At 46.8% G+C, this 144,179-nt stretch overlaps 1 protein-coding gene across 2 annotated transcripts; it reads right to left on the reverse strand.

The window, feature by feature from the left end:
* Positions 1–20,973: 20,973 nt before the first annotated feature.
* DND1 (DND microRNA-mediated repression inhibitor 1) lies at positions 20,974–121,447 on the reverse strand. Of its 2 annotated transcripts, none has more exons than XM_085617802.1 (5): positions 121,282–121,447; positions 102,758–102,875; positions 101,907–102,368; positions 84,556–84,978; positions 20,974–22,180 (listed from the first exon to the last, which is right to left on the reverse strand). In XM_085617802.1, the coding sequence occupies exons 1-5, from the start codon at positions 121,306–121,308 to the stop codon at positions 22,152–22,154; spliced, it is 1,059 nt and encodes a 352-aa protein (XP_085473928.1). In that variant the 5' UTR covers positions 121,309–121,447; the 3' UTR covers positions 20,974–22,151. The 2 variants fall into 2 exon arrangements, with proteins under 2 accessions (XP_085473928.1, XP_085473929.1); XM_085617803.1 differs by having other exon boundaries at positions 22,011–22,180; positions 84,877–84,978.
* Positions 121,448–144,179: the final 22,732 nt, after the last annotated feature.

Here is a 144,179-nt window from a genome sequence, read left to right on the forward strand (position 1 = left end):
CATGTATGAGCCTGTTTTTTGGCTCCCATGCCGACGTAGAGACAGCCTGCGGGACCAAAGTGAAAGGAATTAAGAAATGATTGGACCAGGGCACCGGAATGGGGTCCCCGACCGAGAGATTCAAGGTTGGAAAAGATAGGGTCCAATAAATGGCCTTTTGAATGGGTAGGACTACCAACTTTTTGCACGAATTGAAATGCACCTAAACCATCAATCAATTCACATATAGCGGATTGTGAGGTATCCTCAAAGTGGAGATTAAGGTCCCCTAAAAGCATAAAATTGGGAAGAGAACTCGCAAAATTGGCTGCTATCTTGGGGAGATTCTTATTAAATTGGCTGAGTGGGCCCGGGGTCGATAAATCAGAATCTCCGAGAATGTACATACATGCGATATACGGATGACAAATGAGAGGCTTTCACACTCTGGTAGGGGACTTGCAGAAATGCGGCAATTAAGTTTGTTTTTATGGATGATTGCTATGCCGCCTCCCCATCCTGACTCCCGATCAAGCCTCTGGATAGCATAGCCCAAAGGAAGTGTTTGAACAATGGCGGGGTCAGCCTCACTATTGAGCCAAGTTTCTGTTAGAAACAACACATCCGGGCTTTCTTCCTCCAGTAATAGCCGAATTTCTATAGCAGGTTTCTGAATTGACCGACAAGTAAAAACATTTTAAGCCCCATGTTGGGAGGGGTAACTGTGGGAGTCCTAATCATAGGACAACATTTAAAAGGACAGTAAGGGTAGTAGCTGTTATTGCTATCAGGCACACTTACTTTGAATTGCCCCTTTACATAGATTGAGCTGATCTGTAGTGTAGGAGTGCTTTTCCCTCGTAAAGCCGGCAGCGTTTCTGGCCCCAAACGGGTGCAGACGGGCTTGCATTAGGCGCGCCAAAGGCGCCGTCGCATCATCTGCCCCTTTTCGGGGGAGTGCGCCGGAGCGTCAGCATCTGTATTTGCAACGCTGACCTGAATTCTGCCAGCAATAGTGTTCTACCCCCTGGAGCTATAACACAGCTCATGGTACTACAATCACAGTGAATAGAAATTCGTCAAGGATAAAAACTTTAAAAGGTCACTTTTAAAAAAATACCCCACACCAGTATTAAAAGATAGACTCTCTCGTGTCTGAACCTGCTCGTATTATGTAAAAGTGTACTAATTGTACTGGTGGAGGGGGCTGGTAGCCAAGTCCTTTTTCCTTTTTAAATGAATTTTATATTGTTGTCTTGTGAGATGGGAATCTTAGTTTTGGAGGATGATGGTATCGTTGAAATATGTCCAGTGTCTGGATTAATATAAATGTTATTTTGGATCCAGTTTTTCTTGCATAGTTTACAGAACTGGCTCCAGAGGCCTCTGAGGAGCATCTTTCTGTTTTGTGCTGACATTTTCAGTACTGAGCCAGAATTGTCCTATTTCTCCTTCAGAACCGATGTTTTATGGTGAGAAGATAATGTGGTGTCTCAAACCGAGCTGGACTTGCGCTTTCCGCGCCGAGCCGGAGGGCGGGGCATCGAAAGCATAGTCTGTGCCTACCATGGCCGGATGGCAGTGGTGGCCCGGAAGCCTTTTGCTTGGTGGAAGTGAGTTTTGTTGGCAGAGGGGTTTTGGTACTAAAGGCACCATGACCGACTGGAACATCCGGAGACTCCAGCTTGATCGCCAGTACGGAATAGTCCTGGATGGAGAAGGCCTCTTCCGACGCTTTCATTTCCTGTTAAAGATCTTCTCCAAAATTATCGGGGTTTGAGATACTCTGCCGCTGCATTTCTTTCGTCAAGCCAGACAGTCCCACAGCGTCTTTTTAGATCGAAATGAACTGGCGGCACAGTCTTCTCCCTTGTGCTCCAAAGAGAGGCACTGGTTACAGACCTTGTGAAAGTTAGTGCTCGGGTATTTAGATTGTCATCAAGGGCAGAACTGGAACGGAGTCCGTTCCATTGGCGGATTACATTAGGTTTTCCTGAAGTGGAAGTTAATGGAAACGGGCTAGGCCCGAAGGCCACGGTTGGAGTTTTTTTCCCCCCATCTAACTAGGAACGTTTTCTGAGTTGACAATCGAAGAATGGGAAACTCGTTCGAAACAATACTGACCAGGGTACAGTAGATTGTACATCGAAGGGAACCGGAACGGTCTCGAACCAGAGTACCGCAAACCACATCCAAACCCAATGGCAGAAAGAAAACAATCGAATAATAGTCGATGACCATGCACAGTGTCACTGAAAGGAGGAGTTATCTTACCTCGTGACTGGAAAATATTTTTTTGAAGCAAAACAACTTGCAAACATCTAGACCCAACAATAGATGGTAGGAGTATGCAAAGCATGCACATCTACAGCACACATGCCTCGAACAAAACTTTCCTGTTCCTAGGGTGAAAGCGACCATCACTGCTCGGTGTACTTTAAAAGACTGATAGGTCAGGCCACTGCCCAGTAGGTGAGCAAGGAATGTTACCACCATATTGTTTTCGGTCATTGACTTTTGTTGTGTTCTTTCCACCAGTGAATTCTTCTGGTCCACTTGGCCATGTAGCTTCTTGTGCTTGGCCTTCTTGCTTCCCTCAGGATCTTCATTGATCTGGGAGGAGCCTTAGGTGTCAGTACTCTGGGTACTCCAACGTCATGGGGCTAGGTGGTGTGTGGCTGGTTCCGTGTGACATACCCTCCTGTTCTGCATCATCAAGAGGTTCTGCGATACGCTCCGGGGTATGATTGATCTGGCCCTTAGACAACTAGAGCAGCTCCATGAGCCACGTCTTTATAGCCCCTTGCAGGGCTTTGAGGAGGGTCATCTGATTGCCTACATTTTTCCAGTATTGTTGGAATATCCGAGGGGAAGATTCAGTAGAGAGATGAATGCAAATATCTGTGGTCAGTTTATTGACAAGAGTATTCTCACTGGAATGCCGGTGTCGGTATCTGGGGGCAAACTCTTGGCATTTTGAGTTTTCTTGGTTTTTAAATAGTTCTCTGCTTGGAGTACCCTATCTCCTAAAGTCATTGTCTAGTATTTATTTCAATGCCAGTTCCCATTCGTTAACGCTTGCCTGTTTTTTTCAGTGTTCTGGTCACCCAGGAGATGTGCTGCCAGCAGGGTTGAACCCAGTTGTATTGTAAACCTCCATATCGCCTGTGCTAGTTGTGAGAGCTGGGACGACTTGGTTCCTCCCTGTCTGCTGGGGTACAACCTTGTTGCATTGTCCGTCTGGATCAGCACTGTCTTGAACATCTCACATGCACCTGGATTGCTTTCAGTGCCAGGAAGTCTTGAGTTCTACAATGTTTTGGGTTGGACATGCAGCCGCTGAACTCTTGAATCCCCTGAACTCAAAGTTGTTTATATATTAGGAATATGCTACTTACCAGTATGCATCTGTTCTTGGCATGTAGAGCTGCAGATCTACACACTTGTGCATAGATCGCCATCTGGTGTGGGGCCCGGATGTTTGCAGTTGTTTTTCCTCTTGGAAAGTCTTTGGAAGTCACGAGGTCGGTAACTCCTCCTTTGGATTGTATTGCACAGGGGCTTCGGCTCCATCCTCAGATTGTTTTTCGCCAACAGGAAAAGATGGAGTGTAGTAATAACCGGAAAGATGCACATGTGTGTTGTATCTAAATAAGATAAACTGGAACAGATAAAGGTAGCCGGGGAGGCGTGTGTAGATCTGCAGCTCTACATGCCAAGAACAGATGCATACTGGTAAGTAGCATATTCCGTTCGAGGCATATGAGCTGCAGATTACACACTTGTGCATAGATTATATAGCAGTACCCACCCTTAGTGGTGACCACCCGTATCTGTTGCAGTGGTTTGAAGGAATATGCTACTTACCAGTATGCATCTGTTCTTGGCATGTAGAGCTGCAGATCTATACACTGTGCATAGATCGCCATCTGGTGTTGGGCCCGGATGTTTGCAGTTTGTTTTTCCTCTTGGAAAGTGTTTGGGAGTCACAAGGTTGGTGACTCCTCCTCTGGTTAGCATTGCGCATGGGCTTCGGCTCCATCCTCAGATTGTTTTTCGCCAGCAGGGAAAGATGGAGCGTAGTAGTAACAGTAAAGAAACCCATGTGTATTGTATCTAAATAAGATAAGACTGGAACGGATACAGGTAGCCGGGGAGGCGGGTGGGCGTGTATAGATCTCCAGCTCTACATGCCAAGAACAGATGCATACTGGTAAGTAGCATATTCCGTTCGAGTCATATGAGCTGCAGATTATACACTGTGCATAGATTATATAGCAGTACCCAACCCTAGCGGCGACCACCGGCATCCGTTGTAGTCGTTTGAAACAGTGTTTTTAGTACAGCTTGGCCCACACTAGCTTGTTGCTTGGTTTGCACATCTACACAGTAATGTTTTGTGAAGGTGTGCGGTGTTGACCATGTCGCTGCCTTGCAGACGTCATCTAGTGGTATGTTCCCTAGGAAAGCCATAGAAGCCCCTATCTTCCTTGTAGAGTGGGCTTTAGGGGGAACCGATAGCGTTCGTTTTGCTTTGTGGTAGCAAATCTGTATGCATTTTACAATCCACCTAGCTATCCCTGATTTGGAAATAGGGTTGCCTTTGTGTGGTGGGGAGAAGGAAACAAATAGCTGTTTGGTTTTTCTAAAAGGTTGTGTTCTCTGGATGTAATAAAGTAAAGCCCTTTTAACATCCAGTGTGTGTAAGGCTCTTTCCGCAACTGTTTGGGGTTGCGAGAAAAAGACTGGTAATTCTACCGACTGGTTTAGATGGAATGGAGAAATGACTTTGGGTAGAAATTTGGGATTGGTGCGGAGTACAACCTTGTTGTGATGCATCTGAAGAAAAGGTTCCTGTATAGTGAGTGCCTGTATTTCACTAACTCTTCTGAGGGAAGTGATGGCCACTAGAAAAGCTGTTTTCCATGTGAGAAATTGCAGCTCCCACTTATGTAATGGTTCGAAAGGGGTCCCATTAACCGTGTGAGGACTATATTCAAGCTCCAAACAGTGAGGGTGGCACTCTGGGTGGAATTACTCTTTTGAGGCCTTCCATAAAGGCTTTGATGGCAGGCACTTTGAAAAGTGAGAGGTGCTGCCTATTTTGTAAACAGGCAGCGAGATGTAACCGAATAGTATATGCTAGGTTACACCTTTGTAAATGGAGTAAATAACATATAATGTGCTGTATGGATACATTTAAAGGATTGATTGCGTTGTTGTGGCAGTAAACAACAAATCTTTTCCACTTTGCTGCATAGCACGCCCTAGTAGTCGGGCGTCTAGCTTCCCTGATAATGTTCATGCAATCAGGGGAAGGTTAAGGTATCCAAATTCTAGGACCTCAGGAGCCAGATCGCAAGGTTGAGTTGAGCTGGGTCCGGGTGCCTGATCTCTCCATGGTTCTGGGTTAGGAGGCATGGCGAGAGGCGTAGCTTTTGGTGTGGTACTACTGAGAGTTCCAGCAGTGTGGTGTACCACGGTTGTCTGGCCCATGTTGGAGCTACTAGGATCAGAGTTAGGGAATGCTGCTGTAGCTTTCGCACCACTAATGGAATTAGTGGGAGAGGTGGAAAAGCATATGCAAATTTGTTTGACCAGTTCATCCATACCACATTGCCTTCGGACAATGGGTGTGGATATCTGGCGGCGAAGCTTGGGCATTTTTTGTTTTCGTGGGTGGCAAATAGGTCTATGTGTGGATGCCCCCACTTCTGAAAGAACGGGTGAAGAACCTGTGGGTGAAGTTCCCACTCGTGGATCTGCTGTGTCTGCCTGCTCAGCAGATCTGCCACGGTGTTTTGTACTCCTGGGACGTGTTGGGCTAGGAGAAAAATCTTTTGTGGAATTGCCCATCTCCATATGCTCTGTGCTAACAGAGAGCTGTGGAGAGTGTGTGCCCCCCTGTTTTTGAATGTAGTACATGGCAGTCATGTTGTCTGGGCGAATGAGGACTGCCTTGCCTGAAATCTGCGCCTGGAAGGATTTTCGGGCGAGGAAGATCGCCAGTAACTTCAGATAGTTGATGTGGAGTAACTTCTGTTGCGGCGTCCATGTGCCCTGTGCTGTGAGATGTAACAGATGAGCTCCCCAGCCGGAGAGCGATACATCTGCCGTTAGGATTATTTGTGGGACCGGGTCCAGGAACGGTCGACCTCTGGAAAGGTTTGTGGTGTTCCACCTCTGCAGAGAGCGATGGGTGCAACCGTCTACCAACACCAGATCTGTCAGTTGTCCCTGGGCCTGGTTCCACTGGTGCGCCGAGCACTCTTGGAGTGGGCGCATTTGGAGTCTTGCATGGGGCACTATAAAGATGCAAGAGGCCATCATCCCTATGAGCTGCATAAACACTCTTGCTGGGAGAGAGTGTTGACATAGGAATTTTTGACGCAGCGCCTGTATTTTTGCAATCCTGGCAGGATTGGGATAGGCTATGGCTTTTGAGGTGTCTATGGTGGCTCCGAGATATTGATGTGTGTGATGGTACCAGGTGGGATTTTTGATGGTTCACCGTGAAACCTAGCTGGTGAAGTAGTTGGACCGTAGCGGCGGTATGTTGCACACATTGTTGGTAGGACGTGGCTTTTATCAGCCAGTCGTCCAGATAGGGGAAGACGTGAATGTGCTGTCTTCTGAGGTGTGCAGCCACTACTGCCAGGCACGTGGTGAAAACCCTTGGTGCTGTTGTTATCCGAACGGGAGCACCTTGAACTGGTAGTGTTGTCCGTCTACCACAAACCGGAGGTACTTTCTGTGAGACTGGTGTACTGGGATGTGAAAGTACGCGTCTTTTAAGTCCAGAGTGGTGAGAAAATCGTTCTGGGAGAGAAGTGGAAGATCCTGTTGGAGGGTTACCATGTGAAAATGGTCTGAATGAATGTAGGTGTTTAGAGGTCTGACATCTAAGATAGGTCATAGGGTCTCGTCCGTCTTTGGAATTAGAAAGTACAGGGAGTAGACCCCTAAATTTTGTTGATTTATGGGGACCTGCTCTATTGCTCCTTTTTGCAGGAGGGAGATCACCTCTTGTGTTAGTAGTGCAGTATGTTCTTGCGACATAGGGCGTTGCCTGGTTGGAATGTTGGGGGGTGTAGATGTTAATTCTAGGCAATACCCTGACTGAATAATTTGTGTCACCCATCTGTCTGAGGTGATTGTCTCCCAGACGTGAAGGAAATGTTGTAGTCTGCCTCCGACCCGAGTGGAATGGTCTGGAGGGAGCGGGGGAAAGTCATTGGGCAGGAGGTGTGGCAGAGCGGGCAGTATTGGTTTTGCTTCTGCCCTTATTATTATTGCCTCTGTATCCGCCTCTTTGATAACCCTTCGTGACGGTAGATTAAGGAGGGGATTTATAGGACGTGGATGCACTGTCCGAGGAGTAGCCTCTGCCCGTGCCCCGAAAGGAAGAACGGTGAAAGGAGCGCCTGGAGTCTGTGTTTGTAGGGCTCCCATAGATTTCACCGTGTCCATCTTTTTTCATTTTTTCGAGGGTTTTGTCTACTTTAGGGCCAAATAGATGATATTGGTCGAATGGGTGATTTAATATAGAGGCTTGAACCTCTGGTTTAAACCCTGAAACCCAGAGCCAAGCATGGCGACGGAGAAGGACACTGGTGTTTATGGGCCTGGAGGCTGTATCTGCTGCATCTAGGGCACATCGTATCGAGGTATTGGTTATTGTTTTTCCCTCTTGAATAAGTTCATTAGCCTTAGCCTTGTACTTTTCAGGGAGATGGTGCATGATGGTCTCTAGCTCATCATAATGCGCCCGGTCGTATCGGGCCAACAGTGCTTGCGTATTGGCAATACGCCATATATTGGCCGCTTGTGACGCAGTGCGCTTCCCTGACGCATCTAGGAACTTGGACTCTATGTCAGGTGGGGGTGCCTCGCCTGACGCCTGAGAATTTGAGTGCTTCCTAGCGGTAGATACCACTAGGGAATCTAATGGTGCAGGGCCTTTAATGTAAGAAGGGTCTGTGGGGGCAGCTTTGTATTTCTTCTCTATCTGAGGGTTTAGGACCCTGGCCCTGACTGGGTCTTTAAACCTCAGGGGCATGTTTAATTACGCCCTTTAACATAGGTAGAATGGCAGTGGACCTATGTGTATCGTCAAAGGTGTCTAGGAGAAAATCCTCCTCCACTGGGTCGGTATGTAACTCCACCCCGTGGTAGTGTGCCGCCCGTTGTAACAAATGGTGATCTTTTTTTGAGCGAAAAGACTTGCAGGCGGGACAGTCTCGGGCCTCGTGTTCTGGGGAGAGGCAGAGGTAGCACACCTCATGGAGATCGGTCTGGGGAAACTTGGACCCACATCGAGGGCACTTCTTGAAGGGAGTTCTTTCCATCAGCCGAGACCGGAGCTGGAATAGGCCCGAAGGCCGCCGTCGACCACCGGAATCGAAGAAGTGCCGAGAGAAGATGAGTAAGATGGGAAGTTCGGAACCGGAGCGCGAAGTATTACATCCGAGCCCGATGGCGGAAAAAAACAATCTGAGGATGGAGCCGAAGCCCATGCGCAATGCTAACCAGAGGAGGAGTCACCAACCTCGTGACTCCCAAACACTTTCCAAGAGGAAAAACAAACTGCAAACATCCGGGCCCAACACCAGATGGCGATCTATGCACAGTGTATAATCTGCAGCTCATATGCCTCGAACATAATGTTTTGAGTACAGCCTAGCCCACACTAGCGTGTTGCTTAGTTTGCACATCTACACAATAGTGTTTAGTGAAAGTGTGCGGTGTTGACCATGTAGCTGCTCTGCAGATATCATCTAATGGGATGTTCCCTAAAAATGCCATTGAAGCCCCTATTTTACGTGTAGAGTGGGCTTTAGGGGGAACGGATAGCGTTTGTTTTGCTTTTGTGGTAGCAAATCTGAACGCATTTGACAATCCACCTAGCTATTCCCGACTTGGAGATGGGGTTGCCCTTGTGTGGTGGAGAGAAAGAGACAAACAGTTGTTTGGTCTTACGGAAAGGTTGTGTTCTCTGTATGTAGTAGAGTAAAGCTCTTTTGACATCTAGTGTGTGAAGAGCTCTTTCTGCAACAGTCTGGTTGAGAGAAGAAAACTGGTAGTTCTACCGATTGGTTTAGGTGAAAGGGAGAAATGACTTTAGGGAGGAATTTTGGGTTGGTACGGAGAACGACTTTGTTATGGTGCATTTGTAGAAAGGGTTCTTGAATGGTAAGTGCTTGTATCTCACTGACCTTTCTGAGGGAAGTGATGGCTACAAGAAAAGCGGTTTTCCATGTTAGGAATTGAAGTTCACATTTGTGCAGAGGTTCGAAGGGAGGCCCCATTAGTCTGGTCAGAACAAGGTTTATGTTCCACACACGTGAGGGTGGCAGCATGGGTGGAATTATTCTTTTAAGGCCTTCCATGAAGGCTTTAATGGCAGGTACTCTAAAAAGTGATAGATGTTGCCTGTTTTGCAGATAAGCTGCTATGGCTGTGATGTTTAATCTAATAGACGTATAGGCTAGATTGCATCTTTGCAGGTGTAGTAAATAGCCTATGATGTGTTGAATGGACACATCTAGGGGATTGATGGTATTGTTGCGACAATAGACAACAAAACGTTTCCACTTGGCGGCGTAGCACGCTCTAGTGGTGGGTCGCCTAGCTTCTTTGATGACGTTCATACAGTCGGGGGAAGATTGAGGTAACCGAATTCTAGGATTTCAGGAGCCAAATCGCTAGGTTGAGCTGAGCTGGGTCCGGGTGACTGATCTCTCCATGGTTCCGGGTTAAGAGGTGTGGAGAGATGTGTAACTTTTGGTGCGGTACTACAGATAGTTCCAGCAGTGTGGTGTACCACGGTGGTCTGGCCCAAGTTGGAGCTACTAGGATGAGAGTGAGGGAGTGATGATGTAGTTTGCGCACCACTAATGGAATGAGTGGGAGAGGCGGAAAAGCATACGCAAATCTGCCTGACCAGTTCATCCATATCGCATTGCCTTTGGACAATGGGTGTGGGTATCTGGCGGCAAAGCTTGGGCATTTGGTGTTTTCGTGGGTGGCGAAGAGGTCTATCTGTGGATGCCCCCACAGTTAAAAGTACGGGTGAAGAACTTGTGGATGTAGTTCGTGGATCTGTTGTGTCTGTCTGCTGAGTAGATCGGCCATAGTGTTTTGGACTCCTGGGACATGTTGGGCTAAGAGAAAGATTTTCTGGGGTATGGCCCATCTCCATATGCTCTGTGCTAGCTGAGAGAGCTGTGGAGAGTGTGTGCCGCCTTATTTTTGTATGTAGTACATGGCTTTCATGTTGTCTGTGCGGACTAGGACTGCCTTGCCTGAAATCAGTATTATCTGAGGAACCGGGTCCAGGAACGGTCGCCCTTTGGAAAGGATTGGTGGTCCACCACTGCAGAGAGCGATGGGTACGACCGTCTACCAACACCAGATCTGTTAATTGATCTTGGGCCTGGTTCCATTGGCGCGCTAAGCACTTTTGGAGAGGACGCATCTGGAGTCTTGCGTGAGGTACTATGAATATGCAAGAGGCCATCATCCCGATTAGTTGCATAAACGCTTGAGCTGGAAGGGAGTGTTGTGCTGTAAATTTTGCACGTAGGGCCTGAATGCTTGTGATCCTGGCCGGACTGAGGTAGGCTAGCGCTTTTGAGGGATCTATGGTGGCACCGAGGTATTGCTTTACGTGGGACGGTTGCAGATGGGACTTTGCGTGGTTTACCGTGAAGCCCAGTTGGTGCAGTAGCTGGATAGTGGCATGCGTGTGTTGTACACACTAGTTGTATGAACTGGCTTTTATTAGCCAGTCGTTTAGGTATGGGACGACATGGATGTGTTGTCTCCTGAGGTGTGCTGCCACGACTGCTAGGCACTTGTTGAATACGAATACTCGTGGTGCTGTTGTGACTCCGAATGGGAACTTCCTGTGTGCGTGGTGTACAGGAATGTGGAAATAAGAGTCTCTTAGGTCTAAAGTGGTCAGGAAGTCTTTTTGGGAGAGCAGGGAGAGTACCTGCTGAAGTGTTACCATGTGAAAATGGTCTGAGTGTATGTATGCGTTTAGGGCCGGAGGTCTAGGATGGGCCATAGAGTCTCGTCCCTTTTAGGTATGAGAAAATATAGGGAGTAAACCCCTAGATTTTGTTGGTTGGTAGGAACGTGTTCTCTCGCCCCTTTTTGTAGGAGGGAATTACCTCCTGCTTTAGTAATGCTACATGTTCCTGTGACATTGGGCGTTGTCTGGGTGGAATGTTTGGGGGGGTAGATATTAGTTCTAGGCAGTAGCCTGACTGAATTATTTGCGTCACCCATTTGTCTGAGGTGATGGTAGCCCAGACATGAAGGAAATTTTGGAGTCTGCCCCCGACCGGAGGGGGATGGTCTGGGGGGAGTGGAGGGAAGTCATTGGGTAGGTGTGGAGGCAGAGCGGGCAGTGTTTGTCTTGCCTCTGCCTTTATGATTGTTGCCCCTGTAGCCGCCTCTCTGGTAACCCCTTGTGAAGGTGGATTGGGTAGGAGCTTTATATGACGTGGAAGCGGTATCAGTGGAGTAGCCTCTGGATGTGCTCCGAAAGGAGGAACGGCGAAAGGAACGCCTGGGAGGGTGTGATTGTAAGGCTCCCATAGATTTCTCTGTGTCCGTTTTAATTTTTTTCTAGGGCCTCATCCACTTTTGGGCCGAACAGATGTTCCTGGTCAAAAGGATGGTTCAGGATGGAAGCTTGCACTTCTGGTTTAAATCCTGAGCCAGGCATGGCGACGGAGGATGACGCTAGTATTGATGGCCCTGGAGGCGGTGTCTGCTGCATCTAGGGCACAACGGATGGAGGTATTCGTGATGGTTTTGCCCTCCTGAATTAACTCGTTTGCACTATTCTTGTATTTGTCAGGGAGGTGTTGCATTATGACTTTCGTCATAATGGGCCCGGTCATATCTTGCCAGTAACGCTTGTGTATTGGCGATACGCCATATGTTTGCAGCTTGTGATGCGGTGCGCTTGCCGGATGCGTCCAAGAGTTTTGACTCTTTGTCAGGTGGTGGTGCTTCACCGGACGCCTGGGAGTTGGCCCTCTGCTGCGGACACTACCAGGGAATCTAGTGGGGCTGGTCCTCTGATGTAGGAGGGATCTGTAGGGGCGGCTTTATATTTCTTCTCGAGGCGCGGGTTAATGACCCTGGCTCTGACTGGGTCTTTAAAGACCTCTGGCGCATGTTTTATAACCCCTTTGAGCATGGGCAGTATGGAGGTGGCCCTATGCATGGTATCAAAAGTATCGAGGAGGAAATCCTCCTCCACGGGGTCAGTATGGAGAGCCACCCCGTGATAGTGTGCAGCCCTTTGGAGTAAATGGTTGAACCCCAATGAGTCTTCTGGTGGGGATGGTCTCGAAGGATAGAGATAATCTTGTGGGACGTTAGGGATCTCGGGGCTGTTATAATCGTCCCATGGGTCTGGGGAGCCTGTGGGAGTGGGTTCCCCTGTGGGTGAGTCATGGGGCACATCCCCTATGTCATCATGATCATCATCATCCGGAGGTGGTGTTGGGGAATGAGGAGGAGGGGGTGGAGAAGGAGAAGGTGGAGGGGGGTGGACGAGGGAAGGTGGAGGGGGTGGACGAGGTGGGCAAGGTATTCTGAAAGGCGAGGTAGCAGAGTCCTTCCTATTTGGAGGTGGAGCTGGGGCAGGTTTTTCCAGCTGTCTCTTTTTGATGCTGAGCATCAAATATCCGGTTTTGGTCAATGTCTTTTGCAAGGGATCCGGTGTAAAGAGTTCCTCCGAAGGTGGTTTATCCGTCGGCGCCGAAGGCATCGGGCCGTTGGTTTTTTGACTTTAGTGTCCTGTTTAGAAGTATGTGGCTTGGAAAGGGCTTTTTGTTTGGCTGATGCAGAGATGGGTTTCGACTTCGAGATCTCGGTGCCGGTGGCCTGGTGTGCTTTCGTCGGTTCCGAGGATGGAGTCGGTACCGAGGAGCTGGAACTGGGTTTCGACACCGAAGTGTTACGGTATGGGGCTCGGTGCCGAAGAGGAGGCCATTTTCGGTGTTGGTGCGGAGGAATGTTTGTCGGCACCGACAGCGGGCTGGCCCGAGCCGCCGGAAGGCTTAATGGGCTTCTTCACCGGTCCTGAAGGTGCGGTGTGGGAAGCAGTGTCTTTGGTCTTACCTAGGCCTGGAGGTGAAGGCGTGACCGAAGCCTTTTTGGGTGCCGGTGAGGGGGGGGGGGGGGGCTTCGGGGCAGATTGATACTCACGACCCTCTGTGTCGGAGTGATGTCCTCTGGAATCGGCCGTCGACGAGTGTGCCATGGTTCTTCTTGCCCTTCGGTCTCGAATAGTTTTCTTGGACCGGAAGGACTTGCACGCCGGACAGTCTCGAGCCTCGTGTTCAGGGGAGAGGCAGAGATTGCATACTTCGTGGAGATCGGTGTGAGGGTTGCGCGTCGGGTGAACTGGAAACCTGTTCGGAACCGGAGCGTGAAGACCACATCTGAGCCCGATGGCGGAAAAAAACAGTCTGAGGATGGAGCCGAAGCACACGCGCAATACGATCCAAAAGGAGGAGTCACCGACCTCGTGACTTCCAAAGACTTTCCAAGAGGAAAAACAACTGCAAATATCCGGGCCCAACATCAGATGGCGATCTATGCACAAGTGTGTAATCTGCAGCTCATATGCCTCGAACATGTATATATATGCTCCCCACGCCTTGTGGGATAAATCAGTTCTTATGGTCACTGTAAGGGTTGGTAACCTGAAAGGCCCTCCCAATGGCTATGTTGCTTGTGTTCTACCATTGTATTTCCCTTTGGATTTTTACGGGACAACCACAAAATCTCAGCTCTCCATGGCTTGTGACCATTTGTTTCTGAGCCATTCTTGTATGGGACATATGTGCAGTCTTGCCTGAGGTAGTAGTGGGATGAGGGATGCCAGTATCCCCATTCCTGCCCTCACTGTCCAAGACTGACCGGAAAGAGGCAAGCTTTTTGGGCACTGGGTAGGCCCATGCTTTGGGAGTCTAGAAAAAATGTCTCCTGCGCTGGATGTGGTAAAGACTACGTGATTTAATGAGAATCCCAGCTGTTGCAGCATATGGATGATAATTTGCATGTCTCGTTGTTACTTCTGCTTTCGAGCTTGCCTTTACTAGCCAGTTCAGATATGGGTAGACTTGTATGCCTTGCTTCCTCAAGTGTGCAGCCACTGCAGCAAGGCACTCTGAACACCCTCCGTGCAAACTTTAGGCAGAACCTTGAATTGGTAGTCTACCTTGTCAAACACTAATTAATCTGAGGTACCACCTGGGTTTGTTAATTGGTATGTTCTGGTAGACATTCAGGTCTATAGTAGCCATGCTGTCTCCTTTCCTTAAATCTCTCCCTTAGGAACGTGATTACGCCCTGCAGGGTGGTCATACTGATAGTATGAATTTGTTTAGGTATCTGAGGTCCAGTATTGTAAAATCCTGTTTTGCTACTAGGAAGAACGCAGAGTAGATCACTTCTCCATATTCTCCCAGTGGTACCATCTCCATGGCTTATTTGTTGAGCTCCTAGAACTTCTTCCGCAGTTGCATGCGTTCCTGTTCCCTCAATGGTCTTCTCCTTCAAGGGACAGAGGGTGGTTACTTAAAAGTTATATGCAGTAACTTTGTTTTATTATGTTGAGAATCCAGTCTAAGGTGACTAACCTCTACTCATTCCCCGCCCACCTCACTGGTATTCTGTGGTAGGGCTGCGGGAGTCACTTGCTGGTACCCCTCGTTTTGGGGATTGTCCTCTTCCTCTTGGCTTCATTGAAAGGGCTGTCTTGCCATTGCTGGTGGTTTGCCTGTTGCAAAGTAGGTTGATCGAAGACAGTGGTGCTGGGTGGCTGATTAGCAACTTGCCCAGTCCATTGGTCTCCTGGCAGACATCCCTCTTTTCCTGAAGGATCCTCTGAACCTCAGTGCTCCCATTGCCTTTGCAGTGTCAGTATACTTTGAGTTGCTGCAGTTCTTCATCCACAGATTGTTTGAAAAGGGCTTCACCTGTGAAAGGCATGTTGATGACCAATGCCTGCCCCACTAGCGTGAAACCAGAGACTCTCAGCCAGGTGTGCTTCCTAAGGACTGTGGCTGTGCACATCTGACTGCTGGTTGTGTTCAAGACATCGAGCGGATTTGGTGCAGGAATTCATGATGTTCTTTCCCTCGTTGATCACGGTCTTGGCTGTCTTCCGGAACTCCTCTGTAGGGGAATGGGGTCGGTTGCATCAGTCCCTTTATCTCGTCCTACAATTGGTGGCCATAACGGTTGAGGGGTCAATGGTTTTCAGCTATCCTCCACTGTGTAGCCACCTCATCATCTTTTTGCCCACCAGATCCAACCTCTTACTCTCCTTCTCCAGTAGTGGCCTAGTTGATGAGGGAGCATTGTTTCTCTGAGTCCACGAGTGCATTCCTCTTCATCCATTGGGGGTCCTGTGTGGAAAACTGGTATTTTCTTCACACAAGGTGTTTTTTCTCTTGCCATGGATGGCTCCCTAAATGCCTCCTTACCAGGATACTGGGGACATGGACAGTTAAGAATTTGCCTTCTGAGAGGGCAGAGAGCAAGTCTTCCATCTCCACTCGTTGGACACCATATTTGTCTACTGCCCTCTTGATAACCCTATTATATAAGGACTGGTCATACGACAGCAAACGCCTCGGATAGTGGTCGACGTCCCATCTCGGGAGACCGTATGTTGAAATCCTACCCAATATCCGAGTAACTCTGGCCAAGCTTGATCAGGCCTTCCCTTTCGGTGTCAGTGGTTCTTTTGCCTTCAGCATTTTGCCTTTTCCCTTCTCATGCATTTGTCTATATCAAGTGTAGGCTGGAAGGTTTTGTAAAGCTCTGGACGTAAACTGGTTTAAAATGATGTGATCGTGGGCAAATATTTAATTTCATGGAGCTGCCATTTTCTTCATTATCACATGAGAGCACCTCCAAATGTGCGAGTTTAGCATGTCTGCTGTTCAAAAAGCTCTGATTTAATAGGCTAAACTTTTTTTCCATATACAATACAAATCTAGCCAAATATACGATACACATGACCCCTGACTTGCCTTAGTTCATCAACATCATTGTCACTATGGCAGGGCAGGAAGTTCTCAAATCCTGTTTAAGAACATTCACTTTACATTGAAATGGCCACAAACTTCCCATTGATATGCAGCTTTATTGAAAACGTCATAGTGTACAAACAATAATATTTGGAATTCGAGTTTCTGCAAATGGGTCATTTGCACAACACCAAATAAAGTGTTCTTGTTTGTTTTGCTCCTTTTTAACTCTGTCTTTGCATCACACTTCCTCACAAAACAATTTGCTTTTGTAATTCCAGATTTATTTTGAAATATTTGTAATATCAATATACAGGCTATTTAAATGCGTTAGAGAGGGGGAAAAAAATCAAACGTCTTCAGACAGATCACTTGACAGAAACCTCCAATTCTAGTAAAATAGAGAAGGAAAATGCAACTTACCCAGTATGCATCTGTTCTTGGCATGTAGAACTGTAGATTCACATGCTTTGCATAGCCTGTTGGGTCCAGATGTTTACACTTTGTTTTTCTTCGAATAAGTATTTTCCAGTCACAAGGTAGGTGACTCATCTTTTAGGTGATAGTGTGCATAGGCATAGACTCCACTGTTAGATTGCTTTCCCGCAGAGGGTGATAATGGAGTTAGTAAGAGTAGTAGAAAGAGATGTCCATGTGTATGTATCCAAGATAGATATCACTGCAACAGGTATACGTACCCGGGGAGGAGGGTGGGCTCATGTGACTCTACAGCTCTACATGCTAAAAACAGATGCATACTGGGTAAGTAGCATTTTCAGTTCGAGGCATGTGAGCTGTAGATCACATGCTTTGCATAACTATATAGCAGTAATCTCCCAAAGCGGTGGCTAACCTGTAGCTGTTGCAGTGGTTTGAAAGAGTGCACGTAGAAGTGCCTGGCCCACACGAGCTTGCTGTCTTGCTAACACAATAGTGTTTTGAGAATGTGTGAGGTGTAGATTAATGTTGCAGCTTTGCAAATGTCATCTATGGGGATACTTCCCAAGAAAGCCATAAAAGCCCCTAGTTTGCAAGTGGAGTGCGCTCTTGGGGAAATTGTTAATGTTAGTTCTGCTTTTGCATAGCAAGTCTGAATGCATTTGACTATCCACAGTGCAATACCCGATTTTGAGATGGGATTGCCTTTATAAGATGGAGCAAAAGCCACAAAAGGAGTGGTTTCGCTTTACGGAAAGGTTTTGTCCTTTCTATGTAATAGAGTAATGCTCTCTTAACGTCCAAGGTGTGTAGAGCACGTTCTGCCACAGAATCTGGTCGAGGAAAGAAAACCGGCAAATCAATCTTGTATAGTTAGTGCCTGAAGCCCACCTACTCTCCTTAGTGATACAATAGCTATGAGAAAAGCGAGTTACTAAGTGAGAAATTGCAGCTTATATTTGTGCAATGGCTTAAAGGGTGGACCTATCAGTCTGGTGAGGACAATATGGAGATTTCCACACTGGGGCAGGTGGAAGTCTTGGGGGAATGACTCGAGTCCTTCCATAAATGCCTTAATATAACAGGCACTCTGAAGAGAGACCGATGTGGTCTATTTTGAAGGTATCTGGCTATTGCAGCAAGATGTAAGCGTATGGACGTGTACGCTAAATTTGAACACTGTTGATGCAGTAAATAGATGATGTTCTGAACTGAAGCATCAAGCGGGTTGATTTGATTATTACAATAAACAAACCACTTCCACTTTAATGCATAGCAAGTCCTTGTAGTAGTACATCTAGCCTCTTTGATAATGTTCATGCAGTCTGGCAGAAGATTGAGGTAGCCAAAGGTGCCAGATAGCAAGATTGATATGACCGGGATCTGGATGTCTTCTCTCCACGGCTCTGCGTGAGGAGATTGGGTGTAAGATGTAGTTTTTGGTGATAGACTACTGAGAGCTCCAACAGTGTGGGGAACAACGGTCGACGGGCCTATGTGGAAGCAACTACGATTAGTGTCAAGGACACTTCCCGTAGCTCCCGAACCACTAGTGGAATGAGTGGGAGAGGTGGAAAAGCGTAGGCAAATATCCCAGACCAATTGATCCATAGTGCATTGCCTCTGGACAATCGGCGTGGATACCTGGAGGCGAAGCGAAGGGCATTTTGGTGTGTGGCAAACAGATCTATGTCTAGGAAGCCCCACATCTGAAAGAACGGGGGGAGAACTTGAGGGTGGAGTTCACACTGATGGATACGTGTCCATCTGCTGAGCAGATCGGCAATTTGATGGTCTACTCCTGGAAGGTGTTCTGCAAGGAGATCTATTTCGTGACATATGGCTCACCTCCAGATGGTCTGTGCTAACTGACAGTTGGAGTGTCACCCCCCCCCCCCCCCCGTTTCTGCATGTAATACATTGCCGTCATGTTGTCTGTGCGTATCAGGACAGTTTTGCGTACCAGGTGAATTTGAAAGACAGTGCTAGAAATGTCGCGAGAAGCTCTAGATGATTTATGTGAAGCTGCTTTTGATGCAGACTCCACATGCACTGAATTGTGCGAGTTTGGAGAGGAGCTCCTCAACCAGTGAGCGAGGAGTCTGCTGTTAGCACTGTCTGCGGAACCGGGTCGATGAAGGGACGCCCTTTGGAAAGGTTTTTCTGGATTCCACCACTGCAGAGAGCAATGAGTGCAGCCGTCCACCAACACTAGATCTGATAACTGACCGGAGACGGATTCCACAGACGTGCTAAGCAATCTTGATAGGGACGCATTTGAAGTCTTGCATAAGGGACTATTGGGATGCAAGACGCCAGCATTCCCAATAACTGCATGAACACTCGAGCTGGCAATGGAAGTTGATCCCTGATGTAAGTGGGGTCAGTAGGTGCTGGCTTGTAGTTTTTCACAATTCTGGGCGTGATCATTCTTGCGCGCAGAGGGTCTTTAAAAATCTGGTTAGTATTTTTAAGCATTTCCTTAAGCATGGGTAGTGTCTGTGTTGATATCTGAGAGGAACTTAATGTTTCAAATAGAAAATCCTCTTCCAGAACCTTTTTATGTAATTTCACCCTATGATATTGAGCAGACCTATTAAGTAGCTCTATATACCCTGTGTTGTCTCAGGTGGTGAGGGTTTGGAAGGGTATAGATCCGGATTGTTGTCCGTGATCTGATCTGTATTATAGTCATCCCAGGGGTCATTGGTGTCCTGTGGCCTATCTTCATCCCCTTCATCTTGTGGATCAGGTGAGTGAGGTTGTGGGGAATTTGTGGCTGTGAAGAGCAAATTTGGGTCAATGGGTGAAGGAGGTGTAATGGGAGGAGGAGAAGGGTTAGTACCCACATTCTTGCGAATGTGGTAGTCCTCTTGTAAGCTCATTGTCCTTTACTCTGGCAGTTCCACATGAATATGTCCAATATCTGGATGGATAACCAACTCTTTTTGTTTCATGTCCATGTTTGCAGGCGGAACATCGAAACAAGACTCTTTGGATGGAACAGTCGCTTTCCCTATGGGCGCCGTACTTTTCAGCGTCAAAAGTTAAGTCTCCGTAGCCTTCTGCTCCGAAGATTTACTCTTCCGCAGCAAGGGAATAGCCACGACGACATGCTTCAATTTTGAAGGTTGTGGTTTGACACCGACATGGGACCGACTTGATCCTGTGCCAGGCCGGAGCGTCGGAAGGTTTTTCAACGGTGCAGACCTTGAAGGCAGAAAAAAGACCGGAGCCATTTTCTTCCACAAATGTTGGGGCGGGGGGAAGGGGGTGTCTGTACTCACGGTACGCTGACCCGGTGTCACTTGCTCTTGTTCTTCAATGTTGGAATCTGCTTCGGACATGGAGAGGTGTTCCCCTTCTTCTTCGGCTCCTTGTATGTGGAATCTTCCTAGTCGGAATCTTCACCAAAGATGTGCAGTGCAGAACGCTTTGATGGTGCATTTTGTGACGTCAAGCCAAAAGATCACGGAGCATCCTCTTGGATAGAACGATTGACACGCGTCGCAGTTTTGTTCGTCCTGTTGCGGGAAAAGACAGAAATGGCACACTGTGTGCAAGTTGTTGCACGGAAACTTAGCACGACACCTGTGACAGAATTTGAATGGAGTCCGTCCCATCGACTGCTAGCGAGCCAGACGTGGGTAGGCCAAACGGCTCTCCACGAATCTTCCGAAGACGGACTCTAAACGATATGCGGAGAATGGGAAATGCGATCGAGAACAATACAGTCGAGGGTAGTGGATTGAGCGTCGAGGGAACCCGAGAAACAGTGTAGAACCGGAGCGCCGCAATTCACATCCGAACCTGATGGCGGAAAAAACAATCTAACAATGGAGTTGATGCCCAAGCGCACTATCACCGAAAGGAGGAGTCACCTACCTTGTGACTGGAAAAGACTTATTCAAAGAAAAACAACGTGCAAACATCCGGACCGAGCACTAGGTGGCAGGCTATGCAAAGCATGTGATCTACAGCTCACATGCCTTGAACAAATACATTTCATTTCCAAACAGCAATTAGTGAAGACAAACTGACATTTGACCTCTTTCCTTGTAAAGACAGCAAATGTGTCAAGATAAAAACAAGTTTTAATGACCTCTTTATTGCTCATTCACTCTCTAAACGAACAGCACACCTGTTCCTTTCCACCCTAAGTGTACTCTCCAGATGGGACTAGTAGGCGCTAAAAATAGCTGTACCTGATCAAATTCAACTCGAAATTGCGTGTGCAAATTGATTTTCAAGCCTCCCACCCGACCACCCCCTAAAAAACACAAGATGTCCAGGTCCAGCCACTAGATGGCAGAATAATGCACAGCTGTGAATCCAGAAACAGTTTCATGCTGTAAAACCCCAACTCCACCCAGAAAATGTAACTTTGTTGCAAGGAACCACGTATGCACCATACCAAAGCCCCCCCAACAATCAGGTGTGGGAATGCATGAAAACATTCAAGCAAAGCAATAGAAGAAAAAGCTGGTTAGTTTTAAATGACATTTTTATTGAAAGGCATCTTACATAACCATGTTTGATGACTTGTACCAAGTAATCTTTAAGCACAAAGGTTAATAAAATTAGCTATTTTGATAATGGTCAATATCATTTTTCTATAAAAAGCACTATTATATTTTACCATTCATCCACATTAAAACTGACCGAACACATGATTATTTAAACTAGAAGTAGTGGATGGATTTTCCTTCACTGAGTTAGCTAGTTCAACTTTTGATCCATAAAACATGATTTAACACACACCCCTCCATTTGGCTAATGAAAAAATGTGAAAGTAACCTAGTCTTAAAAGCAATGTTACACAGCATGAAATAGAAAGAAAAAAAAAAACAGTCTGATCTGAAAACGTGATTTCAGTGACTGATGTTTGATCAAGTTACACTCCTTGATGGGACCTGCCTCAGGTTAAGCAAACAGTAACAAAATGCTTAAAATCAACCATTAATTAAATCCATTTACCATCCATCAAGCCATTCCACGGCTGTAATCATACGAATGCTTAAAACACTTGTTCCCTCTCCTTAAACATGTGGCCCTCAGTACATATGATGTAGATAAATCCCAGAAGTCACCACCGTGTTTGTCCTATTAATCTGTTATTTTCATTCATTATGTGCCTTTATTGTACTGTAAAGATATAGCTATGTCACCCACAAAAATACAAATGAGAGCATACTCTTTTCCCTATGTGTATACAGTGTACAAAAATCCCGCTTTTAAAATCCAAAATGAGCCCTGTTAGAAAAAAAAAAAGAGCCAAACTAAGTTGAGCTGCAACTTTGCTGACTACCGTAAAGGTTTTCCTACACTTAAGTTGCTGGAAGTAAATAAAATAAATATGCCCTATCCCTAATCAGCCTTCAACAGTTTAAGATATACACAGAGGAGTCTCTATGGCGCTGCTGGAGAAAATTTAAGGCAACAGCTAAAAATGTAAACATTTACTAATTCACCACCTACAATACAAATTGGCATGCATCAGTGACAAGAGAATTATTATAAATAAAGTAATACAAAGTGCACATGAAAAACTTTCAAATGACAAACCAAAAACTACAAAGTAAACACAATAAATGTCAAACAAAACATCAAGTGCAAAACTGATTAACAGTGCAGGTGAATTTTCCTTCCTGTATTCTTTGGAGGTTACTTGTCAAAACTTAAAGCCGAGCATCCTGAAAGCAGATAAATAAATCATTAGTCTACATATACATTCTTGTAGGTAAGCCATCTTAACACTCACATTTCACTACCGGTGAGACATGCAATGGGCTACAGTCTCACCCTCTAGGCCAGCTCAGATGAAAGAGGTCCTACTCTACTGAGAAATAGTCCAGACAGTATCAGACAATGAGAATAAACCTGGGCAATCATTTAGACTTGTATTTTCTTGCAGCCCTCATGACCCACTAACCCAACAGGCACCTCTTTCCATGAATGAGTGCTATTAAACAGTCATTTTAACTGGAGTACATCTTAACAGATTATACTTGGTTAAACAGATTATCAACTGTAAATTAAATTATTAATCTCACCTTCTCTGAAGAGGTGAGATATGCAAAGTGGAGGAAGAAAATATTAGAACCGACTAACAAGTCTCCCCTCACATACCAATTGTTTAATGATTGTTGGCAGAGAAAACTAGTTACTTGCAACAGTTTTGCAGCGCCACCACATTCACATGCTATACATTTTTCTGCCAACTATTGGTTGGGTCTGGACAGCATATACAAGTAAAGCTTTTTTGTGGGAGGTGACCACAGGAGGTATCACTATGAAATTCACCATACACCCACAACGCCTCACAAGTAGTTTCCATCTTCAATTATTTTTTCTCTCTTTTGAAAGATCACTCTCAAGAGGTATCTATTAGTGTATATCCATATAAAGTGTGGGCAGATGCAAATAATTGTTAAATTTCACTATGGCCCACCTATGATTCAGAACTGTAGATCTATTCAGAATTGTGTGGCAAATCTGTGCACTGAAGATCATGTGGCCAGCATGCAAATGTCTTTTAGTGAAATATTACCTACGAAAGCTATTGAAGCCCCTTTTTCTCTTGCTGAATTGCGCTTTTGGACTTCCTGTAAGCGTTTATCTGCTAATTACGCAATAGCTTGGACTATCCATACTATTGGCCATTTGGCTGTAGGGATTTTCTCTTATTTTGTGTGATACAAAGAATTTTCAAGTTTCTGTTAATGCTTTGGTCTCCAAGTAGTTTATGGTATGAAGATCGCTTTCAGCGTCTGTTCTAGGTAGGGGGATTTATTGGTTTATATGGCAATGAGAGTGGCCTTTGGATATAAAATGTCAGGATTTCTTAATAAGCTAGTTTTCATCTGTATGATCCCTGAATTGTTGATGCTTTAATCTTGTTCACTTTGTGAAGGGAGGTAATTGCTGAGGAAAGTTAACTTTAATTTGATGGGGTTTAAAAGTAGCCACATACAATGGTTTGAAAGGATTACGTTACTTACCTGTAACTACACTTATCCAGTATTGGCATCTTTCATAGATTCACATGCCTGAATCATTCCCCGTCGTCTGGATGGGAGTCCCTGGTACATAAATAAAGTAATGTCTCATAAGACATAGAGAGTAATAGGCCTAAGGCCTCACATTAGTAACATATCCAGGTCCTTTTATAATAAGGACCAAACTCTAGAGTACAACCAATCAGCTGTCACCACCCTCTGGAACCTTCCTGGAAGGAGCTCTAGACCCTCAGATTTTTGTAAGCACACTGCTATATAGAAGTCCAACTGAGTGTACTAGGTGAGCCCTTCCTAGGGAGACGGGTGGGTTGCATGTGAATCTATGAAAGATACCAATACTGGATAAGGAATATGCTACTTACCAGTATGCATCTGTTCTTGGCATGCAGAGCTGCCGATCTATACACTTTTGCATAGATCGCCATCTGGTGTTGGGCCCGGATGTTTGCAGTTTGTTTTTCCTCTTGGAAAGTCTTTATAAGTCACGAGGTCGGTGACCCCTCCCTTGGATCGTATTGCGCATGGGCTTCGGCTCAGATTTTATTTCGCCAACAGGGAAAGATGGAGCGTAGTAATAACAGTGAAGAAACCCATGTGTGTTGTATCTAAATAAGATAGACTGGAACAGATACAGGTAGCCGGGGAGGCGAGTGGGCGTGTGTGGATCTGCAGATCTACATGCCAAGAACAGATGCATACTGGTAATTGGCATATTCCGTTCGAGGCGTACGAGCTGCAGATTACACACTTTTGCATAGACTATATAGCAGTTCCCAACCTTAGCGGCGACCACCCGTATCTGTTGCAGTGGTTTGAAATAGTGTTTTTAGTACAGCCTGACCCACACTAGCTTGTTGCTTGGTTTGCACATCTACACAGTAATGTTTAGTGAAAGTGTGCGGTGTTGACCGTGTAGCTGCCTTGCAGATATCATCTAATGGGATGTTCCCTAGAAAAGCCATAGAAGCCCCTATCTTTCTTGTAGAGTGGGCTTTAGGGGGAACAGATAGCGTGCGTTTTGCTTTGTTGTAGCAAATCTGTATGCATTTTACAACCCACCTAGCTATCCCTGATTTAGAGATGGGGTTGCCTTTATGAGGTGGAGAGAAAGAGAAACAGTTGCTTTGTCTTTCTGAAAGGTTGTGTTATCTGGATATAGTAAAGCAAGGTCCTTTTAACATCCAGTGTGTGTAGAGCCCTTTCTGCAACAGTTTGAGGTTGCGAGAAAAAAAAACGGTAATTCTACCGATTGGTTTAGATGAAAGGGTGAGATGACTTTGGGTAGGAATTTTGGGTTGGTACGGAGGACAACCTTGTTCGGGTGTATTTGGAGAAAAGGTTCTTGTATAGTAAGTGCTTGTATCTCACTGACCCTTCTAAGGGAGGTGATGGCTACAAGGAAAGCGGTTTTCCATGTGAGGAATTGCAGTTCGCATTTATGCAAAGGTTCGAAAGGCGGTCCCATTAGCCTTGTGAGAACTATATTGAAGTTCCACACAGGTGAGGGTGGCACTCTGGGGGGAATTATTCATTTTAGGCCTTCCATGAAGGCTTTAATGGCAGGCACTCTGAAATGTGATAGGTGCTGTCTGTTTTGTAGGTAAGCGGCAATTGCTGCGAGGTGTAGCCGAATGGATGTATATGCTAGGTTACATCTTTGTAGATGGAGTAAGTAGCATATGATATGCTGTATGGATGCGTCTAAGGGTTGATTGTGTTGTTATGGCAATAAACAACAAATCTTTTCCACCTCTAGTGGTAGGGCGTCTAGCTTCTCTGATAACGTTCATGCAGTCGGGGGGGGGGGGGGGGAGGGGGGGGGGGGGGGAGGTTAAGGTATCCAAATGCTAGGATCTCAGGAGCCAGATCGCAAGGTTGAGCTGAGCTGGGTCCGGGTGTCTGATCTCTCCATGGTTCTGGGTTAGGAGGCATTGTGAGAGGTGTAACTTATGGTGTGGCACTACCGAGAGTTCCACGGTTGTCTGGCCCATGTTGGAGCTACTAGAATCAGTGTGAGGGAGTGCTGTTGTAGCTATCGCACCACTAATGGAATTAGTGGGAGAGGTGGAAAGGCGTACGCAAATTTGCCTGACCAGTTCATCCATATCGCATTGCCTTTGGACAATGGGTGTGGGTATCTGGCGGCGAAGCTTGGGCATTTTTTGTTTTCGTGGGTGGCGAATAGGTCTATCTGTGGATGCCCCCACATCTGAAAGAACGGGTGAAGAACCTGCGGGTGAAGTTCCCACTCGTGGATCTGCTGCGTCTATCTGCTGAGCAGATCTGCCATGGTGTTTTGGACTCCTGGGACATGCTGGGCTAGGAGAAAGATCTTGTGTGGAATTGCCCATCTCCATATGCTCTGTGCTAGTTGAGAGCTGTGGAGAGTGTGTGCCGCCTTGTTTTTGGATGTAGTACATGGCGGTCATGTTGTCTGTGCGGATAAGGACTGCCTTGCCTAAAATCTATGTGTGAAAGGATTTTAGGGCTAGAAAGATTGCCAGTAACTCCAGATGATTGATGTGGAGTAACTTTTGTTGCGGCGTCCTTGGGTAGGCGGTGTGGCAGAGCGGGCGGTATTTGTTTCGCCTCTGCCTTTATTGTTATTGCCCCTATAGCCGCCTCTTTGATAACCCCTTGTGAAGGTGGATTGAGCAGGGGATTTGTAGGAAGTGGATGCGCTATCTGAGGAGTAGCCTCTAGCCGTACCCCGAAAGGAAGAGCGGCGAAAGGAGCGCCTAGGAGGGTGTGACTGCAGGGCTCCCATAGATTTCGCCGTATCCTTCATTTTCTCGAGGGCCTTATCTACCTTTGGGCCGAATAGATGTTCTTGGTCAAAGGTATGATTTAGGATGGAGGCCTGTACCTCCGGTTTAAAGCCTGAAACTCTCAGCCAAGCATGGCGACGGAGGAGGACGCTAGTGTTAATGGCCCTGGAGGCTGTGTCTGCTGCGTCTAAGGCACAGCGTATAGAGGCGTTAGTTATAGTCTTACCCTCTTGAATTAATTGGCCCCATTTTTGTATTTTTCTGGGAGATGGTGCATGATGGTTTCTAATTCACCATAATGCGCTCTATCGTATCTGGCCAATAGCGCTTGAGTGTTGGCAATACGCCATATATTGGCTGCCTGTGACGCAGTGCGCTTTCCTGACGTGTCTAGTAGCTTGGACTCTGTCAGGTGGTGGTGCTTCGCCTGACGCCTGGAAGTTTGACCTCTTCTGTGCAGTGGAAACCACTAGGGAATCTAGTGGCGCTGGCTCTTTGATATAGGCAGGATCTGTGGGGGCAGCTTTGTACTTTCTCTCTATGCGTGGGTTAATGACCCTAGCCCTGACTGGGTCTTTAAAAACCTCTGGCGCATGTTCTATTACCCCCTTGAGCATAGGTAGTATGGAGGTAGACCTATGTGCGGTGTCAAAGGTGTCGAGGAGGAAATCCTCCTCTACCGGGTCAGTGTGTAGCTCTACCCCGCGATAATGTGCCGCCCTCTGAAGTAGGTGGTGGAAACCTGAAGAGTCTTCCGGTGGAGATGGCCTGGACGGGTAAAGGTCATCTTGTGGGACGTCTGGAATGTCTGGATTATTATAGTTGTCCCATGGGTCTGGGGACCCTGTAGGGGTGGGGTCTTGTGGCACATCCCCTGGATCGTAATATGGGTCCCCCTGATCATCATAGTCTGGAGACGGGGAGCGATGAGGTGGGGGTGGAGAAGGCGGAGGGGGCGGAGGTGAAGAGGGCGGAGGTGAAGAGGGTGGAGGAGGTGGAGAAGGCATTCTGAAAGGGGAGGTAGCAGAGTCTTTCCTCTTTGGAGGTGGAGGCGGAGCCGGTTTGTCCAAATGTCTCTTTTTAGAAGAGAGTGCCAAATGTTCAGTGTTTGGATCCTTGGTAGGTGTCTTTTGCAAGGGATCCGGTGTAAACAGTTCTTGTGACAATGTTTGTTCCGTCGGCGCCGAAGGTTTCGGGGCAGATTACTTTTTAGGCTTGTCCGTGCCATGCTTTTTGGGAACCTCTGATTTCTTGGTCGGCGCCGAGGTGGGCTTCGGCGCAGAAGTGTCAGTGCCGAGGGCCTTATGGGGTTTGGTCGGTACCGAAAGGCTGGGTTTGGACACCGAGGACTTTGGTGAGGAGCTCGGTGTCGAGGTAGAGGCCGGTCTCTTTTTCGGTGCCGAAGTGTTTTTCTCGGCACCACTGGAAGGCTGGCTCGAGCCCGAGCCGCCGGAAGGCTTATTTGGCTTCTTCACCGGGCCCGAAGGTGGGGTGTTTGAAGCAGTGTCTCTGGTCTTGCCTAAGCCAGGAGGCGAAGGCGTGACCGAAGCCTTTTTGGGTGTCGGCGCAGGTGTGGGAGGGGGTATAGTACTCACGACCCTCTGCGCTGGGGTGATGTCCTCCACATCCGAGTCGTCGGCTTCGGAAGCACTGACGAGGTCCTCTTCGGTGTGCTGCTGTCCCGGAGCTTCGACGTCGTCCCCGAAGATGTCGACTGGAACGGAGGTCGAGGAGTGCGCCATGTTTCGTCTGGCCCTTCGATCTCGAATAGTCTTTTTCGATCTGAAAGACTTGCAGGCGGGACAGTCTCGAGCCTCGTGTTCAGGGGAGAGGCAGAGGTTGCAAACCTCATGAAGATCGATGTGGGAGAATTTGGACCCACATCAAGGGCACTTCTTGAATGGAGTTCTTTCCATCAGCCGGGACCGGAGCCTGGATAGGCCCGAAGGCCGCCGTCAATGACTGGAATCGAAGGTGTGTCGAAGAAGAAGGTGATTGAGGAGATCAGGATCTGAACAATACCGCGGAGAGCGAGGATTCCGCTTCGATCGTCGAACTGGAATGTTCGGAACCGGAGCGCGAAGTATTACATCCGAGCCCGATGGCGGACAAAAACAATCTGAGGATGGAGCCGAAGCCCATGCGCAATACGAACCAAGGGAGGAGTCACCGACCTCGTGACTTCCAAAGACTTTCCAAGAGGAAAAACAAACTGCAAACATACGGGCCCAACACCAGATGGTGATCTATGCAAAAGTGTGTAATCTGCAGCTCATATGCCTCGAACACCACCTTCTCCGCCACCACTGCTCTATCCATGTCTCCACACCACTGTCGATGTGTGCGGACGACCTGTGCTCCCAAATGTTGAGCTATATTATGTTTAGCCAGCATTATACCCAAAGTCGCCCAGTCCTGAACCGCATAATGCTCCTCTGGAAGGTGTTGGATAAGCCCCTCCATTTTGTCCCAAATGGGCCGGGTCATATCTCGCCAACAAAGCCAGGCTATACACTAACGATGAGCTGCTTGTGCCACAAATCTTACCAGAGGCATGTATGAGATGACTTTCTGGGGGTGGTGCATATCCAGTTGCTTGGAAGCTAGCTCTTTTCCTTGCGTTAGACACCACACAAGACTCCAGGGTTAGTTGACCTTTATTTAAAGAAATGGGGTCTGATGGTGCTGCCTTATACTTTGTCAATGCATGGAGTAATTAGCCTTGCTTTGACTAGATCTTTTAAAATGTTGTCCGAATGACGGGTCATAACTGAATAATGATAAGTATTGTGCCCCTCTGTGCATTAGACAGTCTCGAAAAGAAAATCCTCCTCTATGGAGTCTTTCTTGATGGAATGTGGATGCACGCGCTATTAGATCCTCATAAGCACATCACCAGGTGGTTATGGGCGAGTGGGATATAAAAATCGGGGTCAGTGTCTGCTTGGGGCTCAATATCGTAATCATACCAAGAATCCCCTGGTTGTGTATCATCTGGGACATCCTGATCTTCCTCTACTATAGATTGAGGGGATATGTTACCTGCGTCAGACAATTGGGCTGCGTGAGGTGATGGAGTAGGTGGTGGAAGAGGTGTTTGTGAAGTGGGAATAGGAATGTGCAATGGACTAGTTGAAGCACTTTTCTTCACAGGTTGAACAGGAATGTCCAATGCCTCTCAAAACTGAACTGCTTTTTAGGAAGTCTGTTTTGGTGGTTGTATTATTTTCTTAGTTCTAGTGAGAATTCAGTCTTGATTCGGGTTGAGCTGACAAAATTGCTCGAGAATGGTCTCTAGAGGAGATTTCAGATTGAAAACGAAGCATTATGGTGGAAGCTTTGTTTTCGAAGAGAGAATATTCAGTTCTGAAATTATTAAGTCTTTCTTTTGGTACCAAGACTGAAGATCGAGGTGTTGCAGCCTAAGATGGAAATGAGGTAAGAGACTCCTGCTGTAGGCTGAACTACTGGAGGGCGTGGCTTCAGAGTCTTTATCGGTGCGCGCCATGGCTTTTCTGCAGAAAGAGATGGTTTGCGCTTAGAGTCATGGGTAAAGGTACTCACTGTCCGTTGTTTCTGCGCTGGCTGAAGAATTGTGGCGTCATCCATGCATGGAAAGCGATTCCTCCTGCACAGTTGAAGCTTCTTCCTTTTTGTCGACCAAAGATGTCTAAGACATTGACCGCTTGTTTACACTGCATTTCCTGTTCACACGTCAGTTTCAGAGTCTGTTTGGACCAAAGGATTTGCAGGCCTCACAGGTGTCTTCAATGCTCAGGCAAGAGGCACAAGTCACAAACAGGATGTTGGTCAGAGTGAGGGTATTTGGAGTGACACTTCCCACAAACGGAACGGAGTGAGTTTCATTAGCCAGTCATTATCCGAGAGCGTTGGAAATGGAGAAGTTTTGCCCATCCGGGAGGGGCCTGTGGGCCGAGGAAGTGAACCGAAGACCTGCTACAGAAAGGGTATATGGGACACAATAGTATTCCAGAACAATACTATCAAAAGATATAAAGGGACCAAAGGGAGCCCGAAAGTCTCGAACCGCAGCCAGAGATACTACATTCAAACCAGTCGGCTGAAGACACTAATCTGAATATGGCATTGATTACCATGTGCAGTATTACCAAGAATCGTCGTCACAATCCTTGTGACTCGAAAAAATTTCTTGGAACAAAAACAACGAGAACGGCAGGCCGGCATCGGCCACGCAATAAGTATGGCGGTCGTGCCGGCCCCCCTCTCGACATGGAGGCAAGCCTGTCGCGCACTTAGGTGACGCGACAGGTGAGCCTCCCAAGCAATTGCTTCCGGGCCTTGGGCGTGACCCGGAAGTGATTGGAATCACTTCTGGGTCACGAGATGGGCTGCCAGGCCGGTTAGAACTGGTCTGGCATGGAAACCCCGATATAAGGCTGGGGAGCGCTGGAATCTGTATTCGCTCCTCAGCCTGCCTGTCGATTTTTTCTGCTTTTATTTTTCAGGTGTTGCAGTTTGACGGCGTGAAGGTTTCTGGCGGGCCGAAGGAGCAAGAATGTGTTTTTTCTCCTTCAAACACCAGAGGAGCGCGGCGTTCATCGTGGGAGCAGCGGAGCGTCTGGACCATCATTCGGACACGCGGCGTGCACCGCTTTCATCGTGGGAGCAGCAGAGTGTGCGAGGAAAAATGGCGTGCACCGGAGGCAGCATTGTGTCCTGAAGGGCGGCGTCTCCGTTTTGAAGGTATCCGGTCGAGGTAGCGCTCGATTAGAGAGCGCTCACCCTTCCGGCGTTAGTCAACGCCGATCAGCTGTTTTCCCGCTTTCACGAGAGCGGCGTACGCGCACAAGTTTAAATCCCGGCGGTGCTGCTGAAGTCAGTGCCGATTGCTAGCGTTAAGCATATGAATTGCGGGGGAGGATCTTTTTTGATAGAAGATTCAACGAGCGCTGCTTTCCGAAGCGGGGACGCGGAGCAATAGGCAGCGTGTCAGTATCATAAGCTAAAGGCTCAGGGGGGTAGATTTGAGCTCACATATCCCCGTGTAGTGCTACATTTTGGTAGGGGATAAGGGGTGCTAAAGTAAGGTACTGTGACTGCTGCTTTCAAGGTGAAGTGTTCAAATGTGGCGGTTTCCAATATATTGTGTTTTTAACTACCAAGTGTAGTCAGAGGCATTGTAAGGGTACAGTGTGAGGGCAAGATAAGACCTTGTCTGGGCATTTTAGCTAATTTTCCTTGCCAGGGAGCTGCTCGCCCTCAATGGAGGCCACCCTTGATCTATTTTGGTGTATTTTTTCAGACACAAGCAGCAGGTGACACTATACCTACGTGATTGCAGAGAAGGCACCCCAAGGAGTTTTTTTGCTGGGTGTTAAGCGGCAGATGGTTGCGGTTCACAGGGTCGGTAGGGGACACAAACCAAAGGAAATGATGGACTGAGTGTTGAACATTGCAAGCACTCACCCCCAGTCAACTGATCTGGGTTTAATCCATCACCGTTCTTTAGCCCACTTTGCCACCCCAGTTCAGACATGGCCATATGCAAATCAGTCTGACCCTGTGCCTCATGGGAACTGTCCAGCCCGAACTGCCAAGCCATGTCTTCCCTGGACCGGAAACAAGCTTCCTAGGACCGGTTTCTGACATTTCAGCCGTCTTCAGCCAGGCTTGCTTGAATCCAGTGGCAAAGTGAGCAAGGGACTCGCGTCTGAGCATACCCTGCCAACTTATGGCGAACAAAGCAAAAACCAAAGGAAATGATGGACGGAGTGTTGAACATTGTAAGCACTCACCCCCAGTCAACTGATCTGGGTTTAATCCATCACCGTTCTTTAGCCCACTTTGCCACCCCAGTTCAGACATGGCCATATGCAGGGGACACAGACAGACCTGCATTCCAGCGCTTTCGGGAGCCGCACAGGTCGAGATACTCACCTGAACCACTGGATTAGCTGGTGGTGGGCTCTGGTTGCGCGGGTGCTTACGGCCGGTTGTGTACCTCCAAAGTGGTAAGGTAAGGGCTTGGACAATCGTCCAGGTCATTGAAGTGTTTGGGTGTGTTTTGAACTAGGCTATTACACAGGACATTTGCTTAGTGTAAGAGAGCATTGTGTGTATTTGGGGTAATAGCCAGCACATCACCAGCAACTACTGCATTTTGGTGTAAAGTCATGGCCGGGAAGGCAAAGAGGGGCAATCAGCGTCCTCGTATGGAGTGTCTCATGGAGGCAATGATGAAGAAAGTGGACGAGTTAGGGCAGGGTCTCGCTGACCTCAGGGAGAAGGTAGATGGGCAAGAGGGGACAGAGGAGAGGGCTAGGCGCAGCATGGTGCCCCCAAGGTTGGCTTTTCCTTCGCTCAAGGAATAGGTAAAAAAAAGGGGGGGGGGGGGCGAAGGAGGAGATGATCCGGTTACATCAGTGGCCCCTGTACCTGTAGGGGATGTCCCACCTGTGGCACCTGTACCAGTCCCACCTGTGGCACCTGTCCCAGTTCCCCAACCCAGGGAGGAACCCGATGCCCGCAGGGGTGGTCCCTGTAGGGGGTGCCCCGCATGCTACACCAGTGGTCCCTGTGTCAGTCCCCCAGCCCAGGGAGGAGCCTGGGCCGTCAGAGTGAGAGGGGGGGGGAAGGGGGAGGAGGGTGCAGCTCCCGGTGGTCCTTTCGGCAGGGGGGGGGGGGGGGGGGGGGGGAAATGAGATTCCTCAGGATATAGTTTCCCATTTGGCAGCAATCCTTCCATGGTTGGGGAAGGCGGGGATCCGGTCAACAACAGTGGGGGCAAAAGACATCAGTAATGATGCAGAGGCAATGCGAATTGTTGCTCAGTTTCAATATGCACCAGTTGAAAAAACAAAGGGCCCGGGCGCACCTTTACCTGTCATTCCAGCGGGTGGTGTCAACACAACTGAAACCAGCAAGGGATTACCGGGGAGCAACCTAACAAAAGAGAAGTCGACGGAGTCAGCTGTGGCCGCTCCAGTAGGTAAGCAGCAGACATTGCCAATGTTGGCTGTAGGGGAGTCCCACACAGAGCGGGAGCATGTGGCGAGGCAGGATTTGGTCTGGGAGTACGTGAATATGTTCTCCTTGCTTATTTGTGAAAAGGATAGGGAGATGCCAGGAAGAACAAAGACTGGATGCTCCCTAGGGAATGGGCAAACGAACTTCTGAAATACAGGGTGGAAGAATGGTTTCAGGTACGGTTTTAGGATACCAGCACCCGATTATATCGGAACACCATAGCGCAAGAATCAACTCTCGGTGCAGGCCAACCCCAGTGTAGCAGCAACAAAAATTGACAAAGTATTGCGCCTAGGCAGAGTAGCTGGGCCCATTTGATTCCATCCCTGTGGAGAATGTTGTCTGCTCCCCTTTGGGGGTGGGTCCCCAAGAAAGAAGATGGTCAATTCAGACTCATCCATAACCTGTCAATGCCCAAGGGAAATTCATTAAACGACGCATTAATGATGAGATTTGTAGTGTGAAATATGCTTCCTTTGATCAAGCAGTAGTGATGCTCAGGGGCTTGGACCCAGGAGCTCTGCTGGCTAAATCGGACAGAGTCCGCTTTTCGTTTGTTGCCAGTCCACCCATCTGATTTTCATCTACTTGGCTTTCAGTTTCAAGGGGAATTCTATATGGACAGGTGTATGCCAATGGACTGCTCGGTTTCCTGTGCATATTTTGAAAAATTCTGTTTATTTTTGGAATGGGTTTTTAGACAGGTGACAGGGCATCAATTTGTCATGCACTACCTTGAGGACTTTCTTATCTTGGGGTCACCGGGCTCCTGGGAGTGTGTGTGGGCGCTGCAGGAATTTTGCACACTCATGCGGGCTTTTGGGGTTCCCTTGACCCTGGGAAAGACGGTTGGACCAACAACAACAATAGAGTTCCTAGGGATTGAGTTAGATTCCATTCAGGGGTGTTTCAGGTTGCCTGCGGACAAGATCACAAAGTTTAGGGCGGCATTGCAGCAATGCTTGGGTAGGGAGAAGGTCACATTGCACCAGTTACAACAGACATTAGGACAGTTGAATTTTGCTCTGAGGGTCATACCTATGGCAAGGCCATTTTCCCGATCCACCTCACAGGCCATGGCTGGTCTCAGGGAGAGCCACCACCACACCAGGCTGTCAGCTGAAATTAGGCAGGACATGCGGATCTGGATGACATTCCTGCAGGACTTAAATGGCAAGGTAGTGTGGCCCGGTCCGCCCACTACTTCCGCGGAGTTAGGCTTAATGACGGACGCTGCTGGTAGTGAGGGATTTGGTGCCATACTCTGTAGCGAGTGGCACAGTGGTGGCCAGCATGGTGGGTGGAGACTAGCTTGATGTGTAACATCGGTTTCCTCGAATTGTTCCCCATCTGGGTAGCATTGACGGTATGGCCAGAACAACTGCGTAATCAAGCAGTCGTGTTCTGGTCAGACAACATGACTGTGGTCTAATGCATCAATCAACAAGCTGCACGGTGTAAAATGATTCTCAGTCTATTGAAAGAAATTGTCCTTTTATGCATGAAGCTAAATATGCAATTTAGAGCTAAACATGTGCCAGGTGTATTAAACCGTGCTGCTGATGCACTTTCTCACTTTAAGATGCAGATTTTCAGGACACACCTCCCGGCAAAAACAAAAACTTATCATCAGAGCCCAACACTAGATGGCAGACTTATGCAAAGCATGTTTATCTACAGCACACATGATTCAAACACATGCTTCCGTTTGTTCCACTTCGTATCGGCTACCCTATAAATGACAATTATATAGAGAGATGTGTCAAAATTTGTCAAAGTGATCAAGGGGTATAAGTTACTGTCTCCTACTGGAGAGTCAGCCTAGATTTAGTCGACCTAAATTCTGTAGTTCTGGATGTGTGAAACATGCCATACTCCTACTGTTCTTCCTCTTCGTAGAAGAGTTCTTGTTCTTCCTCTTGAAGTTCAGGGATTACTGGTGGCTCCTTTTTATTTTCAGGGGTGCTGAACCCCTTAATAAATTAACTTCAGCAAAGGGCAACCATTTAAACTTATGTCTATGCTTCCTCTTATCTAATTCCCACTGGTCTGCTAACTAGTCTTGTCAAAGCTCCAGTAATCTGCCACCTGGCACATTATGCCTTGGCATTGGAACCCAGTGGCAGACCAAAAAAAAAAAAAAGGAGAGGGTAACTATGATCCGGGACATTTATCGGATGTCATAGGATGATGGCAATGACCAGGGGGGTGGTGGGGTCGATTATGGACATTACAGTCCAAACCTCTAGATGGCGGAATAATGCCCAGTATGTGAATCCAGAGACTATTCATGCTGCAAGGAATATGCTACTTACCAGTATGCATCTGTTCTTGGCATGTAGAGCTGCAGAGTCACACACTGAGGATAAGATCGCCATCTGGTGTTGGGCTCGGATGATTGCAGGTTGTTGTTGTCTTCGGAGAAGCCTTTGGTCACGAGGTTGGTGACTCCTCCCCTGGACAACAGTGCGCATGGGCATCCACTCCATCGGCAGATTGTTTTTCGCCATGTTGGGAAAAGATGGAGTATATAGAAAAGAAAGAAAGGATGTCCATGTGTAATGTCTAAGTAAGACGGATGCTGGAACAGATACAGGTCCCGGGGAGGCGGGCGGGCGTGTGTGACTCTGCAGCTCTACATGCCAAGAACAGATGCATACTGGTAAGTAGCATATTCCGTTCGAGGCATATGAGCTGCAGATCACACACTGAGGATAGATTATACAGCAGTGCTCCCCTTAGCGGTGGTCGCCTGTATCCGTTGCAGCAGTTTGAAATAAAGTTTTTAGGACAGCCTGGCCCACGGAGGCCTGTTGTTTGGCCTGCACGTCAACACAATAGTGTTTAGTGAAGGTATGCGTGGTAGACCATGTGGCTGCCTTGCAAATGTCTTCTAAGGGAATATTGCCTAAGAAGGCCATAGAAGCCCCTATTTTACGCGTGGAGTGCGCCCTAGGGGGAACTGTGAGTGTACGTTTAGCCTTGAGGTAGCATATTTGGATGCATTTAACTATCCACCTGGCTATCCCTGATTTGGAGATTGGGTTGCCTTTGTGTGGTGGCGCGAAAGCAACAAAGAGTTGTTTTGTCTTTCGAAAAGGTTTTGTTCTGTGGATGTAATAAAGCAATGCTCTTTTAACATCTAAGGTATGTAGGGCCCTTTCAGCTACCGAGTCTGGATTTGGGAAAAAGACCGGTAATTCTACTGATTGGTTAAGGTGGAAAGGGGAAATCACTTTTGGAAGAAATTTAGGGTTTGTCCTAAGAACCACTTTGTTACGGTGTAGTTGTAAGAAAGGTTCTTCAAGTGTAAGGGCTTGTATTTCACTTACTCTGCGCAGGGAAGTGATTGCGATAAGGAAGGCTACCTTCCATGTTAGGAATTGCAATTCACATTTGTGCATAGGTTCAAATGGGGGGCCCATGAGTCTTGTTAGGACCACATTGAGATTCCACACTGGGGCAGGTGGCAATCTTGGGGGAAGAATCCTTTTGAGACCTTCCATAAACGCTTTGATGGCTGGTACCTTAAAAAGGGACAGGTGTTGCCTATTTTGCAAGTAGGCTGCTAAGGCTGCTAGGTGTAATCGTATAGAGGAATACGCTAGATTGCATCTTTGCAAGTGTAGTAGATAGCAAATGATGTTTTGGATGGAAGCATCCAATGGATGTATGTCATTATTAGCGCAGTAGATGGCAAATCGTTTCCATTTAGCGGCATAACACGCTCTAGTAGTAGGGCGTCTGGCTTCTTTTATGATATTCATACAGTCTGGAGGGAGATTGAGGTAACCGAACTCTAAGACCTCAGGAGCCAGATCGCTAGGTTCAGTGTTTGAGGATCTGGGTGTCTGATTTCTCCATGGTTCTGGGTTAACAGATCCGGGGAGAGGCGTAGCTTTTGATGTGGAACTAAAGATAGTTCCAGAAGTGTGGTGAACCACGGTTGACGTGCCCAAGTGGGAGCCACTAGTATTAGTGTTAGTGACTGTTGTTTCAGTTTGCGTACCACAAATGGAACTAGTGGGAGAGGCGGAAAGGCGTACGCAAATCTGCCTGACCAGTTCATCCATAGGGCATTGCCCTTCGACTGTGGGTGTGGAAACCTGGCGGCGAAGGTTGGGCATTTTGTGTTTTCGGGAGTGGCGAACAGGTCTATGTCTGGTTGTCCCCACTTCTGGAAGAAGGGGAGTAGAACCTTGGGGTGTAGTTCCCATTCGTGGATCTGTTGTGTGTGGCGACTTAGGAGGTCGGCCACTTGGTTGTGGATCCCTGGGAGATGTTCTGCTAACAGGTAGATGTTTTGGGGAATTGCCCATCTCCAGATTTGCTGTGCCAGTTGGGACAGTTGGAGAGAGTGTGTCCCTCCCTGTTTCTGTATATAATACATTGTCGTCATGTTGTCTGTGCGTATGAGGACAGTTTTGTTCTTTAGGTGAATTTGAAAGGATTTTAGTGCTAGGAACACTGCTAAGAGTTCCAGGTGGTTGATGTGGAGCAGTTTCTGTTGACTGGTCCATCTGCCCTGAGTGGTATGGTGAAGGAGGTGGGCTCCCCACCCCGTGAGAGATGCGTCTGTAGTTAGCACAACTTGTGGAAGAGGCTCTAAGAACGGTCTCCCTTTGGACAGGTTGATGGTGTTCCACCATTTCAGTGATCGAAGTGAGCGACTGTCCACCAACACCAGATCGGTAAGTTGTCCGTGAGCTTGGTTCCACTGTTGTGCTAAGCATTCTTGTAAGGGACGCATTTGAAGTCGTGCGTGTGGGACTATGGAGATGCAGGACGCCATCATGCCTAGGAGCTGCATGAACACTCTTGCTGGAAGAGATGGATGAGTTTGAAATTGAGAGATGAGATTTTGTATACTGGCTATCCTGGCTGTGCTGGGATAGGCAATGGCTTTGGATGTATCTATGGTTGCTCCTAGATACTGATGTAAGTGGGAAGGTTGTAGGTGGGATTTGGGGTAGTTGATAGTGAATCCCAAATCGTGGAGAGTTTGAATCGTGCGATGAGTGTGGAGAACGCATTTTTGGTATGTATTGGCTTTTATGAGCCAATCGTCCAGATAGGGGAAGACATGGATCTGTTGTCTTCTGAGATGCGCTGCCACGACTGCTAGGCACTTGGTGAACACTCTGGGTGCTGTTGTTACTCCGAATGGGAGAACTGTAAATTGATAGTGTTGCCCATCTACCACAAATCGTAGATATTTTCTGTGAGCGGGATGCATAGGGATGTGAAAGTATGCGTCCTTGAGGTCCAATGTGGCGAGGAAGTCTCCCTGTTGTAAAAGTGGGAGGACTTGTTGGAGAGTGGTCATGTGAAAATGATCCGAATGTATATACTGGTTTAGTAGTCTGAGATCCAGTATGGGCCTTAGTGTTTTGTCCTTTTTGGGAATGAGGAAGTATAGAGAATATACCCCTTTTCCCTGATGTTGAAGGGGAACTGGTTCTATCGCATGTTTTTGTAACAGGGATTGAACTTCTTGTTTGAGGAGAGAGAGATGATGCGAGGACATTGGACGTTGTTTGGGCGGTATGTTTGGGGGGGATTGTATGAGTTCGAGGCAGTAGCCAGACTGGATAATTTGTCTTACCCACCTGTCTGTGGTGATGGAAGTCCAGACAGGCAGGAATTGTTGGAGTCGTCCCCCGACCGGAGTGGAATGGTCTGGGGGGAGTGGTGGCAAGTCACTGTTTGGTGGCTGGTGAGGTGCGGGTGTTGTTGTTATTGCCGCGTCCTCGACCTTTGTTATTGTTTCCCCTATAACCCCCCCGGAAGTAACCTCTGTTAGGGGATGTTTGTCCAGAATTTTTAAAGGTGGACGTGGTCTCAGTTGATGTGTTTTTGGAGCCTCCTCTATAAAAGGAGCGACGAAAGGAACCCCGGTTCTGTTGAGACTGCAGTGCTCCCATAGACTTGGCAGTTTCATTATCCTTTTTCATTTTTTCTAATGCAGTATCCACTGCAGGGCCAAATAGCTGCTCTTGGTTGAAAGGTTGAGCAAGAATTGCGGTTTGAACCTCCGGTTTAAAACCGGAAATACGGAGCCAGGCATGTCGTCTGAGTAAGACGCCAGTATTGACCGCTCTAGAAGCAGTGTCTGCTGCATCTAAGGCGCATTTAATGGAGGCATTAGATATTAATTTGCCTTCTTGGATGAGGTCAGAGGCCTGGGACTTAAAAGGTTCAGGCAGATGCTGCATAAGGTCCTCAAGTTGGTCATAATGCGCTCTATCATACCTGGCTAACAGGGCCTGGGTATTGGCAATACGCCAATGGTTAGCCGCCTGTGCGGCGACCCGTTTGCCCGAGGCTTCTAAAAGCTTAGACTCCTTGTCTGGGGGAGGCGTTTCTCCAGTTGTCTGAGAGTTAGCGCGCTTCCTGGCATTTGATACGACTAGGGAGTCTAAAGGGAGCTGGGCCTTAATGTATGCAGGGTCTTGCGGGGCTGGTCGGTACTTTTTTTCGATGCGTGGGTTGAGCACCCTAGCTCGAACAGGGTCCTTAAAGACTTCAGTAGCATGCTTTATAACCCCTTTGATCATGGGCAGTATGTGGACAGTCTTTTGTGACTGCTCAAAGGTATCAAGGAGGAAGTCCTCTTCAATGGCGTCTGTGTGCATTGTAACGCCGTGGAATGTTGCTGCCCTATTTATAAGTTGGCCGTACCCTAGGTGGTCATCAGGAGGGGAGGGCTTGGAAGGGTAGGTAGTGGGGTCAGGCATGTCAGGTATAGGATAAGACCAGTCATCCATGGGTGCTGGGTCTGGGAACGTAAAAGGGTCGTTTGGGTCAGCAGGATCATCAAATAAATCAGGGTCCGCCCCTCCCCCTAAGTCATCATTATCATCCTGTGGAGGAGGTGAATGATAGGGAGATGGTAAAGGTAAAGGTAAAGGAGAAGCAGGAGGAGGAGGGGGGGACGGGTTAGGAGGTAAAACAGGAGAGGAAGGACGAAGTGGTGAAGTAGCACAGTCCTTTTTCCGTATGGGAGCTGGGGGAGGTGTAGTGTCCAGCTTCCGCTTTTTATATGGGATGGCAGTCACATGTCCCGTTTTAGGATTGATGTAGATCCGCTTCTGAGTAGGATCTGGTCGAAAAAGATCATCTGGCTCCGAAGGTGGTGTCTGTGACGTCCGCTTCGGGTCTTTATGAGCTTGTTTCGGCGGGGACGCAGTTTTCGGCTCCGATGATTTTTTCGGGTCCGATGGATTTTTCGGTGCCGACTGATTTTTCGGTGCCGACTGATTTTTCGGTGCCGACTGATTTTTCGGTGCCGACTGATTTTTCGGTGCCGACTGATTTTTCGGTGCCGACTGATTTTTCGGTGCCGACTGATGTTTCGGTGCCGAATGAGGTTTCGGTGCCGATGGACTTTTAGGCATCGATGTTGAAGAACGTTTCGGTGCCGGTGGAGACTTCGGTGCCGAGGAACGTTTCTGTGCCGAAGGAGATTTCGGTCTTGGAGCCTGTTTCGGTGCCAACAATGAGTGTTTGGGTGCCGAGGGTGTTAAAGGCACAATTAGGTGAGGTTTGCTCGAGCCCGAGCCACCCACAGGCTTAGATGTCTTCGGAGCCGGGCCCGAGGGCGGGGCTTCTGAAGAGGATTTCCGGTCGCGACTGGGCCCAACTGGCGGAGTCTTGACCACTGCTTTTTTGGATGGGGCAGGGGCAGGGGGGGTGGTACTCACACGCTGCCCTGGAGTGATGAGGTCATCGGAATCGTCGGCTTCGGACACGATCTCGAGATCTTCGGTGTCGTCTTCGGGAACATCTTGAGCAAAGAAGTCTTCCGGTTCTGGAGCTGGTTTGGCCATAATATGGCGTCGAGCTCTTCGGTCCCGGAGGGTCTTCTTCGAACGGAAAGCGGAACAAGCTGGACAGGTGGACTCGTTGTGTTCCGGCGACAGGCAGAGGTTGCAAACCTCGTGGTGGTCACTGTGGGGGAACTTCGCTCCACACTGGGGGCATTTTTTGAAGGGTGTCCTGTCCATCAGCCGCTTCCGGAACCGGTCCGAGTTGATGTCGACGTCGATGGAATACAAATCAAAGAGTTAAATCGATTGCTGGAAGTTTTCTGCTGGAGCGGAAAAAAAGTTCATCCGAACCCAATGGCGGAAAAAAACAATCTGCCGATGGAGTGGATGCCCATGCGCACTGTTGTCCAGGGGAGGAGTCACCAACCTCGTGACCAAAGGCTTCTCCGAAGACAACAACAACCTGCAATCATCCGAGCCCAACACCAGATGGCGATCTTATCCTCAGTGTGTGATCTGCAGCTCATATGCCTCGAACACAGCTTTTATTCATTCTTCTGGAAGAGGTGGCATCTTTATTTCCTCTCATTGTTGTCCAATATCCATTAGGGAGAGCGTTGAGAGTCTGAAGAACAAGTTACTTACCTTCGTATTATCCAGTAAAGACTATCTAGCCACAGATTACTCATCTTATAATTGTCCCTAAGTGTCAGATCGGATCCAGAAATTTGAACAGTACCCTTGCGCACCGGTAGGTGGTGTCATCAAGTTCTGCTTAGGTAGCATCCACACCGGAGGAGACGCATGCATTGCCTATATAGTGGTACTCTGCCATCAGTTTTCCTTTCCACACCAGACAGCACAGATCTGAGAATAGCTACCCCTCAGTCACTTTATTACTGACCTATTAACGTTTTGTCAAACACTTTTCAGAAAAAACATCTCTCCTGTGACTAGGATGCCCCCCAAGAAACAGGCTGATTTTCAAAGCATGTGGCACCTGTCACAGACAGACCCCTACTTGGTCGGTCTATGGTGCTTCAAGAAAGACCTTGACTCAAAGGCCTGTGAATTACTGCGCCATGCACCTGAAAGTGCAGAGGGAGCGCTCCCTCAAGCTTCTTGCCGAAAAAGGTCAGACAACCCAGTTGCATGGAAGGTCTGATACAATCTCCTACATCAGAAGCCGACAAGGAAACCATTCAGAGTAAAAATCCTTATCCAGCCGTCAATCATCTTGTAATCAATCTAGGGGGCTCAGTGATCTATTGAGATTGCGCATTATTGTTAAGGAAAATAAAGACCAGAGACTAGCACCCTAATTTTCAAAAAGATAAACTATTCTTAAGCAGCGCAGGCAAGTGATTTCCAAGTTCAGTAGCAGGATTGCTCATGCAAACCAGTCCACTTAGAAGCCCGTAATCTCCTACTTGGGTAGTGTGAGAAATGGGATGTATTATTTGGTGTGGTTGTGTGGCCTTCCCATGTAATACACTTAGCAACCCCATCAGGACTAGTAGGCTTTGTTTGTTAACCCTTAAACTTAACCCTGGATGGCAGTGCTCCTGAACAATTTGGCAACCAACTCCGGCAGGTAGCCAGTCGGGGGACCAGCAAAGTCCAAGGAAAGTTATGAATATGCTACTTACCAGTATGCATCTGTTCTTGGCATGTAGGGCTGCTGGCATTCACATCTGTGCATAGATCGCCGCCTAGTGTTGGGTCCGGATGTTTGCAAGTTGTTGTCCTGGAAGAGTCTTCGAAGTATCACGAGATAGGTGACTCCTCCCCTGGACCACAGTGTGCATGGGCATCCTCTCCATCCTTAGATTGTTTTTCGCCATTGTGGCAGTGATGACCATGCTATACAGTAATTCTGAGAGCTGCAGCTGCTACAGGCGCCGGGGAGGAGGGTGGGCGATATGAATGTCAGCAGCCCTACATGCCAAGAACAGATGCATACTGGTAAGTAGCATATTCAGTTCGAGGCATGTGGGCTGCTGAATTCATATCTGTGCATAGAATACATAGCAGTACCTCCTATTAGCGGCGGCTACCCGTGCCAGCTGCAGCAGTCTGAAAAAGAGTTTTGAGAACAGCCTGTCCTACAGCTGCCTGCTGTTTTGAGTGTACATCTACACAGTAGTGTTTGGTAAATGTATGTATAGTGGACCATGTGGCTGCTCGACATATTTCCTGTAAAGGAATGTTTCCCAGGAAAGCCATGGACGCCCCTAACTTTCGTGTTGAGTGGGCTCGTGGGGGAATCGTTAATGTGCGTTTAGCTTTTTGAAAGCAAATTTGAATACATTTAACGATCCATCTGGCTATACCTGCTTTGGAAATGGCGTTGCCCTTGTGTTGTGGAGAAAAGGCAACGAAAAGTTGTTTTGTCTTCCTAAAGACCTTAGTTCTGTCTATATAGTACATGAGGGCTCTCTTTACATCTAGTGTATGGAGCATTCTCTCTGCGACATTCTGTGGATTTTGAAAGAAAACAGGCAGTTCAATAGTTTGATTCATGTGGAACTGCGATATCACCTTGGGCATGAATTTGGGGTTGGTACGTAGTACAACCCTGTTTGCTTGAACCTGTATGAATGGCTCTTGAATGGTTAGTGCCTGGAGTTCACTAACTCTTCTTAACGAAGTGATTGCCACTAGGAAAGCTACTTTCCAGGTGAGGAATTGAATCTCACATGAATGGAGAGGTTCGAAGGGTGGACCCATCAGTCTGGTGAGGACCAAATTGAGGTTCCACACCGGTGCTGGTGGGTGTCTTGGGGGAATTACTCGTTTGAGTCCCTCCAAGAAGGCTTTGATGGCAGGCACTCTGAATAAAGAGAGGTGCTGCCTGTTTTGGAGATAGGCTGCTATTGCGGTTAAATGGATACGTATTGAGTTGTATGCCACATTGCATCGTTATAGGTGTAAGAGGTAACAGATGATGTTTTGAATGGATGCGTCCAGCGGGTTAATGTCATTGTTACAATAAATGACAAACCTCTTCCATTTAGCCGCATAGCAAGCTCTGGTAGTGGGTCTCCTGGCCTCCTTGATGATATCCATACAGTCAGGTGGCAGGTTTAGGTAGCCAAACTCTAAGACTTCAGGAACCAGATTGCTAGGTTCAGCTGTTGCGGATCTGGGTGCTGAATTTCGCCATGGTTCTGCGTTAAAAGTGCGGGTTTGATCCACAGCCTCTGATGCGGCACCACAGAAAGTTCTAGAAAGGTTGTGTACCATGGTTGGCGCGCCCATGTGGGAGCAACTAGGATGAGTGTCAGAGTGTTGTCGCAGTTTGCGTGCCACTAGCGGTATTAATGGCGCTGGGGGAAAAGCGTACGCAAATCTGCCGGACCAGTTCATCCATATCGCATTGCCCTGTGACTGAGGATGTGGGAACCTGGCGGCAAAGCTTTGGCATTTTGCGTTTTCGTTTGTGGCGAATAGGTCTATCTCTGGATGACCCCACTGTTGGAAGTACGGTTGGAGTACTGATGGGTGTAGCTCTCACTCGTGCATCTGGTGGCTGTGTCTGCTGAGCAGATCCGCCATCTGGTTGTCCTTGCCGGGGAGGTGTTCCGCCATGAGGAATATGTTCCTCTGAATGGCCCACTTCCACATGCTCGGAGCCAGATGAGACAACTGTGGAGAGTGTGTTCCTCCCTGCTTTTGTATGTAGTACATGGCAGTCATGTTGTCCGTTCGGATCAACACGACCTTATTGCACAAGTGTACTTTGAATGCCTTCATGGCTAGGAAGATTGCCATCAGTTCCAGAACGTTGATGTGCATCTTCTTTTGTTGGGTTGACCATAGTCCCTGCACTGTGAAAGAGTACATGAGCTCCCCAACCCTGGAGAGAGGCGTCCGCTGTCCATATTATTTGTGCAACAGGCTCTTGGAACGGTCGGCCCTTGCAAAGGTTTTGTGGATTCCACCAATGCAGAGAGTTGTATGCCCGACCGCTCACCAACACTAGGTCTTTTAATTGCCCGTGAGCCTGATTCCATTGACGTGCCAAGCACTCCTGAAGCGGGCGCATATGTAGTCTCGCGTGCGGGACTATGAAAATGCAGGAGGCCATCATGCCTATCAACTGCATGAACACTCGCGCAGGAAGGGAGTGTTGAGGTTTGAACTTTGAGATCAGCAGTTGCATGCGGTTGATCCTCACTAAATTTGGCTGAGCTGTGGCTGCCAGAGTGTTTATGGTTGCGCCCAGGTACTGTCGTACGTGTGCGGGTTGGAGATGTGATTTTGGGTAATTTAGTGAGAATCCCAGACTGTGAAGAAGGTGAATGGTGAGGGACATGTGGCTGGCACATTGCTGGGCTGACTTTGCCTGAACAAGCCAGTCGTCCAGGTAAGGGTAGACGTGAATGTGTTGTCTCCGTAGATGTGCAGCCACCGTAGCTAGGCACTTGGTGAAAACGCTGGGTGCTGTTGTCACTCCGAAGGGGAGAACTTTGAATTGATAGTGATGTTCCTGAATAGTGAACCCGAGACATTTCCTGTGTGATGGGTGTATGGGTATGTGGAAATACGCATCTTTGAGGTCTAGTGTGGCTAGGAAGTCTCCCTGGCTGAGCAGCGGGAGAACCTGCTGTAGGGTGAGCATATGGAAATGCTCTGAGAGAATGTATTGGTTGAGGGGTCTCAGGTCTAGTATAGGTCTGAGCGACCCGTCCTTTTTTGGGATTAAGAAGTACAGAGAGTACACCCCTGTCCCCTGCTGGTCGGTGGGCACGACCTCTATTGCACCTTTTTGCAGCATACTTAGCACTTCCTGCTGCAATAATGCCAAGTGCTCTACGGACATAGGACGGTGCTTTGGCGGTATGTTGGGTGGAGTGGAGGTTAATTCGAGGCAGTAACCATGCTGGATAATGTCCCTGACCCACCTGTCTGTGGTGATGGTTTTCCACGTGGACAGGAACCGCTGGAGTCTCCCCCCCCCGACAGGTGTTATGTGGTCGGGGGGAAGGGAGAGGGCGTCACTGTTTGTTTTTGGGTGAGGACCTGGTGTTGCCGTAACCACGTCCTCTGCCCTTGGTGCTGGAGCCACGATATCCACCTCTGTTGGTTTTATCGTAGGTACTCTGTGTGCCCCCTTTAGTTTATTTCTGCTGTGACCCCTGGCCTCTAGCTGCTCCTCTATTCCCGGGGCGACGAAAGGAGCCACTACGAAACTGCTGCGTCTGCAGAGCCCCCATTGATTTCGCAGTGTCAGTGTCTTTCTTAATTTTCTCGAGGGTAGTGTCAACTTCAGGGCCGAATAAGTAGTCGGGGTTGACTGGTTGATTTAAGATGTTGTTCTGAATCTTCGGCATGAAGCCCGAGATTCTCAACCATGCGTGTCGTCTCAACATGACGCTTGTGTTGATTGCCCTTGCCGCTGTGTCGGCAGCATCCAGGGCGCACTTGATGGATGCATTGGTAAGGAGTTGTCCCTCTCTGATGAGGTGCTCCGCTGCCTCTTTGTATTCATCTGGCAAATGTTGGAGTAGTGATTCTAGTGTGTCGTAGTGGGAACGATCATAACGGGCCAGGAGTGCCTGTGTGTTGGCAATGCGCCAGATGTTTGCTGCTTGCGCTGCAATCCTTTTGCCTGATGTCTCCAGCACTTTGGACTCCTTGTCTGGGGGAGGAGCATCCCCTGTTGTCTGCGAATGGGCTCGTTTGCGAGCGTTAGCAACTACCATGGAGTCCAAAGGTAACTGACCCCTAATGTACATAGGGTCTCCGGGTGCAGGCTTGTATTTTTTTTCAATCCTGGGGTTTAGCACCCGTGCCCTGGTTTTTTCCTTAAAAATGTCTTTTGCAGGTTTGAGAACTCCTTTCAACATGGGCAGAGTTTTGACAGTTCTTTCGGAAGAGGCGAAAGTGTCCACCAAGAAGTCTTCTTCAACAGTGTCAGAATGGAGTTCTACTCCATGATTGGCAGCAGCCCGTTCTATGAGGGCATTGAAGGCAGCAGTGTCCTCTGTGGGAGATGTCTTTGTGCTGTAAAGCTGCATGTCATGGGTATCTGGCGGGTACCCTCGTCTGTAGGGTCATCCCAGGCCTGATCTGGGTCTTGCAGATGCTCATCAGGATCGACATCCCCAGGGTAGGTGGTATCATCTCCCATATAGTCCTCTACTGAGTCGGTCTCTGAAGGCGTAGGAGAAAAGGACTGGGGATGCTGATGGGAGGGTTGTAAGCGTTCATGAAGAACTAGTTCCGACCCCGCTGGCAATTTGTGCTTGAGAGGGATTCTGTAGGAGTCCAATCCCCTCTCTGGCGTGATTTTCCGCTTGCGGAGCATCAGTTTACCAGTGGTGGCGTCGATTAATTGTGGCTGTGAAGGCTAAGAATCTGTGTGTCCAGTAGACGGGGACTGTGTCTGGCGGACACGTGTTCGGATCTTGAACATCTTCGGCGCCGTGGACGGCGGCAAGCCAAAAGTGATGTTGGTCGGCGCAGAGGGTGCTTTCGGAGCCTTGTGCGTGTCGGGTCCCGACGTGGATCGGAGGGCTGCCCGTTCCCTGATGCGTTGCAACGATGCCGCGACTTGTTGCACGGAGAACGCAGAAGGCTCTTTCGAACCGGTCGGCACCTTGGAGGTAGGCGTCGACTGCTTTGGAGCCATGGGGTCATCGATCCGAAGAGAGGTATCGACGGTCGTTGGAGTCGACGAATTGGCATGCGCCGCTGTTTGACGTAGACGCAGATGGGGCGGCCACTTCGACTTTGGTGCCAGAGGCCGAGGCGCTTTGTGGGGACCGAGGGCCTTTTTCTTAGGCTCGGCACCGATATCCGCTGCAGTGAGTTCGGCGCCGAAATCCCTTTTACTGCGTTCAGGGCCGATGGCCTTTGCTGGCGTCGAAGGAGTGGAGGGCTTCGAGGCCTTCGAGCCGATTACAGCCAGTTTCACTTTTGGTTTCGGTGGAACTAGTGCAATGATTGGTTTCGCTGAAGGGAATCCAGTCGTTTGTTAATAATGGCTCGTGCGGAATGTTCGAGGCCGGGCCTGAAGGCGGGGCTGAAGAACTAAGGCCCGGAGGCAATCCCTCGACCTGAGCCTTATGATGACGCACTTTGTCGGCCTCCGTATCGACGGGTGGGCCTGGCTCCTCGCTAGAACTATCTTCTTCGGCCCCAAAGGCCTCATCGTAGTCTCCTACCTCGTCGATGACTTCTTCCCTTTGAAAAAGCACCTCATCGTCGTCTTCCGATCAGGAATTGTGTTCGGAAGCGGGGCTGGAGTCTACTTCTTCCACGCTCTCGGCGTCCTCGTCTTCGGTGCTTAAGATGTTGGCCGGGGCAGGCGCCGATTGCTGCGCTTCTAATCTCGCCGCCCGTCGATTCCGGAGAGTCTTCGTCGATCGGAATCGGGCACAGGCCATACATTTAGACTCATCGTGATCCGGTGAGAGACATTTGTTGCATACCGGGTGGACGTCGATGTGTGGGTATTTTGCGTGGCATAAAGGATACCGTTTGAATGGAGTCCTCGATTCCATCGTCGATGGAAGTTCGATGTTCGGACCAAACGGATCCGAAAAGCTGGAAGAAGGTTCGAAAGTAGTAAAGAAACTATTCGATACCGAACGGGAACAGTACCGACGAAAACTAAAGGCCTTTTGGCCTTAAACTGAATTTTCCCAACTTGAGCTAAGATAAGCACATCCGAACCCAATGGCGAAAAAAAACAATCTAAGGATGGAGAGGATGCCCATGCGCACTGTGGTCCACGGGAGGAGTCACCTATCTCGTGATACTTCGAAGACTCTTCCAGGACAACAACGTGCAAACATCCGGACCCAACACTAGGCAGCGATCTATGCACAGATATGAATTCAGCAGCCCACATGCCTCGAACACTTGGAGACGGAAGCAGTCTTCAGTAAGTTCCAGGCACTTTCAGCACTTTGCATCATTACCGCCTCCATAGGAACAGAAAGCAAAGGATACATGATGCTCAAGGATGCATGCTATAGATGCGATGCAGGTGTGGCACTGGTGGCCACATGGGTCAACGTCCCCTAAAGTCCACTTGGTCGTGGCAGAAGTGCAGTCACCACTGGTCTACCAGGTATTGTGGTTAAAGCAGAATCCTTCCTTGGACTTTATCCTGCCTTTTGGGTGACCAAACTGCACTCAGATGACTCTTCCAGGTCCAGCAGACTTTGGTGCAACTATGAGCTTGGGTCCTGGTCTCCAATGCTGCACGGCAGCAAGAAGCAGCGTCTTAAAGATTTAAGCTACCAACTTGCCCCAGCAAGCTTCTTCAGTTGATGAGGCCCTGGGCTGCGGACATGTCAGCCACATTACCCTTGGAGTCTCTTGCATCAGCTGGGACGTCTTTCTCCATGAGCAAGACAAAGGAGAAACATCCCCATCACCTTTGCTAGCCATCAGGTTCAGCAGGTGCAGTCCACGATGATGGAGCCTCGCTTTGCCCATTCCTCTGTGCAGCAGGCAGTCCTTTGAGATCAGTTCTTGCCAAGGGTGCCCTTTTTATGCCCAGGATATGCCTTCTGGATAGACGCAGTCAGTAGCCAATGGGCCACTAGGTTCCCTCCCTCCCAATGACCACTTCCTGTGAAGAGTGGTATCAGGCTATCCCAGAATTCTCTAATCTGCTCACTCTCGAAATGGCAAAACTGGTCATATGGTGTTTGGAGCTCCTTAGCCCAACTCAGACTACAAACCCCTAAAAGGAATATGCTACGTACCAGCATGCATCTGTTCTTGGCATGTAGAGCTGCAGATCTACACACTTGTGCATAGATCGCCATCTGGTGTTGGGCCGGGATGTTTGCAGTTAAGTCACAAGGTTGGTGACTCCTCCTTTGGATCCTATTGCGCATGGGCTTCGGCTCCATCATCAGATTGTTTTTCGCCAGCAGGGAAAGATGGAGCGTAGTAATAACAGTGAAGAGGCCCATGTGTGTAGTATCTAAATAAGATAAACTAGAACAGATAAAGGTAGCCGGGGAGGCGGGTGTAGATCTGCAGCTCTACATGCCAAGAACAGATGCATACTGGTAAGTAGCATATTCCGTTCGAGGCATATGAGCTGCAGATTACACACTTGTGCATAGATTATATAGCAGTACCCATCCTTAGCGGCGGCCACCCGTATCTGTTGCAGTGGTTTGAAATAATGTTTTGAGTACAACCTAGCCCACACTAGCCTGTTGCTTAGTTTGCACATCTACACAATAGTGTTTAGTGAAAGTGTGCGGTGTTGACCATGTAGCTGCTTTGCAGATATCATCTAATGGGATGTTTCCTAGAAAAGCCATTGAAGCCCCTATTTTACGTGTAGAATGGGCTTTAGGGGAACGGATAGCGTTAGTTTTGCTTTGTGGTAGCAAATCTGAATGCATTTGACAATCCACCTAGCTATCCCCGACTTGGAGATGGGGTTGCCCTTGTGTGGTGGAGAGAAAGAGACAATCAGTTGTTTGGTCTTACGGAAAGGTTGTGTTCTCTCGATGTAGTAGAGTAAGGCTCGTTTGACATCTAGTGTGTGGAGAGCTCTTTCTGCAACGTTCTGTGGTTGCGAGAAGAATACTGGTAGTTCTACAGATTGGTTTAGGTGAAAGGGAGAAATGACTTTAGGGAGGAATTTTGGGTTGGTACGGAGAACAATTTTGTTATGGTGCATTTGTAGAAAAGGTTTGTATCTCACTGACCCCTCTGAGGGACGTGATGGCTACGAGAAAAGCGGTTTTCCACGTTAAAAATTGGAGTTCACATTTGTGTAATGGTTCGAAGGGAGGCCCCATTAGTCTGGTGAGAACGATATTTAGGTTCCACACAGGTGAGGGTGGCACTCTGGAGGGAATTATTCTTTTAAGGCTTTCCATGAAGGCTTTAATGGCAGGTACTCTAAAGAGTGATGGATGTTGCCCGTTTTGTAGGTAAGCTGCTATGGCTGCGAGGTGCAGGCGAATGGATGTATAGGCTAGATTGCACCTTTGTAGGTGAAGTAAGTAGCCTATGATGTGTTGAATGGAGACGTCTAGGGGATTGATTGTGTTGTGACAATCGACAACAAAACGTTTCCACTTGGCGGCGTAGCACGCCCTAGTGGTGAGTCGCCTAGCTTCTTTGAGGACATTCACACAGTCAGGGGGAAGATTTAGATAACCGAATTCTAGGATTTCAGGAGCAAGATCGCAAGGTTGAGCTGAGCTAGGTCCGGGTGTCTGATCTCTCCATTGTTCTGGGTTAAGAGGTGTGGAGAGGCGTAATTTTTGGTGCGGTACTACAGATAGTTCCAGCAGTGTGTACCACGGTTGTCTGGCCCAAGTTGGAGCTACTAGGATTAGTGTGAGGGAGTGTTGCTGTAGTTTGCACACCACTAGTGGAATGAGTGGGAGAGGCGGAAAAGCGTACGCAAATCTGCCGGACCAGTTCATCCATATCGCATTTCCTTTGGACAATGGGTGTGGATATCTGGTGGTGAAGCTTGGGCATTTGGGGTTTTCGTGGGTGGCGAAGAGGTCTATCTGTGGATGCCCCCACATTCGAAAGTACGGGTGTAGAACTTGTGGGTGAAGTTCCCACTCGTGGATTTGTTGTGTTTGTCTGCTGAGCAGATCTGCCATAGTGTTTTGGACTCCTGGCACATGTTGAGCTAGGAGAAAGAATTGCTGGGGTATGGCCCATCTCCATATGCTCTGTGCTAGCTGAGAGAGCTGTGGAGAGTGTGTACCGCCTTGTTTTTAAATATAGTACATGGCTGTCATGTTGTCTGTGCGGGTTAGGACTGCTTTGCCTGAAATCTGTGTTTGAAAAGATTTTAGGGCTAAGAAGATTGCTAGTAACTCCAGATGGTTGATATGGAGTAACTTCTGTTGCGGTGTCCATGAGCCCTGCACGGTGAGATGTAATAGATGAGCTCCCCAGCCGGAGAGCGATGCATCCGTTACTACTATCTGGGGAACCGGGTCCAGGAACGGTCGACCGTTGGAAAGGTTTGTGGTGTTCCACCACTGCAGAGAGCGATGGGTACGACCGTCTACCAACACCAGATCTGTCAGTTGACCTTGGGCCTGGTTCCACTGGTGTGCTAAGCACTCTTGGAGGGGACGCATCTGGAGTCTTGCGTGGGGCACTATGAAAATGCAAGAGGCCATCATCCCTATTAGTTACATGAACACTCGTGCTGGAAGGGAGTGTTGAGGTATGAATTTTTGTCGCTAAGCCTGAATACTTGCAATCCTGGCCGGATTGGGGTAGGCTATCGCTTTTGAGGAGTCTATGGTGGCACCGAGGTATTGTTTTATTTGGGATGGTTGTAGCTGGGACTTTTGGTGGTTCACCGTGAAGCCTAGTTGGTGAAGTAGTTCGATTGTGGTGGAGGTGTGTTGTACACACATTGTATGAAGTGGCTTTTATCAGCCAATTGTCTAGGTATGGGAAGACGTGAATGTGCTGTCTTCTCAAGTGTGCCGCCAACACTGCCAAAATAAACAACAAGAGATCTCAACAGGTCTCATTCAGAGGCAATTATACATGCATGTCAATAACATTGCAAGCAAAGAAGGAAGACTCTCAAACAATGCAAGTTTTTTAGCAAAAAGCAATCGTGTATTAAATACGATTGTACAAAAGGAAGAGGATTAAGGGTATAAACCAATCTTCAAAGAAGAAAGTTACAGTTATATCAGCACTGTGGGCAGAATCAATTCGCATAAAACAATCCGAAAATTGTACTTGGTGCTGGGAAGTGTACGTGACACATAAAGACAGCGACACAAGTGACAAAGTGAAGTCAGCAAGGGGACGGCGCAAGGTGAAGTTAAAGTGAATATATACAATATAATACAGTTGGCGGTTCTAATCTCAATTATAACAATGAAATTGAATTTTATCCATTTCATAGAACCATATAACAAGGTGGCGCCATCAATTAGGCTGATAGGTCGACGGCGTTTCGATCCCCACGATTTGGGATCATCATCAGGACCGGATTGTGAAATTCAGACAGTGCTGTATATAAAGGAAAGAAACGGGAGGGGAGAGATTAAGAGCCAGTAAGGGAAAAATATTTTGACAGAAGTAGCCCGAAACAATTGAGCCAAGATGAGCAAGAGAAAGAGGAGGCTAATTAATAAACGAGTGGAGGCTAGTAGTAAACGAGTGAAAAAATGGATTAAAGCATGAGTAAAAACAGATCAAAAGAGCATCAAGCACCGGTATCAGAAGGACTGTTAATGGTGTACGTAAGCAAGGGATGGACAGGAATTGTACAAGGTAGGTATTCACCTGAGTGATTGAAACAATCTGAATGAACGCGTGGAAGCGTACATCCCGGGATGACTTCAAGCAGGCTGGAGTTCTGTAAGAATTAAGGGGGTGGGGAGACGGGATGTACAAAGTGTAAAGGGAAGGAAGGGAGCCATCACTAAAATATACCTGAATTGAGGCGTATTCCAGATGCGAGTAAATCGCAGGGCTTGGGGGGACTTCTAATATGAAAAAAACAAAAGGGGGGGGGGGGGGGGGGGGGTTAAAAGAATCAAAGGAAGCCAAGTAGGGACAGGAGGGGGGGGGGGGGGGGGGGGGGGGGGGGAGAGGAGAATTTGTACCTGAATCGAGGCGTATTCCGGGTACGAGTGAAACGCAGAGCTTCGGAACTTCTAAATGGAAGAAACCGATAAAGGGGGGTTAAGAGGACCAACAGAGGCCAATTTAGAGATAAGGGGGGGGGAATAAGGCTGGACGCGGACATACCTATTGAATAGAGAAACGGCGTGTAAATCAGCACAGGTCCAACAGAGTGAGGGAAACGAGCAGAAGCAAAACCAGGAAGGGAAGGGGCTACGAGATGACGTGAGGGGGTGTGCGCGAGCAAGGAAAGGATGGGGATGGGCTAAGAGATGACGTGAGGGGGTGTGCGCGAGCAAGGAAAGGATCAGAAAAAAAAGGATCAGGAAAAGAAAAACAAACAAAACAAAAAAAAAAAAACTAAAGATAAGGAAGGGGAAAACTTAATAAACCGCTTTCCGCTGTCGACAATTGAACAGTGTTCATGGTTATGGACAAAAAAATTATTTACACAAAAGCGCAATAAATAGAACAAGGCTCATACACCATTGTATAGGAAAGAGAATAAATTAAACATTAGCAATGGGCCACAGTGGTGACAAATGAAATTACATTATTATAATACATTCATGAACAATGACAAAGGGAATGCGTTATAATCATGTAAATTATAAGGGGCACAAATGCATGAAGTAAATTGTTGGATTGACCAAGGCAACAGGAGGGGGGAGGAAAGAGAAGGGTTGACAAGGGTGGGAGGGGAAGGGAAACTTAGTCCATACAGAATAATAACAGTCACAATAAAGACCACATTGACCCAGCAGAAAAAAGATGACTGATAAAATCAACTTAAGTTACCATAGTACCGAGTATTAAGCAATAATACGTGTTACAGAAGTAACTGTAAACTAATAGACAACCTAGGGCACGATGGTACATGAATGACAATTCAAATAAACTCTGACATATTCAAGTAAACACCACAAAAGACCGTAGAAATAGATAGACAATATTGAGAAAGTCAATAAATTATTATCAAAAGAGGGCAGATTGTGTGGGAGCAAAAGAAGCAGGAGATATAGTTTACCCAGTAAACTTGCAGGTTAATTAGAGTAGGATGGTACTATTCCACTCATCGATTGTGTTTAATCCCAAGTGAACCGAGTTACAGATGGTCATCCACTTTTGTTTAATAGTGCTCTAATATTGCCACCACGGCGGGGAAGTGTAGGCTGATCTATCACTTGCCAAACAAAATCAGTAGCGCTATGGTCTTTTTCCAGAAAATGGGTTACGAGGGGAGCAGTAAGTGTTTTGCAGTGTATGCGACTCTTATGTTGTATGATCCTTTGCTTGATCATCTGGCCAATATATATGAGATTGCATGGGCACTTGATGGCATAGATCACATTCTGTGACCTGCAGTTAGTGAAGGTTTTGAGTGTGTAAGTTTTATTAACACTTTTAAACTCCTTGGTATTTTGTGTCAGATCACAAACTGAACAATTTTGGCATTTGTAGTGTCCAACTGTCGGCAGAAGGCCCCACGATGTAGTGAGGGTATTGGTCACATTTTTTTTAGTAGGCCATGTAATGGCATGCACCAAATGTGTAGCCAAATTCTTACCATGCTGGTATGAAAACATGGGTGGTTCCTTGAAACTATCTAGATGTCCGAGTAAGGCCCAATTTCGTTTGATGATTTTCGAAACCAAGGGACTGCATGGACTAAAAGAGACAAATGGAAGTCTTGACATCGTAAGACATCGTAGTAGTGGGGTGTGGAGACAGAAGTGTTTCACGTGGACAATACCAAGCTCTTTTACGAGCTCTTTTCAGTAGGCGTGTAGGATACCCTCTATCTGTAAGTTTTTTCATTAGGACATCCAATTCAAAGAAGTAATCCTTACGCCACTTACAGTTCCTGCGAATACGTAAGAACTGTCCATATGGAAGGCCATCACGGAGCGCCCGGGGATGATAGCTAGTGTATTGGAGGAGAGTGTTTCGTTCGGTGGGCTTACGGAAAAGACGGGTCCCAATTTTTCCATCCTCTGCATGAATAGTGACATCTAAAAAAGGGAGGTCATTATTTTTTGCTTCACAGGTGAAATTAAGATGTTCTTGAGATTGATTTAGCCACAACATAAATTGGTCGAGGTTCTCTGTAGTACCTTTCCATAAGACCAAAATGTCGTCGATATAACGACGCCAAAGGGAGATACAATTCAGAAATGGGTTGTTGTTAGTTGAGAATATGAGTTTTCTCCAGGTTGTACACAAAGAATGGCAAAATTTGGAGCAAAACATGCGCCCATAGAAACGCCTTTAATTTGTAAATAAAAAGAGTCTATACAAAAAATAATTATTCTCCAACGCTATTTGAAGGAGATCCAAAACAAAATCTGCGGGAATCAGGGCAGGAGGTGGTCTGGTGTCCAGTAGATCTCTAATAACTTGAAGGCCCTCTGAGTGGGGGATGTTCGTATAAAGGGATTCAATGTCCAACCCTGCCATGAGCTAGGAATTGTAATCAAAAGGTCTGTCCTCAATGGTCAAAATAAGATCCATAGTATCTTTAATATAGGTGTCAGTCATAGGTACGAATTCTTTGAGAATGGCATCAATATATTTACCAAGGGGTTCCAATATAGAGCCACAGCCTGATACAATTGGGCGCCCTGGGGGGTTGTTACAGTCTTTATGAATTTTGGGATGTGTATAAATGACAGGTGTACGGGGAAATTTGTTATTAAGAAAGATGAATTCTTTGGAAGAAATAATGTTGAGGGTTTTTGCTTTCCCTGTCATTGTGAGTATTTTGTCTCAGAGAGGGCAGGGGGTCCTTGGTCAGTAATTGATAGTGAGTTTTGTTGGATAACTGTCTTTGTATCTCCTGATCATATTTCTCGTTATCCATCAATACTATACCGCCACCCTTATCCGCTCGTTTGATGGTAAGGTCCAGGTTATTAGCCAGATTCGTCAAGACCGGTTTCTCTGAGAGAGATATGTTGTATGGAACAAACTCAAATCGTGTGCCTAAGTCAGTTATTTCTTGTAGAACTAAATGTTCAAAGGCTAGTACTTCAGCTGGCATGGAAGAGGATGGAGGGTTGAAGTTGGAGGGGGGGATGGAAACAGGGTGGAGAAGAGGTAAAGTCGGAAGGTTTGTTAGAGAAGAACTGTATGAGTCTAACCCTTCGAAAGAAAGTTAATAGACGATTGTAAATCCAGAAAATTAGTACGCTCAGTGGGGACAAAACTGAGTCCTCTGCGGAGTATCCGGATTTCATCATGAGTAAGTATATGGTTTGAGAGATTAAAGATCGGTATAGTAAGAGGGTCCAAGGGGTGGGGTTGGTAGGATGAATGATTTGTGTTATTGAGGGGGATCCCATTGGTAAAATCTGTTGCGGGTTTGTCTCTCCCCTGGGTATTGGTATGGGCGATTGTTCCTTGGTCTTGATTGAGTGTGGCCGCGTCCGCGGCCTGACCCTAAAAAACCTTGTGGTAAAAGGGGTTGTGGACATGGGACCGATCTAGTATTGTTGGAGGTATCCGCTCCGTCAGAATCTTCTAGGGAAGTGTTGGAAGAATCAGAGAAGGTAACACATGGGTTGTTACGGAATCTGCCCCAATTGCGGACTCTAGGTGGAATATAAGGAGTGTTGTAGAATTCCTCTCTAAGATAGGGATAGGTATTGTCAACACTGTAAAATTGTATGTCCTTTTGGATTTTCGTTATTTTTTTGTTTAACTCAAATGTATTAAAGGTGGAAAGTAGAGTTGATTTTGTCAAGTAAGCTCTTCGCGTCTGTGCAAGTGGTGTCAGCTAAGATCAGTTTCTCTAGTTCAGCAATTTCCTCAAGTTCCAAACGGCTATGTTCGATTGCAGTATCAATTCCAAGGACCACCCAGTGACGCGAACAAGTAGTCGCTAGATGGCTGAAACTGGTCCGAAACTTGGGGTCTTGGGTAAAAATGGCTGGGATGTTTCTGATTTGGAGGCCAAGTGGCATTCCACCTGACTAAGTATTCTGTAAGCATACGGGCGTGTAATTCGGTTCTGATCTGTTTCTTATTTAATTTCTCAAGTCTATCAAGTAATAGACGAGAGGAATTAGGGGTCGGAGTGGGGGCAGTAGAAACAGGAGGCCTAGACAGGAGAGAAGGGCCACCAATCAAACGTTGGATATAGTCTTCAGAGTAGGAGAGAGTCTCCCTAGACATTCTACTAAACACAAATATGTCTAGAAAAGAACCAAATGAATTCGTAACGAACTAGTGGGCCACAGAGTGACCTACTCTCCAAGCTGCTCACAATCTTGTAACAAACTACAGGAGCATGAACCCATAAACCTAGTTGAGATTAGGGTAAGTGATTAAATAAACAACAAGAGATCTCAACAGGTCTCATTCAGAGGCAATTATACATGCATGTCAATAACATTGCAAGCAAAGAAGGAAGACTCTCAAACAATGAAAGTTTTTTTGTAAAAAGCAATCATGTATTAAATACGATTTGTACAAAAGGAAGAGGTTTAAGGGTATAAACCAATCTTCAAAGAAGAAAGTTACAGTTATATCAGCACTGTGGGCAGAATCAATTCGCATAAAACAATCCGAAAATTGTACTTGGTGCTGTAAAGTGTACGTGACACATAAAGACAGCGACACAAGTGACAAAGTGAAGTCAGCAAGGGGACGGCGCAAGGTGAAGTGAAAATATACAATATAATACACCACTGCCAGGCACTTGGTGAATACCCGTGGTGCTGTTATGACTCAGAATGTGAGCACTTTAAATTGGTATAGTGTTGTCCGTCTGCTACAAATCTACTTTCTGTAAGCATGGCGCACTGCAGTGTGGAAGTATGCGTCTTTCAAGTCCAGAGTGGTGAGGAAGTCATTTTGGGAGAGGAGCGGAAGTACCTGCTGAAGCGTTACCATATGAAAATGGTCTGAGTGTATGTATGTGTTTTGGGGCCCGAGATCAAGAATAGGTCGTAGAGTCTCGTCCCTTTTTGGTATGAGAAAATATAGGGAGTAGACCCCCATATTTTGTTGATTGACAGGAACGTGTTCTATTGCCTGTTTTTGTAGGAGGGAGATTACCTCCTGCTTTAGTAATTTTGAATGTTCTTGTGACATTGGGCATTGCCTGGGTGGAATGTTTGGGGGGGGGGGGGGGGGGGGAGGTAGATGTTAGTTCTAGGCAGTAGCCTGACCGAATTATTTGGGTCACCCATGTGTCTGAGGCGATGGTCGGCCAGACATGAAGGAAATTTTGGAGTCTGCCCCGACCGGAGTGGAATGGTCTGGGGGGAGTTGGGGGGGGGGGGGGGGGGGGGAGGAGTCATTGGGTAGGAGGTGTGGCAGAACGGGCGTGGTTTGTTTTGCCTCTGCCCTTGTTGTTGTTACCCCTGTAGACACCTCTTTGGTAACCTTTTGTAAAGGTGGTCCGAGTAGGGCATTTGTATGATGTGGGCGCTGTGTCTGAGGAGTAGCCTCTGGATGTACTCCGAAAGGAGGAGCGGCGAAAGGAGCGTCTGAGACTGTAAGGCCCCCATGGATTTTGCGGTATCCGTGTCTTTTTTCATTTTTTCTAAGGCCTCATCCACCTTTGGCCCAAATAGATGTTCCTGGTCAAAGTGATGGTTAAGGATGGAGGCTTGTACTTCTGGTTTAAAACCAGATACCCTTAGCCAAGCATGGCGACGGAGAAGGACGCTGGTGTTGATGGCCCTGGAGGCTGTGTCTGCTGCATGTTGGGCACAACGTATGGAGGTATTCGTGATTGTTTCACCCTCTTGAATTAACTTGTTGGCCCTAGCTTTATATTTCAGGGAGATGGTGCATTATGCTTTCTAATTCGTCATGATGAGCCCTGTCATATCTGGCCAGTAGTGCCTGAGTGTTTGCTATACGCCATATGTTGGCCGCCTGGGATGCTGTGCGTTTGCCTGATGCATTTAGTAGTTTTGATTCTGTGTCAGATGGTGGTGCATCACCGGACGCTTGTGAATTTGCCCTTTTACGTGCCGTAGATACTACTAAATAATCTAGTGGCGCTGGTCCTCTGATGTAGGAGGGATCTGAGGGAGCAGGCTTGTATTTTTTTTTCAATAGGTGGGTTAATGACCCTGGCTCTAACTCTGCCGCATGCTTTACCACTCCTTTGAGCATGGGCAGTATGGAGGTGGACCTAGGTGAGGTATCAAATGTGTCTAGGAGGAAATCTTCCTCCACGGGGTCGGTATGCAAGTCCACCCTGTGATAATGTGCTGCCCTTTGCAGAAGATGGTTGAACCCTAATGAATCTTCTGGTGGAGATGGTCTAGAAGGGTAAAGATCGTCTTGTGGGACGTTGGGAATATCTGGAATATTGTAATCGTCCCATGGGTCTGGGGATCCTGTAGGGGTGGGGTCCTGTGGCACATCCCCTATATCAGGATATGGGTCCCCCTGATCATCATCGTCTGGAGACAGGGGTCGCAGAACGATGAGGTGGGGGTGGAGAGAGCGGAGAAGGAGGAGGAGGGGGGGGGGGGGGGAGGGGAAGGTATTCTGAACGGAGAGGTAGCAGAGTCCTTCCTCTTTGGAGGTGGAGGAGGCTTCTCCAAATGTCTCTTTTTGGTAGAGTGTCAAATGTCCAGTTTTTGGATCCTTGGTGGGAGTTTTTGCAAGGGATCCGGTGTAAATAGCTCTGGTGAGGTTGATTGGTCCGTCGGCGCTGAAGGTGTCGGGCCGATGTCTTTTTAGGTTTTTCTGTGCCGGTTTGTTGCTTAGAACCCGGCTTGGGACCCTCCGGTCTCTTGGTCGGCGCCGAGATGGGCTTCAGCTTGGAAGTGTCGGTGGCCTTGTGTGGTTTGGTCGGTACCGAAGATGGCGTTGGTACCGAAGAGCTGGGTTTCGAGGTGGAGGCCGGTTTCTTTTTCGGTGCCTAAGTGTGTTTCTCTGCGCCGCTGGTAGGCTGGCTCGAGCCCGAGCCGCCGGAAAGCTTACTTGGCTTCTTCACCGGGCCCGAAGGTAGGGTGTGTGAAGCAGTGTCTCTGGTCTTGCTTAGGCCTGGAGGCGAAGGCGTGACCGAAGCCTTTTTGGGTGTCGGTGCGGGGGTAGATTGGTACTCACGACCCTCTGCGCCGGGGTGATGTCTTCCACATCTGACTCGTCGGCCTCGGAAGAGCTGACGAGGTCCTCTTCGGTGCGATGATGTTCCGGATCGTCGACGTCGTTTCCGAAGATGTCGACTGGAATGGACGTCGAGGAGTGTGCCATGTTCCTTCTGGCTCTTCGGTCCCGAATAGTCTTTTTGGATCGGAAAGACTTACAGGCCGGACAGACTCGAGCCTCGTGTTCAGGGGAGAGGCAGAGGTTGCATACCTCATGAAGATCGGTGTGGGGAAATTTGGACCCACATCGAGGGCACTTTTTAAATGGAGTTCTTTCCATGAGCCGGGACCGGAGCTTGGGTAGGCCCGAAGGCAGACGTCGACGACTGGAACCGAAGGTTTGTGCCAATGAGAAGGCGCGTTGAATGAAGAGATCGCGCTCGAAACAATACCGCAAATTGGGGTGAGGATTGCGCATCGATCGTCGAACTGGAAGCTGTTCGGAACCGGAGCGCGAAGATTACATCCGAAGCCCATGCGCAATACCATCCAAAGGAGGAGTCACCGACCTCGTGACTTCCAAAGACTTTCCAACACGAACACAAACTGCAAACATCCGGGCCCAACACCAGATGGCGATCTATGCAAAGGTGTGTAATCTGCAGCTCATATGCCTCGAACCATATGTTACACTTTATATTATACAGCACCCTGCCATAGGAGTTACTTACGTGCATTAAAAAGTGAAGACCTGGCTTCGCCATGGCTTTAAATGGCAAAGTCAGGTTTGCAGTTAAAACATGCCCTTGCAGTCTGAAGTGGCAGCCCAGGAGCCATATTTTACTTTAGTCATACCCATAGTGGCACAACCAGTGCTGCAGTCCCTGTGGTGACCAAACCTACAGGTCCTGGGTGCCTGAGCACCATATACTAGGGACTTGCAAGTCCATTAGCTTATGCCAAGTGGGAATTAGGCAATCAAATATACAGTTTAATGTCATGGTATAGGCCTGGTACACTCAGTCAAAAAGCCAGCAGCATCAATACAAAACTAGGGAAATGGACCACTTTTAAGAAATTGGGGTGGTCTCACCTGCATCAGTCATCTGCGAGGTCTGTGGTCACTTTGAACTCTGGAGGGAGTCCCAAGCAGATGGGGTCTCAGCTTCTTCAGGGACCAAACAGCAGCAAAGGCTTCTCTCTCAATTGCACTTCTATGCTGCTCTCTGGGGAGGCATCGCCTGCCAGTAAAGGCAACTGGCTGATCCTGGCCCAAATCATTCACTTGTGACAAAATTGCCCATATCCCATGTTCAGAGGCATCTATAAACAAATTCCTTCCTGAAGTCAAGTGCCTTCAGGACAGGTGCGCAGCACCGTGCCTTTGGACACTCCTCTGTCCAGATATTTTTCCTGGGTTGCTTCTTTAAGTTCAGTTAGTGGTGCCACCATGGTACCATACTCTTTCACAAATCTCCAACTCTTAGTCAGGCCAAGAAGGGTTCCGACTTGGGTCCGAGTCTTAGAACCTTCCCAAGCTTTAATGGTCTGGTTCTTGGTTGAAGGGGTTGTTCATGGCCTCCACCAACTTGGCGGTTCAGGTACTCAACAGCCTTGCCCTATCTGGCATTTACATGCCTTTAAAGTCAGGCGTTTGCTTCAGGGACTATAACCTTTCCTTGAGGTGGACAAGGTAATCCTCAGGTGGAAAATAATACAGATGTACATTGTTTAGATGACTGCACTGAAACTTTCCAGACCTGGGAGTACTCCGTTCAACCTCTGGAAGGAGGCAGGTGCACAGTTCAACCCAAAAGGCATCACTTTAAATGTTAAGTGGCCTTCCAGGGTAGAAAAAGGAGACCCTCTCCCATCTGCTAATCACCCGATATCAGGCTAAAGGTTCTCAGATATTTGGTGGCCCCTAACTGATGAATGAGCTCATCTCTGGGTACGAGGTGTGCATCAGTCTTTAGGACTCCATTTAGGCCTCTGTAGTCCACACACAACCTCATCTCAGGCTTCCCTCCTTTGGGACTGGGCACCAGGACCACCAAGATGGCCAATTAACTACTAGAGGGATCTACCAACCCCACCTGCAATATCTTGGCTACCCGAGTACTAGACGGCTCTACCACCCCCACCATCTTGGCTACCCTCAAGCCTTAATGCTGGACTTTCTCTCGTCAGACAGTCTGCTTATTGTGCTCTTGACAGGAAAACAGTCATCGGTGTCCACATTGTGGGTACACCATGTTGTCAGACCTGGGGTCAAAGAAAACAGTCCAAACTGCCTCATTTATAGCAGGTCTGTGAGGGCGGAGAAAAGAGCTACTCCTCCCACAGTGCGATCTTGGGCATTAGAGGATAACAGTTCTGGGAGAGGCTTACTCTGCTCTTCCTCTCTCTTATCTGTCACCATTGTGATGTCTGCGCCATCATGGCGTAACACGAGTCGTTTACATGGATGACCCATTGAGCCCATTTGTCTTGCAATGTTCTGGGTGCTATAGGCTCTAAGACCCACACCAACTGTCCAGAGCTGGTATTTCATGATTGAGCACTTTTGGACATAGCAGGGCTTCACAAGCTCCTAGCTGGCCACCAAATTCAAAGGCCATGGACATAGTCCACTATGTCCTGCTTGGATTCCTTGAAGGGTCTCTCCCAACACTCTTGGACCAAGCTTAGTAGACCCCTTACGGAAAGAGTCGCTCAAAGGGATTAAAGCCAACGCCTTTTTGTGGAACCTCCTTGCAAGCTAATAAGCAGACCTGAGAGAAGGAAATCAGAATAATGCCTTTCATTCTCTTGTTGAATCTTTAAACTAGACTATTTCCTTGGGGATGATAGAGGGTGGTGAACATTTAAGTTACACCACACTCGACCCACATACCCTACAGAGAGGCAGATCTAAAATGTTTTCCCTTATCTGAGATCACCTCTGCAGGGAACCCAAGCCTGGCAAAGATACCCAGGGGGGCTCTAGCCACTGCAGGGGCACTGCATGCCCTTGCTTCTACATAGCTGGTTGCATGGTCCACTACCACAAAAAGGAATATGCTACTTACCAGTATGCATATGTTCTTGGCATGTAGAGCTGCAGATCTACACACTTTTGCATAGATCGCCATCTGGTGTTGGGCCCGGATGTTTGCAGTTTGTTATTCCTCTTGGAAAGTCTTTGGCAGTCACGAGGTCGGTGACTCCTCCTTTGGATGGTATTGCGCATGGGCTTCGGCTCCATCCTCAGATTTTTTCGCCAGCAGGGAAAGATGGAGCATAGTAATAACAGTGAAGAAACCCATGTGTGTATCTAAATAAGATAAACTGGAACAGATTAAGGTAGCCGGGTGTGGATCTGCAGCTCTACATGCCAAGAACAGATGCATACTGGTAAGTAGCATATTCCATTCGAGGCATATGAGCTGCAGATTACACACTTTTGCATTGATTATATAGCAGTTCCCAACCTTAGCGGCGACCACCGGTATCTGTTGCAGTGGTTTGAAATAATGTTTTGAGTACAGCCTGGCCCACACTAGCTTGTTGCTTTGTTTGCACATCTACACAATAGTGTTTAGTGAAAGTGTGCGGTGCGGACCATGTAGCTGCTTTGCAGGTATCTAATGGGATGTTCCCTAAAAATGCCATGGAAGCCCCCATCTTTTGTGTAGAATGGGCTTTAGGGGGACCGGATAGCGTTCGTTTTGGTTTGTGGTAGCAAATCTGAATGCATTTTAAAAACCACCTAGATATCCCTGATTTTGAGATGGGGTTGCCCTTGTGTGGTGGAGAGAAAGAGACAAACAGTTGTTTGGTCTTGCGGAAAGGTGGTGTTCTCTCGATGTAAGGCTCGTTTGATATCTAGCGTGTGCAGAGCCCTTTCTGCAACAGTCTGGTTGCGAGAAAAATACTGGTAGTTCTACAGCTTGGTTTAGATGGAAAAGGGGAAATTACTCAAGGTAGGAATTTTGGGTTGGTACGGAGAACAACCTTGTTATGGTGCATTTGAAGAAAAGGTTCTTGTATGGCAAGTGCTTGTATCTCACTGACCCTTTTAAGGGAAGTGATGGCTACAAGGAAAGCTGTTTTCCAGGTTAGGAATTGTAGTTCGCATTTGTGTAAAGGTTCGAAGGGAGGCCCCATTAGCCTTGTGAGAACGATATTTAAGTTCCACACAGGTGAGGACGGTACTCTGGGGAGAATTATTCTTTTTAGGCCTTCCATGAAGGCTTTAATGGCAGGTACTCTAAAGAGTGATGGATGTTGCCTGTTTTGTAAGTAAGCTGCAATTGCTGCGAGGTGTAGTCGAATGGACGTATAGGCTAGATTACACCTTTGTAGGTGGAGTAAGTAGCCTATGATGTGTTGAATGGACACGTCCAGGGGATTGATGGTGTTATGGCAATAAACAACAAATCGTTTCCACTTGGCAGCGTAGCACGCTCTAGTGGTAGGTCGTCTAGCTTCTCTGATGACGATCATACAGTCAGGGGGAAGATTTAGGTACTCAAATTCTAGGATTTCAGGAGCCAGATAGCAAGGTTGAGCTGAGCTGGGTCCGGGTGTCTGATCTCTCCATGGTTCTGGGTTAGGAGGCATGGTTAGAAGTGTAGTTTTTGGTGTGGTACTACAGAGTTCCAGCAGCGTGGTGTACCACGGTTGTCTGGCCCACGTTGGAGCTACTAGGATTAGTGTGAGGGAGTGTTGTTGTAGTTTGCGCACCACTAATGGAATGAGTGGGAGAGGCGGAAAAGCGTACGCAAATTTGCCTGACCAGTTCATCCATATGGAATTTCCTTTGGACAATGGGTGTGGGTATCTGGCGGCGAAGCTTGGGCATTTTGTGTTTGTGTGTGGCAAAGAGGTCCATCTGTGGATGCCCCCACATTTGAAAGAACGGATGAAGAACCTGTGGGTGAAGTTCCCACTCGTGGATTTGTTGCATCTGCCTGCTGAGCAGATCTGTTACGGTATTTTGACTCCTGGTACATGTTGAGCTAGGAGAAAGTTTTTGTGGGGAATTGCCAATCTCCATATGCTCTGTGCTAATTGAGAGAGCTGAGGAGAGTGTGTGCCGCCTTGTTTTTGTATACAATACATGGCAGTCATGTCTGTGAGAATGAGGACTGCCTTGCCTGAAATCTGTGTTTGAAAAGATTTTAGGGCTAAAAAGATTGCTAGTAACTTCAGATGGTTGATATGGAGTAACTTCTGTTGCGGTGTCCATGTGCCCTGCACGGTGAGATGTAATAGAACAGCTCCCCAGCCGGAGAGCGATGCGTCTGTTGTTAGCACTATCTGGGGAACCGGGTCCAGGAACGGTCGACCTTTGGAAAGGTTTGTGGTGGTCCACCACTGCAGAGAGCGATGGGTACGACTGTCTACCAACACCAGATCTGTTAATTGACCTTGGGCCAGGTTCCATTGGCGTGCTAAACACTCTTGGAGAGGACGCATCTGGAGTCTTGCGTGAGGCACTATAAAGATGCAAGAGGCCATCATCCCGATTAGTTGCATAAACACTCGAGCTGGAAGGGAGTGTTGTGCCATGAATTTTGCGCGTAGAGCCTGAATTCTTGTAATCCCGGCAGGATTGGGATAGGCTAGCGCTTTTGAGGTGTCGATGGTGGCACCGAGGTATTGTTTTATGTGGGATGGTTGTAGATGGGACTTTGCGTGGTTTACTGTGAAGCGCAGTTGGTGAAGTAGCTGGATAGTGGCATACGTGTGTTGTACACACTGGCTGTATGAACTGGCTTTTATTAGCCAGTCGTCTACATATGGGAAGACATGGATGTGTTGTCTCCTGAGGTGTGCTGCTACTACTGCTAAGCACTTGGTGAATACTCGTGGTGCTGTTGTAACTCCGAACGGGAGTACGTTGAATTGGTAGTGTTGGACGTCCACTACAAATCGGAGGAACTTCCTGCGAGCGGTGTGCACTAGAATGTGGAAATAAGCGTCTTTTAGGTCTAAAGAGGTCAGGAAGTCGTTTTGGAAAAGCAGTGGATGTACCTGCTGAAGCATTACCATGTGAAAATGGTCGGAGTGTATGTATTTGTTCAGGGGCCGGAGATCCAAGATGGGCCGCAGAGTTTCTTCCCTTTTTGGTATGAGAAAGTATAGGGAGGAGACCCCCATATTTCTTTGGTTGGTAGGAACGTGTTCCATCGCCCTTTTCTGTAGGAGGGAGATTACCTCCTGCTTTAGTAGTGTTAGATGTTCTTGTGACATTGGGCGTGGTCTGGGTGGAAAGTTTGGGGGGGGGGGGGTAGAAATTAGTTCTAGGCAGTAGCCTGACCGAATTATTTGTGTTACCCATTTGTCTGAGGTGATGGTAGCCCAGACAGGGAGGACATTTTGGAGTCTGCCCCCGACCGGAGTGGGATGGTCTGGGGGGAGTGGAGGGAAGTCATTGGGTAGGTGCAGTGGCAGAGCGGGCGGTGCTTGTCTTGTCTCTGCCTTTGTTATTGTTTTCCCTGTAGCCGCCTCTTTGGTAGCCCCTTGTAAAGGTGGACTGGGTAGGGGCCTTATATGGGGTGGAAGCGGTGTCAGAGGAGTAGCCTCTGGATGTGCTCCGAAAGGAAGAGCTGCGAAAAGAGCGCCTGGGAGGGTGGGATTGTAAGGCTCCCATGGATTTTGCAGATTCTGTGTCCTTTTTCCATCTTTTCTAGGGCCTCATCCACTTTTGGGCTAAAGAGATGTTCCTGGTCAAAGGGATGGTTGAGGATGGAGGCTTGTACCTCCGGTTTAAAACCCGAGATCCTTAGCCAGGCATGGCGACGGAGGACGACTAGTATTAATGGCCCTGGAGGCTGTGTCTGCAGCATCTAGGGCACAACGTATGGAGGTATTAGTAATGGTTTTGCCCTCCTGAATTAGCTCGTTGGACCTAGGTTTGTATTTATCAGGGAGATGTTGCATTACGGCTTCTAATTCGTCATAATGGGCGCTGTCATACCTGGCTAGTAGCGCTTGTGTATTAGCAATACGCCATATGTTGGCAGCTTGGGATGCAGTACGCTTGCCTGATGCGTCCAAGAGTTTAGACTCTTTGTCAGGTGGTGGTGCTTCGCCTGACGCTTGGGAGTTGGCCCCTTTACGTGCTGTGGACACTACCGGAAAATCTAGTGGTGCTGGCCCTCTGATGTAAGATGGATCTGTAGGGGCAGATTTGTATTTCTTTTCAATGCGCGGGTTAATGACCCTGGCTCTGACTGGGTCTTTAAAGACCTCTGGCGCATGTTTTATAACTCCCTTGTGCATAGGCAATATGGAGGTAGTCCTATGTGTGGTGTCAAACGTATCGAGGAGGAAACCTCCTCCACGGGGTCAGTATGGAGATCTACCCCGTGATAGTGTGCTGCCCTCTGTAGTAGATGGTTGAACCCCAGTGAGACTTCTGGTGGGGAAGGTCTGGAAAGGTAGAGATCATCCTGTGGGACTTTAGGGATGTCAGGGATATTGTAATCGTCCCATGGGTCTGGGGAGCCTGTGGGAGTGGGGTTCCCTGTAGGTAAATCTTGGGGCACGTCTCCTATGTCATCATATGGGTCCCCCTGATCATTATCATCCGGAGAGGGTGTTAGGGAATGATGAGGTGGGGGCGGAAACGGTGGAGGAGGGGAAGGTGGAGGGGGCAGTGGAGGTGGGGAAGGTATTCTGAAAGGAGAGGTAGCAGAGTCCTTCCTCTTTGGAGGTGGAGGAGGTTTTTCCAGCTGTCTCTTTTTGATGGAGAGCATCCAAAGTCCGGTTTTAGGATCCTTGGTTAGTGTTTTTTGTAATGGATCCGGTGTAAAGAGTTCTGGTGAGTTTGGCTGGTCCGTCGGCGCCGAAGGCGTCGGGCCGTTGTTTTTTTGGCATTATCCGCGCTGGTTCGTTGTTTGGAACTATGCTTGGAAAAGTCTAATTGTTTGGTCGGCGCCGAGATGGATTTCGGCTTCGAGATGTCGGTGGCCTTGTGTGCTTTTGTCGGTGCCGAAGATGGTATCGGCACAGAAGAGCTGGAGCTGGTTCTCGACCACGAGTGTTTCGGTGCAGGGCTCAGTGTTGAAGCGGAGGTGTCGAAGAGTGTTTATCGGCACCGACGGTGGGCTGGCTCGAGCCCGAGCCGCCGGAAGGCTTAATAGGCTTCTTTACCGGGCCCGAAGGTGCGGTGTGGGAAGCAGGGTCTTTGGTCTTGCTTAGGCCCGGAGGCGAAGGCGTGACCGAAGCCTTTTTTGGTGCCGTGTGGGTGGGGGTAGATTAGTACTCACGACCCTCTGTGCCGGAGTGATGTCCTCCACATCTGAATCGTCGGAGCTGACGAGTCCCTCGTCGGTGTGGTGTTCTTCTGGAGCGTCGACTCCTTCCCCGAAGATGTCATCCAGAATCGCCGTTGACGACTGTGCCATGGTTCTTCTGGCCCTTCGGTCTCGAATGGTTTTCTTGGACCGGAAGGACTTGCACGCCGGACAAATCTCAAGCCTCGTGTTCAGGAGAGAGGCAGAGATTACATACCTCGTGGAGATCGGTGAGGGGAATTTGGACCCACATCCAGGGCACTTCTTGAAGGGAGTCCTTTCCATTAGCCAGGACTAGAGCTTGGGTAGGCCCGAAGGCCGTCGTCCACGACCGGAATCGAAGGTTCTTGCCGATGAGCCGCGTCGAGTGGGGAGATCGCGATCGAAAATAATACCGCGAATTGGGGTGAGGATTGCGCGTCGATCGTCGAACTGGAAGCTGTTCGGAACCGGAGCGCGAAGATCACATCCGAGCCCGATGGCGGGAAAAACCAATCTGAGAATGGAGCCGAAACCCATGCGCAATACGATCCAAAGGAGGAGTCACCGACCTTGTGACTTCCAAAGACTTTCCAAGAGGAAAAACAACTGCAAACATCCGGGCCCAACACCAGATGGCGATCTATGCACAAGTGTGTAATCTGCAGCTCATATGCCTCGAACACAATTGACCACTCTTGCCCAGGTCCTGGTCTGCGTCAGGTGTCCAGCTAAGGGGATTCTATGGACAGGTTAAGAAGGAACTCCCTGTAATGCTGCAGGACTACCAATCTTCTAGTTGCCCCTGGTTTGAAGTGCCATGCTTTACTGTAAAGGAGACCCCCCCCCCCTCCCATTATACCTTATGATTACCACCGATATCTCCTTGCTCCTGTCAGCTTTTGCAAGTCTTTTAGATTAGGGCATGTCCCTTGTCCTTTGATGAGATCCGCCCTGGAGGGACCCCTACTTCCTGGGGTTCTGCCAGGTCTATCAAGTCACATAGGGAAGCAGTTTTACCATCAGGTAACAGGCCTTCCCCCTGAAGGTCAAGCGCCTTCTGGTCCGGTGGTCTTTTGGAAGGTGGGTTGCCAGCCTTCCTGCCACTTTTGGCTCTAGGTACCTGGTCTATTGTTTCAAGCTCCTTTGACTTTGGGCATGCGTTTTTCTCTCCACCACGGCAGGGGACTTAAGTTCACTACAGCCATGGGAGGGGACTTGGCGACATTGTCAGCAATGAATCTTTTGCACCTCTTCTGCAAGGACCTGGTCTGGGAAAATGAAAAGTTTCTTACCTGTCGGTGTAGTTTTGCAGCTTGAAGATCTTTCTGGATTCACTATGCTGTGCATTATTCCGCGATCTTGTGGTTGGGTCCGGATTCGTAGTCTTTTCTTTGTTTTTTTTTTGTAGCCCAGGTGGGCGGCGACGACCACCATTTGGTGCACCTTCCGTGACGTCGTCGTGCTTCCTGCGGAAGTCCCACCTTTGGGGCGCCATCTTCGGGTTCTTTTTTCCCTCTTTTTTTTTTTTTTTTACCCTAGGCGATTGCTTAATCCTTTTGTCCATTTTCTGAACGTTTCCATTTCTTTGATCTTTTCCATTTCACCCCCTCTTCCTCCAGCCTCATCTTCCTGGCGGAGGTGGGTGGGTTCGCTAGTGAATCCAGAAAGATCTTCAAGCTGCAAAACTACACCGACAGGTAAGAAACTTTTCGTTTTGCAGCGTGAATCTTTCTGGATTCACTATGCTGTGCATAGACTTTGTAGCGGTTTTCCTAATTTTGTGGTGGCTGTGTGGAAGATGATCGTTGGTCGTTGAAAATGTGTTGTAGCACCTTCTGTCCGACCTGTGCTTCCTTATTCATCTGAATGTCCACGCAGTAGTGTTTTGTGAACGTGTGCACAGATGCCCAAGTTGCAGCCAGACAAATGTCTTGGATGGGCGTGTTTGCCAGGAAGGCTACGGTGGCCCCCTTCTTCCTTGTGGAGTGAGCCTGGGGCCCCTCCGCTAGCTCCTGTCCAGCCTGTTTGTGACAGAATTGAATAGTGAGGGCAATCCACCTAGCGATGGTGCCCTTGGTCACTGGTCTACCCATGAAGCTAGTAGCAAAGGACACAAACAGCTGCTTCGACTTCCTGACTTCCTTGGTTCTTTCAATGTAGTGCATCACCGCTCTTCTGGCATCGAGGGTGTGCAGTGCCTTTTCTGCGTTTGTAGTCGGGTTTTGGAAGAAACTTGGTATCTGGATACTCTGATTCATGTGAAACGCCGACACTACCTTGGGCATGAAGTGTGGGTCCGTCCTCAGGACTACCCTGTCTTTGTGAATTTGAATGTAGGGTTCCTGTAGCGTTAGTGCCTGAAGCTCGCTCACCCTGCGTAGTGAGGTTATGGCCACTAGAAAGGCAGTTTTCATCGTCAACATTTGCAGAGTGGCCTTGTGAATGGGTTCAAACGGCGCCTTCATGAGCTCCGTCAGAACCACGTTTAAATTCCATGCCGGCGGCGGCAACCTTTTCGGGGGGGGCCATTCTTTTGGCTCCCTCCATGAATCTTTTCACCACCTGCGAGGTGAAGAAACTCGTACCCTTCTCACCTCTGGTGTAGGCAACGATCGCTGCTAGGTGTACCCTTAGGGAGCTCGAGCAGAGGTTAATCTTTAGAAGGTGTGTGAGGTACCTCAGCACAGTTGAGTCTCTTGTCATTCTGTTTTGCAGGCCTTTTTTCCTGCCCCACACCGTGAATCTTTTCCATTTTGCGCTGTAGCATTTTCTTGTAGTTGGTTTCCTTGCCTCCCGTAGCACTCGCATAGTGCTCTGAGGCAACCTTAGGTGCGCGAACTCTAGGTCTTCAGGAGCCATGCTGCCAGGTTGAGGGTCTCTGGCTCTGGGTGCAGGACCTCCCCGTTTTGCATTGAGAGCAGGTCTTTTCTCCTCTCGAACCTGTACGGATTGCCTTGCGCCATTTCTTGAATTTGTGAGAACCATGTCTGCCTCGCCCACTGCGGGGCCACTAGGATTAGAGTCATGTTGCTGGTCCTGCACTTGCTGAGCACTGTGTGCAACAGGGGTATCGGTGGAAAGGCGTAGGCAAATGTCCTCGACCAGCTTATCCATAGGGCATTCCCCTGGGATTGCTGATCTGGTTCCCTGGACGCGAAGCTTTGGCATTTTGCATTTTGGCGTGTTGCAAATAGGTCTATTGTGGGAGTTCCCCATCTCCGGAAAAGCTTCTTCGTTTCCTGGCCATTGAGCTCCCACTCGTGCGATGCAGAGGTCTGCCTGCTTAGCCAGTCTACCTCCACATTGTCCTTCCCCGGTAGGTGAATTGCCAGTAGATCTATCCTGAGAGGTATGGCCCATCTCCAAATCTCCTGTGCCAGAGAGGAGAGAGGGAACGACTGTGACCCCCCCTGTTTGTTGATGTAGAACATTGCCGTGGTGTTGTCTGTTTGAACCAACACCCTCTGTTTGTACAGGTGCCTCTGGAATGCCTTCAGGGCTAGCAGGATTGTTTTCAACTCGAGGTAATTGATATGGCGAACCACATCTGCTGGAGCCCACAGACCCCTCACTCTGAGGTTGTCCATGTGCGCTCCCCATCCCTTTTGCGATGCGTCCGTGGTAATGGTCATTGTTGGGTTTGGTGGTGTCAGGCTTCTCCCTGCTGTCATGTTGTCTCTGTTCCACCAAGTTATCTCCTCCTGCACTGCGTGCGTAACAACCACTAGATCCTCCCAACTTCCGTTTGCTTGTGACCATTGCCGTTGTAGCCATTCCTGGAATGGTCTCATGTGCAGGCGTACATTCGGCACCAGCTGGATACACAACACCATCATCCCCATCATCTTGCTCACTGACCTCACTGTCAGAGCTCGCCCCTTCTGGTAGAGCTGCGTCTCCTTCAGTAGGGCATCTGTCCTCCTGTCGCTGGGCACCACTGTGCTGTTCAGGGAGTTGATTTTCGCCCCCAGGAAAATCTTCACCTGCTCCGGTTCCAGCGATGACTTCCCCCAGTGAATCGAGAACCCCAGATTCGTGAGAGTGTCTGTTACGCGTTTTGCGTGCCTGTCGCACTCCTCGCGTGAGTTTGCCTTGACCAGCCAGTCGTCTAAGTAGGGATAGACGTGGATCCCCTGCGTTCGTAGGTGGGCCGCGACCGCCGACAGGCATTTTGTAAAAACCCTTGGCGCCGATTTTAATCCGAAGGCCAGGGTTGTGAACTGGTAGTGTTCCTGGTCGATGTTGAACCTTAGAAGGCTCTTGTGTCTTCTGTTTATTGGGATGTGCAGGTAGGCATCCTTGAGGTCCACGGTGACCATGAAGTCCCCGTCTCTTATTTGGGGGAGTACCTCCTGCAGCGAAGTCATTTTGAACCTTTGCGTTCTGATGAACTTGTTTAGGTACCGCAGGTCCAGGATGGGTCTGAGGTTTCCGTCTACTTTCGGGACCACGAAGTAGTTTGAGTAGACCCCTTTGTTGCGTTCTCTGAACGGCACTGCCTCGATGGCTCTCTTTTCTAGAAGTTTCCGTGTTTCTTCTCGGAGTACGGCCAGTTCTTGAGCCGATCTCTGCCTTCCCTTTGGTTTCCTGTTTGGAGGTTTTTTCTCCAAATCTATGCAGTATCCGTACTGCATGACGTTCAGTATCCACTGGTCTGTGGTTATACGCCGCCACTCCTGAAGGTAGAACCTCAGTCTTCCGCCTATTGGTGTTGTATGCTCGTAGGCTTTTGAATCTTCTCTCCCCCCTGATGTTACTGTTTTGCGCCTCACCCTTGGGGGCATGTCGAGGGTAGGCGTCCTCTTGCGTGCTGAGTCACTTTGATGAGGGCTGGTCACCCCCTCTCCTCCTCTGGCCACGTCCGTTCCCTCTCCCGCGAAAGGACTGGCCCCGAGGTTGGTACTGCCAATTTTTCTTCTGCTGGCTTCCTCCCCGACCGTAGGGTCTCCTCGAGGGATTGCCTCGCCTCATTCCCCTCAGCTGTAGGGCCCCCATGGACCTCGCCGTTTCGTTTTCTTTTTTCAGCTGGGTGAGTTTCTCGTCTACTGTTGCTCCGAACAGTGTCTCTCCGTTGAAGGGGTGCTAAGGATGTTGTTCTGCACCTCCGGTTTGAATCCCGAGATTCTTAGCCATGCATGCCTTCTCTCGGTGACCCCCATGGCCATTAGTCTTGCTGAAGTCTCTGCCCCATCCAACGCCGTCTTTATACAAGAGTTGGCGATGTTTTTGCCTTCGTCTACCAGGTGCGAGGCTCTCTGGCGGTATTCTTCGGGGAGGTGCTTTACTAGCTCCCCCATCTCGTCCCAGTGCTGGTACTGGTGCCTATTGAGAAGTGCATTGGAATTCGCCATGCGCCAGTGCATTGCGGCGTTCCTTTTGACTTTTCTTCCTGTGAGGTCTATCCTCCTGCTTTCTTTATCAGGTGGTGGGCCCGAAGTTGCTGGTACGTTGGCCCTTCTCCTGGCCGTGGAAGCTATGATGGAGTCGGCAGTGACGCTACCTTTGATGTAAGGGGGGTCCAGGGAAGAGTGCTTATACTTCTTCTCAGTCCTGGGCGTGATCGAACGGCAGGTCGCTGGTTCTTTGAAGGCTTCTCTCCCCCGATTCATCACGCTTTGTAGCATGGGGAGGAATTGGCTCCTCGTCTGGATGAGGAGCAGAGTCTCGAGGAGGAAATCGGCTTTCGGCTTCTCTTCGTCGAGTTTGACGCCGAAGGCTGTCGCTGCACTCCTGACCACCATATTGTATACCCCGATGTCGTCGGGTGGCTAAGGCCTCGAAGGGTACGTGTCCACGGGCTCCTCCGGGTTTTCGGTGTAGAGATCCTGCCATTCGATGTCGTGGCTGGTAGATGGCGCCGAGCCGTAGAACGACTGCTGGTCTTCTTCCTCGGCTTCGCCGTCATAATAGGTCTCGTCCTCTTCTTCGAGATCTCTCGACAGCCCCTCGGTGTCGAATTCGTCCTCGACGACGTCCGTCGGTGGAGCCGTTGGAATCTTGAATTCCTTCATCTTGGCGTCGAACTCCTTCTTCCTTTGAAGGATGTTCTCCATTTCGGCCTCGAGCCGCCTCTTCTTTTTCTCCATCTCGGAGATGCTTTCGGCATCGACCGCGGTTCTTTTCGACGGAACTTGCGTCGACGTTGACCGTTCTTTCTGCATCGATCGTCCCGTTTCCTGGGTTGTCTTCGACGACCCTTGCCTTTCGGCGTCTTTCGGCACCAGGGAGTCTTTTTCGAAGGATCCGCTCGGCCTCTTGTCCATGCTTCCCCCTTTGGTCGTCGAAGTTTTCGGCGCCGGGGTTGCCTTCGTGGACTTTGACTCAGATTTTCTCGAGTCACCCTCGTGTTTGAGGTATTTTCTGTTTTGCGCTCGACGATTCTCTTACCTAGTCGTCTTTTTTCTTGTCGGTCTCTACGACCGTGAAGTTTTCGGCTGCCTCGGCGACGTTGTCCTCATCGTCCGCGGAGAGGCCCAGATCGTAGAGCGACGGGGCCTTACCCTTGCCATCCATGCTGGCGTTGGCTCTTCACACCAATCTCTCACCCGGAGCATCTTCGGCACGAAGGCTGAGCAGGCGTTGCAGTCCTTACTCTGGTGTTCGACCGGTAGGCAGAGGTTGCAGACCGGATGCCGGTCCTTCTGCGCGAACTTGTGGCAGTTTGGGCAGAACTTGAATGGCGTCTTGTCCATCGCGCTCAGGGCCTCTGAGTGCGCATTCTCCAAGGTCGAAGAAAAAGGCGAAAAACCTCCTTTCTTCGCGCTCCTGATGAAATCTCCTCCTTTCCTAGGATATCTTCGTAGTATTTATCGACGAAACTCGCTTTTCTTTCTTCTTCCTTCGATTGTAATTCTGGAGCTTCCCGATGACGATCCAGACCCAACGGCGGAAAAAAGAATCTGAAGATGGCGCCCCAAAGGTGGGACTTCCGCAGGAAGCACGACGACGTCACGGGAGGTGCACCAAATGGTGAGTCGTCGTCGCCGCCCACCTGGGCTGCAAAAAAAAAAAAAAAAAAAACCAGAAAAGACTACGAATCCGGACCCAACCACAAGATCGCGGAATAATGCACAGCATAGTGAATCCAGAAAGATTCACGCTGCAAAACCTCTGTTGTGGAGTCCATAGACCTTGCACCGTGAGGTGTAATAGATGCGCTCCCCAGCCGGAGAGCGATGCGTCCGTTGTTAGAATCACCTGAGGAACCGGGTCCAGGAACGGTCGCCCTTTGGAAAGGTTTGTGGTGTTCCACCACTGCAGAGATCGATGGGTGCGGCCGTCCACCAACACCAGATCCGCCAGCTGTCCCTGGGCCTGGTTCCACTGGCGTGCTAGGCACTCTTGGAGTGGACACATGTGAAGTCTTGCATGGGGCACTATGAAAATGCAAGACGCCATCATCCCTATTAGTTTCATGAACACTCTTGCTGGGAGAGAGTGCTGAAGAAGGAACTTTTGGCGCAGGGCTTGCATGCTTGCGATTCTGGCTGAGTTGGGATAGGCTATAGCTTTTGAGGTGTCTATAGTGGCACCGAGGTATTGCTTTGTGTGAGATGGTATCAAGTGGGACTTTTGGTGGTTCACCGTAAAGCCTAGCTGGTGGAGTAGTTGGATGGTAGTGTTTGTATGCTGCACACACTGGTGGTAGGAAGCGGCTTTTATGAGCCAGTCGTCCAGGTAGGGGAAGACGTGAATGTTTGGTCTTCTGAGGTGTGTTGCCACTAATGCCAGGCATTTGGTAAACACCCGTGGTGCGGTTGTGACCCCGAAGGGAAGAACCTTGAACTGATAATGTTGGCCGTCCACCACAAATCGGAGGTACTTTCTGTGAGCAGGGTGTATTGGAATATGAAAGTATGCGTCTTTCAGGTCCAGTGTAGTGAGAAAGTCGCCCGGACAGAGGAGTGGGAGAACTTGCTGAAGTGTTACCATATGAAAATGGTCTGAATGGATATATGCATTTACAGGCCGGATGTCTAGAATGGGCCGTAGGGTCTCGTCTTTCTTCGGTATGAGAAAGTACAGAGAGTAGACCCCTAAATTTTGCTGATTGACGGGTGCCTGCTCTATAGCTTGTTTTTGCAGGAGGGAGAGTACCTCTTGTTTCAGAAGTGTGGTATGTTCTTGTGACATCGCACGGTGTCTGGGTGGAATATTTGGGGGGGGGGGGGGGGGGGGGGTAGAAGTTAGTTCGAGACAGTACCCTGACCGAATAATTTGGGTCACCCATTTGTCTGACGTTATGGTCTCCCAGGTTTGAAGGAAGTCTTGTAGTCTGCCCCCGACCGGAGTGGAATGGTCTGGGGGGAGCAGGGGAAAGTCATTGTGTGGGCGGTGTGGCAGAACTGGCGGTGTTGGTTTTGCCCCTGCCTTTATTATGGTTTCCTCGATATCCACCTCTTTGGTAGCCCTTTGTGAAGGTATTCTGAAGAGGGGACTTATAGGACGTGGAGGCGTTATCGGAAGAGTAACCTCTGCCAGAGCCTCGAAAGGAGGAACGGCGAAAAGAGCGACTAGGGGTGTGTGATTGTAGGGCTCCCATAGACTTCGCCGTATCTGTATCCTTTTTTTCCAGGGCTTCGTCTACTTTTGGGCCAAATAAGTGTTGTTGGTCAAAAGGGTGGTTTAATATAGAGGCTTGGACCTCTGGTTTAAAGCCTGAGATCCTGGGCCAGGCGTGGCGGCGAAGCAGAACACTGGTGTTTATAGCCCTGGACGCCGTGTCTGCTGCGTCAAGTGCACATTTAATAGAGGTGTTGGTAATAATCTTTCCCTCTTGTATCAGTTCATGAGCCTTATTCTTATATTTCTCTGGGAGATGTTGCATGAGAGCCTCCAGCTCATCATAGAGCGCTCTATCATACCTCACCAGCAGCACCTGCGTGTTGGTGATGCGCCACATATTGGCAGCTTGCGAGGCAGTGCGTTTGCCTGAAGCATCTAGGAGCTTGGACTCTATCAGGTGGTGGAGCCTCACCAGATGACAGAGTTGGCGCGCTTCCTAATGAGTCTAGGGGCGCTGGTCCTTTAATATAGACAGGATCCGTGGGGGCTGCCTTGTACTTCTTTTCTATTCTGGGGTTTAAGACCCTAGCTCTGACTGGGTCTTTGAAAACCTCTGTGGCATGCTTGGTCACCCCTGTAAGCATGGTAATATAGCGGTGGATTTATCTGCTATGTCAAATGTGTCAAGTAGGAAGTCTTCCTCAACTGGATCACTGTGTAACTCCACCCCATGATAATGTGCCGCCCGTTGTAAGAGGTGGTGGAACCCCAGGGAGTCCTCTGGTGGAGATGGCCTGGATGGATAGAGATCATCCTGAGGCACATCTGGATTGTGATAATCCTCCCATGGGTCAGGTGTTCCCGGAGGAGTGGGGTCCTGCGGGGCATCTGTGGGATCATAGAATGGATCTCCGTGGTCATCAGGGTCTGGAGACGGGGTTGGAGAGCGATGAGGCAAGGGTGGAGAGGGTGGAGATGGCGGGAGTGGAAGAGGAGGAGGGGGTGGAGGTGGTGGGGAGGGTACTCTGAACGTGGATGTGGCAGAGTCCTTCCGTTTTGGTGGTGGAGGAGGAGTTGGTTTGACCAAAAGTCTTTTCTTGGAAGACAAGACAAAATTAAATGTCCAGTCCTTGGATCCTGTGTTAAAAGTCCTTTGAAGAGGATCCGGTGTGAAAAGTTCCTCCGGCACAGATTCCTCCATCGGTGCCGATGTTTTCGGAACCGAAGGCTTCGTTGGTTTATCCGCGCCATGCTTTCTCGGGGTGTCCGATTTTTTGGTCGGCGCCGAGGCAGGCTTCGACACGGAAGCGTCGGTGCCGAGGGATTTGTGTTTGGTCGGCACCGGGAGGCCAGGTTTCGACACCGATGGCTTCGGAACGGAGCTTGTTTTCTTCGGTGCCGAAGAATGTTTTTCGGCGCCACTAGGAGGCTGGCTCGAGCCCGAGCCGCCAGGAGACTTGTGATGCTTTTTCACCGGGCCCGAAGGTGGGGTGATGGAAGCAGTATGCTTGGCTTTCCCTAGGCGCGGAGGCGAAGGGGTAACCGGAGTCTCTTTCGGTATGGGAGCGGGAGGGGGTAGAGTACTCACGACCCTCTGCGCCGGTGTGATCTCCTCCACGTTGGAGTCGTCGGCCCATGATGCGCCGATGACATCGTCCTCCTGCTCGGTTCGGTGTGCTGCCTTCCCGAAGCTCCGGTGTCTTTTCCGAAGATGTCAGGTGGAGCCGAGGTCGATGAATGCGCCATGGTGCGTCGAGCTCGTCGATCCCGAATAGTCTTTTTCGATCGAAAAGAGTTGCAGGCGGGGCAGTCTCGGGCCTCGTGTTCGGGAGAGAGGCAGAGGTTGCACACCTGATGGAGGTCGGTGTGGGGAAATTTAGACCCACATTTTGGGCACTTCTTGAAGGGAGTCCTTTCCATCGGCCGAGACCGGAGTCGAGATAGGCCCGAAGGCCGCTGCCGATCCCTGGAATCAAAGAAGTGCCGGAGAGAGAGATGAAGAAGTCTATTTAGTCTAAAGAATCTCGATGGACGAGGATTTTTCGTTGAAGGTCAAACTGGAAAGGTTCGAAGCCGGAGCACGAAGTATTACATCCGAGCCCGATGGCGGAAAAAAACAATCTGAGGATGGAGCCGAAGCCCATGCGCAGTACGGACCGAAGGAGGAGTCACCGAACTCGTGACTTCCAAAGACTGTCCAAGAAGAAAACAAACGGCAAACATCCGGGCCCAACACCAGATGGCGATCTATGCACAGTGTATAATCTGCAGCTCATATGCCTCGAACACAATCTTATTTGATTGGACACCTTCACTACTATGCAATTTTGCCATGTAATACCAACCCCTTCAGAACCAGTAGGTTTTGTTCATTAAACCCTAAGCTTAACACCAAGTAGCTGTGGCAAAAAAGGTAACACTAGGGTGGCTTCCTGACAGAGAGGGGTAACACCCAGTAGGCTGCTATGGTCTTTGCAGAGTGGTTTGCACGGCTTCCTGGGAGGGTAGAAAGCAGTTTTAAGGATAAACTCTGTGTGCAGCCATGGACAGGCACAGGGGATTTATGGCAACAAAGGATCAATTTTATCAAAGTTGCACATTGCAACAAGTTAGGTTAATTCCAACTTTGGATGAATCACGTCGGGCTTAATGCAACGAGTTGTTTGATACCATTGTCAGCTTTAGTAGTCCCAGTCTGCCACTCTGCACTCGCTAATGGTCCTTTTCCACAGTAATCAAAAATATTGGGTTTTTACTGTTTGAATAGGTGTCGCCAGCTGGCCGATTGCAAGCTACCAGTAGCTCGTAAACACCTTCAGAGTAGCTCGCAGCCTTGAGTTCGTTCTTAAATGAGCACAAGGTCACAATTTCCCTGAGGCCTTTTGGCCTCAGACAACCCCAAATATGCGATTGTGGTCAGAGGAAGTTGAAAATGCTCAGCCCCTTCATAAAAGTAGTGAATCAAAAGATTGACACGTTGAATGAGGACGATCTTCAGGGCATAGAGTGTCCCTCAGTTCTTGTTTACTTAAAAATCAGATTCTTTACTGCTCAGGAATGCAAGTCGCTAATCCAGTGTAAAGAGGATTGCCTTGAAAGAGAACACTTAAGACATTCCCTCCTTATGTTTTTACTCATTCAAAACCTTATCTCACTACTACGATCTCCCCCCCAAAAATAAAAACACTTTCTGGACTTTTCCCTATTCTATACTTCCATTATCCTATTCAATCTAACTAACAGATTAGCATGTACACCAGTCAAATTAACTCATATTTCCCTATACTAATCCACCACTAATTGTTTTTGGGTTCTGGAGTAGTGTGCTACTCATCGAAAAATGCTTGGACACCTCGTCAGGGGCAGTAAGCTCTATTTAAATACTATTACCTCAAGACTACAAAAATGCCTTTGTTCTAATAGAAGGTCAGCTCTATAAGTCTGATGAGAAGCCATTTAAGTTGCACACATTTTCCAAGGTGAGATTTAGGTTATAGACCTATACAGGCCCTAATAAATTGGAAAACAGTCATGTGCTCCCACAACTCCTCGGAGGCATTGGTTAGTGGTGCTTAAGCAAAACCAGAATGTTCAACCTTAATAAATTGGGAATGTTCTTAAAGAGATGGTGAGACGATACAAGAGCACTAACATTGGAAAATTAACTTCCAATCTGAATTCTGGTGCCATACTCCAATTTACCAAGCCTTAATAAAAATGCAAAATGATAATCTCTTTCGAACTGAGGTAATTTGTAGTGAAGGAGAGGTTTCCTGCCTGGATATAGACATTTTTATCAGGGCATTTGTGCCTCATGATGAAAGGAGAAATGTTGCTGTTGGTTGAACCATCTTCCTCACATCTGGTAGAAAGACTAGTGTTGAGAGAATGGAACTGTGTGTACAAATACTGCAAACCAATGTATGCATACAGCATTCTCTCCTGAAAATGGAGCACTGGAAGCGTGTAGGAGAACTGGCATTTTCTGGGAGATGGAAGTTTTGTTCTGCAACACCGTGGGTAGGATGCTCTCGTTGCCATAAACTGTTGAAAGGCAAATACAAACTAGCTTCAGTAAGCAATACAGGATTGTGAGAAATAATGCTTTGTGCGAAGAGGAACCACGACAACCATCTCGTGTTCGAATAGATCAATCAACAAGCAACCTTATTATGGCCTCCTGCCAACTGAATGCCTTTCATACAATAGGACTTTGACATAGACGTAAACAATTGGCTTGGAACTTGTTGCATTGTAGTCACATGCTGGGACTTCAATTGCTTTTTAGTGGTGGGTTCATAATGCACAGTAGTTTTGTTTATTTTAGGTGTACATCAATGATTTGTGATCACTTTGTGAAACCTACAATATACAGGGACACAGACCCTCCTCAGATTGGATACATTCTCCTTCCCAGAGGAAAGCCAGTAGAAAATATGCACAAGTGCATAGGGCTTTAGGGATGGCCATTAACTGGGCCAGAAGTCTACAATTAACTCTTCCACAGCAAATACAAGAATATGCACAGTATGTGTTACCCAGCACAGTTCATGCTTCAATCCAACTACAAGAAACTAAGGGTCAAGGCCATAACGGTCTATAACATACACTTTTTTAAATAACTTTATTTTCCATTTTCCGACAATTACATATCGGTGTTATTTGTACAGTTGTTCCTTCACAGTTCGTCAATAGTTCCATACGTACTACAGCATCGTGCAATGTACACAAGAGATTGGACTGTGTGAGACAAATTACAATGCATGACCATTACATGTTTTTTTGCCTCATACATCCTCAAAAATCAGGTGAGACTACATACTCAGATATTGCCATGAGTCTATACACAATATGGTGTCATATCCTGCTTTTCAACCCACACCAGTCGGAACTATGCCATCAGGAGTAGAGCTTGGGGCGTCAGGCTCCAAGTTCTGCAAGTATGTTTTGAGCGGACCCCAGATGTCCTTTGGTCGGGATTTTGGGTGGAAGTAGTGAAGCATATAGTTCGCGTTACAAAAAGTGAGGCTGGCTAGCCATGCATTTGTAGTGGGAAGCCGCTTGCTGCCCTAAGAGCAATCTTGCGTTTAGCCAAAATCAGCGCCAGCGCAATTAACCCGCATAATTTTTTGGCCATGTTGAAGACGTATCCCAGAAATGCAACCTCCGGAGTGGGGTCCAATTCCAGTTCTGTCATCTGTGATAGTATGTCGAAAGTGGCAACCCAGAATTCCGCAATCTTGGGGCAAGTCCAGGTCAAATGAGGAAAATCTGCATAAGGGCTGTTGCATTTTCGACAATTATGGGTCGGGAGGGATCAATAAAGTGAAGTTTGGCCTGCGTCATGTACGCTCTTCCATAGGAATTTAAAATGTATCAGCTTATGCCTGCTGTTGAGGGAGATTCCCCTGATGTGTGCAGAGCAGTAAGCCCATTGGCCATCCAATATGGGATGACCCAAGTCCAGCTCACATCTTCGTGTTGTGGCACGGAACTAGAACCATACAGGATCTGTATAACTTTGAAATCAATTGTTTCCCGTCGAGGTTCGTTTTTAAAAGGGATGAAGGTCCGAGGGACTGTGGTTCAAGAGGATATTCTGTAATTTTAGCACTCACATCCCTGCGCACCCTAGTGAAAATAAATTGATCCATAAAGTTCAATTCAGACCCCTCATCTCTCCCAGCATTGTGGAATATATGCCCTCCTGGGAATAGGTCACCGAACTTAATCATTGAGTGGGATTTGGGCACCCGCAGAACTAATTTCTTTTCTGTGATAGGGAGCCATGGGTTGTGCGCTATGGGGATTTCAGAAGAGTATAGGGATCGCTTCTAGTGACTTGTGAGAGTTTACGCCACGCCCAGCTCGTGGTGGAGACAGTCTGAATGTCATTGGGATCAAGATGGAAGCCCTGGGACAAGATGGCGTGGAACTGAGTAGGGAGGGCCAAGTCAGATTCAGGCCTACCATAGGGAAAGCGTGTGTCGGGGCGATACCATGAATGGGCAAAGCTGGCCTGTGCCACTAGATAGTTAATTCTTAAGTCAGGGGCCTCCAGCCCCCGTTTCGTACGGCAAGGCCAGGGTATCCCATCGTATCCTAGGCATATTGCGCCGCCCCCCCCGCCTGACAAGGTGTGACCTGAGGGTCTTAAAAAAAAAACTATATGGGGATATTGTGGAACATATATAGAAATTTCAGAAGAACTCTCACTTTCATAAGTGCAATTCTGGGGGACATAGAAAGCGGGAGCTGTAGCCAGCGTTCTATCAGCGCTTTAAGGTTGTGTATGGCTGAGCCATAATTCAGCCGTACCATTTGCTCTCTCTCTATGCATCTGAATGCCCAAATACCTGACCGAGTCGTGACCCCATGTCAGTGGAAACTCACATTCCCATTCAATGGTGCCCGCCGTTAAAGGGAATGCTCCAGTTTATGCCCAATCCCGAGTAACCACCAAAACAAAGGATCCGGGGGAGGGGGGGGGGGGGGGTGAAGATTGGCCTGTGGACAGTGGACATAGCACAAAGTCGTCCACATACAGCCAGATGAGGACTGTATACCTCTATGAAGATGTTTCTCTTGAAAGTGGCAGACCAGAGGGTCTAGTGCCAATATAAAGAGTAAAGGAGATAACGGGCAACCCTGCCTGGTGCCCCATGTAATGGGGTGGATAGTGTGCCGTTCAGACAGTCTCCCTGTGGGAAAGGCATAGAGTAGCGCCGTGAGGTCTATGAAACCTTTGGGGATGCCTACCTTCCTCATCACGGCCCATGGGAAAGGCCATTCCAAGGAGTTAAACGCAGTCTCTGAATCCAGCAGGACCGCCGGTCTATAACATACACTTGGGATAACTTGCAAAACAGGAAAACTACTGCACCAGCTTTCCTTTCACAGGGTAGTCAAGTCTATCCCTTAATGAAAACTCCCTAATGGGGGAATATCACCTTACTTGCAGGCATACATTAAACATGGCAGATTATCCTATGCACCCTCTTACACAGTTTGCTGTAACATTCACCCTCCTAACAAATGAGGCTTAATTTTTGTACTCACCAAGTGATTTTAGGACTTGTAGAGCAACAACCTCCTTTGCCTGATCATGCTCGTTTCGCAAACCCATTTTGTCAGGCATGACCCAAGTGTACCCACTGAATGGAATTGGATAGCCTGGAATTACAACCTGATACCAGAAGCGCATCAGTCCCTCTGGGCTAACAGCCAAGAGGTTGGTCAAGAATACTGGAGAGCCCAGCTGCATCTTTCTGCAAAGTATGCATAGGAAATCCACTATACAGCCACGGGATTTCAGCTGGTCCCGTTTCTTTTTCTCTGACGGCTGCGCAGGAACAGATGAAATTGTCCAATTTGGCTCACCAGGAGAGGTTGCGGTTTTCTCCGAAACAATTCGTAGTTTTTGCTTCAAGTCCGGTTTCAGCCAGTCCACGCTAAGCTTCTGTCCATACAACCTCAAGTTATCTGTAGGGGGAAAAAACATCATGGAGTTTGTTTATGGAAGCAGCTATATAGTATGTCTTTCCCAAATAATTGTGACATTGTTACACCACGTAAGACAAAACAAGTTACTTACCTTCTGCAAGGCCCTTCCTGGTGGATACTCGGACTGCAGATTCCGTGCTTTTAGAATATCACAAGAACCAGACTAGATCCAGAGAATTTTATTAGCAGTATCCTCCACAGGCCAGTAGGTGGCATTGCGTGACTGTCAACTTAAGTGACAAGAGTAGCACCACTTCTGCATTCTGACCTGACGTCCATTTCATTCGTTTTTCTCCCTTCTGTGCCCTCAGACATGGAGCTGAAATGATTAGTGACAGCGAGTTGGTTTCTAACTTGGGATTGTTTAGATGTTAAAACAAGCTACTCCGCACAATGGGAAGGGATGGCAGTAAGTAAAGCCTTCAGAGGGCGCTTCTTGGTTAGGGTACATCGCTAATACACAGAACAATCCACTTTGACAGGGGTCTATTTTGCACGGCTTTCCTTTCTTTATTACAGAGAAACGAATAGTTTCTTACCTGTCGGTGTAGTTTTGCAGCTTGAAGATCTTTCTGGATTCACTATGCTGTGCATTATTCCGCGATCTTGTGGTTGGGTCCGGATTCGTAGTCTTTTCTTTTTTTGTAGCCCAGGTGGGCGGCGCCGACCCACCATTTGGTGCACCTCTCGTCGTGACGTCGTCGTGCTTCCTGCGGAAGTCCCACCTTTGGGGCGCCATCTTCGGGTTCTTTTCCCCCCCCCCCCATCTTTTTTTTTTTTTTTTAAATCCCTAGGCGATTGATTAGTCCTTCCGTTCATTTTCTGTACGTTATTATTTCTCCTGATGTTTTCCAGTTCACCCCCTCTTCCTCCAACCTCATCTTCCTGGCGGAGGTGGGTGGGTTCACTAGTGAATCCAGAAAGATCTTCAAGCTGCAAAACTACACCGACAGGTAAGAAACTATTCGTTTTGCAGCGTGAATCTTTCTGGATTCACTATGCGGTGCATAGACTTTGTAGCGGTTTTCCCCAATTTTGTGGTGGCTGGGTGGTAGATGAACGTTGGTCGTTGAAAATGTGTTGAAGCACCTTCTGTCCAACCTGTGCTTCCTTGTTCATCTGAATGTCCACGCAGTAGTGTTTCGTGAACGTGTGCACAGATGCCCAAGTTGCCGCTAGACATATGTCCTGAATGGGCGTGTTCGCCAGGAAGGCAACGGTGGCCCCCTTCTTCCTTGTGGAGTGAGCCTGAGGCCCCTCCGCTAGCTCCTGTCCAGCCTGTTTGTGGCAGAATTGAATAGTGAGGGCAATCCATCTAGCGATGGTGCCCTTAGTCACTGGTCTACCCATGAAGCTAGTAGCAAAGGAAACAAACAACTGCTTTGATTTCCTGAGTTCCTTGGTTCTCTCAATGTAGTGCATCACCGCTCTTCTAGCGTCGAGGGTGTGCAGAGCCTTTTCTGCGTTTGAAGTCGGGTTTTGGAAGAAACTTGGTATCTGAATACTCTGATTCATGTGGAACGCCGACACCACCTTGGGCATGAAGTGTGGGTCTGTCCTCAGGACTACCCTGTCCTTGTGAATCTGAATGTAGGGTTCCTGTAGTGTTAGTGCTTGAAGCTCGCTCACCCTGCGTAGTGAGGTTATGGCCACTAGAAAGGCCGTTTTCATCGTAAACATTTGCAGTGTGGCCTTGTGAATGGGTTCAAACGGTGCCTTCATGAGCTCCGTCAGTACCACGTTGAGATTCCATGCTGGCGGCGGCAACCTTTTCGGAGGGGCAATTCTTTTGGCTCCTTCCATAAATCTCTTCACAACCTGTGAAGTGAAGAAACTTCCACCCTTCTCACCTCTGGTGTAGGCGACGATCGCCGCTAGGTGTACCCTTAGGGAGCTCGAGCAGAGGTTACTCTTTAGAAGGTGTGTGAGGTACCTCAGTACTGTTGAGTCTCTTGTCATTCTGTTTTGCAGGCCCTTCTTCCTGCACCACACAGTAAATCTCTGCCATTTGGCGCTGTAGCATTTTCGTGTAGTTGGTTTCCTTGCCTCCCGTAGCACCAGCATAGTGCTAGGAGGCAATTTAAGGTGCGCAAACTCTAGGTCTTCAGGAGCCATGCCGCCAGGTTGAGGTTCTCCGGCTCCGGATGCAGGACCTCTCCGTTTTGCATGGAGAGCAGATCCTTTTTTCTCTCGAACCTGTGGGGATTGCCCTGTGCAATTTCTTGAATTTGTGAGAACCATGTCTGCCTCACCCACTGCGGAGCTACTAGGATCAGAGTCATGTTGCTGGTTCTGCACTTGTCGAGCACTCTGTGCAACAGGGGTATCGGTGGAAAGGCATAGGCAAATGTCCTCGACCAGCTTATCCATAGGGCATTTCCCTGGGATTGCTGATCTGGTTGCCTGGACGCGAAGCTTTGGCATTTTGCATTTTGGCGTGTTGCAAACAGGTCTATTGTGGGAGTTCCCCATCTCTGGAAAAGCTTCTCCGTTTCCTGGCCATTGAGCTCCCACTCGTGCGATGCCGAGGTCTGCCTGCTTAGCCAGTCTGCCTCCACATTGTCCTTTCCTGGAAGGTGAATTGCCAGTAGATCTATCCTGAGAGGTATGGCCCATCTCCAAATCTCCTGTGCCAGAGAGGAGAGAGGGAACGACTGTGTCCCCCCCCCCCTGCTTGTTGATATAGAACATTGCCGTGGTGTTGTCTGTTTGAACCAACACCCTCTGGTTGTACAGGTGCCTCTGGAATGCCTTCAGGGCTAGCAGGATGGTTTTCAATTCAAGGTAATGATATGGCGTACCGCATCTGCTGGAGCCAACAGACCCCTCACTCTGAGGTTGTCCATGTGCGCTCCTTATCCCTTTTGCGATGCGTCCGTGGTAATGGTCATTGTTGGGTTTGTTGGTGTCAGGCTTCTCCCTGCTGTCATGTTGTCTCTGTTCCACCAAGTCATCTCCTCCTGCACTGCGTGCGTAACAACCACTAGATCCTCCCAACTTCCGTTTGCTTGTGACCATTGCTGTTGTAGCCATTCTTGCAATGGTCTCATGTGCAGGCGTACATTCGGCACCAGCTGGATACACGACGCCATCATCCCCATCATCTTGCTCACTGACCTCCCTGTCAGAGCTCGCCCCTTCTGGTAGAGACGCGTCTCCTTCAGTAGGGCATCTGTCCTCCTGTCGCTGGGCACCACTGTGCTGTTCAGGGTGTTGATTTTTGCTCCCAGGAAAATCTTCACCTGCTCTGGTTCCAGCGATGACTTCCCCCAGTGTATCGAGAACCCCAGGTTCGTCAGAGTGTCTGTTACGCGTTTTGCGTGTCTCTCGCACTTCTCGCGTGCAGTTTGCCTTGACCAGCCAGCCGTCTAGGTAGGGGTAGACATGGATCCCCTGCCTTCGTAGGTGGGCCGCGACCGCCGACAGGCATTTTGTAAAAACCCTTGGCGCTGATTTTAGCCCGAAGGCCAGGGTTGTGAACTGGTAGTGTTCCTGGTCGATGTTGAACCTTAGAAGGCCCTTGTGCCTTCTGTTTACTGGGATGTGCAGGTAGGCATCCTTGAGGTCCACGGTGACCATGAAGTCCCCGTCTCTTATTTGGGGCAGCACCTCCTGCAGCGAAGTCATTTTGAACTTCTGCGTTCTGATGAACTTGTTTAGGTATCTCAGGTCCAGGATGGGTCTGAGGTTTCCGTCTACTTTCGGGACCACGAAGTAGTTCGAGTAGACCCCCTTGTTGCGTTCTCTGAACGGCACAGCCTCTATGGCTCTTTTTTCTAGAAGCTTCAGGGTTTCTTCTCTGAGTAGGGCCAGTTCTTGAGCCGATCTCTGCCTTCCCTTTGGTCTTTTGTTTGGAGGTTTTTTCTCCAAATCCACGCAGTATCCGTACTGCATGACGTTCAATATCCACTGGTCTGTGGTTATACGCCGCCACTCCTGAAGGTAGAACCTCAGTCTTCCGCCTACTGGTGTTGGATGCTCGTAGGCCTTTGATTTTGCTCTCCCCCCTGATGTTGCTGTACTGCGCCTCACCCTTGGGGGCATGTCGAGGGTAGGCGTCCTCCTGAGTCACTTTGATGAGGGTTGGTCACCACCTCTTCTCCTCTGGCCACGTCCGTTCCCTCTCCCGCGAAAGGACTGGCCCCGAGGTTGGTACTGCCAGTTTTGCTTCTGTTGGCCTTGTTGTCCATGACTATCACCCTGCTGGAACGTCTGGTGCGACGCTCCCTGCTGGCTTCCTCCCCGACCGTAGGGTCTCCTAGAGGGGTTGCCTCTCTTCATCCCCCTTTGCTGTAGGGCCTCCATGGACCTCGCCGTTTCGTTTTCTTTTTCAGCTGGGTGAGTTTCTCGTCTACTGTTGCTCCGAACAGTGTCTCTCCGTTGAAGGGGGTGCTAAGGATGTTGTTCTGCACCTCCGGTTTGAATCCCGAGATTCTTAGCCATGCATGTCTTCTCTCGGTGACCCCTATGGCCATTAGTCTTGCCGAAGTCTCTGTCCCGTCCAACGTCGTCTTTATACAAGAGTTGGCGATGTTTTTACCTTCATCCACCAGGTGGGAGGCTCTTTGGCAGTATTCTTCAGGGAGGTGCTTTATTAGCTCCCCCATCTCGTCCCAGTGCTGGTGCCCATTGAGAAGTGCATTGGAATTCGCCATGCGCCAGTGCATTGCGGCGTTCCTTTCGACCTTTCTTCCTGTGAGGTCTATCCTCCTGCTTTCTTTATCAGGTGGTGGCCCCGAAGTTGCTGGCACGTTGGCTCTTCTCCTGGCCGTGGAAGCTATGATGGAGTCGGCAGTGATACTACCCTTGATGTAAGGGGGGTCCAGGGAGGAGTGCTTATATTTCTTCTCTGTCCTGGGCGTGATCGACCGGCAGGTCGCTGGTTCCTTGAAGGCTTCTCTCCCCCGATTCATCACACTTTGTAGCATGGGGAGGAACTGGCTCCTTGTCTGGATGGGGAGCAGGGTCTCGAGGAGAAAATCGGCTTTCGGCTTCACCTCGTCGAGTTTGACGCCGAAGGCTGTTGCTGCGCTCCTGACCACCATATTGTACACCCAGATGTCGTCGGGTGGCGAAGGCCTCGAAGGGTACGTGTCCACGGGCTCCTCCGGGTTTTCGGTGTCGAGATCCTGCCATTCGATGTCGTGGCTGGTAGATGGCGCCGAGTCGTAGAACGACTGTTGGTCTTCTTCCTCGGCTTCACCATCATAATAGGGCTCTTCTTCCTCTTCGAGATCCCTGGTTAGTCCTTCGGTGTCGAATTCGTCCCCGACCTCGACGACGTCCGCCGATGAAACCGTTGGAATCTTGAATTCCTTCATCTTGGCGTCGAACTCCTTCTTCCTTTGAAGGATGTTCTCCATTTCGGCCTCGAGCCGCCTCTTCTTTTTCTCCATCTCGGAGATGCTTTCGGCGTCGACCGCGGGTCTTTTCGATGAAACTTGCGTCGACGTCGACCGTTCTTTCTGCGTCGATCTGCCCGTTTCCTGGGTTGTTTTCGACGACCCTTGCTTTTCGGCGTCTTTCGGCACCAGGGAGCCCTTTTCTAAGGATCCGCTCGGCCTCTTGTCCATGGTTCCCCCTTTGGTCGTCGAAGTTTTCAGCACCGGGGCTCCCTTCGTGGACTTAGACTCTGATTTTCTCGAGTCACCCTCGTGTTTGAGGTACTTTCTGTTTTGCGCTCGACGATTCTCTTACCTCGTCTTCTTTTTTCTTGTCGGTCTCTACGACCGTGAAGTTTTCGGCTGTCTCGGCGACGTTGTCCTCGTCGTCCGTGGAGAGGCCCAGATCGTAGAGCGACGGGGCCTTACCCTTGCCCTCCATGCTGGCGTTGGATCTTCTCTGCCGATCTCTCACCCTGAGCGTCTTCGGCGCGAAGGCTGAGCAGGCGTTGCAGTCCTTACTCTGGTGTTCAACCAGTAGGCAGAGGTTGCAGACCGGATGCTGGTCCTTCTGCGCGAACTTGTGGTGGCAGTTTGGGCAGAACTTGAATGGCGTCTTGTCCATTGCGCTCAGGGCCTCTGAGTGCGCATTCTCCAAGGTCGAAGAAAAAGGGCGCTGAACCTCCTTTCTTCGCGCTCCTGATGAAATCTCTTCCTTTCCTGTGATATCCTCTAGTATTTATCGACGAAACTTGCTTTTTTTTCTTCTTTCTTCGGTTGTAACTCTGGAGCTTCCCGATGACGATCCAGACCCAACGGCGGAAAAAAGAATCTGAAGATGGCGCCCCAGAGGTGGGACTTCCGCAGGAAGCACGACGACGTCACGGGAGGTGCACCAAATGGTGGTCGTCGACGCCCACCTGGGCTACAAAAAAAAAAAAAAAAAAAACAAAGAAAAGACTACGAATCCGGACCCAACCACAAGATCGCGGAATAATGCACAGCATAGTGAATCCAGAAAGATTCACGCTGCAAAACTGCAACTTAAAAACACTACAAACGTTTGCGGGTACAGAGCATTACTCGCCGTTGTCTGGAGCTTCAAATATTTGGAGCTTTCACAAATGCATTCCAACAGGATGCCACAGAGTTTGCGAAGGACCAAATTAGATTAACAAAGCAAGAAAACGAAAAGCCTTACAGCAGTGAAAGAAAAATATCCAGGGGTTTAGAGATACCGACTGAGCAACTCACAAAAGGCTTTGCCGAAGAAAAGTAGCAGGGGAAGAATAGAATTAGCATGAAAAAACACTTAGCCTGGGGTCTGAAGACTAGGTAGAGAGCCCACCGGAGGCGCATTTCCCAAACAGCTGTCAGCATTGTGAAAAGAAATAGTGCGTGTTGACTAATGAAGGAGACTGTCATACCGCCCGTAAAAGATCCAGTCCAGGTGGGCGGGGAAGAAAGTGGACAGGATGGTAACCAGGAGGGACTAAGAAGCCTCCGGGACAATCAGAACACCCCGTTTTGCAAAACTGGTGACGCAAAAAGCATGCGCGCTGCTAACGCCAGGCGAGACCTAAAAAGGGCCTTAAAACTTCACCCGCCAGCTTTAGGCAGATCGCATTACTGGATGCGATCAGAAAACTGTTTGCTAAGAGCATACTTCACCTCCAGGAGATGGTTTTTGGTAATGACCTCATACTTGCAGATCAAGAGATGTTTTGTGAGCATAGTGGCACTTTAGAAATCACTGCCCTGCAAATCTAGATCGAAAAATATCCAATAGGCAAGGGAATGGCCTTGTATGCTGCCTTTATAGATTTCTCCACTGCTTTCGACCGGGTGATGCTGTGGAGGAAACAGACTGCAATGGGGATTCCCGTGCATTTGCTCAGACTTATTGCATTCCTTAACTTGTACACAGGACCTGATTGGAGGTAACCTGGGCATGTCGAGTAAAGTAGAAATCCACAATGGGTTGAAGCATGGGTGCTTACTATTTTTCCCCCCCCCCAGATTAAGGACTTGCAGATTAGGGTGGAGACTGTAAAGGAGACTCAACCAAATTAGGATAATGCAATTGAGCTGTCTACTTTACACGGATTGCACCATCCAGTTAGATTGAACTCTTATAGGATTACAAAGGTGTCGATGAACTAGGCCATTATTCAGACAATCATTCCTTAAAAATAAATCTCTTAAAGTAAAATCATGTTTTTTAGTTCTCGGGATGCATGGTTATGAAAAATATTTACAGGTTTCTGGAATGGGGTGTGGGGGGGGGGTGGGTGGGGGGTCTGGATCTAATGAAGTTGTACCTATATTTAGGAAGGACTTTTTTCAAGCAAGTGCTCTAGCAGTGACCACATTGGCCAGTGCAGAAGTAAGGCAATGGTAGGCTACATAAATGCTGTGGGAAAAGGCACACGTTTTTTATCGGTTTACAAAATTAAAACCCCATATGTACAGAGTTACACTTGTGACTCAGTAGATTAACAGCAGTAAGACTTTTTGAGAAGGTGGAAGGGTGCATTTGGCACCAAATTTGTAACCTGATTCGTGCACCTTTCATAGCGGCCCTCAGTCTCGAATTCGGGCTCCTCTTGATTTACGTGTTTGCCATGGCAGCAGGTCTACTGTGGGATAATGCCTTACTAGTGATGTGAGCTCTATATGGGATGCGCTATGACAGGAAACCTTTTTCTGCCTGAAGGGAAAAAGCATGGTCTTCAGATATTATGAGAATGCCTTAGACACATTTTAAATTGGGCATAATGGTGCAAGCCCTCTACCAAAACAAGTCTTGAACACTAATGGAAAAAACAATTTATGAAGTCAGTCACAAAAGACATACTGTACTGTGTTCAGGGCCATCTAGGAACGATACGATGGTGGGGAGTAGTGTGTATAAACAACCCTTACCTTATATCAAAGAAACTCCCCAATGTAGAGCGTAGAACTATCCTGTTGCTGAGGCTGAATGTGCTCCCCATGCCAATATTAACAGGGGCATGGTAGGGATTACCCAGGGAGGACAGACTTTGTGACCTGTGTGGAAACCGGGTGCAGGATTTAAATCAGGTCTGGTCTGTCCCCCCACGACAGACATTAGGACATGTTTTACTTTAGAAACACTGGTCTTAAAATAAACTACCACTACTGCAGAGGCGGCCTGGAACTGCCTTTAACCCCCTCCCTCTGAACCAGTAGGTATTAAAAAAATGTGCTTTTTAAAACAATTTTTAGAGGATTATTAGGTTGCGTTTAGCTTTGGTATGTTGAACATGGTCCTCTCTGGGTAACATACTCTGCACATTATAAGTAGTATTTTAGGACACTTTGAATTGTACAGTTGAAGTGAAGAGTATTTAAAAGGTATAAAGCCATTTGTACTGACTATGCACTGTATTGTAATTGATTTGTTTAATTGTTTCTATATGTGCACTTGCAACTTTATACATCCCATATGTTTATTATATGTGGAGTTATTTTTAGTTTTGCCTAATGATGCTATGAATTTTGTACTGTATAACAAAAATAACAATAGTTAGGTCCTCGAATGTATCTTACTCTGTTAATAAGAACTGTATGATTCGGTATATTGGAGCTCTCCTTGTACGTTTTATGTGGAACTCTTCAGAATTCCAAATCATATTAAAGTTCATTGAATTAGGAAAGCTTACGCTGAAGTACCGTCTGCCAGAGTTTGTTATGGTTAATGTTAATAGCTATAGGCTTGATTGGCGAGCAGGGAAAGGGGCAGAATGCCATAGGTCTTGTCGGATTATTAAAAGTAATGGCAAAGCCAGTAGGTCTTAATTGTTGTGAAAAGCATTGTGCTTAAGGCAACAGACTTTAAGGGCGAGTTTTTATTACACTGTGCTTAAGCATGTAAATGGGGATTTTGGTACATGGAATTTCGCTGATTAATAGTAGGCCAGGATTTTGGTATTAGTGACCCGAACAAATCATGTGAAGAGACGAATTGCACTATAGTAATCCTTATTAGGCTTTATTAGTAGGAATTTTATATTATTTTGACAACTGTATTTTGTACAGATTTGTAATTTTATTAGGGTATTCATGTATTTGCAGGAAGGCTTATGAATCAACTCAGTAGTCGACGTTGGTTATTGTGACAAGCCTAGGATAAAGGGTAAACGCCCAATAGTTTAAAGTGAAAAGTTATGATAAAATTTCCCTTTTGATACTTCCCCTTCTCTTTTTATTCTAATGTTTAAGAGGATAATACCAAGCAGGGCTAATGGGTTGCTTGCCATTCTTATCTGCAGTGGAGCGCATCCCACGTGGCCACTTGCTCTAAATCAGTAGACCTTTATGCAATGTGGCTGTCCCTAGCGTATGAAGGTTTTACTTTTCAAGGATGGCAAACACCTTGGTTGTAAATGTGACAGCCATGTTCTAACTTTAAAGCAAACTATTTACAACACCGTTACAAGATGGATATCCGCTAGGTTTAGTTTTGTTATTATAAGTCTATGATTATAGTGTATAGATGGCAGCAGGTTTACTTTTTCCTACTGGTATTCCTTTGATTTAGCTTTCATAGGTTGTTGAATTTGTTTTTTATTGCAGTTGTGTCAGAGGGTGAATGAAAGAATGTGTCCGTGAATTGATTAACAGATGCATGAGCGGAAGGATGAGCTAGAGTGCATATGTACGTAGTAAGCTATAGAGGGCAGTTTGTAAGTTCTGTATTTGGTAACTAACATTCATGCTTACTTGTATGAACCTGTCCAATAGTCATAATTATCCTGTGTCCTATTGGTTGAGCTTTATAGAACATACAAAGTTTTAGGAGTCCATCCAGGGTGGTCAGTTGGATCTTCCTGTGATGCGCCAATAAACAACTTATTTACAATATTTACGTGTGTATGTGCTTCCTTGACCCTACCACATATTTAGGCAATGAGTAGCAGGAACGGAGAGGGAGCATCTAAGCATCGGACGAAAAGAGTTTGTGGCATTAACCTCAATATCAAATTGTCCACTCATCGGGGGGATCGATGTGAGGAGAGATCTTCCCAGTCTTGGAGGGTGTGGCATGGCAGTGAAATCGCTATTGGCTGGTTTTTGACACCTTGTGGGAAAGCATGAGAAAAGGTTGTGCCATGTGCTAGTCTGGTGCCTATCGGCGATTGCTGGAAATCATGTGCGGGTCAGAACAGCTGTTTGAAGCGTGAATGCTCAAATTTCTGTAGAGAGCAAAGCCTTTGTTTAGCAAAAGGATAGACTTCCTCTTGAAAAGAGCATCGTTGTTTAATTACGCAGTCTGGCAAATATATATATATATTTTTTTACTTGCATCAAGCTCCACTTCCTTTAAATAAAAATTAGACTGCTGTTTCCGTGATGACGCACGGCGCAATTACAAGCGATAAGGAGAATTCCCATTCTTCAATATACAAACTGGGACAACAACAAAAAAAAAACTGCCGCGAGCAGTGTACATAATTTCGGATGCAGATTACTTGTATATACGGTGACTGGCACACCGCATGGTCAGAGCATGCAGGGCTTTATGCATTTGGATGCAATCATCTTCATCAAGATCAGTTAACAGCAGATTTTGGTTGGAGGATCAAAGCACTTTACAACTATTGATCTCAAGAAAGGCCTGTTGACAAAAAAAAAATCAAATTATAATTAGGTTATTCTGAGTATTACGCTAGGCTGGTTAAAAACTTTGCAAATATTGTGCATCCTCTGCAGTATTTCTCAAGAAGGGAACAAAGTTTGAGTGGGATGTGGAACCCACGTCAACTTTTAACAGTTTGAAAAAGAAAATCCTTCAATCCAAACCCTCGTTTCTTTCGCACAAAATGCGGTTAATGTGATCACGTGGATGTCCGGGCCATTGGTCTTGGTGTGGTTTTTAGTCAAATTAAAGATGGAGTTTAATCCACCATTGCTTTTGCATCCAGACCGTTGACACTTTTAAATCTAGGTATTCCACCATTGAATGGGAGGCATTAGGGTGTAGTTGGTCAGTAACACATTTTAAAATGTACTCGTGGGGTAAGCCTTTTTACTTGGAAACTGACCACAAACGTTTAATTTCATTATTGTCAAAACATGGAATGGGCAAAGCATTTTCTACATTGGTTAGGTTACTGGCCAAATTATACGAGTGCACTTTTATGGGTATGTATTCACCAGGCATCAAAAACATAAGAGATGACCGTTTATATAGGTACAGGTGAAATTCAGCTTTCTAACTAACAGCCACAGGAACAATGTGTTGTGGCCACAGTTCAAGGTGTAGAGTGGTCTGTAAAGGAAGTTGTCTCAAATAACGAATGGCTGTTGGCTAGTTCCACAGATAATACTTGAAAAGCGATTAAGGAGTTGTGAAGTACAGCCTTTGGAGAAACACTCACCCAAAGAACTTTCAAGTGTTTTGGAAAGTCAGAGGACTTATTTTTGGAAAACGGTGTGATTGTTAAGGTGCTTTGTTCCACCTGCAGGAATTAGGAAAAAAAACATATTTCCATTGCTCATTTAGGTCCAACTAAGCACCATAAAAAAAGTTAGGCAATGGTTCTGGTGGCCTTACATCGATGGCGATATAATTACATTTGTAGAAAAATGTCTTTTAGGCTTAAATTCTGTAATAGTGTTGAAGACAACAATCTTCTCTTTGCAAAAGGCGATTCCAGAGATACGTTTGTCAAAACTGGCTATTGATTTGCCGGGAGCTTATGAAAAGATTGGACCTGGGAAGCTTTATTTTAGTATTCATTATTTCTCAAAGTGAGTGGAATTTAAATGAATTTGACAACCCAATGCTGAAGCAGCTATTGCTTTTCTTCTAGACACCTTCAGGAGAGAAGTTTTATCGAACACTATTGTTTCAGATAATTGAACACATTTTTCATCTAGCAAAATGAATGATTTTTAAGTGTAGGAAGTGGGCTTATTTAAATTGCTTTATATTCACCAAACATGAATGGTTTGGTGGAAAGATTTAACAAGACATTAGTGAAGGGTACTCAGTTAGCTGTTTAGAGCACTCATCAATTTAAAAAAAAAAAAATAACACAAACACGTGGCAGATTTACTGTGTGCTGCTTATTCATGTTGCATTTGGTAACATTTATGCTTACTTGTATGAACCTATTTAATGGTAATGTAATTATCCTGCGTCCTATTGGTTGAGGTTTGCTGTCGTTCATAGGACATTCCAAGTTTTAAGATTCTAGATTGGTCAGTTGGATCTTGCTGTGAAGGAGCTTGGATGCTCCAATTAAAAAGCTTCTTATTTACACTATTTACTTGTGTATGTGCTCCCTGGACCCTACCACAGCGTGATTAACTCATCACGGACGCAAAAAAGGCACTTTCATAAGGCAGACCATATGGCATAGACAATGCTAGTTTACTTAAATTGCGCAATACTAACAGTGGGGTTAGTTAAAATAAGGACTGCAGTTTAAAAAACAAGATTAAATGTTCTGAGCACAGCACATGAGCTCTAACCCTCAGTGTATCAGGGGGACTTGCAGGCTCCTCCATAAGGCAGTGTCCCTCACTTGAAAGCAAGATTGCATCAAGTGTGCTATTGGAAAAGTGACAACACCAACAAAAGCTACTGTTTAGAAAAGGTAAATGGTGTTTGGAGGGTGGGGGGTGAGAGACTGCGTTTTGAAGGAAGAGTCAAAGTCTCCCATCAGGACAGAGTGACCTTGGAAAGTACTCAATCTCCTTATCAGTGGCTTGGGCACTATGACCGAGCCCACAGGAAAGCCCTTTAATGATTCTCCCCTGCAATTTTCCTCACTGTGTATGTCCTGGATTCTTGGGTCCGTTTTTCCCCAATTAAGGATCAGAACACAAACCTTCTCTCCCATGCATATGTCTAAATTGTTTTGTGGAAAAACGTGTCAAAATAATCAATACAATGAATTACAATTATATTGAGGTAATACATAATGACAGCCATAAAGCAGTTATCAGTGGCTTAATTGATGGAACAAATGTGGAAAATCAACAGGCAGGGCCACTGGTAAGTGGCATGGAGGGACCAACTATTGCAATAATAAGTGGTATTTATTAAGCGCCAACTACGCCATACGGGGCACTGAAGCGCTTTGAGTATACTATGCTGCGACGTAAGGTTATTAGTAGAGTAGTAAAAGAAAGAAAATTGGGGGAATGCATTAGTTGTGTTAGGTTTGTGCTCTGGATTTCTTGTGTGCTTAGTAGACTTCATTAGGGTAGGAAATAAGAGGACGATTTGAAAATTTGAGAGGGAATTAGTAAGTTTAAGTAGTGGTTGTGTGCGCCTGCTAGTTGGATGACATGGCTAACAAGCATTGGCAATGCAAATAGGTCCGGGTCTAAAGGACTGCTGCATGGCAATGCGAAGCACCACACCAATAACATCTGCATGGACAAGCACCTCCGCGAAGGCAAGAACTGCAGAACGACAATCGGCCCACGTCAAAAGAACAGACGTCAGCTGCACTGCCAAACCAAAACTTCATGCAGGCCAATGACTGTCCAAGCCTCACCGCCAGAGACAAAAGAGAAAACGAAAAAACACACAAATCATCCAGTTAGCCAATAAACCTCCACAGCACTACAATGTCATGTTAGTGAACCCAAAAGTTTAAGCCCAGGTAGCTGGACGAAGACAAAACGCCTACAGCTGTGCAGAGGACAAGCACCAGACACCAGAACCACACTATCTCCACCCTAACAAAACATATACCCATGGCCCCCACCATGTGGGTATGCGACAGCATGCGAGAGCCAGAATGTGTGTGGGACAGCCTGCAAGAGCGTGTGTGTCAGCGTGCAGGAGGAGAGTGTGTGTGTGTGACAGAGTGAGAGTGTGTGAGAGAGAGAGAGAGAGAGAGAGAGAGAGAGAGAGAGAGAGAGAGAGAGAGAGAGAGAGAGAGAGAGAGAGAGAGAGAGAGAGAGAGAGAGAGCGTGTGAGCGCGACCGGGTATGCAAGAGCGAGCCTGGGTGTATTCTTAAACGGACTTTCAGCCTGCTCTCCTCATCCACTGTTCAGTAGTGTGTCAATCGCATTTCAGTAGTCAAATGCCAATTAAATTATTGAGCTTTTTTTTTTACAAAATGATGCAACCAAATATGGAAGATAACGTGGAGCATTCTGTGACACTTGTACCCTAGTTTATCAGAGTTCTTTGGCGCCTGATCCCAAAGGTCACAGTAAAGTTAAGGTAGGTAGCACAATGCTCTCTGTGCCCAGTGTGGGTCCTTGCGGAGATTGAGCTTTATCTGCCGAGGAGTTTGAGCGCTACGCATAGCAAAGACTAGTGGAAAGGGGAATCCAATTAAAATAGATCTATGGAGAAGTTAGTGATAATGAGTACCAATAAACCGACGAGCCATTGACCAAGTTAGCAAGGGTGTATAAATGGCAGTCTATTTTAAATCAGATGGTCTACAGAGATGGGGTTAAAATTTGAAGCCAGTTAGCAACTGAATGGCGAGAGTGGTAATTTGTATCTACAGGAAGAAATGCTTTAAAAGAAACATCGGTTCTTCGTCTTAGCCTGCAGAAAAAGTTGGCTTGATTTCCACAATGACTTAGGACGGGAGTTACGTAAACAATGCCCAATGGTGCGTGAGAAATGCTGGTTTACTAAGCGATATTCAGTCGACAGCCCTTCACCACATCTAGAACGGGGCGTGTTGATCACACAAAGTATTTTAACTTGTAGGTTGTCCAGGTGTGAATGGTGGTGGCGGTGAGTGAGAAAAGTGCATATATCCCTTGAAAATATAGGAAGCCACCCTTCGCTATACAGGAATCTCTGGCTCGGCACGAAAGCAGTTCAGTCTGAAAGGGACCATCCTGCTTTCCGAACCGCCTCCAATTCTAAGAGGGGGGGGGGGGGAGAAGAGAACTGTTAAAAGGCACACAAATCAGAGCTTGAACTTGTTGAAGATACCCAGTTGTCCCATGGGACTATCCTAAGTTGGAAACGTGAACAAAGCATTTCACATTACTTCCTATAGCATGGCGTGAACAAATCGGCTCGTTATCGTAACACAATACACCACGTCATAACATTAATTAGACTACAGCCTCACACACTTAACACAGCAAGTTGAACTTCGGAGCACTTGCACCTAACACTGCATTTTACAAATACGCTTGTTCCCCAAAGGCGGTTTCATTCATGTGCAGCCATTCACACTGGGAAACAGCCTTAATAACGAAGGTTTAAAAACAACTGACCTGAACAACGAATCCTAAACAACGACATCCTTAACTACGACTTACTCGAACGACTTTCCTAAACCATGAAGAAAAAAAAAGACCTTGTGAATGGCCATTTATATTTACAATGGTCTGCCTTCCCAGATTTTTTTGCTGAAGATGAACACACAATGCGTGCACATATTAGGTAGTGGTCAAGCATTGGCCCATGACAGCAAAGTTTTGATAGCACCCATATTGCGATAGATTGTGCTGAAAAATGCACACTGGACACCATGCTCTCAAGGTTATCTTAAAGCTGATCAAAACTCTTGGGGTATGACATGCGAGTACTAAAAAATTCAACTTGACATGAAAAAAATTATGTAAAATTATTTTTTAATTAAATGTTCATGGGTGAAAACACATGTTTAACAGAATCGCCTTTGAACGATTCCTTTTGAGACCAACAACAAAAATATTTGGGACAAAGTGAGAATTTTCCATTTTATCCAGTTTTGCAGTGTTAGGATTTAACAAGGTATTCAATTGGAAAAGAGGGAGTTGTTAACAATCGCCGTCCAAATAGCTAAAGGTGAATGACAGGGGTGGTTCTGCAGCAAACAAGCACCGGAGTCTGATGAACAAAGCCTAGCCCAGGCACAGTGAACGAAAGGTTGGTGGACGGTTACCGAGCACACAGAGAAGAGGTAGTGGCGAGCAGTAGGTGCAGAGAAAAACGAAACCATTTAGCAACTTGCCGCACCCGGATCGAGGTAATCCAATTTAATTTTGGCAATGAGAAGGTTCAACCCACATGACAAGGAAATGATACCACAGTCAGTACTTGTCAATGAAATATACTGATTTAGACAGGTACTGTGTTGAATAGAAAGGGCCTGAATATCTCAATCTAATAAATGTAATCGAGGGTAATGTTACTTCTCGGAAACAGATATTTTGAGGTTCTTGCGGAAATTGTTAGAGAATGCTTTACGTTTTTGGTAGAGTATTTTCGTGGTTAAGGAACTCGTTGACAATGTAGTGGTTTCGGATTACTCGTGGTTTAGCCTTCATGATTAATGAAGTTGTTGTTCAGGCAGTAGTTGTTTATTCATATATTCATTCACACTAGAACACGGGCATGCTGTGGTGGTACTGCAATTTGAATGACAGTTATACTTCAGAGTGTCAACCTTGTGGCAACCATTACTAAGTTCACAACCATTTCTAGCGATTCTACAACAGATGTCAAGCAATTTAATGGCAAGGTAAAGGGGGGCACATATAGATATTACAACTCATGCGCCTTTAAACATACATACCTTCCACTAAGACTTTTTTGGCCATTGCTGCTGCTCGGTGAGAGTTATATTTGACCACAGCCAGAAGTTCACGTTTCTTGGTGGGGCTTGGGTACAAAGCGATGTCCTCAATTCCTGAAGTCAGCTGCTGCAGTGCCATTTTCAGCTCCCCCTGCTCCAGGCGGCAGGGCACACAGTCTACACACAGCTCGCACTTCTCGGTGCTCCGACACACGACAATGCGGTGGTCTTTCTGCACTTCGTAGCCGTTCAGCGCAGCAATGGCAGACTGGGCGTTTCGCCGGCTGGTGTACCTGGCGTAGGCAAAGCCCCGATTCAGGCCGCTGAAGGTCATCATCAGGCGGAATTCATACAGTTTGCCAACGCTCTGAAAGAGGGGGATCAATTTGTCTTCGTAGATGTCTTGAGGCAGCTTGCCAATGAACACCTCGGAGCCGGAGGGAGGGGGGGCACCTGCCCATTCTGTCGAGAGAGGACAAAAAAAAAAAAAAAAAAAAAAAGTAAAAAAAAAGGGACAGCCGTAACATTAACAGAATAATTAGTGCTGAAATGTAAAGCAGCACTTATTCTGGCAGTTACAAAAGTTCTCTTGTCGCGAAAAGTCACAAGTACATCTAGCCTGGAGAAGTTTACAGTGATGGATGCCATTTTTAAAAAAAAAAATCTTCACGGCACTACAAATAATAGCGCAGCCAGATGTGAAAATAACAGTTATTGATTTAGAGCGGAGGATTGAAAGTCTAAATTAGGAGACAGCCGTGCCAGGAGAAGCAGGTCGCCCGTTTATTATACGTGCATCTCTGCATTAACATTCACTAACCAACGTTTAAGTAAAATAATCCTCTACGCACCCGGGGGAGGTCCGCCGTACTTCCGCTGACCGTTCACCTGCACCAGGGAGGTTCCCGTTTCTTTAACCCAGGCCATCAGCGTTGCCTTGTTTACAGGGTTTACAGCATTGATCCACATCTAAGAACAAACATTGTAATTATATTGCTCAAGAAAAGTACACGCCTTTGGATAAATACCTTTGAGAGAAGAAATGCTTTAACAGAAGGATGCAGACTGAATAGATTAAGGAGGTGCGCTATAATCAACTCCAAGGTCTTTGGTACTCAATTAAATAGTTTAAATCTCTATATCAGTTCTTACCATGTGAATTTGCGATACTATGCACAAGCGCTAGATGCTAAGGCTCAATATATTTAAACATTTCTTTAAAAAAGGGCGTAAATAGGAGGTCTAGTACAGACGACAGTGGTCAGTTTTAAAATACTCAGTACTTCTTGTATAAAAACCATGCTTCGTTTGTAAATGGATTTCCGGGTTACAAAGATCAGTTTACAAGGATTCGTTAATATTTAAAAACAGATTAACCCTCTCCATGCTCGAGACCGCTCCAGATTTTTTCAATTAAACCAAATCAAATATTTTTTGCAACAGGCTATGCTATGGCTAATTGCAAACGCTCCCGACAAATTGCTTAGTCGCTTTTCATTACACTTGCAAGCGGTCTAAGAACATTATCGGGCCTATTACACTTTTGAGATGTAAGTGGGATGAAAACACTGAAGGGTCTCTGTAAGAGGCGTGGCCAATGTAATTAAGGGCACGGCTTAGCAAGCTACAAATCTATGCTTAGCATAGTATGCCGTCCAATTTTTATTTTGCCGTTTCTGTACTTGCATCTAGATATGATACAAGTAGTAACATCATACCTACATACTAGTCAGGACTACTTGCTTTAACAATGGTTGTTAGCAGGGCTACCAAGTGCCATGCAGATGTGGTGGTCCGCATCACCGCACTGAAATGCTAGGTCACGCATATTAGCACCTATGGCTGACTGTCAAGCATTGTATTACAACACTTGTCGAGTCAGTGGCACAGACCGGCACCGCGTGGTGTGCGCTTCACTGCGGGCGGCATACGATGACGTCAAGGCGGCAGTTGAATTCAGAATAATCCGAGGCCAGCCTGCTAGTGCATCCAGTGCGCTCGCTCCTCGACTTACACCGACCCAACCCTGCCGGGCCTACCACGACTGACAGACCCACAGAACACTGTGGCCGCCTGACTTCCACTGCGGAGGCCTGGTTGTTAATTTGAGGACACAGGGGGAGCACCATGACCCCTGACTGTAGCAGAGCCGGACCCCACAAGCCTGATGCGACCCGCAGAGAGAAGCAAACCAGACATCCGGCGCCTATGGGGAAATGCAGCTGCTCTTGGGCCGCAGGCGGCCATCACTGCAACTAAATTCAAGCAAGCGTGTGCCCATCCCTGAAATCATGGACATAAATTAAAATCAGAAATAAAGTTTAAAATGTGCTTCGACTAACCTTGCTTCCTTCAAATTCCACGCTCACATCACGACCCCCATCACCCGTACTCGCTCGCAGCTACACAGACTTCAGACAACAAACACCGGCATATTGCACAAAAAGTCAGAGGTCATTCAAATAATTATTTAATGTGTGCGAAAGATAATGTCTACAGCTGAATTCAGAAAAAAATGCACACCAGATAGTGTTCGGCCGGAAAAGGCGTGTTTCAATATTTTTATGAATGGTTATGATTAGGGCTCCCGGTTTTATGGTATTTATTTTTTTGCCATTTCCGTCTGTATTTATCCATATTTATTCTCTGGGCATTTTTTCTGTATTTATCCACATTTATTTTTGCCACAAGCAAAAGACGACGCTACAGCTAGTATTTTTCCACATTTATTTAAATTGACAATTTTATTTGTTTTCTAGTACAATATAGTCTATATTGTACTAGAAAACAAATAAAAAATTTAGGACAAAAAAATGATAGATCTTGGATCGCTAATTAGTGGGCTGTGCTGCTTTGTCGTTTTCACTCTCCTTCCTGCTTGACTATGTATCCCTTACTCCTAAAGGCGACGCAACAGCTCCAAAAGATTGTGCTTCAAATCAGATGGAGTTTCTTGGTGTGCGAGATAACAAAGCTGACAAGCTGCACCCGAGTACTTCACAGGTCTTTAAAAAGACCATTCACATGTTAACGAGGTTTTGTTGTTTATTTCACCCCTTTTTACCAGACTGCGGGCAGTGTCTACCCCCTGTGAGAGTTGCCTTTTACACGGGACACGGGTGGGAGCTACGTGCCCATATTTTTTTTTTTTTTAAACAGAAACAGTTGCGGTGCTGTTTGCAAAAGAAAAGAAACACAGCCCTCAGATGCCTGGTCTGAAAGGAAACGGGATGGGTGCCGTGAACCTGGAGGACAGCAATCTAAACAACGACCCTCGTCAGGAAGCCTGACACCTGTAGAAAATGTAAATGTGGCAAATGGCTAATGATGAAATGGAAAGGCGGCGTGGGAGCAATTTAGGCTTTAATTGACAGAGTGACATGAATTTTCTTCGAGCGCAGCTAGGAGCGCAAGTGTGGGAAGCATACTACCTCCCTGCAAGTGTGGGAAGCTTCTACTACAGCAGGCATCCCAAGTCCATTAGCCACACTTTGCTTCCGTCTGTCTATGTTTTTTTGTTTCTACCCGGTGCCCTGCTCTCCAAAGTCCTCGCCAGCACGAGACACCGTGACCCGCGAGTCACTGAACACAGGGCACCCCCACTCCGCGCTGCCAGCACGGAAGCCGTCCTGTTCATCATTCATTCAACTCTCCCTGTCTCGCTCCGTGCCGGGTGCCTTCCTTCATCCAGCACAGTCTGCCACGGGTACAAGCGCCTTATCTTCCATTCCAAGTGCCCCGTCGGTAGCAAAATACCCGACGGCAGCGTGGCCAAATTTGCTAGTATTTTTCAGTTTATAAATATAAATACAGACAAAGGAAATATAGATTTCCGTCTGTATTTATATGTATAAATCCGTAAAAACGGAAAACCGGGAGCCCTAGTTATGATGGAGCTTAGATTTCACCTATAAAATGTATGCATTATTGTATGACAAAAGGCACGCAGATTGTGGTGCAAGCAAGATGCAAACATAAGGTCTGATCAGAATGCTTCAGTTTGGAGGTGCTTTCATGTGAAAACATGCTCAATTAGTTGAACAGCCATGTTTATATGCAATTAATCAATATGTAATCTCACTATAGGACGCACATTAATTTAGAAAATGTATTTGCACTTTCAAAATGGTATCATGTATTTTTGCAAGAGCAGAAATGTGCTGAATTGTATTTCACAGTGTAGAAAACCACGTGATTTCAGTTTGCTTTAGTGAACTCCGCTTACTGCAGTTTTTTCCCTTGAACATTAGAATGGAATGTGCTCCTCTTCCCTACCAACTTTCAATGAAAGGGCTTTGTTAATAAATCACGCCCTCCTATTTCTGTCTCTTCGACCTTCACTATGTTGCATATTTTTGTAGCCTGAAAGCGTGGAGTGAAGAGCACATATTTTTTTTTCATAATCACAAGACTAAAATTTGAACAAGAACACGCCCGATTAATGACATATCCAGTCAGCCCATGGGGAGAGAATGTGCCTTGACGTTCTGATTAGATCAGCAATGAGGACCGAGCACGTGAACTTTTGCTTGAAATATGGCTTAGAAGTGGGAGGGGTGCCTCTTTTTGCTCATTTTTTCTGAGGGCCAGGCCCAGTTTCTCTGCTGGACACAGACGGGGAGGAGAGAGAAGGAGGGGCTGCATCTGTGGGGGCTATTTTGCAGCCCGAGACACAGACTAGCACAGCGAGGCAGAGAGTGAGCTGAAAGGATTAGAACAGATTTCGATTTTAGGTGCTAAACTTTAAATGTCATGCTTTAACTAACTGCTTTTGAAAATATGTATTTGTCCTATGTATTTATTTCTCTTTATCGGAGATTTTTGCTATTATTAATTAACCTTGCAAGACTTACTCTTTTTCTTAGAAACTCTTTAAGAGTTTTGACTGACAATTTGCACCACATTTCCCATCCTATATGTGATGCTTATATGCAGACTAATATGTTCTGTATTAATCCTATTTGTCCTATTTTTCAATTCTGTAACCTAATTGATATTTGACTAATGAATAAAGAGTCCGAGAACCTTAACTTTTGACTTAAAAATAAAACCCTTTAAAATAACTCACCACTCATTATTGCCTTAAATATGGTTTGCATTTAATTTTAATATTTATGTAAAGTCTCCTGTTTGGTGAAACACGGTCATCAAAAGGTTCATCATTTCACCCTTTACACCGGTAAACAATAGGTAATGAGGTTTTGAATAGGGAAATTACCAGGTAATTACCGCTGGATCAGTTTTTGGTAGCAGAGTTAAGGTTAGTGCCATCACCAAAATGAGCATAGTTAGTTTAATGCCTAGGGCTAGAAAATAATTGCCCAAGTTAGATGAAAGTCCAGATTCCAATGCTCAGAACCTAAGACTGGCAAAGCAGTACTGGAAAGGTGATACAAGAAGGAGATTGCTGGAGTGGTGCGAGTATTAGGGTTGTGAAATGTTGTTAATGTGCTTGCAGGTATGTTTTTGTGGTGTTGAAAAATAGAAAGGGTTGACTGTGGATGAAATTTTGCTCATTTTGACTTGTTTTTTTTTTATTGATTAAATTGGTAATTTCATAGGACAGATTTATTGATTTATGTCTAACACTTTATGTTGAGTTTGTATTGTGTTTTATGTTGTCAATTGTTTAATGACTTCCGGGACAAGTGAAGTCGCACAGTGCATGGTCTGGTTGCCCTGTATGTAGATGAGGAAAAATGTGTGGCCCATTGTCTGGTTTCAAGTTGGTAACATCCGTCGTGTGTTATCGTTGGGGACATATCCGTGTGAAAGTGGTGTATGGATAGAGAAGGCCACCTGTGAAATTTCAGCCTAAGAATAGGAGTCGACAGTGAGCTCTGATTACTCTTATCCCTGGAAAGTTAACGGGTCTCCCCAAAGCTTGTAAGAAGGGTTAAGTAGATGGAAGTGCTACTGTATCTGCGAAACTGAATTATTCTGTGGTAGGGTAGAGGTAAGCGCTGCCTACTGGAAATACAGAATTCTTGTGCAAATGGACTACATTTTCCGTATGAATGTGTGTAAGTGAAATAGCACTCTGTTTTCTCGTGAAACTCTGGCCTTAATTCTCAGGGGCATTGTAGTCTCCACATGTGTTTTATCCCCAAGGAAACGGTTAGCTCCTGCTTGTCAGAAGGGTAAAGTAGAGGGAAGTGCTACTTTATCTGCAAAATGCGACAATTCTGTGGTAGGGTAGAGGTAAGCGCTGCCTACTAGAAAAACAGAATTCTTGTGTAAAAGGTCAAAATTATTTCTTTGGTTTAGCGAAACAGATAATGGTGATGTTTTATGTTGTTACTAACAGATTTTGATTAAAAGGAACGCAAGAAAGGTTTGCCGATAAAATTTTGTAAAGGGAGAGCTAGTAGCAGGAGGAAAACCGACGTCCCAAAGGGCCGTGCTGGCACTGGACGAGACAGTGGGTGTGTAGTGAGCCCTGTTTGTAAAGAAGGAGTCAGTAGCAGGAGTTAATTGGACTGACTGTCAATTGTGGCAGGACTGGAGAAAATAAATTGCATTAAAATATTGCAGAAATGGAATTGTATAAAGAAGCGGTTAGGAGGTAAAGTGAAAATTTAGTTTTTTATTGGGGATGCTCCTGAAGGAACACCTGTGCATTTTAGGTCTACCAATATGGGACAAAATTCATGTATGTGGGTTCACCAATGGTGCAAGATTACTGAAAAAGAGGGTCCTTTGAGGTATCCAAAAGATGGTACTTTTGAATTGCAAGTTAATGACAAATTAAGGGAAGTGTTATGTGAAATAAAGACACCATCTAGAGCTGCACATTTTGAGGCCTTAAGCATGTGGGAAAAGACAGCAAGAGACAAAGCAAGTGAGGATAAAAAGGTGAAGCACCAGATGCAGGAGAAGGGAATTAATGATGATAAAAAGCTTTAAATAAATAATGAATATGGGGGTGAAATAATGTCCGCCACTTTATGTGGTTCCCATTACAAATACTGAAAATAGTGTATCAGTAAGTACTACAGTGGCTACTGCTTCTGTTGAACAGAGAGAAATACAGAATGAGAGAAATGTGCAGACATTTCAGATTGACCCACTACCTGTTGATTTAGCACGGACAGTGATACCCCCAGGTGTTACTGCTATAAATGCGACTGATTCAGTGAAAAATCTACAAGCTGCAGATGTAGACAGTGCCTAGACAAATTGTGACTGTTCAAATGAATATGGGCCCTACTGAAAAGGTTCAAAGAGTTGTAGAAGGAGTAAATATGTCAGGGTTTATTTCAGAAACTCAGAATGCACAGATTATTGAACAGAAACTACCCCAGACAGTCCGAGCATTGAAAGATGGGGAAAAATTGTGTTTACAGCAGCCACAGCCCAGGATAAAATAAATATATTTGGAGATGGGATTTTTCAAACCTGCTTTGAGGAAGCAGAAGTAATTAAAAAAGAAAGAAAGCATGGGGAAACAAATTAACCCAGCCCCCCGAAAAAGATAAACAGCTTAGTGTTTTAAATTCAACATTGGAGCATGAAGAAATGAAGAAATTAACAGTCCTTGTTATGTTACAAGGAATTTATTAAGCGCACGTTCACCAACGGTTTCTCGGCGCTGAGAGAAACATGAGGCAGCGGAAGAGAAGAGGGCTAGTTGTCGTAGGCCTGAGAAAACAGCCAAGTCTTCAGTAGTTTTCTGAATGAGACATAGGAGGTGGTTGACCTAACTCCAGCGGGAGTGAGTTCCAGAACTGCGGGGCCAATACTCCAAAACGAGCACCGCCCAGTTTTTTACGTTTAAATGTGGGGGTGACTAGCAAATTCAGGTGGGTGGATCGGAGGTAGCGGTTGGGGACATAACGTATGATTTTAGATGAGATGAAGGCTGGACAGTTCCCCTGCAGGGATTTGAAGATAGTGCATCCCAATTTGAAAAGACCCCACATGGCCACAGGCAGCCAGTGAATGCCTTTGATTAGAGGCTGAATACGGTGCCATCTAGGCTGATGGAAAATCAGTCTGGCAGCGCGGGTCTGGACAAGTTGGAGGCGTCTTAAGCTGGTATGCCGGGATGCCTACATAGAGGCAGTTGGAATAGTCAAGTCGGGAGATGACCAGAGCTAAGATTACTAAAGCCAAGGCTTCCTGAGACAGGAATCAACTGATTTTCTTAATTCTGCGTAGTTGGAAGAAGCCGGCAGAGACCACCGAGCTGATCTGGGCTTTTATCGAAAGGTCGTTGCTGACCAATATTCCAAGGCTCTTGGCAGAGCTGGCCGGGGTAGGGGGGATTGCCTAAAGAGGATGGCAAAAAGTTGGAGTTCCATGGGTTAGCAGGTCCGCCCGTGAGGATTAACTCCGTTTTGTCAGGATTAAGTTTCAGTTGGTTTCCATTCATCCATTCGCTAATGAAGATCATAGTGTCTTGGAAGTGGGTTAGCGAGGAAGGGTGGAGACCAATATTGAAAACCAGCTGGAGGTCATCCGCATAATTGTATGTTACGACTTTCCTGTCCCGAAGAGATGAGATTAATGGGAGGAGGTAGAGATTGAAAAGAAGCGGGGAGAGGGAAGAGCCCTGAGGAACTCCGCAGGAAAGTTTCATCTTCTTTGACGAGAGGTTGGCGAGGCGGACCGATTGGAATCTGTTGCTGAGAAAGGAGGAGAGTCAATTTAGAGCCCGGCCCTGCTACACGGTCCAGAAGGATGTTATGATCGACCGTGTTGAAAGCCGCTGACAGATCCAGGAGAACCAGGGCCTGGGTAAGCCCTCTATCAGCCCTCCCTCTAAGCTTGTCCATGACTGTCAAGATGACAGATTCTGTGGAGTGAGAAGGTCGAAAGCCGGACTGGTGGGGGTCCAGGATATGATGCAGTTCGACAAAGGGACTTAATTGTGTAGAGACATAGGCCACCAAGACCTTTCCGAGGTATGGTAGTAACGAGATAGGGCGGTAGTTGGCAGGGGTAGAGGGATCAGCACCTGGTTTCTTCAAGATGGGGATAATTTCCGCAGTTTTAAAGAGGTCAGGGACTATGCCCTCTTCCAGTGATTTGTTTAGAAGAGAGAGGATGGCAGGGCACCTGGAGAAAGTCTCCTGGAGGACATAAGGGGGGCAGCAATCTGTTGGGGACCCCGAACCGACTCTTTTTAGTAGACCCAGAAAGGTTTCCAAGGGGATCTGGGGAAACAGGGTCATCAGGGGTGACAAGTCCCTGGTATTAGGAGAGTTGGCAGGGGTGCCAAAGGACAAGATGCTGGCTTTAATGGCAGTGATCTTGTCCATAAAGTAAGAGTTGAGCGAGTCACAAAGGGGTTGAGAGGGGATTAGCTTAAGTACTATTCTGTCAGGTTTAGATAGCTCGCTGACTATGGAGAAGATATCTTTGGCTTTGTTAGCAGAGTCCACGACTTTCTTTGAGAAATAGTCCATTTTGGTTTGGAGAATGGAGGTTTTATATTCTTTTAGTAGATTAGTGTAGATGTTTTTGTCAACTGAGTAATAGTGAAGTCTCCACCTACGCTCCGCTTGTCTTAGTGCAAGCTGCTTAGTTTTTAGGTCCGCGGAGAACCATCGCTGAGCGTCATGTGGTCTGATAGTTTTAGTGTACTTAAGCGGGGCGACGCACTCACTTGCTGATTCAAGCCATAACTTAAGATTTGTGGCCTGAACGTGGATTGACTGTGGCAATAGGGGCCGTAGGATTAAGACGAGAACAGAAATGATTAATATTAGCGTTTTTCCAGTTCCTGGACTTGTGATTTTTAGTCGGTTTGGGTTTATAGGGCTATACACCTGGAAGAGTAAAGGACACAAGATGATGATCCAACCAGGTGCACAGAGAGATCAAAAGGGTCGAGGGAGTCATGTTGGCAAAATGTGTCCCTTGATATGGGTGGGTGCCTGCACCTGCTGGGTGCAGTTCATACCCGACAGAAGATCCGTAAGTTCGATAGAGCCGACGCTCTCCATAGCGTCTAGAGGCCAGTAATTGAAGTCACCTATGATAAGGAGTCTGGCGTGGACAATCGCCAGATGGGAGATCATTTTTTCCAAGACCTGGGGAAAAGTGGGCACGCAGCAGGGGGGTCTATAGAAGAGAGCGCAGGTGAAGGATGACTGGGGGGATTCCAGTTTAAAAACTAGGCTGTCAACAGAGGGCACACCCTTAATCTCCAGTGTCTTAAACTGATGGTCCTTAAGGATGATGGCTGCTACTCCACCACCCGCTTTCCCAGGGGGGCGGTTAGTTTGAAGGATAGAATAGTTATCTGGTAGGGCTGCCAGAATGTCAGGTATGGATTCTTCAGTGAGCCACGTTTCCGTGAGAAGTAGGTCAGGCCTTTCCAACTGTAAGAGTTGGAAGATCTCGAGTTGGTATTTTACCATAGATCGTGTGTTTAGGTATATAACTGAGAGTCCCCTTTGTCCACGAGTACTGAGGGTGTTGGGAGGAAGTACTGTAATGGGTGTGTCGGATTTGTGAGTGGAGAGAACCTCAGGGAAGGTGGTTCTGTATTTGAGAATACCTGCTTCAGCTAAGCAGAGGCGGATGTGGGTAGCAATCTCCTGATTCCCATGTAACTCTCTCAGCTCCGTAGTGGAGTATTTTAGAGAAAGGGCAGAGTTTCTGGCCCCTGGACCAGTACGGCAGCGGACGGGTGCAGACGGGCTTGGCTTTGGCGCGCCTTCGGCACACTGCCGGCACGCCCGCTGCGCGGCCGTGTCTCCATCTAATTTTATGCGGGTCAGGGCAGGCAGTGAGGGGAGGTGCAGGGGGAGAAGTCACGTCCCCTCCGTTCAATCGGCACAACAAGCCGTGACGGACCAGGGCAAGATGGAACTCCCTGGGATGCCCCGTGAGTGACTAGCGTCAATGCGGTGGTGAGTGAGCACAAATTATTACATATTCATGATTACAGTTTTTAAAAAGATTTAAAAGGAGCAGCGACTGGTCTCACACCATATAACATAATTTGTAATCAATTGGTTAACACGCAATGCAAGTAAAAAGTTAAACACGTTTTTTGGCAAGCTTCACCTTGCGGCGCTCGCTGTTCTCCTTGCTGTCCTTGCTATTTAAATCATGAAAATATGAACCAGTGTCAGGAAAAAGAATTAATTGCCCTGAGTAAGGAAACAAATACATGTGCAGTAACTACACATGGTAGACTGACCGATTTGGCTCAAAAATATGAAATTAATGTTTCAGGAAGTTTTCCATTTCAGAAAAGCTTCAGGGTACATATGAATGAAGAGGCAAATGAGACAACGTGTTCTTCAGGAATGCAATTGCACATTGCAGAAACAAAATATATTTTTTTAATGCAATGGGTTTGAGAAAGTAGGAGACCAGTGCACAAGAAAACATGAGAAGAAAAAGAAACCACCAGACCTAGCAAGGAAACTGGATAAGAAAAAGAAACCACCAGATTTAGTTGAGGAAAATAATAAGCAGAATGGGGGAGAAGCTTTTGCTTGCTCATGGAGAGAAATGGTGGGAGAAGTGCATGTTCATGTGCCACGGAACAAAAGTGAACTTGCAGAATTTCTGAACACATTCCCAAAATTGAGACACAAACTTATGCTGTAGTACCCACAAGTTGATGGATTTATCGAAATTTTAAAGGAGTTGTGTATTAATTTGGAAATGATTTCTGACACTGCCATGCAAACTGAATTATGGTTTGAATCTAAAGTTGCGGTGCAAAGGTCAAGTGAGGAGACAGTGAAAAATGTTTGCATGAATGCACCATCATTTTCTGTTGAGAAAAATGAAGCAGTGATTACTTTTCTGAAGGGCAGAGTACCAGCAAAATATGTTAATTGGGTATAGATTAAAAGAACAAAACAGGAGCTAAAATTGGTTCATGAGTTTTGTGAATGTGTGTGTTTAATGTTTCAGCAACACAGTGGTAGAGAATGTCCTGATGTCACTAGCATAAGATTATTTGCGCCTGCCTCAATTGGTTATTGGTTTAATATTTTCTGATCAGATCAGTGTGCACATACAGCAAAAGCTGATAGAATGGCTTCTGAAGGATGAAGGTTACTATTGTGCTGGACAAGGAATGAAGCCAAAAGAGTTTAAAGAAAAACCTATGATGGTACAGAGCAGGTTTGCACAGAAACGTTTTCAGAATAAGCTGTTTGCAGAGAATAAAATTGTGGTACAGGGTGATGTTTCACAAGCAGAGGTAAAAAGTGCTCAAGGAAGATTTGGTGTTCCACAGGATGGAAATAAAGGTGTTTTGGTTAGTGCAAATTCAGGTATGGATGTTGTACTGCTGGAAAAAGTGTCCTTTTGCCATGTGACAGATTTGAGCATTGGAAGAAGAAATTTAAATTTAAACATGATGCAGCAGTAGGAAATGTGCAAAAACAGAGAGAAATGCAGGTGCAAGAGGTGCCAGCTAAGCAAATACAATTGTCAGTTCAGAAACGGGTACCAATGGCAAGAATTTCACGCCCAAATGGTCCCACAAAATATGGAAAATGCTAAAATTAATTTAAATAAGTTGTCCAGAGCAAATGTGAATTATTTCCAGAAACAAAATCAGAACGCAGTTCAACAGGTTACTGTATTTGAAAATAAGAGTTTTAACCCTAACAATTCTGAATTTACCAAGTCCATTGTGAAAGCAGTGGAAGGTCGAGACTTAGTTGGAGTTTTAAACAAAGAAATTACAAACCCAATTTTAGAATTATTTGCACCACAAATATGCCCATTTGAGGAAAGTTACCAATTTATTGTTTGCGACTCAGGAAAACAATTGTTTTGCAAATTAAACATCACAGATTACTGTAAACCGGATTAAGTTAATTTTCAGATTCCTGATGAGGATGTTCATTTTAAAATGGCTGTAGCATTGTTTTCAGAAAAGACAGTTGAAAAATTACCTTCCGATTTGAAAGCAATAATAAAAACAGAAATAAGAGTTCACAGAGAAGGATGTCAGATTAATAAAAAGTGCAGAGCAGGTCTTATTTTTAAATTAGATGACATGTATTTAAGAACGCAAAAACAACAATTGATGGACAGACTGCAGAACAATGTCATACATTCACCCAAGTACAGAGATCTGGGCCTAAATCCATCGTTTTTTTCCTCACCATGCCGTTCCAGTTTGAACCCAGCCTTATGCAAATCAGTCTTGACCCTGTGCCTCATGGGAACAGTCCAGCCCGAACTGCCAAGCTAGGTCCTCCCTGGACTGGAAACAAGCATCCTAGGACCTGTTTTGGGGTTTCACCCCTCTTCAGCCAGGATAGCTTGATTTCCAGTGGCATGGAGAGCAAGGGACCCACGTCTGAGCATACCCTTCCCACTCGGGTGATGGATTAAACCCAGATCAGTTGACTGGGGGTGAGTGCTTGCAATGTTCAACACTCCGTCCATCATTTCCTTTGTTCGCCATAAGTTGGCAGGGTATGCTCAGACGCGAGTCCCTTGCTCACTTTGCCACTGGATTCAAGCAAGCCTGGCTGAAGACGGCTGAAATGCCAGAAACCGGTCCTAGGAAGCTTGTTTCCGGTCCAGGGAAGACATGGCTTGGCAGTTCGGGCTGGACTGTTCCCATGAGGCACAGGGTCAGACTGATTTGCATATAACCATGTCTGAACTGGGGTGGCAGAGTGAGCTAAAGAATGATGATAGATTAAACCCAGATCAGTTGACTGGGGGCGAGTGCTTGCAATGTTCAACACTCCGTCCATCATTTCCTTTGTTTTTTGCCATGTATTTAAGAACAGCATCAGTTGCAGGAATTTTACCAATGAAAGGATTTTTGATGGAATTGATTGGAAGTTTATGTAACTTTTTGATCACAGGTTCGCAGAAACTAAATGACAAGAACAGATTAGAGCAGGAGATTAATAGCATCATTTTTCCATGTTGTCCTGTGGTACCGAATCCAGGCAATATATTTTTTCACATTCCATGTGCTGAAGAATGGCTTACTGTTATTGTTTTTGCCAAGTTCATGTCACAGTGCCATTGAATGAAGCTAGTGAGGAGTACTGTCAGATAGAAAATGAATGTCTGGGACACATAATTAGAAAGGGAGGTAGAAAGGTGTCACCACGGAGAGTGGAAATAATTTACCAGATGAATCCACCTCAAATTCAGAAAGAAGTCAGGAAGATTTTGAGAATGGTTAGCTGTTGTAGAGAGTGGTTGCTAAACCTTTCCCTAGTGGCTAAGCCTTTACTGAGGCCGACACACAAGGATGTGTCTGATCCGCTTCCATTGGTCAATTGCACAAAAACATTCCTAGAGTTGAAAGTGAAAAAGTGTTGCGCCCCGGCACTAGGAATGCAAGTTTATTTAAAAGAAAATACACCGATGTGCAGTGAGAGGGAGGGCTGCGCTCGCTCAGTGCCTGTTCAAAAACATGAATGCGTTCAATGGTCTGTGACGTATTTCCCAATGACCGTTGACCCAAACGTCACAGAAATACCCAGCTGCCTTAATTTAGCAGCTGTGGTAGATGTTGGTCATAAAAAGAGTGAGTTTATAATAATGGAATTTCCAATTATTGTAATGGTTGCTTTCTTTGTGGAGTTGTTTTGGGGAAATACTGTGACCAAGAAATGTCTAAATTCAAATGTATGTAGCTTACTGCCAGCAAATGAAATTGTTTGTGATCAAACTGAACCTACATTTTTGAATGTCATGAATTTCTGCCTGAAACCAAAGTTAGACTGTAATGATGAACGTCTGATTCAGCCCAACCATTTTGTAGATGGTCCATATTTGAAAAGTAACAATGACACTTTAAGAGCAGCACATGCTGTGCTTCCTATACATTATGTTGTCAAAGTTTCATGGCTGTCAGAAGTTAACTCAGCCCAAAAATTTAGATTGATTGCCCTTACCAGAACATGCAATATAATTTCTCAATTGGGAGTCACTGTTGTCCTGGGAAAGAGAAATGCTAATTCAGTTGCACAAGATTGTATCCTGTTCGTCTCAAATGTGTTATTGCAAAAGCTGATGCCCAGGTATAGATTGCCAGTTTCTCTGAAATCAGATCATAATGAGGTCTCAAAGATGATGAGTGCAGAACCACAGACTGGACAAGGAGTAGATTGTAGCTATCTGCCTGAAGTTTCAAGCATAATAAAGCAACACAAAGGCAGCACAGAGTTACACTTAGCAAAAGACTGTTTCAGCATCGCCAAAGTGGTTTGAGTATTTACATGCAAATGCACTTGTGAAAACAACTAATGAAAAGACTAGCCATTGCTGTGAAGGTCTGACTGATGTGGAGCGTGCAGTTTCTCACCAGATTACAGCTGCTACACAAGATCTACATAATGAAAAACTTTGATCTGAGAGATGCTGTGAAATGGAAAGGCCCATTCCAAATGATCCTGGAAAAGACTTGTGAAATGTGGTGGCCTTCTAAATTGGGTGCATGCCTCACACACGTATGGTCCCGATAAAACAGCTCCTCTTCAAGAAAAGACGCCAGCTGTGGTCAAATGTCCACGGAAGAGGGTCAGTCAAACTGTAAGGGAACACACAGAGTTTGAAGGAGCACTAGAGAAAACTGAGGTGGCACTGGAAAAGCAAAAAGTGGAAACTGACTCAGATGAAAGTGGTGTCCAAAGGGTGAAAGAGTCAGATGCAGCCTCTGAAGAAGAAATGAGTGCTGTGGGCCTATGAGTGGAGGTAGGAAAAAGCTGGCTGAAAGGGAATCCAAAATGTTTGCAGTGGTCCATTGAAAAATCATTTGCAACCACATAGCTGAAACATCTGAATCTGATCAAAGTGAAAATAAAAGTGAAAGGCTTGGATTGGAAAAGTGCAAGGAATTGATGGTGCTCTAGTTGTTCAGCACCCGAGTGGTCAAAATACATGGGAAAAGTTCAGGGCTGCCACACTATTTGAGCCACCCTGAAGGCAAGCAGGTGACAAGGAGCCAAAATTTGCTGAAACAATAAATGAGAAATGTCAAACTTTTCCAAGAAGCTACTTACAGAAATCTGAACAACAACTTTTGAGCTTGGCCATAAATGATCTGCTTACAAACCAAATTTGTGTGGCTTTAGAAATAGAGGTAACATTGTTATATGCTCAGCTTTTGTAATAACCAGTGATAAAGAACATACTAATTTAGTAGGGGTTTTCTTTTAGATACCTGTGTGAATTAAGTGTGCTAAGGAACACTATAAAGAGGAGTAGTAATATATTAGGTAGAGAAAAACATATATTTGACTCAACTAATGATGTGCTTTATTTAAACAAATGCAACATGTGAAATTAAATAAGTGTGATAAATTTAGAAATCATTTGAGGTACAGGTACAATGATTTGATATTTATCAAAAGGGTGAATTGATGGATTTGTTGCTTGAAATATGGCTTAGAAGTGGGAGGAGTGCCTCTTTTTACTCATTTTTTCTGAGGCCCAGGCCCAATTTCTCTGCTGGACACAGAGGAGGAGAGAGAAGGAGGGGCTGCATCTGAGGGGGGTATTTTGCAGCCTGAGACAGAGACATAGAATAGCACAACAAGACAGAGTGTGCCGAAAAGATCAGAACAGATTTAGATTGTAGGTGCTAAACTTTAAATGTCATGCTTTAACTAACTGCTTTTGAAAAGATGTATTCGTCCTATGCATTTATTCCTCTTTATGGGAGATGTTTGCTATTATTAATTATTGATTAACCTTGCAAGACTCACTCTTTTTCTTAGAAACTCTTTTAAGAGTTTTGACTGACAATTTGCGCCACATTTCCCTTCCTATATGTGATGCTTATATGCAGACTGTAATATGTTCTGTATTAATCCTATTTTTCAATTCTGTAACCTGATTGATATTTGACTAATGAATAAAGAGTCAGAGAACCTTAACTTTTGACTTAAAAATAAAACCCTTTAAAATAACTCACCACTCTCATTATTGCGTTAAATATTGTTTGCATTTAATTTTCACATTTATGTAAAGTCTCCCGTTTGGTGAAACACGGTCATCAAAAGGTCCATCATTTCACCCTTTACAGCGGTAAACAATAGGTCATGAGGTTTTGAATAGGGAAATTACCAGGTAATTACCACTGGATCAGTTACACACCGATTTTGGACTAATGTACTTTTTTTTCCTTTTCACCCAGTGCTTCGAGACCCTCGCGGGTAAGTAGTGCCCTCTACAAATTCTATGATTGATTGAGTAGAACGCACTGTACGCGCCCTTAAAGAGTCCTAGAAATCCAGAGCACTTGATGCGCTCTGTTCGTTGGATATATATAGCCTCCAGTTTTGCGCTCTTGGTTGTTGCGCTTTGACGTAGTATGCGTCGCTGAACATGTGACAAATGGGAAGGAAATCATGTGTTGCGTCACTGCACTAAACAGTGCCTTGCATGCAGAGTGGAGTGAACCGTTATCGAAATGCCGTAGGTCTTTGCAGGTAAATACTGCCTTTAATTACAAAAGTGTATTTGCACTGAGCCTTTGAGCGCTTGACATGAACTCAAGTTAAAGTACACAGATCAAATTGATTTTTTTAAAGCATTTTACCCCGTTTTCAGTCTGTGTTTGTAATTGTCAGTGCCAATTCACGTATACCTTTATGCCCCATTTCTGTGTGTCTACGTTTTGGCGTGTGTTCCCTGTGTCTGCATCAAGTTGTAGTAGAGATTCTCGTTGCGCAAATGGTTGTAACTTGTTTTTATTTTATGTTTCCCTTGTCTTTATTGCCTCATTTTGCTCGCTAGAAAGTGTCTCACTCATACTCATTGAAACGTCACTCAACACTCGTTATTAAAATGTCACACATGGCAATCTGAAACCTTGCCAGCTATGTGTTAATTGTATAAGATAAATAAGCAGGAAGGCTTGTATATAATATTGAAAAAGCTTCCACTTAACGCCTGGTGACATCACGACGATATTGCTGCTACTAAGTTTCATAAAGAGAAGGGAAATCCAGAGAGAAAATGCCTCTCCTTAAAGGATTTCCCTTCCCCTACAACGCGCACCCGGCATGACATCATGCTGTAACCTCGACTAGTGAAAAGGGAGGAATGTGATACCACGCGCACATCGATGTGCAGTTCCTGTGCCAGGGCACAACAAAACAACCCATTGGAGACCCGTTTCGAGGCGCCCTTTAAAAAAAAAAAAACTGGCGGTGCTCAGTACCGGTGAGACCCGGCCCACTTCAAGCCTTGGATGTAGGAACAACAAATTTCCCCAAGACCGAGAATATGTACACAGTGGAACATTGGCCGTGAGACCGTATTATGGGAATAGTGACCTACATTACTGCAAGAATCTACAAACCCGTGCACTAGTTGAACCCGCAAGTACCAATTCATTCTGGCGCTACGGAATTAAATACACAGCGTTGGTCAATCACTCGTAAAGTGACTCGCTGCTCGAGCCTAGGAGCGATTTGTGTGATTATCAGAAAACACAATATGTACGGCACTCAAAAATTAAGCTAACGCATAATCTGGTAAAACAATGCAAGTTCACAGTACAGAAAATAATAAAGGAGTTAAGTGAAGCCGCTCATCACTCACTATGTGAAACATAAGTCCCAATTCATAATAATAAAAACAGGAGGCTAATAAGGTCCCGCTTTAAACCTGAACCCGTTTGAGAAAGAACCGGAGTCTCCCTCTACATCACTTGGAGAACTTTTGTTTGCCCACTCCGCTAAAAGCTAGATAATCTATACTTTTAACCAGGTAACAATAGGAGTTAATGCCACGGATTATCTCATAGCGCAACCCGGGAAAAAAAAGAATATATTCACGCAACTGATTAATCTATTAAATGGATGAAAGACTAATTAACAAAACATGCATGATTATGGAATTTAAGACTAGCCAAGCCTCTTAAAATGTTCAAAAACTATCAACTCACATTTGTTCGTATGAAATGTTTAATGAATTAAGCCAACCCCCCCAAAAAAAAGGCCACTAACGCTTTTAAGAATAATTAGGAGTAAATATTTAATTACAAATAGAAAATATATAGGCTACAAATATGAAAAGATTTGTATCGTCTTTCAGCGGGTAAATGCATGAGAAGCAAATGAACGTTACTTTTAAAGGGAACAATTTATTTTTACCTACATATACGAAACTTGTCATAAAATGCTGACTGAAAACGCATTAAACCACCTTAAAGGGAACGTTGTCAGACTGCAAATGCCAATCACTGAAAACTCAAATTTAGCCAAAGTCACTTCACATGAAGGCCTGAAGTTGCAATTTAGGGCTTATATATCTGGTTTAGTACCCTCCCATCCCGGGCGTCACTCGCACTAGTTTTCATGGGTGGGGGAACGAGGGTGCTTCTTGAGACCTGCCATGGCGAAAACTACTACCAACGCAGAACGCTTACTCCTCCACACCACTTGGACAGCCCCTACTTACTCACCTCGCACTGCTGGTTTTCTATCTCCATGGCTTGGCTTTCCGCTGTTCTGCCGCTTCTTCCGCTGTTCTCTGCTCACGCGCCGCTTCTTTCTGACGCACCTGCGTGCTGCAGCCACCTTTTATACCCTCGGATAATTCTCAAACCAATTTTCTGCCGCACGTGTGTACTGGCTCTGAGAGCTTCCCTTACACCAGGCGAACGGGCACACCCAGCTTCCATCAGATGAACAGCTCATTGGCTGGAGACGCCGTGATAACGCTCAGTGACACTCCATTGGCTAGGGTCTTTCAGCCACCCCATTGGTCAGGTACGCCTTTCCACTTGAACCTTGAGGCCTATTGGGTACCTACTCCTACGCTTCGTAATCATTGGCTCATCATTTCAGGAATTATGAGCAGGTCGGTGTCCCCGATTTACTTCTATCTAGATTGGTTTTCCAAACTTGTCATCTCATTTTCAAAGGACCCTAAACGTCCACTTTCCTGATGCAGTTGGCAGACTACCCGTCCTTCAGCCCCAAGTATTGGCCTGAGATACGATTTTAAGGGGTGTCGGGCGCTTTCCAGGAATACAATAATGAAGAGCGGTTTTAAGGGGGTAGGGAGGAGATTCTAACATACAGTAACAAAAGTCCTTAAAAATATGAAATGCAGTTGCATTGATAATTCAATGCATTCGCTGTTTTGTTTTCAATATTAGCAACATTTTATTTAGAGGAATAATTGGGGAAGTGTGTGTCAAACTGTACAATTTAAACACAACTCCGTTATAAAATGGGTGCAGTATAATATAACTTGAATTATTCTTTATTTGGGCGATTAGAGGTATGTGTGATACGAGGAAGTATTTGAAATAGTGCAATTTCTGCTAACGGCAGAAATCCTAAACATGCATAGGCATGGCCAAAAATACTACTAACTTATGTTCTGCAGTGGTTGAAGTGGGCGGGGTCGGCAGGTCACGGCATGCTCCTACTTCTTTAATTTATTTGGTTCCGTTCCCCTACTTTTTAGTTTTAAACATGCGTCCCAGGACGCCAGAAATCGTCAAATAGATAAGCCTCGGCGTTCAGGGCCGGGCAGAGAATTAAAAGGGCTCTGCCTTTTCCTTCTTGCCCAGAGAAGACTAGGACAGTGTCCACTTTTGCTCTGCCGCTCCCTCTTTCTTCCTCCTATTCCCTCTCTTTTTGTCTCACTCCTCCTCCCTCACTGAAAACCAAGACTTCAAGAAACTGGTATTATCCTGTCTTTTTATTTGTTCCCCTGTGAAATGGATCCAAAAAAGAAAAACCTTTTTGCTGGAAACGTCATCTTTTTCAATTTCAAAGTGCAGCCTGGGGATAAAGAGAAATAAAACATTCAAAATATGAAAAATAAATAAATAACTAAAGAAAGACAGAGTGGTCGCAAAGTGGCCAGATTGGTTTTATTCATACCCAAAACCTTTAGTGCCAATTTACAGTGTTTGCCAGTGAAGTGCTACTTTTATGTTCTCGTCTCTCTTTGAACAACATCGGTTTCCCTGGGTGGGGAAAGTGCACCATTCCCGGAGGTACTGAAATACCTGCTTGATGGGTGAATTGGAAAACAAAATCGAGGCTGTGAGTTCACGAATGTGGTCTTTTTACCATACATTATTGTAAGGATATAAGCAATGGGCATTGAAACGGGTCGCTTCTGGGCCCTGTAGTCATGGCCTTAACGATTCAGGCAAAAGCACTCACCGATTTCTGAATAATAAGTTTAAAACGTTGAGGTAACCATGTTGCTCCTGCTCACATTTCACCTGCTTTACTTAATCTAGCTCCATATGAGTGTTTGCTGTTCCCAGGATGTTACGTTTTTTTTAGGCAGCATATTGCTCTTGTCTAGTGCGCATTTCGAATTTAATAGTATCCAGGTGTTTATACTGGGGCACAATTGGGTTGTAGTTGAAGGCAGTGCGAGTTTCTCTCAGTGGGGCAGTATGGTGTTCAATGCGGTAGAGGATGTGGCACCATAGTAAGAACTGCCGAATTTGGAACTGGGGAACCAGGTTCAGCCTTCATGACCAGTTCACCAGGCGACTTTCCCGAGGGAGCATATTCCCATGCTAGACCATAGAAGGCCCCTCAAGACCTTAGAAGCCCCGTGTCCTAGCACCAGCAGGTGGACCCAAGCTGTGGGAAGAGTGGGTTAACCTCGAAGGCCTGTCCACCACAATCCATACTGAAGTTCACCTTCAGTCTTGCAGGCAAGCCTATAGAGTGACAGTGACTCTGTCACTGAGGTCACAGGACCCTTGAGCAGGGTGACTCTAGGGCAGAGCGACCGCACCAGGTGCTGACTTCAGGTGGGGGTGTCGTGTTTGCAAGTATAATATGGTTTTAAAAGCACTTGCTGCCTTCTCCCTGGCCCCCAGCAGTTTTCAGCAACAATAAAAATTTAATGATAACTTGGGTGATTAATGTTCTTAGTAGAGAAAGATGGTGTTTTGTCCAGGAAAACTTTTGATTCAAGGAAAGAAAGCGCAGACGGTTAATATTTCTGCTGCTAAGAACATGTACCACGCAGATCACAAAGTGCACATAATATAAATAGGTCAGTGGGTTACTGCTTTTGGCAGAGATAGTTTATAAGTCAAAATCCTAACATAAAACAGTGAGCTATTACCTGTAATCTAAGAGCTCAATGCAAACTGCAAGATATAAATAAGAGCGTTGTGTTTTTTTCCCCCCAAGTCTTTGATTATCTTATTGTTGCAAAAAAGGGTTAATTTGGATAGAAATCAATATGTGTGATGCAAAGTGCTCTGACACCCGGTACTACACTGATATTAGTGGCACTGAAAATTTTCTGATATTTTATTATTAGGACATTTTTACACATGCTAACAGTCTCTGGAAAGATTTTGCCATATTAGTACCAGTGTAACATACAAATGCAGCAGCGAGAAAGGTGATCAGTCAACCTTTGCAAAGGGCCCTGCACTTCACAGCAGCACAAGTCACATTTTTTTAGTAACTTGTGATCCGTTTGAGCTACAAACAATTTATTAGTTAAAATTGTAAGATTATGCAGCAGATGATGTATTATGTGGCAAATATGGTAGAGCCATAATTATGTGGAAAACATCAAACTAGGATATTTTGCCATTCATGTTTGAACTGCTCTTATTCAAAAAGGGAGGAGAAGTGCTGATGACAAACTCCATGGCTCGGAGACAAATTGCTTGTGAGTCCACTCTTAAGCGTATTTGGGATGTATTGTGATTTGAAACATATTCCACTTTGTGAATGTATTTTAATGTCAATAACTCATATTAAACCTTAAACATGTCTAGCCATTGGTTGAATTAAATAGCGCAATAAGCTGTAACCGAATAGTGAAATGGGAAACAAATACTAAAAATTGGGATATTTTGCTCTGACACACCTCTGACTCCGCCCACTGACCCAATCCTTGGGTTATTCCCGCCCGCTAATTCCCCGCCCACAGTTCCCCAATTTTTTCTCCCCACTTCGACCACTGATGTTCTGGGCCCTAGCCCCACATACTGCAGAAAAGACGACCCAGTCACTGGAATGTGGTACTGGTAACTAGCCACGAGCACGTGCACTCTGGCTCTGTTATTTGCGGGGTCACCTGACTGGTGACGCCCGTGTTGGATGGCTGATGGGGTGTGTTTATTTTATTTTAAAAGTTTTATATAGTGCTAGCTTAACCCGTAGGTATCAGAGCGCTTTACATACACACTGTAAAAAAAAAAAAACTGACGGAAATTGCAGTACATAGTAGGCAGGCAAATACAGCATGAAAAATAAGGTGATTTACACAATCCGGTCACCAACTATCCTTGAATGTCAAGAGAGAGGAGTAAACTCAGATATTGAAGTCTAGATTAGTTGACGTTGGTCAGGAAAGTATTTGTTAAGGAGATGGAGTTTCATGTCCCTTTTGAAGCAGGAGAAGGCGGGGTTGCATCTGAGGACTCTCGGGAGAGCGTTCCTTATCCTGGGAGCGTTGCCAGAAAACAATCGGTATTGAGTGGTTTTCTTTTTCAGTTTCGGAGGAATAAGAAGGAGCGAGTTGGAGCTTCTCAGAGTTCTGGATTGACCTGCTCTTACCAGTTTGTTGTTCAGGTAGTTGGGGGCTGGAGAGTGAAGGGTTTTGTGTGTGATGCAGGCCAGCTCGTAAATACACCTCCCTTCCAAGTGAAGCCAGTTGAGGGAGTTGAGAGCTGGAGTGATGTGTTCAAATCTTTTTACTCCAGATACGAGTCGAGCGGCCATGTTCAGCAGTGCCCTTAGAGGGGCTAGGTGAGCTTTTGAAGTCCCTTTTAGGATGGCGTTCCCGTAGTCGATTTTAGAGAGAAATAGGGATTGGATTACTGTCTTGAGGTCATCATGGGGAAGAAAAGGTTTACATTTCTTGAGGTGTTTTAGAGAGAAAAGAGCACTTTTTGCAGAGTTTTTGATGTGGGCCTCCAAAGATAAGTTCTTGTCAAGGGTGATGCCTAGAGACTTAACTGAGTCGGATAGGACGATGGGGTAGTTTAGTGCGACCAGATTCTTGAGGCACTCTTGGATTGGATGATGGTTGCTTTTTGGAGAGAATAGGATTAGTTCAGTTTTATCTGGGTTGAGTTTTAAGTGGTTAGCGTTGAACCAAGTTTGGATCTCGGTTAGAGTGCCAGCCTCGGGGGAGTGGCTGGCAGAAACACTAGACTGTGTCCAGCAGGACACAACGCTAACAGGGTGCTACTAGTAGTATTAAAAGAGCGTGAGAGGGCTGCCAGTAGAATTAGAAACATGCTGTCAGTAGTATCAGAAGGGTGGCGTGCTTTCATTATTACTATTATTAAATATTTATTTACATGATTAAATAAAATCTTTGCAAAATACATAACGGATCAATATAACTACTGTAGACTAAAATGCAAATCGCCGTGAAGTGCATGATCTTTAAAAAGCATGTTGCACGTAGTGCATGAGAGATCTCTCCAAGTTTTGCAAATATAAAATCACAGTTTGTTTTAAAGTCTATATTATAAAGTGCTATATAGCTAGATACCATTAAAATTAACATGTATATCTATATATATATATATATATATATATATATAGATGTATATAAAGTTTTCACCATTAAGGGTTCTCTATGACTACTGCAGACTTGAAATCGCAATCCGCCATGAAGTGCAAAATCTTTGCAAGATATGTTTAGCACACGATATATGAGGGATCGATACAACCTTTACAAATATAAATAACAGTACGCCATAAAGTACTTCCTATAAAGTGCTATATAAATAGGAGGCATTAAAGTTAACTAATTCATAACATTTGACCAAAAAGTGATTTAAGACCGGTCCATTACAGATTATCATTATGGGCAAGCTTTTCATTCGACTTGGATAAAGTGCCGGTGTGCTTATATGGTGAAAAAAGTGTGAATTGTGCTTAGCAACTAAGAGGTCAGTTTTTAGTAGGTGCCCCTGAAATGATAAGACGAGATAGGGGCTAGATAAAGGTCATAGCCTCTAGCAGTCCGGCGTGTCTATAGGCCACTCGTGTTGCTGGTCTTAACTAGCAGACCCTACAACAGTGGGACGGAGTACGGGCTGGATTACAATTATAGCGCCCTAGCAACTCGACCATTCCATCAGCCTTTCCAAAATACCAACATAGCTAGTAACCATGCCCTTATTTTCAGAATGAGTAGCAAATGTCTATTTTAAAAGGACCCTGAAGGAGTCCATAAATTGCACTAATCAAATGTTCAGGATTACGTTCTGGGGATCAAGTGATTCTCTTAGGCCTATCTGCACGATCTAATCCCTAGTGTTTTAGCAGGGTCCTTCACGCATAGTCTAGTCGGAGACCGATGCATAGAATGTGCAGCAACAATTTATTTGATTGATGGCACAAACAGCATTCCATGTCGCTCTGATGATCTTTCATCTGCCATTTTGGTTAAAAAAAAATCCAGTGTGGGGATCTCTCCCAACCTCAGCGACAGGCCTTTCTGTTTGACCTTCCAGGAGACATGAGGCCTTTTGAACATTGTAAGAGGTCAGCAATCAACCATCTGTGTGAATATTTGGCAACTGATCCTTTGTCCTCTAGCTAGCTTTGCAGCTTTAGAGATTTATTTATCATCCTTTTAAAGGCTTGGGGGGGGTTGTATCCAAAGCTCATAGATCGCCCAGTCCTAGTTTCTTTACGCTGTCATCAAGGTATTTCTTGTAGATATCATTTCCCCTTTGGGGGTTAATTTCAAACCAGACCAGGCTGGCTAGTGAGCCTTCAGGTGCAGTTCTCAGCTTCTGGCAGCATTTCGTATATGCTCCAGACCTGGCAAAGTCCTCTCTGGTCAGTGCAAATTCCAACCTGACTTGAGCGGGTGATGGTAATCTTGACAAGCGAAAAACATTTGTACCTCTTCCCCCCCCATGACAGATCATCACCTTGGTCCTAATGCTTGAAAGGAAAATAGGCTCTGATGCCCTTTTTAGGTCTCGCCTGAGCCAGCGCATGTGCTGCTCTGCGAGACATTTAGTTAGTGGATTTTTAAAGTGCTACCAGAGGCTTTTCCTGGCCTCAAGCTTGCGTTCACGAGCGCGTGCACGCGCGCAGCCCGGGCGCCATCTGGCTTTCCTCTCACTTGCTCTTTCAACGCTCCTCAGCCCCTTCCCCGCAGCGTCTCATGTTAATTGTAAACATATGTGCAAACGCGCTGCTTTCACTTTCACTCGCGCGCGCACGGTCCTGCCATAATAGGGGATGCTTCAAAGATTGATCACTTTTTGTGTGAAGACTAGGTCCAGAGTATTATGTTGTGCAACTATGGTGGATGCTCTGCTTCTACAAGGATGAAGAGGACGGCAAAGCCCAGGTACCTCGCGCGCTCCTTCCTGGTCTAATACGAGGGTTTGCATCAGCGGCGGGTGGAACCACTAGCCTTCCTGCTGCTCAGCCTGGCTGGATGTACCCGCCCTTCTTTCATTGCAGCTCCTGCTGTGTAGCCAATATTAACATGCCCATCTTGTTTATCAAGGTGCCACAACTCTCCCACAGGCACGAGTAACTGCTTGCTAGCATGAGCGTCCCTTGCACTCCCGGAAAAATACACACTGAAATCCATTTTATATTTTTGACCAAAATAGTTTACATTTACAAAAAAAGCGCAGCTTTACTTTTAATTAGATTTAGGCATTGACATCACGTTTTCTTAACAAAAGGAAGAACTACAATTTCTCAATGTGGGGTTTTAGACAAACATTCTTGTCAGCTCTTCCCAACCTGTAGCGCAAGCTCTTCGGCCCCACCTATTGCCGAATCTGCGTCACTGTCACAAACACTGCCGAAGAGCGCGCGCTCGACGATTGTTCATTCCCTCCCCTCGCTGCATGCCTCAATGTTTTAGCATGGTTAATGTTTTATGTATGAGGAAAATAAATTGTCAGAGTTAAAAACAACACAGTGCATTTTGTTCTTGGCAACACATTGCTTTTATCATACAAATAATTTATTGGTTAGTCTCCCAGATGAGCTCGCGCTTGACCTTTGCAGGTATTCTGAAGATTGCTGCATAATTTGGCTTGCTTGGAAACCTTTCTAGTTTAGATATTAACATATGGTGTTAATTAAGTAAGTTGATTTTATTACGTTCAAGACAAATGATGAAGATACTGGTTACCTCGCTTACAGGTTCGTTTTTCATGTCAACAGACACAAACACTGTACATTCCTAATAAAGCTGTTCTATATTATGCATAGATGCATATACTGAAAAACATTTAAAACAGAACGATTCTATCAACCAAAATGGAAAAAGTGACTGTGTTCGATTACTATGTAGGCATTCGTAGATCGAGCTTTTAGCTTGTAATTTAACTTTGAGAAAATGGCATTGAGAAACAGTGGAAAGTTATGTACCCTCTTGGTAGCCTCTGTGCTGTTAAAATCACATTTTCACTTATGTAATTAAAATCACGTTCCAAGTAAAAATAAGCATTGGCATAGCCAATAGGTCTCGCCTTTCGGAACTTATAAGTGTTTAGTTATCCAGCACAATATCCTTGGTGCAACAACATCAACTGTTGCATGGCTAAACACTTAAAAGGTCCCAAAGGCTAGACCTGTTTTTTTTTTTTACAGTTGCGAGCCGTCATGGCTCATTAAGTGCTTTTGCGCGCACCACTCGCGTTGAACAAAACAAAACCGCACTCTCAATTTGCTTGTGCCATCGAGCCCTGACAACCGTATTCACAGCCACATGTGAACTTGAATTTGCTAGGTTTCATAGAGCTGTCCCGCAGAAGTAACTGCAGGCGATTGATGTTAGTGAAATTCAATACCTTTATATAAGCGCTACATAAAGTACATTCCAGTGGCGCACTATTAAAGTAAACACTGCGTAAACAGAATCAAACAAGTTGTGCATTCCTGTCAGCTCCAAGCTGCCAGAAGCGCACGGCATGCTTAAGATACGTGCCTGTGGCGTGCCGCGGAAGCCCAGAATGGAAGCTCCTTGAACTTGTTCGGCGCATGGTGAGACACTCACGCGGCAACAGGCAAGGCAGGGTTCTAGATCTTAATCTAGGCACGCATGGGGCATTGCAGAGCACAGCAAAACACCGCATAAACACAGTTAATCGGCTTGAGTCGCCCTCCCCCCACCCCCCTGACAAAAAGGAACACCCCCACTTATTATTGTGGCAGGCTCCTCTGGGCTTGGCTGTCTCACTGCTTCCTTGTTATGCGGAGTCCGTTCTTATGTTGTGATGCTTTTCTTCAAAGTGTTTTACTGTATTTTCATGGAGCAGTTTAGTGATGTTGAGTCCCAGCGTCCCTCAGCCTTCGCTCGTGTTTTTTTCAAAGACCTTCACACTTGAGCGAACAAGGCGCATTGGAAGTTTTGATGGGCAAGCCAATCTGCTGCCTTATTAACCCAGATCCTCCGCTGATGTGACGTCATGCCATTTCCCTGGCCTCCCAGTTTGTATTGCAGTGCAGGCACAATTCAGTTTTAGTGGATAGCTTGAGGTGGCCCTTTGCCTACAGGACTGATTTTGATTCCCGAATTTAATGCATTGTTTTTCTCTGTTTGCGGCCAGATTAAGCGCAGCTGCAAATAACTTGTTTTGAGATTTAGTAACATAGTATAAAATTATACAACGTAAGAGTGATAGGAGCAGTTTGACGAAAAATAATACAGTAGGTAGAAATGTGTGTTTTTCTATGCATTTACAGTTTAATGTCTAGTCATCTTTTTCTCTTGTGAAAATGTTAGTTGGTAACACAACATAGGAGGTAGTACGGATCTTTTTACATGTTCGCTCTCTCTATCTCTCCCTCTCTCTCTTTCTCTCCCGCTCTCTTGTTCTCGCTCTCTCTCTCCCCCTCTCTCGCTCTCTCTCTCCCCCTCTCTCTCTTTCTCACTCTTTCCCTTATGGTCCGGTACGGCCTACCGCCCCCTCCTCCCCTCTACTGTGACAAAAACCAATATAACATTTTTGTTTGGAATAGGGGTCGTTGACTCCCGATCGTATTTATTAACAAACACACATATTTATACTCAAATATACAATTATGCAGAAATGCCAAGACCGGATTCGGTACATTTGATTAATTCCTAGCTTTAACAAAACTCTAATACATAATGTTCCTATCCTAGTCTAAACATTTTGCTGATCACATTTCTGCGTATTCCTTTGGGCCTACGGCAAGGTCAACACGCTGGCCCCTCCCCCTTTAACCCCTTGAGTGCCCCGCCCTTTCCACGCCCTGTGCCGGGCGTTTCATTAGCGGGCGGGGCTCATGACGAGATAGTCTCGTCATGGGCACAGCGCAACCGCGGCCCATGACGAGACCATCTCGTCATGGGCACTCAAGGGGTTAATCCAAATTGTCCCGCGCACCCCAACCAGAGTGCGCATGCGCAGGGGGCCCAGCTGACCCGGAAGTATTTTCCCCCAGCCAACCCCCATACGTTCAAGACTTACTCCATAAAGGGGCCATGCAGACAGCGCAGCTTACTTACGCCCGCGTGCGGGGTGGCCAACCAGCCAATGGAAAGCGTAACCCCCCTTTGGCTCCGCACCGTTCCAACCAACCGGTTGTAACTGCCCCTGGAGTCTGGTGAGAGCCACATGTCCCTCCCCTCTGGGCGCCCCACTTAATAAGGCGCCCCAAAAGATTAGTCAATTTAGTCTGTTTACATTCAACTTCTCTTCATAATTGACACCCTGTGGAAAAAACACATCAACCATACTTTGCTTCAACAAACTTCTATCTCAGGGACGGTGGGTGGGGAAAAAAGGATTAAATATCCTCCCGAGGGAGGGGGCACATGCGACGGGTGTGCTGCCAAGGGGAGCGGAGAGCAAGAGACTGCACTTCGCGCTCCCCCCGGCTTTAAAGGGTCGTCCCATCCACCAGATGAAAATGGTTTGTGCCAGAGGGTCCCCCACGCCCCGGAAGTGATCGGATCACTTCCGGGGCGCGGGGGAGCCTCCCATGACCCGGAAGCGATCCAATCGCTTCCGGGGCACGGCCCTTAGCCAAGGCGGGGCCAACGAGACGGAAACCCTGACACCTAACCGCTTTGCGCGCGCTGTCCCATTTCCTGCCATGAAAAAATTACTTAGACGAGAAACATACGAATGGCCAAAAACACACGCATGACGTTCCAACTTTGCGTCCGGGGAATTCACTTTTGTCTTGACTGTGTCTTCTTCTTGGTGGGGTGTCGCTGTCTCTCTTCCTGCGTGACAGGCCGAGGGAACTGACAATAAACCAAGAAAATAGTGCCATAAGTACCATTGTCATAGAATGTCATAACATATCGACTCGCACATAGCGCCTAAAACAGTTGGAGGCCCACCGCCCAATCTTCCGAACATCCTCTTCCCCAAGACCCCGTGCGACCGCCTCAATGGCGGCACCTATTCTGAAGGAATGTGTTCCAAAAACACTGGGGTCCAGCCCCACCCTGGCTACCGCCATATCCAAGACCCGTTTAAATTGAAACTTTGTCAGTGGGTCCCCCCCGCGTGCATTAACAATGGGTCCCCCCTGTCACTTGGCCTGTATGGCAAAAAGGCTTCCATATGTAACACCGGGCAACAGGGGTTACCCGTTGCCCGCCGGAGAAACACTACCTGCCCCCTCCCTTCCTGATCTGTCTTTGATCGCCGAATGGTAACCTGCAATGCATTGTTATGGAAGCATATGTCGCCAAGCTGCAGGCCTCCCCCCAGGTCCCTTTTATTCTTAGCCACCAATTCCCCTATTCTAAAGGCACCATAGAAGGCCAAGGTAAAGGCTGCCTTGAACAATAAGCATTCCATCACGGTAGTGCAGGTCTGCTCTAGCGCAGCCAGGATTGATGCCAAGGTAGTAAGACCTATCGGGCGCCTAGTGTCAGGCGCAGACCCCTGTAAGCGCTGCCAACCCTTCAATGCTTTGCGCACTACGAATGCCTGAGTAGGATCCCGCCTGCCGCTCATTTGTGCAAAAAATGAAATGGCTGCCATGTGTCTTCTAGCAGACCCTCCTGTCCGCCCTTCATCCCGCAAGGTTTGCAAGTAAGAGCACACCCCGGCCGAATCCGCCCAATGCCCCTCCCTCTGGTCTTTCAAGAAATTGCAGTATGCCCCAAACGCCCCTTCGTATGCCTTTCTTGTTCCTGGCGCTAGGCTCGCTGCCACCAAGTCCGGTAAGTGGGGGCACCAATCTGCCAGAGCTGTTCGGGGAAAGGCGTTGGGTGTGATGCTGCTCCCGGGAGATGAGATCTGAAAACCTGCATCTTGAAACGAGACAATGCGTCAGCGGCGTGATTTAATACCCCCGGGACATTTTTCGCCCTAAACTGAAGATTCAACTGCAAGCATTTCAAAACTATCTCCTTAATTAAACGTAGGATCATTTTACATTTTGCTGACTGGTTGTTTATGCATTCCACTACTGTCATGTTGTCGGACCAGAAAACAACTGCTTTGTTTCCCAGTTGTTCCGGCCAGACGAACAATGCCACCCAGATGGGGAACAATTCCAGGAAACCAATGTTTGCCCTGAGTCCAGCGTCCATCCACCACGCCGGCCAACGCTGCACCACCCACTGAGTGCCCAGAATGGCGCCGAACCCCTCACTGCCCGCGGAGTCTGTCATTAAACCCAACTCCACGCAAGAGGTGACTGGGCCGTGCCACAGGACAGAGCCATTGAAGTCCCACAGAAATGCCAACCAAATACGCATATCCTGCTTGACCTCCTCGCTCAATCTGGTGTGGTGGTGTTTCTGCTTAAGGCCAGACATTGCTTGTGCAATGGATTTCCTAAAAGGACGTGCCATTGGTATGATACGTAATGCAAAATTTAGTTGTCCTAACATTTGTTGCAGCTGATGCAACGTTACCCTTTTGGTTTCTAGACATTGCCTCAGTGAATCTCCAAACCTGGTCACTTTATCAGTGGGAAGCCGTGAGCACCCCGCGACTGAGTCCAGCTCGATCCCCAGGAATTCTATGACCGGGGATGGTCCAACGGTTTTTCCCTGTGCTAGTGGCACCCCAAAACTCTCCATTAATGCACAAAATTGCTCCAGCGCCTGACCACACACCGCGCTCCCTGGTGGCCCCAGAAACAGGAAGTCATCCAGGTAATGCAGCACATGCCTATGCCCCGTCACTTGTCTGAAAGACCATTCTAGGAAAGTACTAAACATTTCAAAATATGCGCACGACACCGAACACCCCATAGGCATGCACATGTCCATGAAGAACTTGCCCTCAAACTGGAAACCAAGAAGGTGAAAGTCGCTCGGGTGAACGGGCAGCAGCCTGAAAGCAGATTCTATGTCCGATTTAGCCATCATTGCCCCCGGTACCAAACCCCTCAAGAGTTCAATTGCCTGATCAATAGATGCATAACGCACAGAGCAGAATTCTTCATCAATGGAGTCATTCACCGACTGCCCCCTTGGCGCTGATAAATTGTGAATTAGCCTGAATTCTCCTGGTTCCTTCTTTGGGACCACCCCCCAGGGGTGAACACACAAAGTTATGCACGGGAATCTTGTCGAACGGCCCCGCCACTCTGCCCAATCTACATTCTTTCTCAATTTTGGCCGCCGCCACCCCAGCGTTCTGAGTGACCGACAATTGGTTCCTGCAAACGGAGGGACCCACAAAATGCGCCACCGGGATTCTAAACCCCTCCCTGAAACCCTCCAACAGCATTCTCGCTGTGGACGTGCATTTGTATCTGTTCAACCAGGGTATAATTGCGTGCAGAAGAATCGGGGACCTAGCTTTGCTGAAAACACCTTCAATCCAATTTTTTGGCCCCCCATCCCTCTGCTTCTTAAGACATTTTGCCTCGCCATGCCCTGAGTTGCCACAGAAACTGCACGCGTGCTTAAATCTGCATGTCCCTGGTGCCCTATCGCAGGTGCGCCTGTTGAAATCCCAACAGCATCCATTCTTCCCAGCCCCCCCCACCTGGTGCAGCTGGGGGGAACGACCGAAAGGGCTGCGGTCTTGGCGGGTCCCTTGCAGGCTCTGCTGTCAGACCGCCCAAATGATCCAACCAAGCTATCCCCTCCACCTGATTCCATTTTAGTGTTGGATCAGATGCCCTGATGCGCCTGAATTTTTTGTCATAATCCAACCACCCTGTGCCCCCCCTTTGTTGCCTGCGCCGTGCTGATCCTAGACAAGTAACAAGACATTGCGGGCGCCTCCTCTGGGAAAGGCTCGGTCATCACAGCCATGTAAATATTGTACGCCAGCATCCAATGCCTGATGTTCTCCTCTACCCTATACTTCAGCATTTCATTCGCCCATTCACGCGCGGGCATATAATCTTTCTTCCTCCTCATTTCTTCCCTCTCAACCTCATCTATTAAGAGTGAGAAAATGTCAATATATGTCCCCTTCCAAATTCTCTCCTTAACCTCCTGTGACAAATGGCGTGAAAGAGATTCATACGATGTGCGCGATTCGCCCATGCCCAACAATGGCAATGTCTGTGGCTTACCATACGAGGGTCCCGCAGTTTCTTTTGGGGCAACGACCAATGGTACTTCTTTAAGCTTGCTTTGGTCAATTAGCTGTCTTGCCTTTTCCAATGCGTCCGCCCCGGCCACACCCGCCGCATTCAACCCCATGCCCCCAAGCCAGGGCAGCACGGCTGCTAAGCTGGAGACCAAATCAGTTGGAAGTGGTGGTACTCCCCCAGGTGCGGGGGGGACAGGTAACGAAACATTGGGCACCCCTGGCACTGGAACCCCCGGCGTGAGGATAGGATTCCCTGGTGCTGGTGGCGCAATAATGGGCGTCGCAGGACACGGAAGCAATGCCGGGACCACGGGAACAGGCCCACCCACCGGATCTACGGGTGAAGGCTCGCTCTCTGGTGGGCTGGGGGACGCGGGCACTACAGGCAAAATTGGGCCCCCACCATTCCCAGGGACAACCTGCGGTACCTTCTTTGCCCTATTCTTTTTCGGCAGGGGTGGGAAAGCTTCTCTTGGGGGTAAAGCGTCCCTGCGTGACCTCCCCGAAGACCCCTCCTGCGCATCCAGCCTGTCCGCCAGCTGCGCCATGGTGCTATCCATTTCCCCAATCTTCCTCATCAGGGCGTCTAACACATTCGCAATATTGGGGCGCCGTTCGCCACGCTTAACTTTGGGAGGCATGACTACCCTGCACACTGTTACCACTTGTTTGTTGGAGGAAACACGACCGGCCACAGCACCCACGCTACCGGAGCCTCAATACTGGCTAGCCCAGCAAGGCAGTTGAGCAACAGGCTCTAACCTGCTTGGCTCCCAGCAGCGCCGGAATGCAGAACCTGTACGTGTCCTCAGGCACCCTCAGTGACGGCACCACGTCCTCGCGGGCTCCTCCTGATGTGTTCACAGAGACCGGCACTCGCTTGCTCGCTCCCGCTGAAATTCGCCTGCCACCGTATGCAAATCTCTTTGAAAAAGGCCGCTCTGCCCTCTCTCGAGCGTCGCTGCGGTCCCTCGCGATGCGTGAAACAAAACAGGCCTTCGACGGGATCTCGCTCGTCAATTTCACAACTGCAGCCTTAATGCGTACGGCTCCGTTTGCCTCTCAGGATTTTAGCGCCCTGGGCCTGGAAATGATGCGTGCACCAAGCCAGGCACTCGACGGGATCTCGGCGTTCTCCCGCTCGTCAATCTCAAAGACGCAGCCTGCAGAGGAAGCAAAAGAAAAAAGGGTTAAATATCCTCCCGAGGGAGGGGGCACACGCGACGGGTGTGATGCCGAGGGGAGCGGAGAGTAAGAGACTGCACTTCGCGCTCCCCCCGGCTTTAAAGGGTCGTCCCATCCACCAGATAATACTGGTTTGTGCCAGGGGTCCCCCACGCCCCGGAAGTGATCGGATCACTTCCGGGGCGCGGGGGAGCCTGCCATGACCCGGAAGCGATCCAATCGCTTCCGGGGCACGGCCCCTAGCCAAGGCGGGGCCAACGAGACGGGCAAGATACGGGGGGCACGGCCGACCACCATAATGGCTGCGGGGCCGATGCTGGCCCCGCCTTCCTCTTCACTCTCTCTCGCTCTCTCTCTCCCTCCCGCCCCCAGCGCGATCCTTGACAACAGCTGAGAGCTCAGTACCGGGGCTTTAGGTGTCTCGGCAGATATAAGCTGAAAACATCAGAGTATCAGGCCCACTGATGTAAGTATAGTCGTCATGGTCTGATGCAGAATACCCATAGAGAACAAGCACACCTGGATCACTTTCTACATGTTACTCTACAGTGTAACAGTCTCCTTTCAGTGATCATGGCTTTTGTACAGACGTTCTTGCCGTAGCACCATAGAGTTTCATGACACATAAGAGGCACCAAGAAAATGTTGAGGTTGGCATAATTTATTTATCAGGAAAAGATGCAACCTCAGTAAGGTGAGTTACAGTAGTAAGAAGTTTTAGGTTTGTAATTGCATCGTCAACAGTGGGAAAAGTAAACATCAAAATGGAGATTTCATCAACGTGCAGTAGCTCGATTTTGCTTGTTGTAATAGAAACCTGGTTTTCAAATGACCCCAAACCGATGTGCGTTTTATTGAATAATATTTGAGACACAGAACGTTTTACAGAACGTCATCAAAAGTGTAGCAGAAAGCCTTTAGCAACCAACTGCTGCACACACCTGCCCGGTAATATTGTATGTGAGCGATAATCCATAGCTGTATAATCCTCAGGCCCATGCCTTCTCACACACAAAACGTGTTGTTGATCCAGCAAAAACCTGGTCCTAAAGTCTGATTTGCTGATCGCTTAAAAGCCCAGTTGACATACATGATGATGATGAATACAAACACAATAATTCTCATAGATAGGAGTATCTATTCTGATCCACCTGACCATCCTGCTATCTAGAGGTTTTTTTTTCCAATTGAAGAGAGGTACATCCATCTTTGTTCAAAAATATCCAATTAAATCACTCTTGGCAAAATGTTTGTTTCATTCTAGACTTAAACCAGCATTGGCATAGCTAAAGGTCTCACCTTTGGGACCTTATAAGTGTTTAACCATGCAACAGTTAATGTTGTTGCACCAAGGATATTGTGCTGCATAACTAAATACTTATAAGGTCCCAAAAGCGAGACCTATTGGCTATGCCAATGCTTGTTTTAAAGGTAGACAGTCATATCTGCTGCAGTGGGCCCCGCAAACCCTGGGCCCCTGTCCTGCTGCATCTGCTTCTTTAATTATAACCAGCAGTGGCTACTTACACACTTGGCAGCAGTACCAGCTTCACCAATAAATGTCCCTTCAAAAGAAAAGAAAACACATATTGTCCCCTTCTTTGAGGTATTTCTCTGAAGAAGCTGTCTCTGGCCATTTGTAAACATAAAAATGAGTCCACATACAGTGCTCCCTATTCTGGGCCTTCTCTTTGACAATGTGTATGAATCTCGCTCCTTCCCTCTGTCTCCTAGACCATTACTGTGAGGCCCCAGGGATCGAGAGGATTAGGGCTCTGCATCTGAATGCAACCCAACTGACCTTCTACCTGCCAACCCATGGACTCAGCTTTCACAAAAAACTGCCCCTGAATGGTTAATACTGACTTTGAGCTGCCTCTGCCTGAAAGCGAAGGGTGTGGTGGTAGTGTAGAAAGTTAAAAAAAAAAACCAACCCCCCTACCAGCCATTAATTGATTGAGTCACTTAAAGCCAGGACCACAGGAATTATGAGTTTCTACAGCAGCAGCGTTTTCCACATGATTAGCAGTTTACTGCATTTGCTACATAATCTGCAGATTTCAACAAATAAACTTGATTCTAGCTCAAACAGGACAAAAGTTACTTAAAGCGTGACAAAGTGTTCCAGAGCAGTGGAAGGCCCTTCGCAAAGATTGCTGGTAATCATGTAGTTGCTTACTGCTGTATTTGGGTGTTAAACTAATACTAATGAGGTGAAATATTTCCCCTAGCAGCGTTACCTTGAGTTAAAATGACAAAATAATGAAGTAATGCTAACCACAAAATGTGGCACATAGTGCCACATAATTTGCCTTTTCTTACTGCATAATTTAGTCAAACCTGCCACATAATGTGGTCCTCTTCTGCTGAATAATTCTACTGGATCTGCTTAAAGCTTATTTGTGGCAAAGATTTATTCTTTTGGAGGCTTAATGTAAGGGTGTTATCAGCTGAGACCTGGAATAGTGGTGACACTTACAAAAATGTCTGCATTAGATACAGTTTGATCACTTATTACTAAGAAGTATAATTTGTAAGAACTGGTTTTATCTCAATCACTGCATCATTTTGCAGCAGCCTAGTTTAGAGTACGAAAATAATGGCATACATATTCACAGTTCTTTCTGACACAGGCAGGGATATCATAGCACTATAAACTGGGCCACTGGAATTATGCGTCAGGAAAGGGACAAATTATGCAGCAGGGTTGACTTAATTCTGCAGCAAGCAAAGGCGATTTATGCTGCATAATGCTGCATATTTTGTGATAGCATTACTGCATTGTTTTGCAATTTTTACACTTATTAACACTGTCCTGGCTTTTATTGCCCCTCATAAGTACCACATTAACACCCACATATAGCAATAAGCAACAGAAAGGTGACTAGTCAACCTTTAGAAAGGGCCTTCCATTGCAAGGTAACATGTGTTGGTGCATTTTTAGTAACTTTCGAACTGTCAAATCTGCAAATTATGGGGCAAATGCGGGAAATCCATTACTATGTGCAAAATGCCAAAACCGCACAATTGCATAATTCCAATGGCCCTAACTATAAATTCAAAGGCCACTTTTCCTCTGCACCCACGTTCAATTATGTGTTGCTCATCTTTAACACACACCGACATCTGCAGTGTTGGTAGTCGCTGACTGTGGTTTCATAACCTAAAAGAGTGCATTTATCACCAGTTAGTTTAACTTGCATTTATTATCTGATTAAGCTGTTATTGTATTATTTTATACACACTTGCATGACTGTGAAAACACAAAACACTTAGGCTTTTTATTTTTTTTAGCAACCTCTTTGACCCTGCCAACACACCTGGCACGCAACTAGACCCGAACTTCGAGGGGGCTAATACTCCTAGCCAGGGCTAGCCCTATCACTGGTCGCACACGGTGCAACATTCTTTTTTGGTGCTCCCTCCCCCATTTCCTCCTTCTCTATGAATTCCCTCACTACCACTCCCCAACAATGCACCTCATCTATCTATAGCACCTTTCTGACAAACATTTCATATTTTTATAGCTTTACTCATAGTTTACTCACACTCAGTTCTGTGATCTGCATGGTACACATTCTTTGTAGCAGGCACATTGACCCTCTGAGCTGGGTTGGTGGCAGGAGTGCCCATGTGAGTGCACGGTGAGCAATGCAACAGTGTGAGGGTAGGGTAAGAGGAGTGACTGCAGTGTGAGTGAGGTAACCATGTGATTTTGAGTGCAGATGTAAGTGCAGCGTGGGGCGAATGAATGCATGGTTAGGGATGGGCTTGTTTGAGTGAGAACGAAGATTGAGCAGTAAGAGGGACAGGTGAGTGAAGTGTCACATGAGTGCAGGGTGAGTAGTGTGCTCGTGTGACTGCAGGGAGAGGTACAAGGTGAACAGCGCAAGTTCATTGGGAGTTCAGAGTGATTGCTGTGAGTGCAGGGTGAGCGTGAAAGTGAAGGGTAAGAATGAGGAGTGAATTGTCTGAATGCAGGGTGCATTCAAAGACACTTGAAGCAAATCAGCATGGTATTGATGGCAGCATAGGGTTTCAGATACAAGTTAAACTATTGCTATTATGGCATTAATCAGGGATCAAGGGTGGAGGAAATAAATAATGTGCTGATCCTGCAACAAACTTCCAGTCTTATGATTAGGGAATGCCAGCTCATTATTTTGATGTCGCAGACGGTACAAAAATCAACAGTCACCTAAAGCCGTATTTTCAGCACTTATCTGTGCGCACTTTGAACAGCAAATAGAAATAGAAATCACTTTTAATTGTGTTCTAGGGTGGCTTGAATGATTCATGACTGATAATTAAAGGGAAAAAAGACAGAAAAGTCACATTACAAATGAATACATACTTTTATTTATAACCCTATTTAGTGTCAAGACGAGGTCATTGCAGGCTCTTTAAACAACACATGGCTGGCATTTTTCTTTTGGCAACCCTACCTTATATTCCTTTTCATGAAATGCATTCTCACACTAGTAAATGTAAAATACAAATGTAAGGGCTAGTCAAAGTGGGGGCCCAGGGGGTATTGGAACCAAAAAAAAACTAAGCCTCAGTAACCAGTTTACAAAGGTATGTAAATATGCAAATGGTCTTTAAAGACCTGTGAAAAACTCAGGCAGGCCGGAGATAAAACTTCAGACACTGCCCAGCCCAGCCCACAGCAGCACACTCACTGACCTCTGGCCCCACGGCACTCTGATCTCACTTCAAGGGCTTCGGAGTAGATAAACATCGCCGCACTTCCATGCCACCTTCATTTACATGTACCTGCAGAGGCATTTGCGCCCCCCTGGGAACCCATCCATGAACCCTTCTCCCGAAATGGCGTTAAACATGCTGGCCAGGAAAATGCTCTTCGAAAATAGCTTGAGGGGTTTCGTTTGGGCTAGAAGCACAGTCTGAATGGGATTTCTTGATCATTTTGGTTATTGCTTGAACCATGTATTCTAATGGTTCGGTTGGGAGAATTGCCTAGTCTCCCAAGCCCACACCCAGTCTGCCGCAATTGGCATGCTTCTTGAAAATTGTGGCTTGAGGTGCTTTACCCAGCCGTCCTTAGTTATATTCACATTGCAAGATGCCCTCAGACCTTTATCTATATTGTTGACCAACTTCTAGAATTTCTTTGAATCTTTCAGATTTGCAGCGTGCAAGAGCTTGGCCTATAGGATTTCTTGCCTATTCCCTTTGAGCGCCCATATTTATTTTTCCAACATTCTATGCTCCTTTTGCAATGATTGTAGCTGCTCTAGATCCTCCGTGGAACGCCATAGCTGCCTAAGCATCCTATTCATTTTGGTTTCCATCAAGTGATTGGTCTCAGCAGAACTGATGGTTTATGGGGCCCATGCATGTCTCCTTATAGAAGCCTTTGGCTGGATATTTAGATACTAGATAGTCTGTCATGGTTGCGTAGGCTGTTATCACAGCAAGCAAGTAGCTTAAGGGTTTCCACAGCATCCTTCCCCAGATTTTTTGCAGAGCTTCAGCGCTTTAGGGTTTCGTCCAGGCATCTTTCAGCAGGGCCCTAGCTGGCTCTTGTTTTTGCTTGTCGAGGGAGGATTCTGAAGTCCCCCATCTGCTTCTATAGTTAGAGATTAACTAGCATATAGTCTAGGTAAGAGACAGACTTGTCGGTTGACCTTGTCCATATTGGAAGCATATCACCTGGTAGATGCCTGTTCAGGGTGATGAGGCCAACCAGCTCGCATGCTCTTACTAATTTTTTCCCTGATCTTGTCTCCTATCTTGTTATGTGGCAGGCATTGGTCCAGAAGGGGCCCTATTGCCCCGACATTCTCCTCATTTGGATAATTAAACAAGTTTATTTGAAGTGTCCAGTGAGTGACAGGTATGATGCATGACATTTTTTTAGTTCTAGCATGTTTGCAATAAGCTTGTCCACTTATGTGGCTTTCCCCTTTGGATTGATATAAATGTTTTCAAGCACTAACAACTCGCCTGGTTTCTATGCCCAGTCATCCAAGCTCAGGGGGAGGATCCATGAATCTACTACTATTGTATCTGTAATTTTTACAGGCAAACGGGAATTAATGAAGACTGACAAGCCTCCCTTTGCCTTTCCGAAGGTGCTACTTTTATGTGCCAATTTGCTCTGCTTTATGAACCCCATAAGGAAAACACAAGCTTGAGCCCATGTTTCCTGCAGCATTAATATGTAGAAGGAACACAAAAACTTTACTAAAGTGACGTCTGCAATTTTTGCCTGCAGCTCATCAATGTTCCATGAGCAGATGGCTAGACCCCCCAAGTCCTTGGTGCAAGCTTGGGATGCTATTCAATCTTTTGATGTTGTCTTCAATTGAGCTCATGGTAGTCAGCTCCAGCCATCCTGGGCTTCCTACATCCCTGTGGTCCTTTGATGTTCCACTTTCAGTAGTATTAGAAGAATGTGAGAGTGCTGTCAGTAGTATTAGAAGAGTGTGAGAGTGCTGTTGGTACTCAAGAAGAGTGTGAGATTACTGTCAGTAACAAGTGATTGCCAGTCTATGAAGGGTGCATAAGTGAGAATTCATAGATGCGGATGAGAAGGGGCCATGTTTTTGAATACAAAGAGATGGTTCCAATGGAGACAGGGAGATAGGAAGATGTGAAGAAACCAGATCAGCCTAAAACAAAGGGGCAGTAAGTAAAAGGAGGACTGGAAGGATGAGTGATATGATTTATGAGGAAAGGGAGGAGCTGCAATGTGCACCTCTTCTGCAGAGCGCTATTCAAATACGGTGCTGAAATTAACACAAGCTATTAAAATATATACACACAATAGGCCAAACTGTTGTTACAGAAAGTTGTAAAACGAGACGTTAAAATCAAGTTGGAGTGGAAGATCGTGGGTTATATTAGAAACCCAAACACCCTAAGGTTGCTAGCAGTGAGTCCAGAGAGGGCGTTCGGATGAGTTTATGAATAAAATGTGCAGAAGAGTACAAATAAAGAAAGGGGTGGGGTCAGGTTATAAGAAAGAGTCCTGAATATGAAGAAACCAAAGCTTTGCAATCCTTTTTAGTGGTATTAAAATACAGCTTTGTATTTTCAGGTACCGTTATACATCTTTTCTTTCAGACATACTATCGCTTTCAGTAGCATCTGTACTATGATGTTTTATTGCTGACTATTACTTTTTTGAAGATAGGACACCTCCAGCTATTCCAATTATCTTGCTTTATTGTAGGTTGCATTCTGGGACTTGTTTTTCATTTTTCACGGCTGAAGGTATCATACATGACATGGGGGCACCTGGCGCTATGCAAGCTCTCCATGTTTCACACGCAGAAACAGAATCAGATGCTCACGGAAGTTTGAAGCAGCTGGAAAACAAAACTTGCTGTCTCGCTGTGAGTAGATGACAAAGAAGGCTGTGTATGGTCTGAGGAAAGGGTGGAAGGATATGCTGCTAATTGGTGAGGCACTCCACGCTGAAGAAGCACCCATCAACCTAATGTCCTATTGTGTCAATATAACTAAAGCATGCGGGGACGCAGTCGGAGTAAAACCCCTCCCTCTGCAGTAGAGCTCACAGGAAAAGGCCAATGCTGTGCCTAACCCCAGAGCCCCTTTGTTGGACACTCTATTCAGCCCTGAAGAGATTGCTGCTGAGTAGTTTGCCATATGTGACACCTCCAACCAGTCCAAGCATTTTT

The sequence above is a fragment of the Triturus cristatus genome, chromosome 7 (assembly GCF_964204655.1).
Source record: "Triturus cristatus chromosome 7, aTriCri1.1, whole genome shotgun sequence".
Taxonomy (NCBI): Eukaryota; Metazoa; Chordata; class Amphibia; order Caudata; family Salamandridae; genus Triturus; species Triturus cristatus.

What these genes read in the sequence shown, in the direction of transcription:
- DND1 (XM_085617802.1), bottom strand. Translation starts at nt 121,308, where the DNA reads ATGGAGATAGAAAACCAGCAGTGCGAG. An exon ending in GTACGGCGGACCTCCCCCGG is followed by an intron (nt 102,369 to 102,757) that starts GTGCGTAGAGGA and finishes CTCTCTCGACAG; the next exon opens with AATGGGCAGGTGCCCCCCCT. An exon ending in CAAAAAAGTCTTAGTGGAAG is followed by an intron (nt 84,979 to 101,906) that starts GTATGTATGTTT and finishes TTCCCCCTACAG; the next exon opens with ATAACTTGAGGTTGTATGGA.